The 114670-nt window shown below is 45.6% G+C and overlaps 1 protein-coding gene across 2 annotated transcripts; it reads left to right on the top strand.

Moving 5' to 3' along the window:
- The first annotated feature begins 2732 nt into the window (after positions 1–2732).
- On the top strand, positions 2733–61574 carry LOC143766472 (uncharacterized). Of its 2 annotated transcripts, none has more exons than XM_077254184.1 (11): positions 2733–2932; positions 13213–13362; positions 13492–13671; positions 13754–13877; positions 13961–14058; positions 20847–20996; positions 21126–21305; positions 21388–21511; positions 21595–21692; positions 32258–32348; positions 59398–61574. In XM_077254184.1, the coding sequence occupies exons 2-11, from the start codon at positions 13285–13287 to the stop codon at positions 61275–61277; spliced, it is 3003 nt and encodes a 1000-aa protein (XP_077110299.1). In that variant the 5' UTR covers positions 2733–2932; positions 13213–13284; the 3' UTR covers positions 61278–61574. The 2 variants fall into 2 exon arrangements, with proteins under 2 accessions (XP_077110299.1, XP_077110298.1); XM_077254183.1 differs by having other exon boundaries at positions 2745–2867.
- The last annotated feature ends 53096 nt before the right edge of the window (positions 61575–114670 follow it).

Here is a 114670-nt window from a genome sequence, read left to right as displayed (position 1 = left end):
TGCACTTAGCGCAAAAAGACGGCAGGAAATACCATACTTCATGCACGCAGCTTCCACCCACCACATACGATTCATTCAATTCCAGTGGGTGAGGTCATTAGAGCAAAAAGAAACTGTAGTGACAATGTGACTTTTGTCAGTGAAAAAAGGAATATCAGAGAACGCCTTAAAAATAGGAAATATCCTGATTGGACTGTGAACCGTGCCTATAATATAGTTGATAAAAAATCGAGAGCTGAACTTATTACACCGATTTCTGAGTCAGATTCAGGTCAATTTCTGATACAGTTCACCGAAATGTGAACATTTTAAGAGACGATGACATTATGGACACTTTATTAAAAGATGGTATTAGGATTGTGTCCAGACGTGCTCCACCTTTAGCTAATTCATTATCCCCCAGCCTTGGTTGTCCACCACAGGGTTTTTCAGATGCGGGCAATTTCCCTGCAAAACATGTTTACGCTCCAAGAAAACATCTGTTTTTTCCTGCTCAAAAAATCAAAAGAAGTTTAAAATAAAAAAATTTCTCAAATGTAACTCAGATCACGTAGAATACATAATAGAATGTTCAGCATGTGAACTATTATATGTGGGTTCTACAATCGGGAGATTAAAAGACAGGATCAGGGAGCATCTTTATGATATTACCCAGCCCACAACTCGTCATGTATCTAACGCATCCAACCATTTCATAAAATCGCACAACAGACAAATTGCACACTTTACTGTATTTGCAATAGAACAAGTGCATAGAAATATACGTGGTGGAGATAGAGAAAAGAAAGTGCGGGATAGGGAAGCTTTTTGGATTTACCCATTAAATACTCGAGTATCTCTAGGTTTGAACTTGAAGAAGGAAATTATGTTGCATTATTGATTGATTATAGTTAACATTATTTGTAATTGTGTGTGGTGTGTGTGTTTTTTTTTCTCTTTGTGCACATTGCATGTCATGTTATTCAAGTGTTAATTTCATTCTGTGGAGCAATCATTTTCACTGTTCCCCACCTGTTTGGGGCGTAGTTTAACTTTTGGCAAGACTGCTCATTGTAAAACTGAGGACTAAGAACACTATACGTGTTCGAAACGCATCCAGTTATTCAAGACATTTCTTCCCCCAGTATGCACTGGTTTGTCAAGCAGCTTACTTTTTATTTTTCTCCAAATAAAGACTTTTGATTTTATTTCCGGAGCTGGATACCTTAATTTTCACGCACAAGTACCTGGCGTCAAGCAGAGACGTTTCCGTGCTCGGATCAAATTTCTCATGGGCTGTGAGAATACCATCATAAAGGTGAGCTGAAAAATTTTCTTTTTTCTGTATACGGGTGTATACAGAGTACACAGGGGGGGTCTGTGACCGAAGCTGGGGTTATACGGGTGTATAGTGTACATGAGGGGTCTGTGACGGAAGCTGGGGGTATACGGGTGTATACAGTGTACACAGAGGGGTCTGTGACCGAAGCTGGGGGTATACGGGTGTATAGTGTACATGAGGGGTCTGTGACCGAAGCTGGGGGTATACGGGTGTATAGTGTACATGAGGGGTCTGTGACCGAAGCTGGGGTTATACGGGTGTATAGTGTACATGAGGGGTCTGTGACGGAAGCTGGGGGTATACGGGTGTATACAGTGTACACAGAGGGGTCTGTGACCGAAGCTGGGGGTATACGGGTGTATAGTGTACATGAGGGGTCTGTGACGGAAGCTGGGGGTATACGGGTGTATACAGAGTACACAGGGGGGTCTGTGACCGAAGCTGGGGGTATACGGGTGTATAGTGTACATGAGGGGTCTGTGACGGAAGCTGGGGGTATACGGGTGTATACAGTGTACACAGGGGGGGCCTGTGACCGAAGCTGGGGGTATACGGGTGTATACAGTGTACACAGAGGGGTCTGTGACCGAAGTTGGGGGTATACGGGTGTATACAGTGTACACAGAGAGGTCTGTGATGGAAGCTGGGGGTATACGGGTGTATACAGTGTACACAGAGGGGTCTGTGACCGAAGTTGGGGGTATACGGGTGTATACAGTGTACATAGAGGGGTCTGTGACCGAAGCTGGGGTATACGGGAGTATACAGTGTACACAGAGGGGTCTGCGACCGAAGCTGGGGGTATACGGGTGTATAGTGTACAGAAGGGTCTGTGACCGAAGCTGGGGGTATACGGGTGTAGAGTGTACATAGAGGGGTCTGTGACCTAAGCTGGGGGTATACGGGTGTATACAGAGTACACAGAGGGGTCTGCGACCGAAGCTGGGGGTATACGGTTGGTCAGTACACAGGACCCCATACAAAGAGGGCTCCGCTCTTTACATGACCGGCTCTACTCCGTACACACGTGGCTCTGCTCCATCCACCTTGCACACACACGGCTCTGCTCCGTACACCTCGTACACACACGGCTCTGCTCCGTCTACCTCGCACACACACGGCTCTGCTCCATCCACCTCGCACACACACGGCTCTGCTCCGTACACCTCGCACACACACGGCTCCGCTCCGTACACCTCACACACACGCGGCTCCGCTCCGTACACCTCGTACACACGCGGCTCTGCTACATCCACACTGTAAACCCCTCCTGACCCCACACATAAACTTCCCCTCATCCAGCACCATGACAACCAGCACAGCAGAGTCCTGCATACACTGAGGCCCCTGATCATGTGACCCTGACTCCTCCCCTCCTGTGACCTCATCACAGGTCCTGTGCGCACAGAGCAGCCGTAGAAATCTCAGGCCACGGTGGTCTCCCCCAACTTCTGCTCTTTCTCCTTCTTTTCTTGCAGGGGCCGCAGTGGATTTCATCCTGGATCCATAGAGCCGAGTAGAGGAGCGATGTTCCTTCAGTCTGATGGTAATTGATGGTGATATTTGTCCAGCGGCCACTGTACCGAGTAAATCCCACCAGGACTGTAGCAGGTAAAGACCCCAATATCCACCGGTGTCCCTTCTAATGGGGGAAAGTACCAAAGAAAACCATCATATCCCGAGAAAGAGAAACCCCGTACATGGAGACATTGGCCTCAGATATCTCCGGTCTTCTTCTTACCAACCCATACCTCCCAACCGTCCCGTATCCCGCAGGACTGTCCTGATTTTGACAGTCAGCCCCGGGATACTGGACGGGACATTAGTTGTCCCGCACTACGTGCCTAGGGCGGGGACAATGCAGAGGGCGGCACCTGAGTTTTTTTTTTAATAAAAGCTGGGTCACCTCCCGACCGACCCCGCCCCCTGTGCGGCGCTGCGCTTCCACGGTGAGGGAGAGAGAGATCCAGCAGCAATCAAGATGAAAGGTCAGAGACTCACTACCTCCTGTGTGTGCACGGAGCTCCGGCTTCTCCTGCTCTTATCTGGTATCCCGGCAGAGAAGGAGAGACGGGGGAGGTGCCGGACAGTGCAGAGCTGTGTTGTGAATTAGACTTTTTGGCTCCCTCTTGTGGTCACTAGTGATATCACTCTGGGATTGTCTTTCCCCTGCTTGGCACCCACCTGTTCGTTAGTCCAGGGGTGTTCCTATTTAAACTTCCTGGATTCTCAGTCTGGTGCCTGGCATCGTTGTAATCAGTTCCTTTCTGTTTGCTCCTGTCTGCTGGTCCTGGTTCTTTGCAAAATAAGCTAAGTCATGCTTCCTTACTTTTTGGTTATTTGCATTGCTCTTATTTTTGTCCAGCTTGTACTAAATGTGATTCCTGCTATTGCTGGAAGCTCTGGGGGGCTGATATTCTCCCCCCGCGCCGTTAGACGGTTCGGGGGTTCTTGAATAATCAGCGTGGAAACTTTGACAGGGTTTTTGCTGACCGTATAAGTCATCTTCCTATATTCTGCTATTAGTTAGTGGGCCTCTCTTTGCTAAAGCCTAGTTCATTCTTACGTTTGTCTTTTCTTCTTACCTCACCGTTATTATTTGTTGGGGGCTTGTATCCAACTTTTTGGGGTCTTTTCTCTGGAGGCACCTACGTTCCCCGGCTGCTGCTATTTGTGTGCTAGGATCAGGTATACGGTCAGCTCAGTTACCACTGCCCTATGAGCTGGTTTTTATGTTTGCAGACTTGGCTATAACCTCTGAGACCCTCTGCCATTGGGGTCATAACAGAGCTGTGAGCAGGATAAACTGAAGAGCTGCACATGGGCATCAGCGGCCCCTGCACCACAGAGGAGATTGTGTGTGTGTGTGTGGTGTGTGATGCTGCATGTGTGTCATGTGTGTATGAGGTATCTGGTGTGTGTGTGTGTTGGCTGCGTGTGTGTTGGCTGCGTGTGTGTGTGTGTGATGGCTGCGTGTGTGTGTGTGATGGCTGCGTGTGTGTGTGTGATGGCTGCGTGTGTGATGGCTGCGTGTGTGTGTGATGGCTGGGTGTGATGGCTGCGTGTGTGATGCATTTGTGTCAAAGCTGCATGTGTTTGTGATGCTGCATTTGTGATGCTGCGTGTGTGTGATGCTGCGTGTGTGTGATGCTGCGTGCGTGTGAGCTGTGTGCGTGTGTGAGCTGTGTGTGAGCCGTGTGTGTGAGCTGTGTGCATGTGTGAGCTGCGTGCCTGTGTGTGAGCTGCGTGCCTGTATGTCATTATACAGTATGGAGAACTGTGGCCATTATACAGTATGGAGCATCATGTGCAGTCATTATACAGTATGGAGCATCATGTGCAGCCAGTATACAGTATGGAGCATCATGTGTGGTCATTATACAGTATGGAGCATCATGTGCGGTCATTAGACAGTATGGAGCATCGTGTGCGGTCATTATACAGTATGGAGCATCATGTGCGGTCATACAGTATGGAGAGTCATGTGTGGTCATTATACAGTATGGAGAGTCATGTGGGGTCATTAGACAGTATGGAGCATCACGTGCGGTCATTAGACAGTATGGAGCATCACGTGCGGTCATTACACAGTATTGAGCATCATGTGTGGTCATTATACAGTATGGAGCATCATGTGTGGTCATTATACAGTATGGAGCATCATGTGTGGTCATTATACAGTATGGAGCATCATGTGCGGTCATTATACAGTAAGGAGCATCATGTGTGGTCATTAGACAGTATGGAGCATCATGTGTGGTCATTAGACAGTATGGAGCATCATGTGTGGCCATTAGACAGTATGGAGCATCATGTGTGGCCATTAGACAGTATGGAGCATCATGTGTTGTCATTATACAGTATGTAGCATCATGTGTGGTCATTATACAGTATGGAGCATCATGTGCGGTCATTAGACAGTATGGAGCATCATGTGCGGTCATTATACAGTAAGGAGAATCATGTGTGGTCATTAGACAGTATGGAGCATCATGTGTGGTCATTAGACAGTATGGAGCATCATGTGTGGCCATTAGACAGTATGGAGCATCATGTGTGGCCATTAGACAGTATGGAGCATCATGTGTTGTCATTATACAGTATGTAGCATCATGTGTGGTCATTATACAGTATGGAGCATCATGTGCGGTCATTAGACAGTATGGAGCATCATGTGTGGTCATTATACAGTAAGGAGAATCATGTGGGGCCATTATACAGTATGGAGCATCATGTGCAGTCATTATACAGTATGGGGCACTGTGTGGCCATATTTTTTTGTTTATAATTATTGTATATGAAACAGTGTGATCGGCAGTGCTAAATGGGTGTGGTTGGGACGTGGATATGGGTGTGACTAATTATGAATGGGTGTTGTCAGAGGCGTGGCGCAAACTTTATCCCTCTTTCCCGTCTTCAATAGTTGGGAGGTATGACAATCTACTATATAATTGTCTAAGGGGCACTTCCGTCTGTCTGTCCTTCTGTCTGTCTGTCACGGTTATTCATTCGCTGATTGGTCTCGCCAGCTGCCTGTCATGGCTGCCGCGACCAATCAGCGACGCGCACAGTCCGGAAGAAAATGGCCGCTCCTTACTCCCCGCACTCACTGCCCGGCTCCCGCATACACCCCTCCGCTCACCGCTCACACAGGGTTAATGCCAGTGGTAACGAACCGCGTTATGCCGCGGGTAACGCACTCCGTTACTGCCGCTATTAACCCTGTGTGACCAAGTTTTTTCTATTGACGCAGCCTATGCAGCGCCAATAGTAAATGCATCTAATGTTAAAAAAAATTAAAAAAATTAAAAATGATTATATACTCACCTACGCCGCCTTTCCCGCTCCTTGCGATGCAACCGGCACGTTCCGGTGGCACGGATGGTCTGGCAGAAGGACCTGCCATGACGTCACGGTTATGTGACCGCGACACGGTCACGTGACCGCGACGTCATCACACCCTGGGACCGGAAGCTGCCGCCTGCACCCCACGCAGGCGACAGAGCTACAACGCGCCTGCGGAAGGTGAGTATATGTTTATTTCTTATTTCTCTAGTCACCTTCCACGACGGCATATGGAGGTTGTCTCTTTGCCCTAATGGGGAACAGGAAACACAGAGGTTAAAAGGACCTCCCACCTCCCACTTGCCAGTGTCTTTCCTGTTCCCCATGGGACAGGTAGAGGTTTCCTCATGTGCTGTAGTGGCCGGTGGCTACGGTACCTTGCAGGCGCTGCCTGTTTAGCCGGGCAGCAGATGGTCGCCTCTGGCCTCCTTCTCATGCTGCTCCCGTCGTTCCTGCTTGCAGGGCCTCGGGACCCCCGCCCGGCCTTCCCGCGCCCCCACGAGGGCAAAGCAGGCCGGGGTTCCCTAACCGGGCTCCTCCTGGAGCTGCCCGGCGTCCTCCTCCTCCATGTTGTCGGCTCGGCGTTCCGGAAGTGACGTCAGCGGCTCTCGCGCGTCACTTCCGGTTTCTTCATGCATCCAGAAGCCGGTACTTCCGGGTTTCGCCGGCCGGCGTGTCGGACCGCACAGCTCCCTCACCTGGATTCTGGAGGGGGAGGGGGATTAATCGCTGGAGCAGCTGCTTGGACGGCGTCCATAAAAGCCTGCTGAACCACCACTGAGGTAAGGCTATCTCCTTCAGTATGGAAGGTTCTTCATGCCCCGTATCTGCGGAGCCCAGCGCCACCCCTGCCTCTGTAAGTGTTCGCAGGGATGGGATCCGGGAGGAGTGTAGCAGGGGTTAGAAGTCCTCACCCCTCTCTCCCTTTATATATTTCAGGGAGAAAAACCTGCCCCTAAAGGTGCCTATAGAAAGAAGTGCCCTATCTGTTCCACTAAATGTCCTCCTAACTGGGACAAGAAACTTTGTCAGTCATGTACGGACAAGATAATAAGAGCTGAGCAGCCATCACTATTGGATGAGATTCGCTCATTAGTAAAACAGGAGGTACAATCTTCTCTGGCAGCCTTTACACCTCCACCCCCACCTCCATCTCCGCAGCCACAACCTCATTCCCCGGCTAAGAAGAGGAAAATTCAGGTTGTGGAATCCGACTCTGATTCGGACCTCTCTCATGCCTCATCTGTTGGCTGGGAGGATCCAGTATCCCCTAAAGCTGAGGTCAGGAAGTACCTTTTCTCCTCAGACTATATTGAGGATCTAGTCTCTGCTGTCCGTAATACCATGGGACTAGAAGAGGAACCTGTACCGCAGTCCATACAGGATCAGATGTTCGGTGGTCTTTCATCGGAGAAGAGAGTGGGCTTCCCAGTTCATGCCAATATCACTAATATGATTAATCAGGAATGGGAACTACCTGAGAGGCGTCTTAGTACCCCTTCAGAAATGAAGCACAGATTTCTGCTTGAGGACGACCTTAAATTAGATATTCCCAAGGTCGATGTGCAAGTGGCTAGAGTCGCCAAGAGAACCGCACTCCCCTTTGAGGATTCTTCTCAATTGAAGGATCCCATGGATAGAAAGATCGAAAGTCTCCTCAGAAAATCATGGGAAACTTCTGCAGCTGTCCTTAAGGCTAACGTCGCCTCCACCTGTGTGGCAAGAGCCCTCTCCTGCTGGCTTGAGAAATTAGAGAATCACATATCTCAAGGTACCTCAAGAGGCGAGATATTGGATTCCCTACCCATTCTGCATAAAGCTACGGGGTATTTGGTGGACGCTTCTCTGGAGTCTGTAAGAGTCGCCGCCAGATCCCTCATACTTTCCAACTCTGCCAGAAGAGCCCTCTGGCTTAAGCTCTGGAGTGGGGATATCACCTCTAAGTCTAAGCTCTGCACCATACCTTTCAAAGGAGACTACGTCTTTGGTCCTGCCCTAGACGATATTCTCGATAAAGCCACCGACAAAAAGAAGGCGCTCCCTGAGCAAAAACAGCCTAGGAAACGTTTTTTTCGTGGCCCACAACCTCAGCCCTCTCAAGCAAGAGGCAAAGGAAAAACCGGCAGGTGGAGCTACGCAAAGGGCAGGGGAAAGAATATCTTTGTCCCGCAACAGCAGCAGCAGCAACAATCCCAGCAGGACAAACAATGACTCCGACCCGGTGGGGGGAAGACTCTCGAAATATGTGGTTCAGTGGGAGGATATTACCAGCTCCCACTGGGTTCTCAATGTCATCAGAGACGGCCTGTTAATAGAGTTAATTTCTCCCCCACCTCAGGGTCTAAAAGTCACTTCCCTTCCATCATCAAGGGATCGCAGTCTATTGTCCTTAGGTCTCAAAGACCTTATCAGATCAAATGTAATTTCCCCAGTCCCACAATCAGAGTGGGGGAAAGGACACTACTCCCGACTCTTCCTGGTTCCCAAACCTTCAGGAGACGTCCGGATTATTATAAACTTAAAGGGTCTGAACCAGCACGTGAAATATCGCAAGTTCAAGATGGAGTCCGTAAGATCTGCGATTCCTCTGATAGAACATCACTCTTTTATGGCTACCATCGATCTCAAGGATGCGTATTTCCACATCCCTATTCACCCGAGACACAGAAAATATCTCAGGTTTGCGATACAGGGGAATCATCGGGTGGAGCACTATCAGTTTGGAGTCCTTCCCTTCGGCATTTCATCAGCACCGAGGGTGTTCTCCAAGGTGATGGCCGAAGTAGTGTCATTTATCCGAAAGCAAGGTGTCTGTATAGTACCCTATCTGGACGATCTTCTGATAGTAGCTTCCACCGAGATAACCCTGATAGCACATGTCTCTACCACTCTAGACATTCTGAGATCTCTAGGTTGGATTCCGAACCTACAAAAATCTCATCTTCAACCTGCAAAAACCAGGAGATTTCTGGGAGTAATGCTGGACTCAGCAAAACAAATGTCCTTCCTCCCAGACGATCACAGACTTCCCCTACTAACAAAAGTCAGGAAGTTCAAAGAAACGAGATCTCCTACTCTGCGAGAGGGAATGTCGCTGTTGGGTTCCATGACAGCCTGCATACAGTTGGTGGCTTGGGCTCAAGCTCACTCAAGGACTCTACAAGCCCACATTCTTCACAATTGGGATGGTCAACCTGGCACTCTTGCCAAGAGGATCCACACTCCGGGCAGAGTGAAAGCTTCTTTAACATGGTGGATGAAGCCCAGGAACCTTCTGAAAGGGGTATGCTGGATTCAGTCTCCTCTAACCACCATCAAAACAGATGCCAGCAAGAGAGGCTGGGGAGCCATAGTGAACCATGTCCCCTATCAGGGCCAGTGGAGCCAATCGATTTCCGAGAAATCATCAAATTTCAGGGAGCTCAAGGCTGTGGAAGAGACTCTACTAGCGGCAAGTCATCAGATGTCGGGTCAACATGTACAGATATACTCGGACAACATGACCACGGTGGCCCATATCAGGCACCAGGGCAGTACAAGAACCCTCAGTCTAATAAAAATCTCCGCTCGAATCTTTTCTTGGGCCGAAAAGCACTTATTATCCCTGACGGCAATCCACCTCAAGGAAACTACAAATATTCAGGCAGACTACCTAAGCCGCCAGGAAATCCATCCTGGCGAGTGGAGCCTGGATCCTCAAATATTCAGCATGCTGGTTCACAGATGGGGTCATCCAGACGTCGACCTCTTTGCCTCTCACCAGAACGCAAAAGTCGAAACCTTTTTTTCCCTGAACCCGAGAGGCAATCCCAGGGGGTTGGATGCTTTAACCCAAGATTGGCCGTTTCATCTAGCTTATGCTTTTCCGCCAATCCCCATCCTTGCCAGGGTTCTACGGAAGATACGCCTAGAAAGGACTCCAACTATCCTGATAGCTCCATTGTGGCCCAAAAGGAGTTGGTTCAACCTAATTACCCAACTACAAGTGGATGGACCAGTAATGTTGCCGATAAAACACGATCTTCTTTCTCAGGGTCCCATTCTCCACCCAGACCCTCAGAAGTGGAGCTTGGCGGCGTGGTTGCTGAAACCCAGGTTTTAAGAGCTAAAGGACTATCAATTCCTGTCATAGCTACCCTACAAAAATCGAGAAAACCGGTGACCAACGCCATCTACAACAAGATCTGGAAAAAGTTTTCTTCATTCTGTCTGCCTAACCTTCCAGACCCCCTCAAGCCTAATATACCCGTTATATTGGACTTTTTGCAAAAAGGCTTGGAAATAGGTCTCAGGCCTAGTACCCTCAAGGTCCAGGTCTCGGCACTTAGCGCAGTCTTTGATCAAGATTTAGCGAGTCATCGCTGGATTAAAAGGTTCATGACATCGGCTACTAGAATGAATCCTAGAAAACAGGTCATAGTTCCCCCATGGGATCTCAATATAGTTCTCCAGGGTCTGACAGGCCCACCCTTTGAACCACTATCATCTTGTTCTCCACAAAACCTAGCCTATAAAGCCGTGTTCTTGGTTGCCATTACTTCAGCCAGAAGAATTGGTGAATTACAGGCCTTGTCTACACGAGAACCTTATCTCCTGGTAAGAGATGATTCAATTGTGCTTCGTCTTGATCCGTCCTTTCTTCCGAAGGTTATCTCTGACTTCCACCATTCTCAAGAGATTTTTCTACCAACCTTTTGCCACAATCCAGCAAACTCGGAAGAAAGAAGATTCAACACCTTGGATGTTCGACGTATTCTTTTACAATACTTGGATCACACCAGTACATTCCGAATTGATCATAACCTGTTTATCCATCTCTCAGGACAAAACAAGGGGAAAAAGGTAGCCAAAAGTACCATCGCTACATGGATCAAGAAGGCTATTACGGAAGCCTATCTCGCTCAAAACAAGTTACCTCCAGTAGGTATCAAAGCCCATTCAACAAGATCCACATCGGTTTCCTGGGCAGAAAGAGCAGGCGCATCTCCGGAGCAGATTTGCAGGGCAGCAACGTGGTCTTCACTCCATACTTTCTCTAAACATTACAGACTAGATGTATTGTCCAACAAGGACTTAGCCTTCGGCCGCAAAGTACTCCAGGCCGTTGTCCCTCCCTAGTGCCAAAATTAGTTGGTATTCCTCCATATGCCGTCGTGGAAGGTGACTAGAGAAAATAGAATTATTCTTACCGTTAATTCGGTTTCTAGGAACCTTCCACGACGGCACTAATTTCCCACCCGATATATATTCCTGGATTAGTTCTGGGATTTTAAAGGTAAACCAGTGCAATGGTCTCAGTTGTAAGTCACTGGCAAGTGGGAGGTGGGAGGTCCTTTTAACCTCTGTGTTTCCTGTTCCCCATTAGGGCAAAGAGACAACCTCCATATGCCGTCGTGGAAGGTTCCTAGAAACCGAATTAACGGTAAGAATAATTCTATTTTTTTAACCTGTGTCATATGTGGCTGGGCAATATACTACATGGGCTGTGCAATATACTATGTGGCTCTGTGCTGTATACTACGTGGCTGGGCAATATACTATGTGGCTCTGTGCTGTATACTACGTCACTGGGCAATATACTATGTGGCTCTGTGCTGTATACTACGTCACTGGGCAATATACTATGTGGCTCTGTGCTGTATACTACGTCACTGGGCAATATACAATGTAACTGGGCAATATACTACGTGGACATGCATATTCTAGAATACCCGATGCGTTAGAATCGGGCCACCATCTAGTCTCTTATAAAAGTCTTAAACTTCTGTGTGTGAGTCAGAGCTGAGATCTAACGTGATAGAAGATTACAGTGCGGGGAAGACGGGAAACCTTCATATAGAGGCCGGTGGTGATGGAGTCAGTGACGGACTCTGGCCAAATATGTTTCTAGAGCCGTAGTAGAAGATGAAGATGTCGTCCTCACCATGAAGTAGTTATTTCTCCTGTCACGTGTTAGGCTTTTTTCACACTTCCGTTTTTTCAATCTGCACAGGATCCGTCAAAATGTTGAAATGACGGATCCTGTGCAGATTGTAAAAAATGGGTGCACTGGGCCCATTTTTCTGACGGACCCGTTGAGGCTATGTGCACCTGTTGTGTATGCGTCTTTGCAGCGGTTTTCCGCTGCAAAAACGCACACACAACACAACCCAGGTTAAAAGTAATTAAAAAAATAAAAAATCACAATATTCGTACCTTCCGGCGTCCTGCACAGTGTTACCGATGCTCGCGATGCTCCCGGCAGCTGGTGTTCCCAGTAATGCCTTGTGTGCAATGACCTCTGATGACATCACGGTCTCGCATCGGTAACGCTGCAGGGGACGCCGGAAGGTGAGAATATCGCGATTTTTTTTTTTTTTTTTTATTATTTTTAACATTATATCTTGTTACTATTGATGCTGCATCAATAATAAAAAGACAGAGAGTGCAAGTGAGAGAGAATTTCCCTGACTGGAAATTCTTCCTCCCATGCTCAATTTCAAAAGACGCCATCCGTCGCTGGGTTCCTGCTTTTGACAATCGGCGCTGAGCGATTTTCCGATGTACAAAAAAAAACGTTCCTCTGTGCGTTGTCCCCGCCCGACGGACAGCAATTTTCCGACGGATGAAACGGATGGCTATCCATCACAATCAGTCACTAATACAAGTCTATGAGAAAAAACAGGATCCAGCAGAAAAATTAGCTGGATCCTGTTTTTTCAAAAATCTACGGATTTTTACGGGAGCTAAAAGACGGAAATGTGAAAGAAGCCTAATGAATATCTCCTGCAGTATTACTAATGCCGATTCCAGGGTCGGTAAATGAGACGAGAATTAGTGTTATGGAAGATGAGTCTATGAGGAACGTAGTCAGCTGCCGACTCCGAGGGAGAAACTGCTTGTTGTCTGTGGCCTAAATATATAGGTTTTATTACTAGATGTAAAGAAGAAAACTAAATAGTGTAAAATAATAAATCTCCTCATATGTTTCCCTTATTATCACCAGTAATTGTATTATTACACAGGATTCTTATGATGTTACATCGGCTCATCTTCTTCTCATTCAGGTCTCTACAATATCGGATCCTCTCAGTGAAGATCTTCTATATAAGAGAATTTTCCTGATTTACCCATCAAAGATGGATATGGACAGAGACAAGATGGCGGAGAGGATATTACACCTCACCCTAGAGATCCTCTTCCGGCTTACTGGAGAGGTGAGAGATTCTGATGACGTCACATTACATCATTCTTATCTATGGGAATAACAGATGGACAGAACTGGAGAGGTGAGGACTCTGGAAATGTCTGTAGTGAGATTTATTAATGTGTCTCTCCATAACCAGGATTACACAGTGGTGAAGAAGATCTCTAGTGAGCGCTGTCAGGACCCTGTGTCTGAGGGATGGGGAAGACCCCTGAGCCCAATCACGGGGCCTCCACCTCACCCCCTGATACATGAGGACATCAATGACCAGAGGATCCTAGAACTCACCTACAAGATGATTGAGCTGCTGACTGGAGAGGTGACACTGCTGGGAATGCTGGGATATTATACAGTAACTCTATGAAGGGATCGGGGGATGACGGTATCATTGTGTGTGTCAGGTTCCTATAAGGTGTCAGGATGTCGCCGTCTATTTCTCCATGGAGGAGTGGGAGTATTTAGAAGGACACAAAGATCTGTACAATGACGTCATGATGGAGGATCCCCAGCCCCTCACATCACCAGGTAATAGACAGGACTAAACACACACGGCCTATAATTATCTGTATGTAAAGAATGAATTCAGTCCCTGTATGTGTTTCCTCCAGATCTATCCAGTAAGAGGACAACACCCGAGAGATGTCCCCGTCCTCTTCTTCCACAGGACTGTAACCATGAAGATCCCAATGTTCCTCAGGATCATCAGGTAGATGGAGAGAAGGTGACATGAGATCTCCCTTAGGCCAATTTCACACGTCTGTTTATTTTCGGTCCCGGAAAAACCAATACCGGAGATATCCGTGTCCGTGTGTGTAATACTTGCGGCACATGTGTGGCAACCGTGTGCTGCCTCAGTACCACACAGACGGCCGCCGGGGAAGAAGCACTACTGTAAGCGCTATTTCCTCGGTGGCGGGTGCTGAAGACTGCTCTCATCGCTCTTCCCTGCTCTGCCGGCGATCGCCAAGAGCGGAAGAGAATGATGAGTTATATTAAAGACAGAACGATGACAGCAGGTGGGGGCTTTTGGGGCTCTTACTCCCATGATCTGACCCTTGCTGCCGCTAATAACAGTGACAGCAGGAGCAGATGATCAGGGTATTCCTCAGCCGCCACTTGCGATATAATGAAATAAATGAATGAAATACCCGGTGTGGGTTCCCCCCTATTTTCTTGAACCAACCAGGCAAAACTCACAGCCGGGGGCTGCAACCCTCAGCTGTCAGCTTCAGCAAGGTTGGTCATCAAGAATAGAGGGTGTGAAGATCTGAGGTTGTGGTTATGAAAATCACCTAGGCAGGTTATCGATGCAACTAATTTTTTTATTCCATACATCCATGGTTGTACAACAAATCCAGGTAGATGGCCAACATGCAATGCCCTCAGTCCACAAGTTCCCAATCTGAGATCAGTAGTTCCACTGGCCCCATACCAGGTGATACCCACTGTCTCCCAACTTTTGGTTGGCCCACAGATTTTGTATCTCCAGCTGCTATAGTGTGCAGTCACAGCCTATGTTCCTCCAGACGATGGCTATCCTGACCATAGCTCATGGATACCCCTCCAGCCAGCAATCTCCAAAGCTCCATAGATCATCCATCCATTCCAGCTTGGATCCTCTTCCATCGAAATCCCTTCAACAACTGCCTGATTCAACCCTATGTCTTTTTCTACCGCCCCCTTAAACATTTTCCTTTAGCTCACAGAACAAGGCATATTCCATCAGGTGGGACTGTATGTGAGACCTCCCGTGGTGATGGCTCCCCTGAGTCTACTATTCCCACCCACACAATGGGCCTAGGTTTGGGAGTACAATGGGAGTGAGACCTTGATACAAATGAGATTGATAGTCTGTCCTTAGGTTTACATAAGCTCTAGCCTGCTCGTCTTCCTCTGCTGACTGCCACTGAATAGAAACATTGATTCCTGAGCATAAACTGACGAGCAGAAATAAAACACACCAAGCAAATTAACTATTGAAGTACAATAATATTTATGTAACCGGTGCTCCATGCTGGAAAAAGTCTAAGGGTACCGTCACACAGTGAAATTTTCGTCGCTGCGACGGCACGATTCGTGACGTCGCAGCGTCGTATGAATATCGCTCCAGCGTCGTAGACTGTGGTCACACTTTGCAATCACGGCGCTGGAGCAATGCCGAAGTCCCCGGGTAACCAGGGTAAACATCGGGTAACTAAGCGCAGGGCCGCGCTTAGTAACCCGATGTTTACCCTGGTTACCAGCGTAAACGTTAAAAAAACAAACAGTACATACTTACATACATTCCGGTGTCTGTCCCCGGCGTCTCAGCTTTTCTGCACTGTGTAATCACAGCGGCCGGAAAGCACAGCGGTGACGTCACCGCTGCCACCGCTGTGCTTTCCGGCCGGCAGGCGCGCACAGTGCAGAGAAGCTGAGACGCCGGGGACAGACACCGGAATGTATGTAAGTATGTACTGTTTGTTTTTTTAAAGTTTACGCTGGTAACCAGGGTAAACATCGGGTTACTAAGCGCGGCCCTGCGCTTAGTTACCCGATGTTTACCCTGGTTACAAGCGAACACATCGCTGGATCGCTGTCACACACAACGATCCAGCGATGTCAGCGGGTGATCAAGCGACGAAAGAAAGTACCAAACGATGTGCTACGACGTACGATTTACAGCGTGATGTCTGATCGCAGTAGCGTGTCAGACACAACGATATCGTAATGATATCGCTGCAACGTAACGAATCGTACCGTCGTAGCGATGGAAATTTCAATGTGTGACGGTACCCTAAGGCTATGTGCACACGTCAGGATTTTGTCAGGCTTTTTCCTCAGGTTTTGTAGCCAAAACCAGGAGTGGAACAATTAGAGGAAAAGTATAATAGAAACATATGCACCACTTCTGCATTTATCACCCACTCCTGGTTTTGGCTCCAAAACCTGAGGCAAAAGCCTGACAAAATCCTGACAAAATCCTGACGTGTGCACATACCCTTAATGTCTTAGAGTGGTAGTCTCCGCTTTATGTCCATTTGTCCTATAGTCTTCAGTAAGCGGCCATATCCTCACACTGGGGTCCCCACGCTATGTTTGTTTTTAAATACTTTAATAAATAATTTAAAAAACGGAATGGGGTCCCCCGCATTTTTGGCAACCTACCTCGCTAAAGCTCACAGCTGGGGGCTGGTATTCTCATGCTGGTAAGGGGCCATTGCTTTAGGCCCCCTCCAGCCTTAAAACAGCAGCCCGCAGCTGCCCAGAAAAGGCGCATCTATTAGATGCGCCAATTCTGGTGCTTTGCCTGGGTCTTCCCACTTGCCCTGTGGCGGTGGCAATTGGGGTTAATATTTGTGGGGTTAATGTCACCTTTATATTGTGAAGTGACATCAAGCCCATGGCTTAGTAATGGAGAAGTGTCTATAAGACACCTATCCATTATTAATCCTATAGTTATACAGTATGTAATAAAGAAACAACCAGAATAAAATCCTTTAATTGAAAAAATGACAGATTTCTTTATTAATCTCAATTAAACCATACTCAGGCTGGTTTCACACTTGCGTTTTGATCTGCAGCTTTTTTTTAAAAACGCAGGTGGTGAAAAAACGCATGTAAACGCATGCAAATGCTGCCTTTTTTAGACGCATGCGTTTTTGCATGCTGTAAAAAAAACGCAGCGTTTTGCCGCGTTTACATGCGTTTTTTCATGCGTTTGCGTTTTTGAAAGGCATGCTAAGAAGTGTGTGACAGCTGCCAATCATCAAAATCAACAAGAAAACCCACTATAAATAGAAATAGCTAGGGTTAGGGTTAGGATCCCTAGGGTTTGGGGTAGGGTTAGGGTTAGCTCCTAACCCTAACCCTACCTCTAACCCTAGGGATCCTAACCCTAACCCGGATCCTAACCCTAACCCTACCCCTAGGGATCCTAACCCTAACCCTAGGGATCCTAACCCTACCCCTAACCCTAGGGATCCTAACCCTAACTTTACCCCTAACCCTAACCATAACCCGGATCCTAACCCTAACCCTAGGGATCCTAACCCTACCCCTAACCCTAGGGATCCTAACCCTACCCCTAACCCTAGCTATTTCTATTTATAGTGGGTTAGGGGTAGGGTTAGGGTTAGGATCCCTAGGGTTAGGGGTATGGTTAGGGTTAGGATCCCTAGGGTTAGGGGTGGGGTTAGGGGTAGGGTTAGGGTTAGGATCCTTAGGGTTAGGGGTGGGGTTAGGGGTAGGGTTAGGGGTAGGGTTAGGATCCCTAGGGTTAGGGTTAGGATCGCTATGGTTAGGGGTAGGGTAAGAGTTAGGGTTAGGATCCCTTTATCACCTTGATGGTGGGGGTGGCTTTTCAGTGTGTTTTTTGTTTTTTTTCTATAAAAACGCATGCGTTTTTAACGCAAACAAACGCATGTGCTTAAAAACGCATGCGTTTACATAGACAGCAATAGGTTTTTTTGCCGCAAAAAAACGCCTCTAGAAATTACTACATGTTGCATTTCTGCAATCAAACGCAAGCAGAGAAAAAACGCATGCGTCACGCGTCAAAACTCATGCACAAAAAAACACATGCGTTTTTAATGTTAAACATAGGAAAAAAAAACACATGCGTTTTTTTTGTAAAAACGCTGCAGATCAAAACGCATGTGTGAAACCAGCCTCACTGCATTGTCTAATTCCACCAAATCCCTCGATTTGTAATAAAAGTAAAATAAAAAACAACAATCTACCATAGCTGTCCCTCGTTCTGTGCCACGCTGTAATCCATGTCTGGGGGCTAAATAGTTTTCAAGCTGGACGGTGCCAAGATGCGACCATCCCTGCTGAAAACCACTGGTGAATGAGCTGCTGCGAGTGCAGCCTCAGTGACTAGTGGTGACATCATCACTGGCATTTTCCCACGGTCCTGAGGTCACCGCAGTTCAGCCCGGCCTCGATGATGTCACCGCTGGTAAATGATGCTGCGCTCTCATCAGCTCATTTACCAGTGGTTCTCAGCCTGTACTTCATGTTAGTGGTAACATTTCTTCGATATTACTTGCGATTATTTATGGAAAAAAACGGAAATATGGCGAAAAATTTTTACATTTTGCAATTTGCAAAATTTTGTATTTCTATGCCCTTAAATCACAGAGATATGTCACAAAAAATAGTTAATAAATAACATTTCCCACATGTCTTCTTTACATCAGCACAATTTTGGAAACAAATTTTTTTTTGTTAGGGAGTTATAAGGGTTAAAAGTTGACCAGCAATTTCTCATTTTTACAACACCATTTTTTTTTTAGGGACCACATCATATTTGAAGTCAGTTTGAGGGGTCTATATGATAGAAAATAACCAAGTAAGACACCATTCTAAAAACTGCACCCCTCAAGGTGCTCAAAACCACATTCAAGAAGTTTATTAACCCTTTACGTGCTTCACAGGAACTGAAACAATGTGGAAGGAAAAAATGAACATTTAACTTTTTTTTGGAAACATTTTGTTCAGAACCATTTTATTTTATTTTCACAAGTGTAAAAACAGAAATTTAACCATAAACGTTGTTGTGCAATTTCTCCTGAATACACCGATATCCCATATGTGGGGGTAAACCACTGTTTGGGCGCACCGCAGTGCTTGGAAGTGAAGGAGCGCCGTTTGACTTTTTCAATGTAGAATTGGCTGGAATTGAGATCGGACGCCATGTCGCGTTTGGAGAGCCCCTGATGTGCCTAAACAGTGGAAACCCCCCACAAGTGACACCATTTTGGAAACTAGACCCCTTAAGGAACTTATCTAGATGTGTGGTGAGCACTTTGAACCCCAAGTGCTTCACAGAAGTTTATAATGTAGAGCCGTGAAAATAAAAAATATTTTTTTTTTCCACAAAAAAGATTTTTTAGCCCCCAAGTTTTTATTTTCACAAGGGTAACAAGAGAAATTGGACCACAAAAGTTGTCCAATTTGTCCTGAGTATGCTGCTACCCCATATGTGGGGGTAAACCACTGTTCGGGCGCACGGCAGAGCTCGGAAGGGAAGGAGCGCCGTTTTGGAATGCAGACTTTGATAGATTGGTCTGCGGGCGTTATGTTGCGTTTGCAGAGCCCCTGATGTACCTAAACAGTGGAAACCCCTTACAAGTGACCCCATTTTGCAAACTAGACTCCCCAAGGAACTTATCTAGATATGTGGTGAGAACTGTGAATGCCCAAGTGCTTGACAGAAGTTTATAATGCAGAGTCGTGAAAATAAAAAATATTATTTTTTCCACAAAAAAAGATTTTTTTAGCGCCCAAGTTTTTCTTTTCACAAGGGTAACAGGAGAAATTGGGCCCCAAAAGTTGTTGTCCAATTTATCCCGAGTACGCTGATGCCCCATATGTGGGGGTAAACCACTGTTTGGGTGCACGGCAGAGCTCAGAAGGGAGGGAGCACCATTTGACTTTTTGAGTGCAAAATTGGCTGTCGTGTTTGGAGACCTGTTGTGAATTAGACTTTTTGGCTCCCTCTGGTGGTCACTAGTGATATGACTCTGGGATTGTCTTTCCCCAGCTTGGCACCCACCTGTTCGTTAGTCCAGGGGTGTTCCTATTTAAACTTCCTGGATTCTCAGTCTGGTGCCTGGCATCGTTGTAATCAGTTCCTTTCTGTTTGCTCCTGTCTGCTGGTCCTGGTTCTATGCAAAATAAGCTAAGTCCTGCTTCCTTATTTTTTGGTTATTTGTATTGCTCTTATTTTTGTCCAGCTTGTACTAAATGTGATTCCTGATATCGCTGGAAGCTCTGGGGGGCTGATATTCTCCCCCCGTGCCGTTAGACGGTACGGGGGTTCTTGAATAATCAGCGTGGAAACTTTGACAGGGTTTTTGCTGACCGTATAAGTCATCTTCCTATATTCTGCTATTAGTTAGTGGGCCTCTCTTTGCTAAAGCCTAGTTCATTCTTACGTTTGTCTTTTCTTCTTACCTCACCGTTATTATTTGTTGGGGGCTTGTATCCAACTTTTTGGGGTCTTTTCTCTGGAGGCAAGAAAGGTCTATCTTTTCCCTGATAGGGTTAGTTAGTTCTCCGGCTGGCGCGAGACGTCTAGAATCAACGTAGGTACGTTCCCCGGCTGCTGCTATTTGTGTGCTAGGATTAGGTATACGGTCAGCCCAGTTACCACTGCCCTATGAGCTGGTTTTTATGTTTGCAGACTTGGCTATAACCTCTGAGACCCTCTGCCACTGGGGTCATAACAGAGACCCCCTGATGTACCTAAACAGTAGAAACCCCCCAATTCTAACTCCAACCCTAACCCCAACACACCCCTATCTCTAATCCCAACCCGATCCATAATCCTAATCACAACCCTAACCCCAAAACAACCCTAATCTCAACCCTAACCATAACCCTAATCAAAACCCCCAAATCTAACACGCCCCTAATCCTAATCTCAACCCTAACCTCTAACCTAACCCTAATCCCAATACACCCCTAACCCTACATGTTACATCGGCTCATCTTCTTCTCATTCAGGTCTCTACAATATCGGATCCTCTCAGTGAAAATCTTCTATATAAGAGAATTTTCCTGATTTACCCATCAAAGATGGATATGGACAGAGACAAGATGGCGGAGAGGATATTACACCTCACCCTAGAGATCCTCTTCCGGCTTACTGGAGAGGTGAGAGATTCTGATGACGTCACATTACATCATTCTTATCTATGGGAATAACAGATGGACAGAACTGGAGAGGTGAGGACTCTGGAAATGTCTGTAGTGAGATTTATTAATGTGTCTCTCCATAACCAGGATTACACAGTGGTGAAGAAGACCTCTAGTGAGCGCTGTCACGACCCTGTGTCTGAGGGATGGGGAAGACCCCTGAGCCCAATCACGGGGCCTCCACCTCACCCCCTGATACATGAGGACATCAATGACCAGAGGATCCTAGAACTCACCTACAAGATGATTGAGCTGCTGACTGGAGAGGTGACACTGCTGGGAATGCTGGGATATTATACAGTAACTCTATGAAGGGATCGGGGGATGACGTTATCATTGTATGTGTCAGGTTCCTATAAGGTGTCAGGATGTCGCCGTCTATTTCTCCATGGAGGAGTGGGAGTATTTAGAAGGACACAAAGATCTGTACAATGACGTCATGATGGAGGTTCCCCAGCCCCTCACATCACCAGGTAATGGACAGGACTAAATACATACGGCCTATAATTATCTGTATGTAAAGAATGAATTCAGTCCCTGTATGTGTTTCCTCCAGATCTATCCAGTAAGAGGACAACACCCGAGAGATGTCCCCATCCTCTTCTTCCACAGGACTGTAACCAAGAAGATCCCAATGTTCCTCAGGATCATCAGGTAGATAGAGAGAAGGTGTCATGAGATCTCCCTTAGGCCAATTTCACACGTCTGTTTATTTTCGGTCCCGGAAAAACCAATACCGGAGATATCCGTGTCCGTGTGTGTAATACTTGCGGCACATGTGTGGCAACCGTGTGCTGCCTCAGTACCACACAGACGGCCGCCGGGGAAGAAGCACTACTGTAAGCGCTATTTCCTCGGTGGCGGGTGCTGAAGACGGCTCTCATCGCTCTTCCCTGCTCTGCCGGCGATCGCCAAGAGCGGAAGAGAATGATGAGTTATATTAAAGTCAGAACGATGACCAGCAGTTGGGGGCTTTTGGGGCTCTTACTCCCATCATCTGACCCTTGCTGCCTCTAATAACAGTGACAGCAGGAGCAGATGATCAGGGTATTCCTCAGCCGCCACTTGCGATATAATGAAATAAATGAATGAAATACCTGGTGTGGGTTCCCCCCTATTTTCTTGAACCAACCAGGCAAAACTCACAGCCGGGGGCTGCAACCCTCAGCTGTCAGCTTCAGCAAGGTTGGTCATCAAGAATAGAGGGTGTGAAGATCTGAGGTTGTGGTTATAAAAATCACCTAGGCAGGTTATCAATGCAACTAATTTTTTTATTGCATACATCCATGGTTGTACAACAAATCCAAGTAGATGGCCAACATACAATGCCCTCAGTCCACAAGTTCCCAATCTGAGATCAGTAGTTCCACTGGCCCCATACCAGGTGATACCCACTGTCTCCCAACTTTTGGTTGGCCCACAGATTTTGTATCTCCAGCTGCTATAGTGTGCAGTCACAGCATATGTTCCTCCAGACGATGGCTATCCTGACCATAGCTCATGGATACCCCTCCAGCCAACAATCTCCAAAGCTCCATAGATCATCTATCCATTCCAGCTTGGATCCTCTTCCATCGAAATCCCTTCAACAACTGCCTGATTCAACCCTATGTCTTTTTCTACCGCCCCCTTAAACATTTTCCTTTAGCTCACAGAACAAGGCATATTCCATCAGGTGGGACTGTATGTGAGACCTCCCGTGGTGATGGCTCCCCTGAGTCTACTATTCCCACCCACACAGTGGGCCTAGGTTTGGGAGTACAATGGGAATGAGACCTTGATACAAATGAGATTGATAGTCTATCCTTAGGTTTACATAAGCTCTAGCCTGCTCGTCTTCCTCTGCTGACTGCCACTGAATAGAAACATTGATTCCTGAGCATGAACTGACGAGCACAAATAAAACACACCAAGCAAATTAACTATTGAAGTACAATAATATTTATGTAACCGGTGCTCCATGCTGGAAAAAGTCTTAATGTCTTAGAGTGGTAGTCTCCGCTTTATGTCCATTTGTCCTATAGTCTTCAGTAAGCGGCCATATCCTCACACTGGGGTCCCCACGCTATGTTTGTTTTTAAATACTTTAATAAATAATTTAAAAAACGGCATAGGGTCCCCCGCATTTTTGGCAACCTACCTCGCTAAAGCTCACAGCTGGGGGCTGGTATTCTCATGCTGGTAAGGGGTCATTGCTTTAGGCCCCCTCCAGCCTTAAAACAGCAGCCCGCAGCTGCCCAGAAAAGGCGCATCTATTAGATGGTCCCATCTTGGCACCATCCAGGTTGAAAACTAATTATCCCCCAGACATGGATTACGGCGTGGAACAGAATGGCAGACAGTTATGGTATATTGTTGTTTTGTTATTTTATTTTTATTACAGGAGATCGAGGGCTTCGGTGGAATTAGGCTAGGTCGTAAGTATGGTTTAATTGAGAATATTAAAGGAGTAATTTTTTTAATTAAAGGACTTTATTCTGGCTTTTTCTTTATTTACCATATAACTATAGGAGTTATAGGTTAGTTGTCTTAAAGACACCTCTCCATTACTAAACTGTGGGCTTGATGTCACCCGACAATACAAAGATGAAATCAACCCCACAAATATTAACCCCTCTTGCCACCGCTACAGGGCAAGTGGGAAGAGTCTGGCAAAGCGCCAAAATTGGCGCTTCTAATAGATGCACCTTTTCTAGGCAGCTACAGGCTGCTGTTTTTAGGCTGGGGGGTCAATATCCATGACCCCTTACCAGCCTGAGAAAACCAGCCCCCAGCTGTGAGCTTTAGCAAGGCAGGTTGTCAAAAATGGGGGGGACCCCACACCATTTTTTTAAATTATTTATTTAAATAAGTTTAAAAAATAGCATGGGTACCCCTCTATTCTTGAGAGCCAACCTTGCTGAAGCTGACAGTTGGGGGTTGGAGCCCCCAGCTGTGAGGTTTTCTTGGTTGGTTCAAGAAAATAGGGAGGAACTCACACCGGGTTTTTCATTAATTTATTTCAATATATTGCAGGCGGCGGGTGAGGAATACCCCAATCATCCACTCCTGCTGTTATTAGCGAAAGCATGTGTCAGATGATGGGAGGAATAGTCCCCAAAGCCCCCACCTGCTGTCATCGTTTGGACTTTAACCCCTTCGTGACAGAGCCAATTTGGTACTTAATGACCGAGCCAATTTTTACAATTCTGAGAAAAGCCTCTGTGCGGACTGCATCCAAAAAACTATTCAGGATGAATCCCCTGACTTTGCCGCTAGCCTCAGGGCCATGATTAGAGCAGAGGTTAAAGGGTCTTTAAAATCAGTCCTAAAAAAGAAAAGTAGCAAGATCTTAGAGACTGTTTCAGATTCTGGTACCCCTCAATCTGAAGAATATCAAGAAGGACCTCTGTCTCCATGTTCGTCCTCTTCCGTGTTCTCTGGCTCCTCTTCGGATAGTGATGTCGGGGGCCGACCATGCTTCCTAACTGAGAATACAGATAAACTGGTTAAATCAGTTAGGGCTACAATGGGCCTTAAAGATGAGAAGGAGTCCAGATCAGTAGAGGACGTTATGTTTGGTGGTTTGGAGGAGAAGAGGAAGCGTACCTTCCCAGTAAATACAAGAGTTAAAACCCTTATAGAGAAAGAGTGGAAGAAGCCTGAAAAGTCTGGTAGTCTTCCCTCAGCTTCTAAGAGACGTTATCCTTTTGAGGAAAAGGATTCAGAAGTATGGGATAAGACCCCTAAAATTGATGGTGCGGTGGCTAGGTCATCTAAAAGGTCATCCCTACACTTGGAAGATTCAGGCGTCCTAAGAGACCCTTTAGATAAAAAAGCGGATGCTTTTTTAAAACATACCTGGGAGGCAGCCCCCGGAGGTCTAAAACCGGCAATAACTGGAACAGGTGTTGCCCGCTCCCTTATTGTCTGGCTGCAACAAATAGAGGATCAGTTGAAATCTAGAGTGCCGAGAGACGAGGTCCTAGCCAATATGGCAATGGCACAAGGGGCGGCAGCCTTTATAGCTGATTCCTCAGCAGACTCTGTAAGACTTGCAGCTAGGGCAGCAGGATTGTCTAACGTGGCAAGACGTGCCTTGTGGTTGAAGGGGTGCCCAGGGGACTTACCCTCAAAAAATAGACTCTGTTCCATTCCGTGCGACGGCAAATTCCTCTTTGGTCAGAAACTGGAGGACATTTTAGAAAAAGCTGGCGACAAGAAAAAAGGGTTTCCTCGTTTTCCAGTGGATATCAGATGGCCTTATTTTCGGAGAGGAAAATTCAATAGAGGTCGACCCCCGGGAGATAGAAGAAACTGGGACTATAGAGATAGAAAAGGATCAGGGTACATGTTTAAGGGCCCCTCCACATCCACAAAAAAGCCCTCCCAATGACGCCAAGCTGGAAGTAGGGGGAAGGCTTTCTTTCTATCTTCACGCCTGGTTAAATATTTCCCCCAGTCGTTGGGCGTTGGATGTTGTCAGCGACGGACTAAAAATAAAATTTATTCATCCACCTCGACAGACTTTTGTGTTGACACCATGCAGAAAACTTCCAGAGGAACAACTAGCTCTGGAAACAGAGGTATTGGGGCTAGTTCTAAAAAATGTCCTAGTAGAAGTTCCAAAGGAAGAGGAAGGAGAAGGGTTTTATTCCCCTCTCTTCTTAATACGAAAGCCAGATGGCTTACTAAGGACTATTGTCAACTTAAAAAAACTCAACCGGTCAATAAAAAATTACTCCTTCAAGATGGAGTCGGTAGGCTTAGCAATAAAGATACTGTTCCCGGACTGCTTCATGGCAGCTATAGACTTAAAAGACGCTTATTACCATGTCCCAATTCATCGGGACTATCAAAAGTTTATGAGAGTAGCAGTGATTGTCCAAGGACAACTCAAACACTACCAGTATGCGGCCCTTCCATTTGGTCTATCAATAGCACCGAGAATATTTACAAAATTAATGTCGGAAGTCATGTCCTTCCTCCGTTCCCGGGACAGGAGTCATTGTTCCGTACCTAGACGACTTCCTGGTAATAGGCAGGTCAATAGATCACTGTCTTGCACAAATAGAAGAAGTGACTACGACCCTAGCAGTATTAGGTTGGGAGATAAATGTCGCCAAGTCGAGATTAACACCAGAGAAAGTTCAGTCCTTCCTGGGGTTGGTTCTGGACTCCACGCGTCAACTCTGTCTCCTGCCGGAGAGCAAAATATCCAAAATACAAAGTCTTGTGGAACTGGCGATACATCAGCCTGTGATGACGCTAAGAAAGGCGATGTCTCTGCTAGGGTCACTAACATCCTGTATTCCCGCTGTAAAATGGGCACAGTTCCACCTGAGGCAATTGCAGTGGGAGGTCCTGTCAACACAAAGGTTGTTAAAAGGGCATTTGGAGGGAAAAGTTCATCTCTCGTTATGTGTCAGAGATTCCCTAGTCTGGTGGTCAGTGAGGGATCACTTAAGCTCAGGGGTTCAGTGGCTAACTCCGGTAGAAGACGTGATCACAACGGACGCGAGTGGTACAGGATGGGGTGCACATCTAGGGACCCTTTCCATACAGGGGTCCTGGTCCCATACAGAAAAATATCAAACATCCAATATAAGAGAATTATGGGCTGTAGAAAGAGCAGTAAAACATTTCCTTCCAATCCTTCAGGGTCGTCATACCAGAGTGATGTCCGACAATTATGCAGTGGTTGCCTATATCAATCACCGGGGGGGACGAGGTCCCTTTCCCTCATGAGGGCAACATCGGCGCTTCTTCAGTTGGCAGAATCTCACCTACTGTCCCTCACAGCTCTGCACATAAGGGGGGTCGAAAACACAAAGGCGGACTACTTAAGTCGCAAAAAGCTAAGACAGGGAGAATGGTCGCTGAATTCCAGGGTGTTCCAACAAATAGTGCAGGCCTGGGGCGAACCGGTAATAGACTTGTTTTCCACGCTTCACAACAGGAAGGTGGAGAGGTTCTGCTCGTTAGACCCGAGGGGGAACCCGGTTTCAGTGGATGCCCTCCGAATACCGTGGAGGTTCAGCCTCGCTTACGTGTTTCCACCGATATCATTAATTTCGGTTGTAGTGAGGAAGATCAGGATGGAGCAGGCAAGAGTGATACTGATTGCTCCATACTGGCCGAAAAGACCATGGTTTTCTCTCCTAAGACAAATGTCGGTAACCGATCCATGGATCCTACCAGAGGTCCCGGACCTGCTTACCCAGGGTCCAGTATGCCACTCTCAAGTGAAGGGCTTCCATCTAGCAGCCTGGAATTTGAGAGGGCATTACTGAGCCGACAGGGATTCTCGCCAGGGCTAGCCTCCACCCTGCTGAAAAGTGGAAAGCCGATTACATCGAGAATTTATGGTAGGACATGGTAGAGGTTTCTAGAGTTTTTAGGACAACCTTTGTCGGATGAGGCTCCTGTGGGTGCTATTTTAGAGTTTCTGCAAGCAGGCTTACAGCTAGGATTGGCTACCAATACACTTAAGGTTCAAGTGTCAGCATTAGGAGCTTTATATCATTGTAATTTAGCCTCCAATAAGTGGGTTGCCCGTTTCATTAAATCATGTAGTAGGTCTAGACCTGTAGTAATTCAGAAAATTCCTCCCTGGGATTTAAATCTGGTTTTAGATGCTCTGACTAAGAGTCCTTTTGAGCCTTTGCAAGAATTATCGATAAAATTTCTCACTCTAAAAACGGTACTATTAGTAGCTTTGACATCCGCACGTAGGGTGAGTGACTTGCAAGCCCTGTCCATTTGTCCTCCATACACTCAGATATATGACGACAGGGTGATTCTAAGACCAGATCTGGCTTATCTACCTAAGGTAGTTTCTTAAATTTCATAGGAGTCAGGAGATTGTATTACCCTCTTTTTGTGTTAATCCAAAAAATCCAGGTGAGGAGAGGTTTCACACTCTTGATGTAAGAAGGTCTATGTTACAGTACATATCCTTAACCAGTCAGTGGAGGAAAGATCAGTCTCTATTTGTAGCTTTCCAGGGTAGCAGGAATGGTCATGGGGTGTCCAAAAGTTCTATTGCTAGGTGGATTAGGGAGGCCATTAGCTTATCCTATGCTGCATGTGGCGTTCCGATCCCTGAAGGCATCAAGGCTCACTCCACCAGGGCCGTGGCTACTTCCTGGGCTGAAAAAGCAGAGGTATCGATAGATCAAGTTTGTAAGGCCGCTACCTGGTCCTCTCCGTCTACCTTCTTTAAACACTACCGACTGAATTTATCTTCCTCTACTGACCTTACCTTTGGTAGAAGGGTGCTGCAAGCGGTGGTCCCTCCCTAAGGTGTTCCTTTCTCCAAAAATCTCTCATGTGTGCTGTCATGGGAGACGGGAAAACACCAAGGTTACTTACCGGTAGCCGGTTTTTCCGGAGCCCATGACAGCACCTGTATATTCCCTCCCTTCTTTTTTCACCCTTTGGTGCGCACTTTTAGCTGGGTGTTTTTTGTTGTTATTATAATGTGGTGGTAGATTGCCATATGTACTAACCAAGGGGGTCTCTCATGCTCTGAAAACCTACTGAAGCGAGGGAGAGGTACCGCCCTTTTATTTCAGTAGGTTTCCTGTCCTGACTGGGCGGATCCCCTCTCTCATGTGTGCTGTCATGGGCTCCGGAAAAACCGGCTACCGGTAAGTAACCTTGGTGTTTTACAATTCTGACCACTGTCACTTTATGAGGTTATAACTCTGGAACGCTTTAACGGATCCCACTGATTCTGAGACTGTTTTTTCGTGACATATTGTACTTCATGTTAGTGGTAACATTTCTTCGATATTACTTGCGATTATTTATGGAAAAAAACGGAAATATGGCGAAAAAATTTTAAATTTTGCAATTTGCAAAATTTTTATTTTTATGCCCTTAAATCACAGAGATATGTCACAAAAAAATAGTTAATAAATAACATTTCCCACATGTCTACTTTACATCAGCACAATTTTGGAAACAATTTTTTTTTTTTTGTTAGGGAGTTATAAGGGTTAAAAGTTGACCAGCAATTTTATCATTTTTACAACACCATTTTTTTTTTTAGGACCACATCATATTTGAAGTCAGTTTGAGGGGTCTATATGATAGAAAATAACCAAGTGTGACACCATTCTAAAAACTGCACCCCTCAAGGTGCTCAAAACCACATTCAAGAAGTTTATTAACCCTTTATGTGCTTCACAGGAACTGAAACAATGTGGAAGGAAAAAATGAACATTTAACTTTTTTTTGCAAACATTGTATTCAGAACCATTTTTTTTTATTTTCACAAGTGTAAAAACAGAAATTTAACCATAAATGTTGTTGTGCAATTTCTCCTGAATACACCGATATCCCATATGTGGGGGTAAACCACTGTTTGGGCTCACCGCAGTGCGTGGAAGTGAAGGAGCGCCGTTTGACTTTTTCAATGTAGAATTGGCTGGAATTGAGATCGGACGCCATGTCGCGTTTGGAGAGCCCCTGATGTGCCTAAACAGTGGAAACCCCCCACAAGTGACACCATTTTGGAAACTAGACCCCTTAAGGAACTTATCTAGATGTGTGGTGAGCACTTTGAACCCCAAGTGCTTCACAGAAGTTTATAATGTAGAGCCGTGAAAATAAAAAATATTAAAAGATTTTTTAGCCCCCAAGTTTTTATTTTCACAAGGGTAACAAGAGAAATTGGACCACAAAAGTTGTCCAATTTGTCCTGAGTATGCTGCTACCCCATATGTGGGGGTAAACCACTGTTTGGGCGCACGGCAGAGCTCGGAAGGGAAGGAGCGCCGTTTTGGAATGCAGACTTTGATATATTGGTCTGCGGGCGTTATGTTGCGTTTTCAGAGCCCCTGATGTACCTAAACAGTGGAAACCCCCTACAAGTGACCCCATTTTGCAAACTAGACCCCCCAAGGAACTTATCTAGATATGTGGTGAGAACTGTGAATGCCCAAGTGCTTGACAGAAGTTTATAATGCAGAGTCGTGAAAATAAAAAATATTTTTTTTTCCACACAAAAAGATTTTTTTAGCCCCCAAGTTTTTCTTTTCACAAGGGTAACAGGAGAAATTGGGCCCCAAAAGTTGTTGTCCAATTTATCCCGAGTACGCTGATGCCCCATATGTGGGGGTAAACCACTGTTTGGGTGCACGGCAGAGCTCAGAAGGGAGGGAGCACCATTTGACTTTTTGAGTGCAAAATTGGCTGTCGTGTTTGGAGACCCCCTGATGTACCTAAACAGTGGAAACCCCCCAATTCTAACTCCAACCCTAACCCCAACACACCCCTATCTCTAATCCCAACCCGATCCATAATCCTAATCACAACCCTAACCCCAAAACAACCCTAATCTCAACCCTAACCATAACCCTAATCAAAACCCCCAAATCCAACACGCCCCTAATCCTAATCTCAACCCTAACCTCTAACCTAACCCTAATCCCAATACATCCCTAACCCTAATCCCAACCCTAACCCTAATCCCAAACTTAACCCTAATCCCAAACGTAACCCTAATGCCAACCCTAACCCTAATACCAACCCTAATCCCAACTCTAACCCTAACTTTAGCCCCAACCCTAGCCCTAACCCTAACTTTAGCCCCAACCCTAACCCTAAATTTAGCCCCAACCCTAACCCTAAATTTAACCCTAACCTTAGCCCTAACTTTAGCCCCAACCCTAACCCTAGCCCTAAGGCTACTTTCACACTTGCGTCATGTGGCATCCGTCGCAATCCGTCGTTTTGGACAAAAAACGGATCCTGCAAATGTGCCCGCAGGATGCCTTTTTTGCCCATAGACTTGTATTGCCGACGGATGGCCACACGTCGTGTCCGTCGTGCACTGGATCCATTGTGTTTTGGCGGACCGTTGTCTCAAAAAAAAAAAAAAAAGTTCAATGTAACCTTTTTTTATACGTCGCGTCCGCCATTTCTGCTCATGCGTGGCCATAACTCTGCCCCCTCCTCCCCAGGACATAGACTGGGCAGTGGATGCGTTGAAAAACTGCATCCGCTGCCCACGTTGTGCACAATTTTCACAACGTGCGTCGGTACGTCGGGCCGACGCATTGCAACGGCCCCATACTGACGCAAGTGTGAAAGAAGCCTAACCATACCCCTAATTCCGACTCTGGGGGGCGCTATTCACTTTTTCCACAGTGCCGTTAATTAACGGCACTGTGGTTTAAGTACCCTTAGCTGCCGCCGTTAAAAGGCGTATCGGCGGTCGTTAAGGGGTTAATATAACTCATCATTCTCCTCTGCTCACTGGCAGAGCAGGAGAGAATGATGAGAGCCGTCTTCAGCAACATGTGTTCTCCATGTGCACGTGTGCAGTACGTATTGCCGTCCATGCTGACAGTAAAAAAAACGGACATGTCTACGTGTGGGGCACACGGCCCATGGAAACACACTGACAAGGGCACAGACCCATTCATTTGAATGGTTCTACGTGTGTACGTGTCTCCGGTACGTGTGAAAACTGTCACCACACATACCGGAGACACGGACGTGTGAAAGAGGCTTTATGATGTTGTGGTAGTTCACTCACGTGGCAGCACACAGAGGTAGGAAAAATGGGAACACCGTCTACATCATCGTTGATGTATTGTAAGGCAGCATAAACCAACTTGTGGGGAAAACAAACTCAGCCTTCTTGGCTAAAACGGGAACAAAACAACAAAAAACAAAATGCTGCAGCACAGTCTGGAGTCTGGAGCAGGACAGGTTCAGTCTGTGCTCGACGAGCCACAAAGCGTCAGGAGTCCTCTCTCCAGGCTAGCTGAGCCCAGACTGCCTGTAGAGCTCGGTTATTTCACCCCAAGCCTGTAACTTCCCCATCATGTGACTGATCACATGATCATGTCCTCATGCAGGTCCTGGCAGGTCTGCCAGGGGAGATAAAGTGGTCCTTCTCCCACCCGCTCTGTGAAGGTCCACATAAAACCAGCCCTGTTTATGCAACTTAACCCTCACAACACGTAGTGTGCTGGAGAAAAAATGCTCTGGTTTCACATCACTGACGCCGATAAGCGCAGTGACACATATCTCCCCTCTGTCACCTTACCAGTGACTGTCACAATGTGTAGACGGCTGTGAAGGTCTTGTGTTCAGTGTTGTTTTATCCCCCAGTATTATATATTTTATACTTATGTAATGAGAACGGTGGAGATGGCAGGATTAGAGCTGATCATAGATGGGACTTCTCCATCTGTCTGTGACTTTTACAATATTTGTTTCAGGGTGAAGATCTGACCCATATTAATACTACAGAGACATATGTGAGGGGTGATGAGCGGTGTAAAGAGGAGATTCCTACATATGACTACCCAGGTGAGTAGTAACCACTAAATGCAGAGAAGTCACAGATTGTTCTCAGTCTCCGGCTGTGGCTGCTTTATCAGTAGTGTAGTCCGACTGTATCACAATCGTGTGATCACTATTTTACCTCTAGACCACAACATCCTCCTCCACCCAAAACTGTCCAAGTGACTTTGGGCATTGAAAGCCCTTTTCTATAGAACTTACAACCCGGAGGATCCACCTACCTCCTGAGATTAGAAGACTCTGACCGTTACCTGCCCAGATCTGTAAACTACAAAGCCAAATGACAGCGTACGTAGAATGTGCTGAGAAGGTAGAAAAATATTATGATGAGAAAACGGAGAGTAATGATGCTGTTGGCTTCCAAAATCCCTGATATGGGAAGAAGGAAAAAATCAGGGCTTTGAAAAGCGCTGCCAAGTGCCGAGCCATAAAGTTGGGCATCAAAACGAATGAACATAAAAAAAACCCAAACTTTTCATTTTAATATTCTACCCATTTCCGATGTGAGCCAGCTCCTTCCTCAGGCATATACTAATGATACATTGTGGATGTTTTATATCCTCCAGAACGGCGTCACTGATCCATAATAGCTTAATTCATTAATTAAACCGCGCCTATGGTGCAGTATTTTGTATAGAAACCTTTCTCCGTATACAAAACTATACAAATAGATGTAAAATACATATTGGATGCACAATAAAATACATATAAAGAAAAATATATGTACATGGAAAATCCTCCGGTTTAAGTGTGGAAAGTTTAAAAATCCAATAGGATTCTCTATTCACAAGTCTTTGGGACCTATTAGACACATGTTCTGATATTTGTTCTAATATAATGAGTCTTAAACTGGTGGGATCTCGTTTATATTCTACAACAAAATGCCGAAACAGACAGATTACACCTTTCCTAATATTATGTCTATGGCTGGTCATCCTATTATGGATCACTTGGGTCGTTTTTAGATCCCTGATATTGGATGGATCTACCTTCTCTCCCTTCTGTGCTGGTGAATGTGATCATATGGTCCCTACAAGACCAGGTCCAGTCTTTCTGACCAAACTTCACTTTTATGATCGACAACATTGAATGTGCAGTGAGGCCAAGTGCGAATTTCTGTACAATAACAGCAGAGTTTCCCTTTATCCTGACTTTTCAATTTCTTCTAAAACTGACTAAGTTCATACAGGATTGTGATAAACTGCATAGTAAACAGTACACCTGTGCCATGATATATCTCTAAGTTGTGCATGTCTGATGGCTGTAATATACACTGGGTACGGAAAGTATTCAGGTCCCTTTAAATTTTTCACTCTTTGTTTCATTGCAGCCATTGGGTAAATTCAAAAAAGTTCATTTTTTTTCTCATTAATGTACACTCTGCACCCCATCTTGACTGAAAAAAACAGAAATGTAGACGTTTTTGCAAATTTATTAAAAAGAAAAACTGAAATGTCACATGGTCATAAGTATTCAGACACTTTTCTCAGTATTGAGTAGAAGCACCTTTTGAGCATGTACAGCCATGAGTCTTCTTGGTAATGAGGCAATAAGTTTTTCACACCTGGATTTGGGGATCCGCTGCCATTCTTCCTTGCAGATCCTCTCCAGTTCCGTCAGGTTGGATAGTGAACATTGGTGGACAGCCATTTTCAGGTCTCTCCAGAGATGCTCAATTTAGTTTAGGTCAGGGCTCTGGCTGGGCCAGTCAAGAATGGTCACAGAGTTGTCACAGAGTTGTTCTGAAGCCACTCCTTTGTGTGCTTAGGGTCATTATCTTGTTGGAAGGTGAACCTTCGGCCAAGTCTGAGGTCCAGAGCACTCTGGAAGTGGTTTTCATCCAGGATATCTGTGTACTTGGCCACATTCATGTTTCCTTCAATGGCAACTATTTGTTCTGTCCCTGCAGCTGAAAAACACCCCCATAGCATGATACTGCCACCACCATGTTTCACTGTTGGGATTGTATTGGGCAGGTGATGAGCATTGCCTGGTTTTCTCCACACATACCGCTTAGAATTATCACCAAAAAGGTCTACCTTCGTCTCATCAGACCAGAGAATCTTATTTCTCATAGTCTGGGAGTCCTTCATGTGTTTTTTAGCAAACTCTATGTGGGCTTTCATATGTCTTGCACTGAGGAGAGGCTTCCGTCAGGCCACTCTGCCATAAATGCCCGACTGGTGGAAGGTTGCAGTGATAGTTGACTTTCTCCCATCTGCCTACTGCATCTGTGGAGCTCAGCCACAGTGATCTTAGGGCTCTTCTTTACCTCTCTCACCAAAGCTCTTCTCCCACGACTGCTTAGTTTGGCTGGACGTCCAGGTCTAGGAAGACTTCTGGTGGTCCCAAACTTCTTCCATTTAAGGATTATGGAGGCCAATGTGCTCTTAGGAACCTTGAGTACTGCAGAAATTATTTTGCAACCTTTGCCAGATCTGTGCCTTGCCACAATTCTGTCTCTGAGCTCCTTGGCCAGTTCCTTTGACCTCATGATTCTCATTTGGTCTGACATGCACTGTGAGCTGTGATGTCTTATATAAAAAGGTGTGTGCCTTTCCAAATCAAGTACTGTCCTTGAGTCCTGTCACATGATCGAGGGTCACCGGTGTGTTGGCATGTCAACCTGAGGTCTCTTGGAGACCTCTATGGTTGTTAGTGCTGGCTTCCTGTGAGCACCACATAGTGGTCGGCGCTCATAGCAAGTGAGTAAATCTGCTATATAGAGGCGATCTGATCATCGCCTCTATGTAGCAGAGCCGATCGGGTTGTGGCAGCTTCTAGTCTCCTATGGAGACTATTGATGCATGCCAAAAGTAAAACAAAAAAAGTTTTTAAAAATATAAAAATAAACAAATATAAAAATTCCCCTTTCGCCCCATTCAAAATAAAACAATAAAAATAAAATCAAACATACACTTATTTGGTATCGCCGCATTGAGAATCGCCCGATCTATCAATAAAAGAAGGATTAACCTGATCACTAAACGGCACAGCGAGAAAAAAGTAGTTTTTTTGATCGCCGTGACATTGCATTAAAATGCAATAACGGGCGATCAAAAGATCGTATCTGCACCAACATGGTATCATTAAAAACATCAGCTCGGCTCACAAAAATAAGCCCTCACCCAACCCGAGATCACGAATAATGAGACGCTATGGGTATCTGAAAATGGCGCAAATTTTCTTTTTTTTTTTTAACAAAGTTTTTCTCCTTTGCCACATTGGGGGACACAGGACCTTGGGTGTATGCTGCTGTCACTAGGAGACAAAAAAAGTTAGCTCCTCCCCTGTAGTATACACCCTCATGCTGGCTTCCAGAGACCCAGTTCAAGCTTAGTGTCCGTAGGAGGCACACTGGATTTAAACCTTCTTTTCTGGACGAAGGGGCGACGGATTCTTTCATGTTCCGATCTCCCCGAACCAACAACAGGCGAACACGGGAGGTTTACCTCTCCGTATCCTCTCCTGTGACGTGGGATGCCACTGCCTGAGCTGACCTTTTGGGCGACAGGCCCCTTCAAGGGCACCGATCTACCCCCTACTTTACAGACGAGCACTGGTGTGTTACCTCCAGTATCCTCTTCTGCAGCCAGGCATTTTTTGCCGGACATCTGCCCTGCCCACCAGGTCTCACCCTCGGCTGTTCAGAGACACTCTTCCACTGTGGCGTCCGTGCAGCCCCCACTGTATCACCACTGAAAAAGCGGATGATGGAAGGAGGCGGACGGTTCCTCTCCACCCCCCTTTCATGGGGATGGTGGATGGAGGCTCCCCCCACCCTGCACCGTCCTATTTTCCCCGGGCACCTTCATTTTGGGGTAAGTGCACTAGGGGTCGTTTTTTTCTGCCGGTCACATGTTTTTTGGGGGGCTCCATAGCGGCAGGATTTTCCCCTTAGCGCCGCGATTCTTTTCCCTGCTGTCCGCGGGTGCGCGCCGGCCGAGGCCAGAAATTTAGTCCCTGTCTTCGGCCTTGTGTAGGCCGCATTCCGGTAGGCTCCGCCCACCTCACGCATCATTTCTGCGGCTCCGCCCACGCTTCTAGCACTTCTCGCTCCCTGCGAGACTACCCACAGACTCTCGGCAGCCTTCTTCCTTCGGCAGCACGCAGCGCCGGCCGGCTTCCCTTTCTCCACGGAGGTTTCCTTCTCCCACTCAGCACCACCTATCCAATTGCGGGGCACAGGACCGGGTAAAGAGACGGCACTAACTGCTTCCCTGCAGCGTTACCCTTCAGCTTCCATCTAGCAGCTTTTCATTACATTGGGGTACAACATGTCCCAGTCAAGGGGTAAAAAGTCCACTAAGGTACATACAACCTATTTCTCTGCATGTACCACCTGCCAGGCTCCTCTCCCTCGGCCTCAAAGCTCCCCCCTCTGCCCTGCCTGTGATGCCCAATGTGCCCAGGAGCCCTCTGCCGCTACCGACCCCAGTGTTCCTAGCCCCCCTGGGTGGGCCACGTCACTGTCACAATCCATGGCTTCGCTAGCCAAAGCGATTGAATCCCTTCATGACCCCTCTGGGGAGCGGGGCATTCATTTCCCTGGGTTAAGAGACCCCTCTATAACAGGGAAATCATCATCCAGCAGGGGCCGCTCTCACCCGAAGGAGGTTCGGTCATCCAAAAAACGGATCCGCACTACCTCTCCTGAGCATTCACCACACCATTCAGTCTCGAGTAGCTCCACTTCTCGCTCACCCTCTCCAGGGGCTCGAAGCGATCATGACTCTGAGTATGAGTCTGAGGCGTCCATGGACCCGGATTCTCCGGAGTTCCGATTAACTGTTGACTCCCTCATTGAGGCTGTCAATCATGTGCTAAAGGTTAATGATGACCCTAATTCAGCTCCGAATCATGCAGTTTACTTCACGAGAACCAAGCGATCCCATAAGGTGTTCGCCTCCCATCCGGATTTCCTAGAGATAGTTCGGCAGCACAGGGAGCGACCAGATAAACGCTTTACGGGGAAAAAGGTCATGGAATCAAAGTATCCCTTTTCCGCAGATCTGGTCAAGGATTGGATGGAACCACCGCTAGTAGATCCTCCGGTATCGCGTTTGGCTACCAAAACGCTGTTATCAGTACCTGACTGGGCTTCAATCAAAAATCCCACAGAACGCCAGTTAGATTCTCTGGCGCGCTCAGTGTATGAAGCCTCAGGTTCCTCCCTATCTCCTTCCTTTGCTGCGGCATGGGTCGCCAAAGCAACCGTTTTCTGGGCAGATGCTCTTGCAAAATCCATTCAGGACCAGGCTCTTCCGTCTGAGGCGGCGGACCTCGCCAAACAAATTGCTATGGCTGCAGATTATGTGATGTACGCATCATTAGACGCAGCAGACTGTGCGGCAACTGCGGCTTCAAACGCCGTCACCATCAGAAGAGCTATTTGGCTTAGAGAGTGGCGTGCGGATTCCTCCTCAAAAAAGTCTCTGATTTCTCTTCCCTTTCAGGGCGGACGCCTGTTTGGAGAAAAATTGGACCAACTAATTTCCGATGCTACGGGGGGGAAAAAGCAAGTTCCTCCCTCAACACAGGCCAAAAGCTGCTTTTCAGCGCCAACAGCATTTTCGTTTTCGCCCCTTTCGCGGTGGCCCTTTCTGGTCCAACTCCACAGCATCGTCCAGATCAGAACGATCTACACGCACAGACAGAGACTCTCTGCCTTCTTACAGACCGAATCAGTCCTGCGAGGAAAACCTAGACAACCCAGAACCTGAGGTTCTAGGCCTTCCAGATTTCCTTCACAATGACTCGGGGAGAATTCCAGTCGACACCACCGAGGTAGGCGGACGCTTGCTTCTTTTTCGACACGCCTGGCTTTCCGTCATCCACGACGAGTGGGTCAGAGACCTGGTGTCTTCTGGTTACAAAATAGAATTAATCGCCTTCCCTCCAGCTCGGTTTTTTCCCTCTCCCAAGTTCGGGAGCTCAGTCTCGCGCTCTTCACTGCGCCATCGATTCCCTTCGCCAAAACGGGGTCATCGTTTCAGTTCTGGAACGCGAGAGATTCCGAGGTTTTTACTCAAACCTCTTCGTCGTGCCAAAAAAGGACGGGACGGTGCGCCCCATTTTGGACTTGAAGCTCCTAAACAAGTATGTAAAGGTACGGCACTTCCCGATGGAATCCCTCCGGTCGGTCATCTCCTCGATGGAGAGAGGATAGTTCCTAGCATCAATAGACCTCAAAGATGCTTATCTTCATATCCCAATCTTTCCGCCACATCAAAGGTTCCTCCGCTTCGCCATCCTAGAGGACCATTTTCAATTCATGGCCTTATCCTTTGGTCTTGCCACAGCGCCCAGGGTATTCACGAAAGTCATGGCCATTCTACACTCCCGGGGAGTGGCCGTGTTGCCATACTTAGACGACCTTATCATCAAAGGTCCATCTCTTCATGCCTGCGAAGCAAGCGTCCGCATTACTTTGGATTCCCTTTCGCGCCTGGGCTGGTTAATCAACTTGGACAAGTCCTCCCCTGTTCCAGCTCGAAGGATCTCTTTCCTAGGCATGATCCTGGACACGTCCAAGGGGCTGGTCTTACTTCCTCGGTCCAAGGCCCAAGTGCTTCAGCAGGGAGCCCGGACGCTCTGTCGCCCTTGTCCGCAGTCCATTCGGTTTGCCATGAAGATCCTGGGGAAGATGGTGGCCGCACTGGAAGCAATTCCCTTCGCCCAACTGCATCTCCGTCCCTTACAACAAGCTCTACTGGACAATTGGGACAGGAGTCCCTTAACCCTCGACCGGCCATGTCCTCTGCCCCCGCGGACCAGGCAAGCGCTCAAATGGTGGACTTTGGAATCATCTCTCAACCAGGGGAGGTCTTTTCTCCCGATCCATTGGCTGGTGGTGACCACCGATGCCAGTCTCCTCGGTTGGGGAGTGGTGTTTCACCACCACACTGCCCAGGGGCGTTGGACGATTCGGGAGTCGAAACTTCCCATAAACATTCTGGAGATCCGAGCTATCAGGTTTACCCTGAGACGCTTTCACTTCCTGCTCGCGGGTCACCCAATTCGAATTCAGTCAGACAACGTCACAGCGGTGCCGTACATAAACCATCAGGGGGGTACCCGCAGCAGGGCGGCGATGCAGGAGGTCTCACACATTCTCCATTGGGCCGAGGCCAACCACTCCACCAGTGCACATTCTGGGAGTCGAGAACTGGGCGGCGGACTTTCTCAGCCGTCATGGTCTCGCCTCGGGTGAGTGGGAACTCCATCCAGAGGTTTTTCATCAAATCTGCCTTCGCTTGGGAACTCCGGACGTGGACCTGATGGCGTCCAGACTGAACGCCAAGGTCCCCAACTTCATAGCACGTTCTCGGGACCCCCGGGCCGTCGGGGTGGATGCACTGATATCCCCATGGCACCAGTTCCAATTCCCGTACGTGTTCCCTCCACTTCCTCTGTTCCCGAAAGTGATCCGAAAAATCAAGATGGAGGGGGTTCCAGTGATTCTTATCGCCCTGGATTGGCCACGTCGCGCATGGTATGCAGAACTCGTTCATCTCGTATCCGACGTCCCCTGGCGGTTCCCAAACCGCCCAGATCTGCTGCGCCAAGGACCAATCTACCACCAGAGCTCAGGGACCCTACGTTTAACGGCTTGGCTGTTGAAACTTGGATCCTAACTCAAGCAGGTTTCTCCCAGCAGGTCATCACCACCATGATCAGCGCTCGCAAGACGTCTTCCGCTTGCATCTATCACCGCACCTGGAAAGCCTTCTTCTCATGGTGCAGGCTCCGCGGTCGCTCCCCTCTCGTTTTCTCCATTCCTTCCATTCTGGAATTTCTCCAGTCCGGCTTGGATTCCGGCCTGGCGCTCAGTTCCCTCAAGGGTCAGATCTCAGCGTTATCTGTGTTGTTCCAGGGTAAGATTGATGCTAACTTGCAAGTCAGGACCTTTTATTCAAGGGGTCTCCCACGTGGTACCCCCCTACAGAATGCCGTTAGAGACCTGGGATCTCAATTTGGTCCTGAGCATCCTTCAGGAATCTCCATTTGAACCTCTGCAAGACGTCCCGCTGACCATCCTCTCCTGGAAGGTTGCCTTCCTTGTGGCAGTAACATCTATCAGGCGCGTCTTGGAGTTGGCTGCACTATCCTGCCGGGCGCCTTTCCTTTTCTTTCACCAGGACAAAGTAGTCTTACGCCCATCTCTGGCTTTTCTCCCCAAGGTGGTTTCATCCTTCCACCTTAATGAAGATATCATTCTTCCCTCCTTCTGCCCACAGCCGAGACATAGGGTCGAAAAGGCCCTTCACACCTTGGACGTGGTACAGGCCCTCAGGAGGTACGTTTCTAGGACTGCTCCTTTCCGCAAATCAGACTCCCTCTTTGTCCTCCCGGAGGGTCACAGAAAGGGTTCAGCCGCGTCTAAGGCCACAATAGCCAGATGGTTCCGATTGGCTATCCAAGAATCTTATCGGGTCAGGGGCAGGCCTATCCCGGCAGGGGTTAGAGCACACTTTACTCGGTCAGTGGGTGCTTCCTGGGCCAATCGGCACCAGGCAACGGCGGAGCAGGTTTGCAAGGCCGCAACATGGTCTAGCCTGCATACTTTCACAAAGCACTACAATGTCCACCCTAAATCTTCCGCGGATGCGGCCCTTGGCAGACGTATTCTGCAGGCAGCTGTTGTGCACTTAGTCAGATGGTACACAGAGTTATTTGTTTGTATTGTTCCCCACCCAGGGACTGCTTTGGGACGTCCCATGGTCCTGTGCCCCCCAATGTGGCGAAGGAGAAATAGGGATTTTTGTGTACTCACCGTAAAATCCTTTTCTCTGGGCCACTGTTATGACCCCAATGGCGAGGGTCTCAGAGAAATAAGCAAGTCTGCGAAGTACAAAAATCCGGCTCATAGGGCAGTGGTAACTGGGTTGACCATATATCTACTCCTAACGCCAACACTAGAAGTAGCCGGGGAACATGCCTACGTTGGTCACTAGATGTCTCGCGCCAGCCGGAGAGCTAACTACCCCTAGAAGAGGAAAACAAAGACCTCTCTTGCCTCCAGGGAAAAGACCCCAAAAGTAGGATACAAGCCCCCCACAAATAATAACGGTGAGGTAAGAGGAAATGACAAACACAGAGATGAACTAGGTTTAGCAAAGAGAGGCCCACTTACTAATAGCAGAATGTAGTAAGATAACTTATATGGTCAACAAAAACCCTATCAAAAATCCACGCTGGAGATTCAAGAACCCCCGAACCGTCTAACGGCCCGGGGGGAGAACACCAGCCACCCTAGAGCTTCCAGCAAGGTCAGGATACAGATTATATACAAGCTGGACAAAAATGCAAACAAAAAACAAATAGCAAAAAGCAAGAAAGCAGACTTAGCTTAATCAAGCAGGAACCAGGATCAGTAGACAAGAGCACTACAGATTAGCTCTGATAACAACGTTGCCAGGCATTGAACTGAAGGTCCAGGGAGCTTATATAGCAACACCCCTGACCTAACGACCCAGGTGAGCATACAAGGGATGACAGACATACCCAGAGTCAAATCACTAGTAGCCACTAGAGGGAGCCAAAAGGTAAATTCACAACAGTACCCCCCCCTTAGTGAGGGGTCACCAAACCCTCACCAAGACCACCAGGGCGATCAGGATGAGCGGCGTGAAAGGCACGAACTAAATCGGCTGCATGCACATCAGAGGCGACCACCCAGGAATTATCCTCCTGACCATAGCCCTTCCACTTGACCAGGTACTGAAGCATCCGCCTGGAGAGACGAGAATCTAAGATCTTCTCCACCACGTACTCCAACTCGCCCTCAACCAACACCGGAGCAGGAGGCTCAGCAGAAGGAACCACAGGCACAACGTACCGCCGCAACAAGGACCTATGAAATACGTTGTGAATGGCAAACGACACCGGAAGATCCAGGCGAAAGGATACAGGATTAAGGATTTCCAATATCTTGTAAGGACCAATGAATCGAGGCTTAAATTTGGGAGAGGAGACCTTCATAGGAACAAATCGAGAAGACAGCCATACCAAATCCCCAACGCGAAGTCGGGGACCCACACCGCGGCGGCGGTTGGCAAAACGCTGAGCCTTCTCCTGTGACAACTTCAAGTTGTCCACCACATGATTCCAGATCCGCTGCAACCTATCCACCACAGAATCCACCCCAGGACAGTCAGAAGGCTCCACATGTCCCGAGGAAAAACGAGGATGGAAACCAGAGTTGCAGAAAAATGGCGAAACCAAGGTGGCAGAACTAGCCCGATTATTAAGGGCAAATTCAGCCAACGGCAAGAAGGTTACCCAATCATCCTGATCAGAAGAGACAAAACACCTCAAATACGCCTCCAGAGTCTGATTAGTTCGTTCCGTTTGTCCGTTAGTCTGTGGATGAAAAGCGGACGAAAACGACAAATCAATGCCCATCCTACCACAAAAGGATCGCCAGAACCTGGAAACAAACTGGGATCCTCTGTCCGACACAATATTCTCAGGAATGCCGTGCAAACGAACCACGTTCTGGAAGAACACAGGAACCAGATCAGAAGAGGAAGGCAGCTTAGGCAAAGGAACCAGATGGACCATCTTGGAGAAACGATCACATATCACCCAGATGACAGACATGCCCTGAGACACCGGAAGATCCAAAATGAAATCCATAGAGATGTGTGTCCAAGGTCTCTTCGGGACAGGCAAGGGCAAGAGCAACCCGCTGGCACGAGAACAGCAAGGCTTAGCTCGAGCACAAGTACCACAGGACTGCACAAATGACCGCACATCCCTTGACAAGGAAGGCCACCAAAAGGACCTGGCCACCAGATCTCTGGTGCCAAAAATTCCCGGGTGCCCTGCCAACACTGAGGAATGAACCTCGGAAATGACTCTGCTGGTCCATTTAGCAGGCACAAACAATCTGTCAGGTGGACAAGAGTCAGGCCTACCAGCCTGAAATCTCTGCAACACACGTCGCAGATCTGGAGAAATAGCTGACAAGATAACTCCTTCCTTAAGAATACCCACAGGTTCAGCGACTCCAGGAGCATCAGGCACAAAGCTCCTAGACAGAGCATCGGCCTTCACATTCTTAGAACCTGGTAAATACAAGACCACAAAGTCAAAACGGGAGAAAAACAATGACCAGCGGGCCTGTCTAGGATTCAGGCGTTTAGCAGACTCGAGATACATCAGATTTTTGTGATCAGTCAAGACCACCACACGATGCTTAGCACCCTCGAGCCAATGACGCCACTCCTCAAATGCCCACTTCATGGCCAACAACTCCCGATTGCCCACATCATAATTTCGCTCTGCCGGCAAAAACTTCCTAGAGAAAAAGGCACAAGGTCTCATAGTAGAGCAACCAGGGCCTCTCTGCGACAAAACGGCCCCTGCCCCAATCTCCGAAGCATCCACCTCAACCTGAAAGGGAAGTGAGATGTCAGGCTGGCACAAAACAGGCGCCGAAGTAAACCGGCGTTTCAACTCCTGGAAAGCCTCCACGGCAGCAGGAGCCCAGTTAGCCACATCAGAGCCTTTCTTGGTCATATCCGTCAACGGTTTAACAACGCTAGAAAAATTAGCGATAAAACGACGGTAGAAGTTAGCAAAACCCAAGAACTTCTGAAGACTCTTAACTGACGAGGGTTGAGTCCAATCATGAATAGCTCGGACCTTGACTGGGTCCATCTCCACAGCAGAAGGGGAAAAAATGAACCCTAAAAAGGGAACCTTCTGAACACCAAAGAGACACTTTGAGCCTTTAACAAACAAAGAATTTTCACGCAAAATCTTAAAAACCATCCTGACCTGCTCCACATGCGAGTCCCAATCATCAGAAAAAACCAGAATATCATCCAGATAAACGATCAAAAATTTATCCAGATACTTCCGGAAAATGTCATGCATAAAGGACTGAAAAACTGAAGGTGCATTAGAGAGCCCAAATGGCATCACCAAGTACTCAAAATGACCTTCGGGCGTATTGAATGCGGTTTTCCATTCATCTCCTTGCTTAATGCGCACAAGGTTGTACGCACCACGTAGGTCTATCTTGGTGAACCACTTGGCACCTTTAATCCGGGCAAACAAGTCTGACAACAGCGGCAAAGGATACTGAAATTTGACAGTGATCTTATTTAAAAGCCGATAGTCAATACAAGGCCTCAAAGATCCGTCCTTTTTGGCCACAAAAAAGAATCCCGCACCAAGAGGGGAAGAAGAAGGACGGATATGCCCCTTCTCCAGAGACTCCTTGATATATGAACGCATCGCGGTATGTTCAGGTACCGACAGATTAAACAGTCTTCCCTTAGGAAACTTACTGCCTGGAATCAAATCTATTGCACAGTCACATTCCCTATGAGGAGGCAATGCACTTGACCTAGACTCGCTGAAGACCTCCTGATAATCAGACAAATACGCCGGAACTTCCAAAGGCGTAGAAGTAGCAATAGACACGGGCAGGGAATCTCCATGAATTCCATGACAGCCCCAACTTGACACTGACATTGCCTTCCAGTCCAAGACTGGATTATGGGTCTGTAACCATGGCAAACCCAAAACAACCAAATCATGCATTTTATGCAGAACAAGAAAACGTATCACCTCCCGATGTTCAGGAGTCATGCACATGGTAACCTGTGTCCAAAACTGCGGTTTATTTTCTGCCAATGGCGTAGCATCAATACCCCTAAGAGGGATAGGATTTTCTAATGGCTCAAGAACAAAACCGCAGCGCTTGGCAAATGACAGATCCATAAGGCTCAGGGCAGCACCTGAATCTACAAACGCCATGACAGGATACGATGACAGTGAGCAAATCAAAGTCACAGATAGAATAAACTTAGGTTGCAAATTACCAATGGCAACAGGACTAACAACCTTAGTAAGACGCTTAGAGCATGCTGAGATAACATGTGTAGAATCACCACAGTAGTAACACAAGCCATTCTGGCGTCTATGAATTTTCCGCTCATTTCTAGTCAGGATTCTATCACATTGCATTAAATCAGGTGCCTGTTCAGATAACACCATGAGGGAATTTGCGGTTTTGCGCTCCCGCAACCGCCGGTCAATTTGAATTGCCAGGGACATGGAATCATTCAGACCTGTGGGAATGGGAAAACCCACCATCACATTCTTAATGGCTTCAGAAAGGCCATTTCTAAAATTTGCAGCCAATGCACACTCGTTCCACTGGGTCAGCACGGACCATTTCCGAAATTTTTGGCAATACACTTCAGCCTCGTCCTGGCCCTGAGACATAGCCAGCAAGGCTTTTTCTGCCTGAATCTCAAGATTGGGTTCCTCATAAAGCAAACCGAGCGCCAGAAAAAACGCATCAATATCAGCCAATGCCGGATCTCCTGGCGCCAGCGAGAAAGCCCAATCCTGAGGGTCGCCCCGTAAAAAAGAAATAACAATTTTCACTTGCTGAGCGGAGTCTCCAGAGGAACAGGGTCTCAGGGACAAAAACAATTTACAATTATTCCTGAAATTTCTAAACTTAAATCGGTCTCCGGAAAACAGTTCAGGAATCGGTATCTTAGGTTCTGACATAGGATTTCTGGTAACATAATCTTGTATGCCCTGCACACGAGCAGCAAGCTGGTCCACACTTGTAATCAAGGTCTGGACATTCATGTCTGCAGCAATCACAAGCCACTCAGAGGTAAAGGGGAAAAGAAAAAAAAATGAGAGAGAGAAAAAAAAACTCAGAACTTTCTTTCTTATAATCCCGCTTCTGCAATGCATTTAACATTTAATACTGGCCTGGCAAACTGTTATGACCCCAATGGCGAGGGTCTCAGAGAAATAAGCAAGTCTGCGAAGTACAAAAATCCGGCTCATAGGGCAGTGGTAACTGGGTTGACCATATATCTACTCCTAACGCCAACACTAGAAGTAGCCGGGGAACATGCCTACGTTGGTCGCTAGATGTCTCGCGCCAGCCGGAGAGCTAACTACCCCTAGAAGAGGAAAACAAAGACCTCTCTTGCCTCCAGGGAAAAGACCCCAAAAGTAGGATACAAGCCCCCCACAAATAATAACGGTGAGGTAAGAGGAAATGACAAACACAGAGATGAACTAGGTTTAGCAAAGAGAGGCCCACTTACTAATAGCAGAATGTAGTAAGATAACTTATATGGTCAACAAAAACCCTATCAAAAATCCACGCTGGAGATTCAAGAACCCCCGAACCGTCTAACGGCCCGGGGGGAGAACACCAGCCACCCTAGAGCTTCCAGCAAGGTCAGGATACAGATTATATACAAGCTGGACAAAAATGCAAACAAAAAACAAATAGCAAAAAGCAAGAAAGCAGACTTAGCTTAATCAAGCAGGAACCAGGATCAGTAGACAAGAGCACTACAGATTAGCTCTGATAACAACGTTGCCAGGCATTGAACTGAAGGTCCAGGGAGCTTATATAGCAACACCCCTGACCTAACGACCCAGGTGAGCATACAAGGGATGACAGACATACCCAGAGTCAAATCACTAGTAGCCACTAGAGGGAGCCAAAAGGTAAATTCACAACAGGCCACTCTTTGGGGGACACAGCACCCACCCTGTTAGCCTTTGGCTCGTTACCTTTTTGGTTCTTCCCTTTCTCTCTTTCAAAAAACATGCCCTCACATGGCCATATTGACAGAAAAGTAAAAATGTTATGGCTCTGAGAAAAAGGGGAGTTAAAAATGAAAACGCAAAACTGAAAAAGGCTCCGGGGGTTAATTAAACACAGCTGGCCTCAGGGGCGAACATACCGCCGGTTCAACCAGTGCAACTGCACTGGGGCACAGAGTGGGAGGGGGCCCCAACGGAGATACAAAGCAATGAGGTGAATGACAGCCGGCGGCAGTATTATTGCTAACAGGAGAAGCAGGGGGCCCGCTCTACTGCGCACATGTGATATGACGGTCAAAAAAGGACCTCTTACTGACCTCACCTGTTATTATTATTTATTATTATAGCGCCATTTTTTCCATGGCGCTTTACATGTGAGGAGGGGTGTACATAATAAAAACAAGTACAATAATCTTGAACAATACAAGTCACAACTGGTACAGGAGGAGAGAGGACCCTGCCCGCGAGGGCTCACAATATACAAGAGCATACATTACGCTGCTGTCCGGGCTAGTGTGTGTGTGTATACTGCTGTGTGTGTATATAGGGCTAGTGTGTATACTGCTGTGTGCGTGTATATAGGGCTAGTGTGTGTGTATATTGCTGTATGTGTGTATACTGCTGTGCTTCTATATAGGGCTAGTGTGTGTGTGTGTGTGTGTACTGCTGTGTGTGTGTGTGTACTGCTATGTGTATATAGGGCTAGTGTGTGTGTACTGCTATGTGTATATAGGGCTAGTGTGTGTGTGTGCTGCTATGTATATAGGGCTAGTGTGTGTGTGTGTATGCTGCTATGTATATAGGGCTAGTGTGTGTGTATATGTGTGGCTATGTATATAGGGCTAGTGTGTGTGTGTGTGTGTGTGTGTGCGTGTGTGCTGTTATGTATATTATTATTATTATTATTATTTATTTATATAGCACCATTAATTCCATGGTGCTGTACATGAGAAAGGGGTTACATACAGAGTTATAGATATCATTTACAGTAAACAGGTTTACAGTGACACACTGGTACAGAGGGGAGAGGACCCTGTCCTTGCGGACTTACATTCTATACATATATATATAGGGCTAGTGTGTGTGTGTGTGTGTGCTGCTATGTATATAGGGCTAGTGTGTGTGTGTGTGTGTGTGTGTGTGTGTGTGTGTGTGCTGCTATGTATATAGGGCTAGTGTGTGTGTGTGTGTGTGTGCTGCTATGTATATGTGGCTAGTGTGTGTGTGTGTGTGTGTGCTGCTATGTATATAGGGCTAGTGTGTGTGTGTGTGTGTGTGTGTGTGTGTATTTTCTGCTGTGTATACACATATGTTATCAGGGCCGGACTGGGACCAAAAAGCAGCCCTGGCACAAATAAAAACTCACCAGCCCACATACGAGTGTCGTAGAATCAAATCGTAAAGCACTGACAGGATGTGCCGACTTTTTTGCTTTATTTGTTAAACCAATCAAATGTGTTATGTAAAGTGGTATATGTAACCTGCAGTGGCCATAGGGGGAATAGACATGAATTCAACACAGATGGCCTGCAGACTATTATCACACTGCAGAATATGCTAAAAAATACAGCACTGATCACACACATAACACACACTACAATTACCTCACACACATGTAACACATATACACTACAGATACCTCACACACAAGTAACACACTACAGATACCTCCCACACGTGTAACACACACTACAGATACCTCACACACGTAACACATACACACTAGATACCGCACACACATGTAACACACACTACAGTTACCTCACACACATGTAACACACACTACAGATACCTCACACACATGTAACACGCTACAGATACCTCACACACATGTAACACACACTACAGATACCTCACACACATGTAACACACACTACAGATACCTCACACACATGTAACACACACTACAGATACCTCACACACATGTAACACACACTACAGATACCTCACACATGTAACACACACTACAGATACCTCACACACATGTAACACACTACAGATACCTCACACACATGTAACACACACTACAGATACCTCACACACATGTAACACACTACAGATACCTCACACACATGTAACACATACACTACAGATACCGCACACACACGTAACACACACTACAATTACCTCACATACACTAGATACCTCACACACATGTAACACATACACACTACAGATACCTCAGACACATGTAACACATACACACTACAGATACCTCAGACACATGTAACACATACACACTACAGATACCTCAGACACATGTAACACATACACACTACAGATACCTCAGACACATGTAACACACACACACTACAGTTACCCCACACATGTAACGCACACACACTACAGATAACACACACACTCTGTGCTGCAGCAGTGGCTGATATACATGTGCAGCTCCTTCTGCTCACAGCAAGCACTTTCCCAGCACCTCCCCCGCTCTCTCCTTCTCTGTCGGGGCTGTGGACCAGAGCAGGAGAAGATGTTATGGTGGGGAATTGAGCGGCTTCTCTATCGGTCCCTGGGAGCACACACAGGGAGATATTCCTGACCTTGCAGCTTGATTGCAGGCTCTCTCTCTCCCTCAGAGGCGCCCAGTGCAGGGGGACAGGAGCACTGGCCAATCAGCTCTTCTACCAATCTGATGCTCATTGGCCAGTGTTCTTCTCCAGCAGGCACGCCCCTTTTTTGAATGGCTGAACCCGGCGCAGCAAAAAAATAAAAAATAAATCAGTGCATAGAAAAATGATTGCACCCCCTCATGCCCTGTCACCTCACTAGACGGGAAGAAGTGGGCGTTCTGATGTCCTGATCACAGGCTGCAGCGGGAGGCATGGCCGGAGCAGCACAGCACAGCGTGGCCCCTCATCCTGTTTGTATGTTACCTCCCTGCAGCGCTAGTGATCAGGACGTCAGACCGCCCACTTCCTCCTAATACGGCGCGATCAGTGTGCAAGGGAAGCAAATGCCGCCCGGCGTGCTGGCTGCTGAAGGGAACTCTGGAACGCCCACTGACAACGCGGAGGGGGCGATAGGTCTAGCGGCCCATTACAAGGACCGGCCCTTCTGGCATTTGCCAGAAATGCCCTATGGCCAGTCCGGCCCTGTATGTTATTATAGGCATTTTATACGCAGTGTACATGCATGAGGGGGCCCCCGACGTATTTCCTGCACAGGGGCCCATTGCTGCTTGTGTCTGCCCCTGGCTGGCCTCCAATGAAGGCGTAGAACCATCTCAAGGAGGATCACAAGGAAATGGACAGCATGGGACTTAAATCTAAGTGTCTGAGCAAAGGGTCTGCATACTTATGACCATGTGATATTTCAGTTTTTCTTTTTTTATTAAATTTGCAAAAATTTCTACATTTCTGATTTTTTTTTCAGTCAAGATGGGGTGCAGAGTGTACATTAATGAGAAAAAAATAACTTTTTTGAATTTACCAAATGGCTGCAATGAAACAAAAAAGTGAAAAATGTAAAGGGGTCTGAATACTTTCTGTACCCTCTGTACATTTATTCACGCCTGCAGGAGATGTGTTGTCTCATAGCTCGTGCCCTGGTTTCATGGATTCACTCCACGTCATAAATTCCATTATGTTTTCGATCCTAAGGAATTCAGATTACTGCACAATCTCTCCTGAAATGGGGGCACTATTAGTTTCTCTACTCTTCTGGTCAGGACTCAGTATCTCCAATGGTCCACCATAAATGAGTGCAGCTCTGCTTTAGTGTTGGAGTTCTCCCCTCATACATATGTTGTTGTTGAGGATGTAACGTTTTTTTACCTGTTCATTCTGTATGATAGTTTGATTGTGGTGGGATCGGCCTGTCTCACTTATCTGAGGCTGTAACTCCCTGGGAGTGTTTAAAAAAGGTTTCAATTACCAAATGCCTGAGATCTAAATTGAAGACCCCTCAGCTCTGCACTGTTATAAAAAGTTCTATTTAAATGTCTAATATTTCTTCTTGACATTCATCTGACAGAAAATACTGGTCCTTACGATAGTTTACATTGCTAAGGCTGGTTTCACATTTGCGGTTGTGTCCGCAGCATTTGTGCCGCAATTTTCTGCATGCGTGGTGTAATCCTATCTTTAACATTAGGGATGCAAGTGTCTGCGATCGGTTGCGTTTTGCCGCGTTTGACGACACATGCGTTGTTTCATTGTCTGCGACTTGTCGCGGTTAACACTACATGTTGTAATTTCAGAGGTGTGAATTTGCCGCCTCGAAACGTATGCGGTTGTTAGCGGAAGTAATGTGACGAAAAACACATTTCAGTCTATGTGAACGCATGCCTTCGCAAGCACATGCATTTGTTTGCGTTTGTGAACGCATGCGTTTTACCACAGGAAAACCTGTCTAGACACTGATTAGCCTCCCCCACATACAAGGTGATAAAAAGAGGGAGTGGGCATTTACAGGTCACAACTATGCAGACTGGGAAGAAGATCAGACGCTGGAAAGAACCTGGGAGGAATCACCACTTTGGACAATGTGAGTGTCAAAGCCAATGTCTGTATTTTCTTTTTTCTCTCTCTATATGTCCTAATAATTTCTGTCTCTTTTTTTCTTGCTGCATGCATCAGAATGTCATCTTCTTCTTCTGAGGAGAAACGTCTTGGGCCTGAACAAGGTGGAAATGACAGTGAAGTGACTACTCACCTCCTCAGATTGGTACGTTTTCTGTCACATCTACACATGTGACAATTTTTTTTTTTTCTTTTTTAGAAGTTCTTCAACTGCGGCAGAGGCCGAGCAGGAGCAGCGTGTGGCAAGGAGGCGTGTAAGTATACCTGACTGATTGTACCCTGTTTACGGTATCCTGACTTTACTATTCTTGACTGTTCACTTATTTACTTTGCTCTTTCTTTACCTTTTTCTTCTTAACTCCTTTTTTTTTCTTTACTTTGAATATACTTGCCTGTTTTCTGTATCTGTTGTTTTCTATCTTTTGCTTATGTTAATGTCTCCAACATTAATGTATTTATTTATTTTCTAGGTTCCAGAACGGGATGAGGACCTCATTGATAACGATATCCTCATCTCACTGGTCCATGAGCGAGTCCCGTTGTGGGACACCCGGGTTCCGCAGCACTCGGACAACATGACGATCCAGCGGCTATGGAATGAGGTGGCCCAAGCGATGTGGCATGGCTGGGACAACGCCCCGGCTTGGGTCCACAAGGCATTTCGTAAGTATTGCAATGCGGTGTGATGCAGCAGTGACCTTGGCTGGGATCACACAACTGTGTGTGATGAGAGGAACTCCTGAGAGTTTCTCTCATCACACACAGTTGTGTGTTCCCGGCCAAAAGTGCATTGTCTAACCATTATTATTTTTTCAACAGTGCTCACTGTCAGAACACAATGGCGTTCGATGAAGGATCGTTTCAACAAGGACCTTCGTCAAGAGAGCCGGGTGCAAGGATCAGAAAAGATAAGCATCTGCTGGCATTTTTGAGACCAGTCCTTGCCCAGAGAACGTAAGTATTTTTGAGTTGCATTGGATTGTGTTGTATTGCCTAATCTGTATTTTTCAATTCCACAGGAGTTGGCGCTTTTACTATTATAAATGTTTTGTACTAATGTTTTTTTGGGTTTTTTTGTTCACAGCACCTGGAACAGCACTCTTGACCCTAGTTCTAGAGCAGTCCTTCATCAAACAGCCACGGACCCGTCACAGCCATCCAGCAGCGCAGCAGCAAGTGGGCATGAAACACAGACTGGAGACCAGGAAGCTGGTCCATCAGGTGTTTCCCAGTCCTCTGCCTCTTTTTTGGGGGCTCTTCCCAGCAGCGGCAGAGGGCCTCGGACAGTTTTTGCACCTGAGCTCGATCTTTCACGATGGACTCCAAGGTGATGGGTGATAGACTGGATCGTGGCTTAAACCATATGAATACACTTATTCAGGATGTCACCAGAGACCTTCACCAAGTGAAAGCCGACCTCCAGAGTCCAGCACATCATTTTTTTTTATCAAATAGAAAAGGGCATGTCGGAAAACCTTACTCCTGATCTCCTTCTTAGTGTCATGCATGAGTCCAATGCTGCTTACGTGCAGGCTATGCAGCAGACTCGATATTTTCAGCAGCCAGTGGTGGCATTTCCACCTATGCCAACACTGTCACGCTTGACCTCAATGCCGAGCTCTGCTGCATACCACTGCATGGCCACAACCATTCCAAGCACTGCCGGACACCACTACAGCGCCACCATCATGCTGAGTGCTGTTGGACATCCCACCGCCACCACCATGCCAACTGCTGCTCCTGCTTGGACATCCTCCCCTGCCACCACCATGCAGCAGCAACAGCATCCGGATCAGGACAGGTTGGCCACCATCACCAGGTCCCAGCTGCAGCAGCAGCACCCGGACCCTGGCATGCTTTTCACCATCACCAGCATGCAGCAGCAGCAGCACCCGTACCCTAGAATGGCTTTCACCACCACCAGGATGCAGCAGCAGCACCCGGACCCTGGCATGGCCTTCCCCACCAGCACCATGCAGGAGCTGGACTCTGGCATGGCCTTCCCCACCACCACCATGCAGCAGCTGGACCCTGGCATGCTTTTCAGCACCACCACCATGCAGCAGCAGCACACGGACCATCACAGGTCGGCTACCATGACCAGGCCGCAAGAAATGAGTCCACCGAGGCTCCCCAGACCGCATCGCCGATCCCAAAAATGGAAAGAGAAATAGAAAAAGCGGACTATTGAGGTCCCTCCCCCCTCACCTACCAATGTGTCTGTGATGTCAGGTTTGTCTCGCCCTTCTAGTGTCTCTGCCTTCCCATGCCTCCAGTACCATCCCTGAACTCCCTGACGCCACTAGTTTAATTGCCCCTTCTCCTGCAACCCCTGCATCGTCTTTAGTCAGCCAGGCCTGACAGCTACACACACCCCAGTTCTGTCACTCTACCCCAAGGCGGCGCAGTTAATTTTATTTATTTTTTAAATAAATGTTAATGTTTTTTGCCCCAATACTGTTTGGTTATTTGTGTTTTTCACCGCCGGCAACACACACCATGCGCTGAATACTTTGTTTTTTGGCCACCTCATAGCTCCAGGAGTTATTAAGTAGAACACTGCAGCTTTGTGTGTTTGGTATGGAGCTATGAGTTGTCAAAAAATAATATTACTTGTATTTTCTCCATAATCTCTTCACTCTGCTTAATCTATGTGACGCAGACTGAAGAGACAATGGCGGTAATACAAAGCAGATCTATACTCAACAGGTCATGTGTCATAAATAGCGAGTTCATGATGCACAAAACTCTGCATCTTGAACTAATTATTTATGACACCTGACTTGGTGAGTAGAGAACTGCCTTGTATAACCTCCCTTTTCTCTTCAGTCTACATAATCTATTTTACACAAACTGAAGAGATAATGGAGGTCATACAAGGCATATCTATACTCACCTGGACAGGTGTCAGAAATAGTGAATTCATGAGGCTGGGTTTTGTGCATCATGAAGTCATTATTTCTCACACATGAACTGGTGAGTATAGATCTGCTTTGTATTATACCTCCATTGTCTCTTCAGTCTGCGTCCAATAGATACCGCAGAACAGATTCAGGATGTAAATGAAGTAAACTACCTTACCACTAACAACATAAGTGGTTTTTAGAGGATAGACATAGGAGATTCGGTACAGGTATCAAAACACGTTGTTTATTAACAAAAAATATTAGTAACATTTAAAACATAACTGGTACAGACTCAAACCCAACAGCACATTTTACACAATATTATCTTGCCATGCCACACGTCCGATGTCAGAAACAAAATAGGCAGCAAATTGGTCCCACATGTGGGCAACTTCAACACTTGATGCTGGTAATCTGGCAATGGGTTTGCAACTGGTTCATCCAGTTCAATGTTGGGTCGCTCCTTAGCCATTATGTAATTGTGGAGAACCACACAGGCTTTGACAACCTCATCGACTGTCTCCATTTTTAGATTAATGGCTGTCCCAAGAATGCGCCATTTTGAGACAAGAATCCCAAAGGTACACTCAACTGTTCTTCGGGCCCTGGTCAGTCTGTAGTTATTAATCCTTTTAGTGTGGCTCAAGTCCCGACTGGAATATGGCTTCAGTAGGTTTTCACACATCTGAAAGGCCTCATCCCCCAACCATAACAAATGGCATTGGTGGGCCTTGATTGTTGGGGAGAGGTCGTGGCAGGGGAATATTAAAAGTTTTACCATACAAATGTTGGCCCATATCCGAGTTCTTGAAAGTCTGTGAATCATTGCCACGGCCAAAAGCTCCAATATCCATGGAGATAAAGTGACAGTCCGCATCTGCTATTGCCACGAGCACTACAGAAAATTATTTCTTGTAGTTAAAGTACTTGAATCCAGATCTGGCAGGTTTGATAATGCATATGTGCTTTCCATCCACTGCTCCCAAACAGTTATGGAAATTACACATTCTCCAGAATTTGTCGGCAATTTCTATCCACATGTCCGTGGTGGGTAGGGGGATAAATTCATCCCGGAGACTGTTCCATAAAGCCCGGCAGGTGTCCACAGCTATTCCAGACAAGGTGGAAATTCCAAGCCGGTACTGAAAGTGGAGCGATGATAAGCTCTCTCTGTAGCCAGGAATCTGCCAAAAAAAAGAAATAAATTACAAACAATTACATTTATGATGGGGGTTTGCTAAACACATAAAGGAAAAATCAAATAATACATGGTAGAACAATAATAATTATGACAGGCATATGTTTAGAATTATTACAGACCTTATTGTGACCAGGAGACGTTCCTCTGCAGGAATCGCTCTATGGAGCTGGGTGTCCTGTCTCTGGATATCTCCTTGGACACGACCAAGGAAATCCTGAAAAGTCTCTGGAGACATCCTGGTATATTCTGGGAATTTGTCCGGGTTGGCATTAAGCTCGCCATATAGCGTGTGGTAGGCTCCATGGCTCTCCCGGAGTTCAATAATGTGGTGTCTCCAAAAACGCCGACGCAGTGTCCTTCTCTGCCTTTCTCGATTTCTTTGTTGCTCCCAAGCAAATGCATAGGAAGGAAACAGCTTGATACTTAAATCCAGGTTGAAATAAAAGCTCTCTATGTGAAGATCCATCATGACACAGGATACAGTAGAAAAATCTGAAGATTTCAGCTGTCCAAAGGTCTATATATAGATAACCCATAATACATGCCCACTGTAGTCCCATTGGCGGTGTCTGGTTATCTAGATTTTTCTCCTGTTAAATTTTTCACCATGCGCACAGAAAATGCAAACGCATGAAAAAGCGTGTAATCTTTGCGGTTTTTTACTGCATGCGTTACCTTATGCGTCTAGAAAAACGCGTTTGCATGCGGTTTATCGTGCGTTTCAGGTTGCGGATTAAACGCTGTGGATTCTACCGCAAATGTGAAACTAGCCTTAGAGCCACAGAGTCCCATACCGATAGTTTATATTGCTTAGGGCCATCGAGTCCCATACTCCAATTACTCCAGAGAAGATTCACCACTACTCAGTTGTTTTTTTTCCTGAGGATGTGTTATTGTCTATAGTCACAGTTTTGCCCATTACCCTTCAACTTCTTTAACCCCTCTTCATGGATTTGAACTTGCACAGAGACCCCTAGCCTTGGAGCACAGTGTTACCTATTGTTCTGTGGAGTAAGATGGGAAGAAGAATAGACAGATAACCATGTCAGAACCAAGAGGCCAGAGAAAATACTTACTCGGGAGACATAAGAGTAGTCAGTAAACAGGCTGGGGTCACAACAGGAAACAAATACAGAAGTCGGGAACTGAGCACAGAGGACTGAACAACAGGAGATCAAGGCTGTATCTGGCAGCTTCTGGCAATATGCTTCAAGCTGTAGTAAGGTGTGGTGCTTTCGAAGTCCAACTCTGATTGCCCAAGGTGTTCTCAATCTCAGGCGGACATATTGCATGAGCTTTGGCATTGTCCCAGATTGTCATCCTATTGGATTGTAGTATTGAGCCACATTGGAGTGGTGTATGGGTACGTTATCCCTAGGGATCCATTGATATGTATATTAGGGTATGTGGAGGAAATATTAACTGACAATACGACTAAAATTGTAATTGCAAGATTATTGTTTGCTGCAAGGAAGCTGCAAAATATTGGGTTAGAGAGGAGCCTCCGTCCAGACGCGAATTCATTGCTGAAACGAACCACATAATTGAGCTTGAGAAAAGTATTTACACCAGGAGAGACGAGCTGGATTTCTTCCATAAACTATGGCAGCTGTGGTTGGATAGGATTAATTAATGTTATACCAGTATATAGTATTATAGAGTACAACTTATAGTAAACTGGAACTCTGTTTGATATTGTCAACTACGGACGAATTATTGTTTGCTCCTGATATGGTCTCCATCGGGGGTTAATTTACTGTAAAACATAAAATACGTATGAACATGTGATCTGTTGTAAATCTTGTTATGGTTAATACAAATTTATCTGATTAAAAAAGGTGTGGTGCTTTCCAATTGGCTAAAACAGGGAGCAGATTACTGCAGCTGATAGCACACACACCCATGCTGCCAGACTGGATGGTACTACAGATGCCAGGCACCCTAATCCTAGTGGCTGGGCAGAGCCTGCACCGCCAAGAGCTTCTGGTTCCAACCCCACCTCTGTTACCAGCATCTCCTGCAGAATGAGTAAGGCCGCGTCTCGTGTCTGAAGCAGACGTTGCAGGAGCAGATACCAGAGGAGGTGGACACACCATTTGCAGAATCCCTAATATGACAAAATTGCAGAAAACCAGAGCAGATGAAATCCCTTTAACCCCTTTCTGACCTCGGACGGGATAGTACGTCCGAGGTCAGAATCTCCGCTTTGATGTGGCCTCCGGCGGTGAGCCCACATTACAGCCACGACATGTCAGCTGTTTTGAACAGCTGACATGTGCTCGCAATAGCAATCGCAATCCACCCTCCACTATTAACTAGTTAAATGCCACTGTCAAACGCTGACAGCGGTATTTAACTATTGCGTCCGGCCATCGGGCCGGAAATGCGTGCATCGCTGACCCGTGTTATTTGATCGGTGGTCAGCAATGCGTCGGCATGACAGCCAGAGGTCTATTGAAGACCTCTATGGTTGTTGATGCTTGATTGCTGTGAGCGCCACCCTGTGGTCGGCGCTCATAGCAATGCAGTAAATCTACTACATAGGAGCAAACTGAGCATAGCTCCTATGTAGCAGAGCCGATCAGGCTTTGCCAGGTTCTAGCCTCCCATGGAGGCTATTGAAGCATGGCAAAAGTAAAAATAAAAAAAATGTTTTAAATATATGAAAAAAAATATAAAAGTTTAAATCACCCCCCTTTCGCCCCATTCAAAATAAAACAATAATAAAAAAAAATATACACATATTTGTTATCGCCGCATTCAGAATCGCCCGATCTATCAATAAAAATAACGATTAACCTGATCACTAAAAGGCGTAGCGAGAAAAAAAAATTGAAACCCCAGAATGAGTTTTTTTTGGTCACCGAGACATTGCATTACAATGCAATAACGGGCGATCAAAAGAATGTATCTGCATCAAAATGGTATCATTAAAAATGTCAGCACACAAAAAATAAACCAACCCAACCCCAGATCACGAAAAATGGAGATGCTACAGCGAACGAAAAATTGTACTTTTTTTTTTTTTTTGCAAAGTTTGGAAATTTGTTTTACCACTTAGATAAATAAAAACCTAGACATGTTTGGTGTCTATGAACTCGTAATGACCTGCAAAATCATAATAGCAGGTCAGTTTTAGCATTTAGTGAGCCTAGCAAAAAAAGCCAAACAAAAAACAAAGTGTGGGATTGCACTTTTTTGCAATTTCACCGCACTTGTAATTTTTTTCCTGTTTTCTAGTACACGTCATGCTAAAACCAATGATGTCGTTCAACAGTACAACTTGTACTGCAAAAAATAAGCACCACATGGCCATATTGACGGAAAAATAAAAAAGGTATGGCTCTGGGAAGGAGAGCTAAAAATGAAAACGCAAAACCAAATAAGCTAGAGTCATAAAGGGGTTAAAGTGACTCCATTTTGTACATTTATAACGCTCAATAAATTAATCTATTGGAATAGTGACTATTTTGACTCCACTGGCAATTTTCAGATATTAGCACGATCAGTGGATATTGCAAAGTGAAAACTGCAAATATCCCAAGTTATGACCCAACACATAGTGCCTAGATTGTGTACACGTGCAGTAAAATAAGTGGTTTCCTCTCACTATAGTAATGCCAAAAGCATGGATGCTTAATGTGGTTTGAGCATAGTCTAGTAAACTGTAAACTGTCATTGTCTTGGTGAATAATTCAATAACTTTGCATAACTTGCCATTTTTACAGACCGTTTAAGTAGAAATGGTCAAAAATATAGAACTGTAGGATATTTTATTCTAAAATAATACTTGGTTTTATTATTGGCAGATAACTGTACCAGGAGATCAGCAGGACAGCTGACATCTTCAATGTTTAAATCAGATGATTATGAGATTCCACAGGATACAATTGAAGGGAATGCCATTACTCCAAATATACCATCATCCCTTCACAGCAAAGATCTGTCATCTGATCCTGTGGAACAGGTCCTATCTTCTGATTCATTACGGACTACTAAGGAAAATCAAAGTCACAAAATAAGCATTAAAAAACGAACTGCTCCTAAAGCAATGAAGACATATTCATTTTCAGAATATGGAAATAGTTTTCCCCTAGAAAAGTCCTTTCTCAAACAACAAAACCTTCACAAAGCAGACAATAGAATTTCTTGTTCCGAGTGTGGGAGATGTTTTAACCAGAAATCAGATTTTGTCAGTCACCAGAGAATTCACACAGAGGAGAAGCCATTTTCATGTTCAGAATGTGGAAAATGTTTTATTCGGAAAGCGCAGCTTGTTACCCACCAAAGAACTCACACAAGGGAGAAGCCTTTTTCCTGTTCAGAATGTGGGAAATGTTTTAACCAGAAATCGAGTCTTGTTAGCCACCAGAAAACCCACACAGGGGAGAAGCCTTTTTCATGTTCAGAATGTGGGAAATGTTTTAACCAGAAATCGAGTCTTGTTAGCCACCAGAAAACCCACACAGGGGAGAAGCCTTTTTCATGTTCAGAATGTGGGAAATGTTTTACAGATAAAAAAGTTCTTATCAGACATCATAGATCTCACACAGGGGAGAAGCTTTTTTCCTGTTTAGAATGTGGGAAATGTTTTCCAGATAAATCAAATCTTGTCAGACATCATAGATCTCACACAGGGGAGAAGCCATTTTCATGTTCAGAATGTGGAAAATGTTTTATTCGGAAAGCGCAGCTTGTTACCCACCAAAGAACTCACACAGGAGAGAAGCCTTTTTCCTGTTCAGAATGTGGGAAATATTTTACAGATAAAAGTGGTCTTATCAGACATCATATATCTCACACAGGGGAGAAGCCTTTTTCCTGTTCAGAATGTGGGAAATGTTTTAACCAGAAAGCGCATCTTGTTAGCCACCAGAAAACCCACACAGGGGAGAAGCCTTTTTCATGTTCAGAATGTGGGAAATGTTTTAACCAGAAATCGAGTCTTGTTAGCCACCAGAAAACCCACACAGGGGAGAAGCCTTTTTCATGTTCAGAATGTGGGAAATGTTTTACAGATAAAAAAGTTCTTATCAGACATCATAGATCTCACACAGGGGAGAAGCATGTTTCATGTTCAGAATGTGGGAAATGTTTTACAGATAAAAATGTTCTTATCAGACATCATAGATCTCACACAGGGGAGAAGCCTTTTTCATGTTCAGAATGTGGGAAATGTTTTACAGATAAAAATGTTCTTATCAGACATCATAGATCCCACACAGGGGAGAAGCCTTTTTCATGTTCAGAATGTGGGAAATGTTTTACAGATAAAAAAGTTCTTATCAGACATCATAGATCTCACACAGGGGAGAAGCTTTTTTCCTGTTTAGAATGTGGGAAATGTTTTCCAGATAAATCAAATTTTGTCAGACATCATAGATCTCACACAGGGGAGAAGCCTTTTTCTTGTTCAGAATGTGGGAAATGTTTCAAACGCAAAGCAAATCTTGTTAGCCACCAGAAAACCCACACAGGGGAGAAGCCTTTTTCATGTTCAGAATGTGGGAAATGTTTTACACATAAAAATGTTCTTATCAGACATCATAGATCTCACACAGGGGAGAAGCCTTTTTCCTGTTCAGAATGTGGGAAATGTTTTAACCAGAAAGTGCATCTTGTTACCCACCTAAGAACACACACGGGGAGAAGCCATTTTCATGTTCAGAATGTGGAAAATGTTTTGTGAAGAAACCATCTCTTTTTAGCCACCAAAGAATTCATACGGGGAGAAGCTTTTTTATGTTCTTAATTGTTTTTACATACTCACATACAAGTGCTTCTCACTAAATTAAAATATTATCAAAAGTTAATTTATTTCAGTTTTTCAATGCAAAAAGTGAAACTCTTTTATATAAAGTCATTACAGAGTGATATATCTCAAGTGTTTCTTTCTGTTGATGACTACAGTACAGACCAAAAGTTTGGACACACCTTCTCATTTAAAGATTTTTCTGTATTTTCATGACTATGAAAGTTGTACATTCACACTTGAAGGCATCAAAACTATGAATTAACACATGTGGAATTGTATATTTAACAAAAAAAGTGTGAAACAACTGAAATTATGTCTTATATTCTAGGTTCTTCAAAGTAGCCACCTTTTGCTTTGATGACTGCTTTGCACACTCTTGGCATTCTCTTGATGAGCTTCAAGAGGTAGTCTCCGGGAATGGTTTTCACTTCACAGGTGTGCCCTGTCAGGTATAATAGGTGGGATTTCTTGCCTTATAAATGCGGTTGGGACCATCAGTTGTGTTGTGCAGAAGTCTGGTGGATACACAGCTGATAGTCCTACTGAATAGACTGTTAGAATTTGTATTATGGCAAGAAAAAAGCAGCTAAGTAAAGAAAAACGAGTGGCCATCATTACTTTAAGAAATGAAGGTCTGTCAGTCTGAAAAATTGGGAAAACTTTCAAAGTGTCCCCAAGTGCAGTGGCAAAAAGTATCAAGCACTACAAAGAAACTGGCTCACATCAGGACTGCCCCAGGAAAGGAAGACCAAGAGTCACCTCTGCTTCTGAGGATAAGTTTATCCGAGTCACCAGCCTCAGAAATCGCAGGTTGACAGAGTTCTAGCAACTGTTAAGAGGAGACTTTGTGCAGCAGGCCTTCATGGTAAAATAGCTGCTAGGAAACCACTGCTAAGGACAGGCAACAAGCAGAAGAAACTTGTTTGGGCTAAAGAACACAAAGAATGGACATTAGATCACTGGAAATCTGCCTTGGTCTGAGGAGTCCAAATTTGAGATCTATGGTTCCAACCACCGTGTCTTTGTGCGATGCAGAAAAGATGAACGGATGGACTCTACATGCCTGGTTCCCACCGTGAAGCATGGAGGAGGTGTGATGGTGTGGGGGTGCTTTGCTGGTGACACTGTTGGGGATTTATTCAAAATTGAAGGCACACTGAACCAGCATGGCTACCACTGCATCTTGCAGCGGCATGCTATTCCATTCGGTTTGCATTTAGTTGGACAATCATTTATTTTTCAACAGGACAATGACCCCAAACACACCTCCAGGCTGTATAAGGGCTATTTGACCAAGGATAGTGATGGTGTGCTCTGCCAGATGACCTGGCCTCCAGTCACCAGACCTGAACCCAATCGAGATGGTTTGGGGTGAGCTGGACCGCAGAGTTAAGGCAAAAGGGCCAACAAGTGCTAAGCATCTCTGGGAACTCCTTCAAGATTGTTGGAAGACCATTCCCGGTGACTACCTCTTGAAGCTCATCAAGAGAATGCCAAGATTGTGTAAAGCAGTCATCAAAGCAAAAGGTGGCTACTTTGAAGAACCTACAATATTGTTCTTTCACACTTTTTTGTTAAGTATATAATTCCACATGTGTTAATTCATAGTTTTGATGCCTTCAGTGTGAATGTACGATTTTCATAGTCATGAAAATACAGAAAAAATTTAAATGAGAAGGTGCGTCCAAAATTTTGGTCTGTACTGTATATCCTACAGCCAATGAAAAAACCCAAAAGTCATTATGTCAGTAAATTAGAATAAAAACACCTGCAATGGCTTCCTAAATGTTTAAAAATGGTCCCTTAGTCTGTTTCAGTAGGCTCCCTTAGTCTAGAAGGCAGTCATTGACACACTCCAGAAGGAGGGTAAGCCACTGTAAAATATTATTATTTCAATAATGAAAAAATATAGATTGCTTAACATATGCAGGTTCTAACTAGCAAATAGATACTCTGGATAGTGAGGGACTGAGTTATTCTGAGGATTTTGACCTATACATCTAGTCTCTGTTTGTCAGAACTATAGGGCTTTTGCCAGAATTGTCAATATGTGGGTATTTGGAGATAGTAAATGATCCTTAAAGGTCACAGGCTATATGCTTAAGCATTTCAAAATGAGGTAATGTACAAATAACTAACATGCATATTCCGCAAGTTACTAGTGTTCTTCTAATATGGTAGATGGTATGAACATAGCGGCAGATCACGATATGTGGTTATGAAACAGGAAAAATAGAAACCAATGTAAGTTTATGGGTCAAAATAGTATATAAGCCGACCTAACTCTTGTTCAGGAGATCTCTCATACTTTGAGAATCTCCAACCCGGACCACATCAACTTCAAGACCACATGTAAGAACCACTGAATACTTGTTTTCTCTTTTATAATCTAATACTTATTTTTGAGTGCTATGAACTTACTTTTCTTCATTTTTGTAATCACTTTTTGAATAAACATTAAACAAGATTTGTTTTATCCACACATTTCAATATTGCTTTCCTTTCTATCTTCACCGTGCTCTTACTTAAAAAAGTAAGAAAGTGTTATTTTTTCTAGTATTATGGCGAGTACAGCCAAATCTGATTTTTGTGCTATTTTGTGTGGATTCCTTTTCCTTGCACACGGAGGAGGAGAGCTCTACTAAACACCTGTTATTCAAGGCGCAGGAATTTCACTATTTCACGTCACAAGGATCAGACAGAGCCTACAGACAGTGAGGATTCGTGTCTCCAACCATAAAGAGCTGCATGTGTCCCATGACGGAGGTCTGAGGAATCAGTAAAAAGACACAGAGGACCATCCATTGACGGTTGGATCAATCCAGGAGAGGAAAAGATATTCTACAGGTGAGAAAATGGATTTTATTCATGATTATTCTAAGAAAAGTAATATAGAGTTTAAGTTTGTTCATAGCCATACAGATTCACAATTATGGTCTAGTTTGTATAGCCAATGTGAAGCAGAGAATCTTAAAATTGATAAGAGGTTTTTGTCAGTAAAAAAATTACAGAGAAAGCTTCAAAATGTCATGCACATGGTCCGAGAGTACAATAATTTAGTCTTTGAGAAAACTGAAACACAAATGTAGCGCCCCCACTGCCGCAGGGCCGAGGGGTACCCGGTACCGGGCCTCTGAGTCTCTGCTCTGGGATTGTCACGGTGGCTAGACCCGGTCCGTGACCCTGCTGAGGGGCGCCCAATAATAGGTGTGGATGGTGATGATGTTGTAGTGGTGCGGTGCAGGTCGCAGTAAATAACGAGGACACCAGGTTGCAGTCTCTTTACCTCTTTACTGAAGGCTTCGAGTTAGCCAATCCAAAGCACTGTTAACCGGGCTGTCTGAGACCGGCCGGTCCAAAGGCACATTAGGAGTTCCCTTGACAGGTGAGAATCAGCGTCTACCTGCTAGCGCCTATGTGTTGTAGTCCTTCCCTGCTGAGCACCCCAGGATAGTCCTCACAACTGATTCTGTCTGCCTCTGATGTTTGTTCTCTCTCCGTCCCCCAGATGATATGGCAGGACGCACCCGTATGACGGGGTAGGCCTGGAGTTCTTCCGGGACTCTAGAGTCGCCCCTCTCCCACAGCTGCCTCCGTTGTCTGCTTATGTGTTTTAGTGAGACAGCCAACCTATAATTGGCTGTCCTGCCGTGGTTTGAAGTAATGCTTAGAGTCTCTTACTTTCTCGGCGTTCCGGCCACCGACTGTTTGCGCCTCAGAAGGATGTTGCCTCGATCTTTCAGCATGACTCCTTCTGGTCCTATTGCCTCTTTGCTGTATTCCCGTTGCTCACTTGTTGCGTTGTTCTCTTAGGAGTCTGCCAGGATCCCATCCCTGACAGGTCCTCTCTTTAGCTCTTTCCAGTTCCTTCTCCCTGTCTTGTTGTCCAACCCCCAGTTTTACCAGAGTGTGAAGAGTGGCCTACTAGATAGAACCACCCCCCCTGGTGGCCGGAGTGTGAAGTGTAGTGTGTGATACCTGGTCAGGTGAACTCCCTTAGTGCAATCAGACGCAACATCACTCCCCTTAGCGGCAGAGTGACGTTACTGCAACGACCAGGACTCTGGGGCGCTGCACTCCCCCCCCCCCCCCCTGGTTAAATCCAGTACTCCCGGACTGGGGAAATAAGAGCAACAATACATGTTAACAGGAAACACACAAAATTTTGAAACATCATAAACAATTAAACATAACAGTGCTTCCCTTTATGGGAGGTGAGGACTCTTGAACATTGCAAAAGTTAGGTCATGCACAGTTTATGACTCTCAGTTCAGTGGTTGAAACCACGGGGACCCCGGGTAAACAAAGGGGTCCCCTTTTAGAAGTTTTTAGAGCAATTCACTGTCCATTACTCTGTTGTCCATTTTAAAACCTGTAACAAAAGATATGCACACAAACATTTTCAACTAAATAGCAGCCCTCATTAATACCTCCAAGTTTTATAACGGAGGGGAGTTTGATTCTGAGTGCTGCGCGTAGACCTTCGCAGCACAGGGATTGCTACTGGCCTAATAGGGCCCAATATGCTTGCTACCGCTGGTGTAGTGCACTGCCTTCTAGCTACACTTCTAGTGAGTCTGGATAGCACTGGCAGGTTGGAGCTCTCAGGGCTGCTGCCAGCAACAGTGGGTACGGCAGGCTCGCCGACAGCAGAGGGAGTATTTGCCAGTTCAACGGTCGGCACGGCATCTTCAGATAGGGCTTGTTGAGGCTGCGGGACCGGATGATCTGGTACCACCATTGTTTCTGGTGGGTCCGGTTGGTGGAATGTTAGAACAGGTACCACAATGGCCTGGTTTATCTGAGTCCAGGACTGGGGAAAGTCACCAAGGACAGTGTGGATCATCTTCTCCTTTTCTACAGGTGGGGCGGTTCCTGGATCCATTTCCCTCGCTCTGAGCTTATCAGGGCAGGCTTTAAGGTGGTCCCTGGATATCACCGTCGAGGTCTCCCCTCCATCCTTGCTGATGAGGCAAACCTTCGTGTTGTCAAAATCGGATGGCAGGACGGTATACGGTTCCGCTTCCCATTGGTCGTCGAGTTTGTGTAGCCTCCTCTTTCGTTTGAGTACGTGCTCACCAGGTGGCAAAGGAAATGCAGGGGCATGCTGGTTGTAGTCCCATTCCTGTTTTTGCCTGGCCTGAGCAAGGCTTCTTTCCACGCATTCCTGTACCTTGCGGTACCTTTGCTGCCTCTCGGTATCCCAATCGGCATCCGGCGATGTATCTTCGGGGGTTAGGACCCCCATGTCCAGATCAACGGGTAACTTGCTAGACCTTCCTCGCATCAGGTATGCTGGAGTGCAGTTGGTGGAATTTACTGGGATGTGATTATATATGTCCACCAAGTCAGGCAACTTCGTTGGCCACAGGCTCCGTTCCTCTACGGGCAAGGTCTTTAATAAGTCGATCACCACCTGGTTCATCTTTTCGCACATCCCATTGGTTTGGGGATGGTACGGTGTGGTTCTGATCTTCTTACACCCGTACAGTTGGCAGAACTCTTGGAACACTTCCGCTTCGAATGCTGGTCCCTGATCGGTCAGTACCTTCTCCGGGTAGCCATGGGGCCTACAAAAGTACTGCTGGAAAGCCTTGGCGGCCGTCCTGGCCGTTAGATCCTTGACAGGCACAACCACCAAAAATCTGGAGTAGTGATCCACAATGGTAAGAGCGTAGACATAGCCTGACCGGCTAGGTGTCAGCTTCACATGGTCCAGCGCGACCAGTTCGAGCGGCCGCCTGGTGATGATAGGCTGCAAGGGAGCCCGCTGGCTGCCACGGTCCCTCCTGCGTAGGCTACATGGACCGCACTCTCGACACCACTTCTCAATGGCTCTCCTCATGCCAATCCAATAGAACCTCCCTCGGAGTAGCCTCTCCAGCTTCTTCCATCCAAAGTGTCCGGCTCCATCGTGGTAGGCTCCCAGAACCATGGGCGCATCTCGCCTTGACACTACTATCTGCCATACCAATTCGTGAGTACGTGGGTCGATGCTTCTCCGGCACAGCTTGCCATCATGGATAAACAGCTTGCTTCTCCCCTTCCACAGCTGTTGAGTCTCCTGTGGATCATCTGGGCCGGGATGCAACCCTGCCTGCGTCAAGAGCTCTTTCACCCGACGGACCGCGGGGTCACCATCCTGGGTTTCCGCCCATCCGTGATGGGGCAGGGGATTCAGCGTGGCATCCAGTTGGTTCTTGTGCCTGTTCTTCACATGATGGGAGTTCTGAGTGGCTTTGGGGCGATGGAATGCAGGCAGCTCCACCTCTTCAAATGCCTCCGGGTCTTCCCCCGTTTCTGGCAAATTGGGCATTCGAGACAAGGCATTGTCATTTGCATTCTTGCGTCCTGCCCGGTACTTGATGGTGAAGTCGTAGTTGGACAGCCGGGCCATCCACCGCTGTTCCAAGGCCCCGAGTTTGGCGGTATCCAGATGCGTTAGCGGATTGTTATCCGTGAAGACGGTGAATTTCGCTGAGGCCAGGTAGTGTTTAAACCTCTCTGTCACTGCCCAGACGATGGCAAGGAATTCTAGCTTAAAGGAACTGTAATTGTCAGGGTTCCTTTCCGTGGGACGAAGTTTCCTGCTGGCGTAAGCGATTACCCTCTCCTTGCCTTTCTGGACCTGGGACAGCACGGCCCCCAATCCTACATTGCTGGCATCCGTGTACAGCACAAACGGTTGGTCGTATTCGGGGTAGGCCAGTACCTCTTCTCCCATCAGTGCCGACTTTAAGCAAGTGAAGGATCCCTCCAGCCCCTCATTCCAATCAAATGGGGTGTTCCTCCCCTTGGTCTTCTTTGATTGGCCCACCAACAGGTTTTGCAAGGGCGCGGCCTTCTTGGTGAAGTCCTTAATGAACCTCCGGTAATAGCCTACCAGCCCGAGGAACTGCCAGACTTCGTGGAGGTTGCTGGGCTTTGGCCAGTCCTGGATCACCGTGACCTTGTCGGGGTCTGGGGCCACTCCTTCGGCGCTCACCACATGGCCCAGGTACTGCACTTTTGGTTTCAGCAGATGACATTTGGACGGTTTCACCTTTAAGCCAAAGTTGGACAGGGCTTCAAACACCTCAGCCAGGTGCTTCAGATGGTCTTCGTAGGTCTTAGAGAAGACAATGACATCATCCAAATACAGCAGTACGGTTTCAAAGTTCTTGTGCCCCAAGCAGCACTCCATCATCCTCTGGAACGTCCCTGGGGCATTGCACAATCCGAAGGGCATGTAGTTAAATTCGCAGAGACCCATCGGTGTCGTGAAGGCTGTCTTCTCTTTGTCCGCCTCCACCACGGGAACCTGCCAGTACCCACTGGTGAGATCTAAGGTAGAGAAGTAGTTAGCAGATTTTAAGGCAGCCAGAGACTCCTCTATCCTGGGCAGTGGGTATGCGTCCTTATGTGTAATGCGATTTAACTGCCTGTAATCAACACACATCCTCATTGTACCATCTTTTTTTTTAACAAGGACTAATGGGGCTGCCCAGGGGCTACAACTGTCTCTCACCACCCCAGCCTCCTTCATTTCTCGCAACATGTCCTTGGCACACTGGTAATGCGCTGGGGGTACAGGGCGATATCTCTCTTTTATGGGTCGGTGATCTCCCGTGGGGATGTGATGTTGGATCCCTTTCACCTGTCCAAAATCTAAGGGGTGTTTGCTGAATACCTGCTCGTACTCGTGAACCACCCTGTAGGCCCCCTGTTTCTGATGGGATGGGGTAGAGTCAGTGCCCACATGCAATTCCTGACACCAATCTTTCGAGTGCCCTGCAGAACCGTTGTCCTCCGCCACGTTTGACAGGACCAAGGGTTCAGGTGTCTGTATAACACTATTATTGACAGCGAACAGTTTGGCGAGCGTGGCATACTTGGTGAGGTGAACCTCTTCCTCCCCACAATTGAGGACACGTACGGGCACCCTCCCCTGGCGTACGTCGACCACCCCCCGGGCTGTCAGGATAGGTCTATTGTCTGAATATACGGGTTCTACCAAGGCCTGGTAGTCCTTACCCCTGAGGCCTATGGCTGCCCGACACCATATTAACATCTCACTCCTGGGGGGTATCGCGATGGGGTTTGAATCACTCACAGTGACACGACCAATCTCACCACCAGTCAGCTCTACCTGCTGTCTCTGCATCAGAGCTCTGATTTCTTTTTGCAGGGCGCGTTGTTCACTGTGGCCAGCAGTTTCTGCTACCTGTTGCAACAAAACAATAACGTCTGCAAGACAATTTTCTATAACATTAGTACCAAGAGTCATCATGGGATTACATTCTCGGCGGTCAATATCAACAATTACAATCCCTTGGGCTTTCATTTCCACCCGCCCCACCTTGATGGTGACCTCTTTATACCCCACTTGTGGCAATGGCTGACCATTACTGGCTATTATGGTGAAATCGTCATCGGGGCCACGAGTAATATCGGTGTCCTCCCAATACCGTTTATAAAGCACGTAAGGCATAGTCATCACCTGAGAACCGGTGTCCAGCAAAGCGTTCATGGGGATACTGTCAACCACTACAGGAAGAACTGGTCGCCCTCCAATGTATTTGGCTCTCCAATGCTGCGGGCCTGATCGTCCTACTCCTGGGGGTTGGCCCTTTGCCCCAGGGGTTGCTCGTTTAAAGGGCAGTACCTTGCAAGGTGGCCCACCTGATGACAGCGGCGGCAGATGGGTCGTCCGTCCCGATGGAAGCGATCGTCGTCCCGGCCTCTGGTCGGCGGAGTCCTCTGTCGCATCCAAGGGACATCCTCTGGTCTGGAGGCCAGCTGGATCTTCTCCTTGGGGGCCTCCTGTAGGGACTGCACCGTCAGGGCCAGGGCAGCAACGCTCTTGGTCAGCTCCTGCATCTGGAGGCGGAGTCCTGCAGGGGAGTCGTCCTCTAGGCTCTGGGCATCGGCCTCGGCGGCGACTGGGGCATCTGACGCCACCTCCTGGTGGTATGTGAGAGCGGGACGCCTGGGAGGCGCTGCACGGCTGGGCTGTCGCTCCTGCAATGCCTGGATAGCTTTATCCTTGAATTGCGCAAAAGTCAAGTCTGAATTTTGCATGGCCAGGAAGTGCAATTGGCCCCGTTGGTGACTGCACAGGAGCCCCTCAATGAACCGCTCCTTCAGGAGTTTATCCTCATCCTGCATGCTGTCAGGGTCACTCTGCTTAATGGCCCGCAGCGCCTCCTGGAGATTAAGGGCATAGTCCCGTAAGCTATCCTGCGGTCTCTGTTTGCATCCATAGAAAGTCAGTTTAATTTCTGTAGCAGTGCGGGTATCAAAGGTGGCTTTAAGCTTTGCAAAAACCTGCTGCGCAGTTCCCTTATCCGCGGCGGGCCAGGACTTCACTTCCCTCAGAGCCGCCCCGAAGAGTTGGCCGATTATCATATGAACCTTCTGTGGCTCCGTCAGGGGATAGAACTCGAGCAGGCTGCAGATTCCCTCTTTAAAATCAGTTAATGTGTGCGACTCCCCGGAGTATCGCGGGAGCCAGGCCGCTCCGGGCAGGTACGGCATAGAGAAGGGCATTATGGCCTTTGTGGTAGCAGCAGTGTCCGACTGGCTGATGGGGGCAGCGGGCTCTGCGGCCACCGGTGGTGGTATTAGGGCCGCGGCTACATCCGCTAAGGGGACCGGAGCTGCCTCTTCGTTCACGGCTGCGACCGCCGCCTCCGCTTCCCCTGACTCAGACATGGCTGTCCCTTCCTCCCACTAACCTGCTGGAGGTCGGAGTTCCTCTTCCGGGGTTGGCACCTTACTGCGCTTTCTCGTTCCGCGCTTCTTTTTGGCCGGTTCCGCCCACGAAGCTAAGGCTCCTCTCTCCATGCGCGGCGATGGGGAATTGTGGCGGGAACTCTTGGCGCAATAACAATGCACAGTCTTTGCAATAAGTCACAGTCCAAGCACAATAAATCACAGTTCCAAGGCACACATGACCTGATTCTTCAGGCTTAAGTACAATCCTGTTCGTGACGCCAAGTTGTAGCGCCCCCACTGCCGCAGGGCCGAGGGGTACCCGGTACCGGGCCTCTGAGTCTCTGCTCTGGGATTGTCACGGTGGCTAGACCCGGTCCGTGACCCTGCTGAGGGGCGCCCAATAATAGGTGTGGATGGTGATGATGTTGTAGTGGTGCGGTGCAGGTCGCAGTAAATAACGAGGACACCAGGTTGCAGTCTCTTTACCTCTTTACTGAAGGCTTCGAGTTAGCCAATCCAAAGCACTGTTAACCGGGCTGTCTGAGACCGGCCGGTCCAAAGGCACATTAGGAGTTCCCTTGACAGGTGAGAATCAGCGTCTACCTGCTAGCGCCTATGTGTTGTAGTCCTTCCCTGCTGAGCACCCCGGGATAGTCCTCACAACTTATTCTGTCTGCCTCTGATGTTCGTTCTCTCTCCGTCCCCCAGATGATATGGCAGGACGCACCCGTATGACGGGGTAGGCCTGGAGTTCTTCCGGGACTCTAGAGTCGCCCCTCTCCCACAGCTGCCTCCGTTGTCTGCTTAGGTGTTTTAGTGAGACAGCCAACCTATAATTGGCTGTCCTGCAGTGGTTTGAAGTAATGCTTAGTCTCTTACTTTCTCGGCGTTCCGGCCACCGACTGTTTGCGCCTCAGAAGGATGTTGCCTCGATCTTTCAGCACGACTCCTTCTGGTCCTATTGCCTCTTTGCTGTATTCCCGTTGCTCACTTGTTGCGTTGTTCTCTTAGGAGTCTGCCAGGATCCCATCCCTGACAGGTCCTCTCTCTAGCTCTTCCCAGTTCCTTCTCCCTGTCTTGTTGTCCAACCCCCAGTTTTACCAGAGTGTGAAGAGTGGCCTACTAGATAGAACCACCCCCCCTGGTGGCCGGAGTGTGAAGTGTAGTGTGTGATACCTGGTCAGATGAACTCCCTTAGTGCAATCAGACGCAACATCACTCCCCTTAGCGGCAGAGCGACGTTACTGCAACGACCAGGACTCTGGGGCGCTGCACAAACACATAAAGCATGTACTATAACACAAGACATTGATCATACTGACACACAAGGTGACACACAAGAGTCTGACGGGGATTACTTGGATTGTCCAAATTGTTTGATATTGTCAGAACATATTGAACAAATTTAAGATCAAATTGATACTCGAACAGAGTTATCTAAATTGCACCAAGATATAAAAAAGGTTTCTGTTCTTACAAGATCAAACAAACATGAAGACAATGCGCCACATCATTTGTACCAGACGCACAAGATCCAGATGTTTCAGTAGAAGATTTATAGGCAGATGAACTACAACGGAAAAACATTACTTGACAGAGCAGCACGAATTAAAAACACATCTTCAGTTAATGAAAATTGTAGACGACATTCCAAACTTCAATGACAAGATGGATGCCTTTTATAATGTGGGAAAGATATATATCTTGGTACCGTGTTAGCCAGTAGATAGAAAAATATTTAAAGTTGACAGTCCTCAGTGGTTGATACCTTTTAATGGCTAACTGAAAAGATGGTAACAAATTGCAAGCTTTTGAGACTACTCAGATCTCTTCATCAGGCACAGACTAAAGCAAATTCTGAAGAATCACATATTTATACACAACACAGCACAGAACTGTCATTATGGGAGAGTGATAAGTGTTAAACAGTTGTGTCCATGTGGGGTCATCATAACAGATGTCAGATGTTGTCCTCTCATTGGGGTCCAATCAGAGGACAACAAAACATTCACTCCATATCTAGGAACTTTCCAATACTTATGGACACAACTGTTAAAAGTTAAAAGTGGAAATGTGTTTGTCAAATTATTTGGGAGTATGTTATACCACAAAAATAAATTTTCTTAAATGAAAAGGGGAAAGAATATAATTGAAACAACCTAATAATTAAGAAATGGGAAGTTAAAACGCTGGAGCATACACCAAATGAGGATCTGCTCCAGAAAATAAAAAACAATTAAAAAAGAGTTTATAGGATCCTGAATTAAACTGACGAGAGAAATAATTAAGAAAAAAAAAACCTTTTATAATGTGATTGCGCAAACAGCTTCACCGTGCTGCAGAGAAACGACTTCAAAGCCAAAAGACATCCTGGGCTGAGGAGACTTCTATATGAAGGTATGTCTTATTGATTCAGGAGCCCAATTAAGTGTTAAGGTACCGCCACACTCAGCGACGCTGCAGCGATATAGACAACGAGCTGATCGCTGCAGCGTCGCTGTTTAGGTCGCTGGGGAGCTGTCACACAGACAGCTCTCTCCAGCGACCAACGATCAGGGGAACAACTTCGGCATCGTTGAAACTGTCTTCAACGATGCCGAAGTCCCCCTGCAGCACCCGGGTAACCAGGGTAAACATCGGGTTACTAAGTGCAGGGCCGCGCTTAGTAACCCGATATTTACCCTGGTTACCATTGTAAAAGTAAAAACAAAAAACAGTACATACTCACCTTCTGATGTCTGTCACGTCCCCCGGCGTCCACAGGGTTACGCACTGCTGCTCAGAGCTTCCTGCACTGAATGTGTCAGTGCCGGCAGTAAAGCAGAGCACAGCGGTGACGTCACCGACATCAGAAGGTGAGTAAGTACTGTTTGTTTTTTTTTTACTTTTGCAATGGTAACCAGGGTAAATATCGGGTTACTAAGTGCAGGAAAGACTAGAGGCGATTGCTTCTCTACCAATTCCAACATCACAGAAGGCATTGCGACATTTCTTGGGCCTTACAAACTTTTGAAGGGACTTCATTGAAAATTTTGCAGACAAGGCCAGGCCTTTGTATGATCTTTTAAAAGATGAAAATAGTGATTACTTTGGTCCTAGGGGTGATGAACAACAAACTTCATTTGAACAATTGAAAATGAATTTATAAAGTGCACCTGCTTTGTCCACAGTAGATCCTTCGGCTCCATTTGCATTGCAAGTACACACATCAGAGGTATCTGTGTCCACAGCGCTTTGATCAGTATCGCTGCTGATCAGAGACTGCGCCATGGAAATTTTTCATTTTTAGCTAGTTAGTGTAGCGGACTTCGCAGTCTAAGCGATGTCCAAGTTTTTTTAGAAAAAAATATTACCGTATTTTTCGGACTATAAGACGCACCGGACTATAAGGCACACCCAGGTTTTAGAGGTGGAAAATAGGGAAAAAAATATTTGAAGCAAAAAAAGTGGTAAAATATTTAATAACATACTATTATATGTGGTGTTATTATATATAATAGTATGTTATTATGTTGGAAGCTGCGGGACCAGTGTGGTGTCTGTGAAGTACTATATGAAGATGCTGGAGGGTGAGTATAAGAATGGGGGCACGGGGCTTATATTGAAAGCACCACTCCAGCACTGCAAAATAACACTGGAGTGCTGCTTTAAAATCCCATGGGAGAACTATAACTCCCAGCATGTCCTGCAGATCCTGTGACATGCTGGGAGTTATAGTTCACTAAAGGAATGGCAGAGTGCTTTATTGTGTTTTGTAAAGACTAACCTCTTAACTGTGGCAGCCAGCCTGTGGTGAGGTAAAAGCATCCCATGACTGCACACACAGAGCCCTCCCTCTTGTTGCCTCTCCACAGCACAGGTTATGAGGAAGCTGCAGATTCTAGGGTTGGAGTCTGAAGGACCTGTGATTATGTCAAGAAGAGGGAGGGCTCTGTGCTGCCATGTGATGCTCCAGCCCGCCCACTTCTGACATCACAGGTCCTCCTTGTGCACACTGCACAGCACTCAGCTCCAGCCCAGGCAGGTATGCAGCGATCTCCTCTCCCCCGGACCCTGCTGCTGCCTCCTAGTCCCCTTGACAAACGGATCTCCCCAGCTGCTGCAGGAATCAGCGCTGAGGAAACTATGTGTGTCCCTGCTTAAGTGCAGTATTCATTTGCTGCTCCCAGCTCACCGCTCAGCTGATAGGTGGGCAGGGAGTAGCTAATGAATATTCACTGCACTTAATCATCGGGACCACATGGTTTCCCCAGCGCTGATTCCCGACAGTGGGGACATTTTTCCGCCTCCTGAAGTGGGATAACAGTGCGATCCCACTCGCTGCTGCCCCCCTCCCCACATGCTACATCCATACCATAAGACGCACCCACACTTTCCTTCCAAATTTGGAGGGAAAAAAGTGTGTCTTATGGTCAGAAAAATACGGTAGTTAGTATAGTGTAGTTTTAGATATAGCAAGGTAGCGTAGCCGGTGTCACAGCGTTAGTGACGACCGATCTTGTTTTAGAAATAAAAGTACAGAGTAGTTTCATAGGTAGGGAGGTAGCTTTTTTTTTCTTGCATAAAAAGTGCATTAGGAGAGCGTACATCGCATTGTTGGTGACGTCCGTTTTTATTTTGTAAAAAAGAATTTTCGTTAGATAAATTTATAGGGAGGGCATTACACCATGTTCCAAATTATTATGCAAATGACATTTTTCTCGGATTTTCCTAAATGGTCGGTACAAATGACAGTCAGTCTAATAAAAGTCATCACCCGTTAGAGTATACATCAAATTTTATTGAAGAAACCTCCCAATGATAACAGTATAATCTCCAAAATGAATAAAAACTCAAAATGCACTGTTCCAAATTATTAGGCACAGTAGAATTTCAAAAAATTAGATGTTTTAAAGAACTGAAAGTGCTCATTTGTGGAATTTGCAGCATTAGGGGGTCACATTCACTGAACAAAAAAGCTATTTAACTCCAAAACATCCTAACAGGCCAAGTTACATGTAACATAGGACCCTTCTTTGATATCACCTTCACAATTCTTGCATCCATTGAACTTGTGAGTTTTTGGAGAGTTTCTTGTATTTCTTTGCATGAAGTCAGAATAGCCTCCTAGAGCTGCTGTTTTGATGTGAACTGCCTCCCACCCTCATAGATCTTTTGCTTAATGATACTCCAAAGGTTCTCTATAGGGTTGAGCTCAGGGGAAGATGGTGGCCACACCATGAGTTTGTCTCGTTTTATGCCCATAGCAGCCAATGACTCAGAGGTATTCTTTGCAGCATGAGATGGTGCATTGTCATGCATGAAGTTTGTTTTTGCTCCTGAAGGCACGTTTCTGCTTTTTATACCATGGAAGAAAGTTATCAGTCAGAAACTCTATATACTTTGTAGAGGTCATTTTCACACCTTCAGGAACTTTAAAGGGCCCTACCAGCTGTTTCCCCATTATTCCGGCCCAAAACATGACTCCTCCACCACCTTGCTGACGTCGCAGCCTTATTGGGACATGGTGGCCATCCACCAACCATCCACTACTCCATCCATCTGGACCATCTAGGGTTGCTCAACACTCATCAGCAAACAAGACTGTTTGAAAATTAGTCCTCATGTATATCTGGGCCCACTGCAACCGTTTCTGCTTGTGAACACTGTTTAGGGGTGGCCGAATAGTAGGTTTATGCACCACAGCAAGCCTTTGAAGAATCCTACACCTTGAGGTTCGAGGGACTCCAGAGGCACCAGCAGCTTCAAATAACTGCTGCTTTGTAATGGTATTTTGGCAGCCGCTCTCTTAATCCAGTGAATTTGTCTGGCAGAAACCTTCTTCATTATGCCTTTATCTGCATGAACTCTGTCTGTGCTCTGTTTCAGTCACAAATCTCTGCACAGTATGATGATCACTTTTAAGATTTCTGAAATATCTAATGTTTTCATCCCTTGTCCAAGGCATTGCACTATTTAACGCTTTTCAACAGCAGAGCGATCCTTTTTATTTCCCATATTGCTTGAAACCTGTGGCCTGCTGTGGAATGTGGAAAATCATTTTCAAAGTAGTTTTCCTTTAATTAGAATCACTTGGAAAACTAATTATCACATGTGTTTAAGATTGATTTCAGTGATCCATTGAGCCCTGAGACACAATACCATCCAGGAGTTTATTTGAAAAACAAAACAATTAAATCTTTTTGTACACTTAAATCCAATTTACATAATAATTTGGAACACAGTGTAGTGTAGTGAACGTCTGCTTTTTTTAATCCAAACTTTTTTTATAATCTGATTTTTCTTCACATTTTTTATTCTACATTTTACCTCTCTACTTTTTTCTGTTTTGTTATAATAAAGATTACCCTATACACAAGCCCCACACATTACACGTGTAAAAGCACCACTTACATACACATTCCCAGGGTTTGGGAAAAAAATTAAAATGGCCCATTCGTCAACAAGGCACTATTCACCAGAGGAGGGTTACGCCATCCTTGCGTTTGATACAGATACAGCCAGTGAGGAAGATCCCACATTCCTCTATTCCTCCTCCTCCTCCTCCTGAAAATTTTCAGCCCGTCATTCCGGATTTCAGCAGCAGCTCAGTAATCCAGTTTGACACCACTGGCCTCACTGAAATTGACTTCTTCAAATTCTTTTTCAGTGAGGAAATAATAAATCTTATGGTGGCCCAGACGAACCTGTATGCCCAGCAATTTTTCACCCAAAATCCCACGTCATCATACGCCAGATGGACCCCCTTAAATGCAGCAGAGATTATGACATTTTGGGGAATTGTGCTGCATATGGGCATAATAAAAAAAACAGAGATTCGTCAGTACTGGAGTATTATTCCGCATGGCCATGAAAAGGACACGATTTGAAGGGATCCAAAGATTTTTGCATTATAGTGATAATGTGCAGTGTCCTCCCCGAGACGATCCTAACTTTGATCGTCTATATAAAATTCGACCAGTGGTTGAACACTTCAGCAGAAAATTTGCTTAAGCGTACATACCCCAGAGGGACATCGCCATTGATGAATCTCTCGTTCATTTCAAAAGGAGGCTAAAATGCTGACAATACCTGACCAGTAAGAGGTCCAGGTACGGAATAAAGCTGTACAATCTGTGCGAGTACCTCAGGGTACACCCACAGATTTAGGGTCTACGAGGGGAAGGACACCCAAATTAACCCCTCCTGAATGCCCCCCATCCTGGGGGTGAGTGGGAAAATTGTGTGGGAATTGCTGCACCCACTGCTGGATAAGGGTTATGACCTCTACATTGACAACTTTTACACCAGCATCCCACTCTTCAAGGCTCTCTCTGCCAGAGGTACAGCTGCATGTGGCACCATGCGAAAAAATCAGCGAGGCCTCCCTAAGCCGCTAATTGGGCAAATGCTGAGAAAAGATGAAAGCAGATCCCAATGCAGCAACAACATGCTGGTGGTCAAGTATAAGGACAAAAGGGAAGTCCTTATCCTGACCACCATACACTGCGACAACAGCACCCTTGTCACTGTTCGTGGGACCACAGCACAAGTCCGAAAGCCAGATTGTATCTTGGATTACAATCGGTACATGGGGGGTGTGGATCTTTCAGATCAGGTCCTCCAACCATATAGTGCCATGCGAAAAGCCAAAGTATGGTACAAAAAATTGGCCGTGCACATTGTACAGATGGCACTGTACAATGCTTTTGTGCTGTCCCGATCTGCAGGCAATACAGGGATCTTCCTTCAGTTTCAGGAGGAAGTCATCAAGGCCCTAATGTTTGGTACTCGGGGAGGTGAGGGCCCCAGTACTTCTGAATCTGATAGTGCCCGTATTGTCCCAGGTCAACATTTCCCAGGACAGGTTCCCCAAACAGCGAGGACAGGTCGATCACAAAAACGGTGCAGAGTATGTTCCAAGAGGGGAATCTGAAAGGACACAATTTACCATTGTGAAACCTGCCCTGAGAAACTTGGCCTTTGCATTAAGGATTGCTTCAAAGCATACCACACGTCCACAAATTAATAAAATTTGTTTATACCCTGTTGACACAACACACTTTTATAAATCTGATGTACCCCGCACATCTTACATATAACACCACATTATAAATTCATACACCAGTAAAACAAAAAGCATTATAATCTATACAATAAAACTATGCCTCTAGATAAATAAATTCCGGGGTGTAGATTCCAAAATGGGGGTCACTAGTGAGTGGTTTCCACTGTTTAGGCACATCAAGGGCTTTGCAAACGCAACATGATGCCAGCAGACCATTCCATCAAAGTCTGCAATCCAAAACGGCACTCATTCCATTCTGTGCCCTGCCATGCGCACAAACAGTGGTTTTCCCCCACATATGGGGTATCGGCGTATTCAGAAGAAAATGTGCAACAACTTTTGAGGTTTATTTTTTCCCTTTACCTTTGTGAAAATAAAAAAATTGGGGCTAAAATATCATTTTTGAGGAAAAAATGTGATTATTATTTTCACGGCTCTACGTTATAAACTTCTGTGAAGCACCCGGGGGTTCAAAGTGCTCACCACACAGCTACATAAGTTCGTTAAATGGTCTAGTTTTCAAAATGGGGTCACTTTTGGGGTTTTTCCAATGTTTAGGCACATCAGGGGCTCCGCAAATGCAACATGATGCCCGCAGACCATTCCATCAAAGTCTGCAATCCAAAACGGCACTCCTTCCATTCTGAGCCCTGCCGTGCGCACAAACAGTGGTTTTCCCCCACATATGGGGTATCGGCGTATTCAGGAGAAAATGTGCAACAACTTTAGTGGTGGATTTTTTCCCGTTACCTTTCTGAAAAAAAAATTGGGGCTAAAAGATAATTTTTGTGGAAAAAATGTGATTTTTTTTTCACGGCTCTATGTTATAAACTTCTGTGAAGCACCTGGGGGTTCAAAGTGCTCACCACACAGCTACATAAGTTCGATAAAGGGTCTAGTTTCCAAAATGGTGTCACTTGTGGGGGGTTTCCAATATTTAGGCACATCAGGAGCTCCTCAAACGCAACATGGCATCCACTCTCAATTTCAGCCAATTTTGCAGTCAAAAGGCGCTCCTTCCCTTCCGAGCCCTGCTGTGCACCCAAACAGTGGTTTTGCCCCCTCATATGGGGTATCGGTGTATTCAGGAGAAGTTGCTCAACAATGTTTGTGGACCATTTTCTCCTTTTACACTTGTGAAAATAAAAAAATCGTTGCTAAATGATGATTTTCGTGACAAAAATGTGATTTTTTTTTCACAGCTCTACGTTATAAACTGTGAAGCACTTGGGGGTTCAAAGTGCTCACCACACAGCTACATAAGTTTGTTAAAGGGTCTAGTTTCCAAAATGGTGTCACTTGTGGGGGTTTTCCAATGTTTAGGCACATCAGGGGCTCTTCAAACGCAACATGGCATCCACTCTCAATTCCAGCCAATTTTGCGTTCAAAAAGTCAATAGGCGCTCCTTCCCTTCCGAGCCCTGCTGAGAGCCCAAACAGTGGTTTTCCCCCACATATGGGGTGTCGGCGTATTCAGGAGAAATTGCTCAACAATGTTAGTGGACCATTTTCTCCTTTTACCCTTGCGAAAATAAACAATTTGATGCCGAATAATCATTTTTGTGACTAAAAAGTTAAATGTTCATTTTTTCCTTCCACATTGCTTTAGCTCCTGTGAAGCACCCGAAACTTCTTGAATGTGGTTCTGAGTACCTTGAGGGGTGCAGTTTTTGGAATGGTGTCACTTTTGGGTATTTTCTGTTATATAGACCCCTCAAAGTGACTTCAAGTTTAAGGTGGTCCCTAAAAAAAATGGTTTCCTAAATTTTATTGAAAAAATTAAAAATCGCAGGTCATATTTTAACCCTTATAACTTCCTGACCAAAAAATATTTTGGTTCCAAAATTGTGCTGATGTATAGTACACATGTGGGCAATGTTATTTATGAACTAATTTTTGTGACATATCTCTCTGATTTAAGGGCATAAAAATTCAAATTTCAAAAATTGCTAAATTTTTGCCAAAATTTCCATTTTTTTCACAAATAAACGCAAGTCAAATCGAAGAAATTTTACCACTATCATAAAGTACAATATGTCACGAGAAAACAATCTCAGAATCACCAGGTTCCGTTGAAGCGTTTCAGAATTAAGACCTCATAAAGTGACAGTGGTCAGAATTGAAAAAAATGGCCTCGTCAGGAAGTTGAAAACAGGCTTCGAGCTGAAGGGGTTAATATTTTATTATTTATTTGTAAATAATGAACTTCAAAAACTTCAGACCAAGCAGCTTGGTTTGAACACTTCTAAGGACTGATTTGGGTGAGATCGTCTTTCCAGTGCTAGATATATATTATATATAATTTGGGTGTTTATGGTGTCACAGCTGTAATAGCAATACATTTTTTATCCTAATTAAACCTATAGTATTCTATTCATTTAATTTTCCTAGTACTGTGAGAGTGCTGCTACATGAATACATCTATATTGCATCATGGAGTTTATTATGGTCTCTGTATTTATTATGGTCTCTGTATTCCCGGTCCGTATACAATTATTAGGGCCCCTTTCCACTTGCGAGGAAAACAGACGAGTGCAATCCGATAAAAAAAATCGGATTGCACTCGGACCAAAGTTATTCAATAGGTGTCTTTTCATTTGCGATTTTTTTTCTCATCCGAAATCGGACTGAGAAAAAAATCGCAGCATGCTGCGTATTGCTGCGATTCTCGGACAAGACTCGCCAATGCAAGTCAATGGGTGCGAGAAAAAAATTGCACAGCACTCTCACCATGCGAGTCCTGTCCGATTTTTACACACCGGTGTCCTATGAAAAGCCGGCAATTCAGCGCGGTGTACAGTAAAATCACACTGACAGGTTAGAATAGAGTAGATATATACACATAGAATGTGTATATATACAGTTAAGTCCATATATATTTGGACGGAGACAACATTTTTCTAATTTTGGTTATAGACATTACCACAATGAATTTTAAACAAAACAATTCAGATGCAGTTGAAGTTCAGACTTTCAGCTTTCATTTGAGGGTATCCACATTAAAATTGGGTGAAGGGTTTAGGAGTTTCAGCTCCTTAACATGTGCCACCCTGTTTTTAAAGGGACCAAAAGTAATTGGACAATTGACTCCAAGGCTATTTCATGGACAGGTGTGGGCAATCCCTTTGTTATGTCATTCTCAATTAAGCAGATAAAAGGCCTGGAGTTGATTTGAGGTGTGGTGCTTGCGTTTAGAAGGTTTTGCTGTGAAGTAAACATGCGGTCAAAGGAGCTCTCCATGCAGGTGAAACAAGCCATCCTTAAGCTGCGAAAACAGAAAAAACCCATCCGAGAAATTGCTACAATATTAGGAGTGGCAAAATCTACAGTTTTGTACATCCTGAGAAAGAAAGAAAGCACTGGTGAACTCATCAATGCAAAAAGACCTGGGCACCCACGGAAGACAGCAGTGGTAGAAGATCACAGAATAATCTCCATGGTGAAGAGAAACCCCTTCACAACAGCCAACCAAGTGAACAACACTCTCCAGGAGATCGGCGTATCAATATCCAAATCTACCATAAAGAGAAGACTGCATGAAAGTAAATACAGAGGGTTCACTGCACGGTGCAAGCCACTCATAAGCATCAAGAATAAAAAGGCTAGACTGGACTTTGCTAAAAAACATCCAGCACAGTTCTGGAAGAACATTCTTTGGACAGATGAAACCAAGATCAACCTCTACCAGAATGTATGGCGAAGGCGTGGTACAGCTCATGATCCAAAGCATAGCACATCATCTGTAAATCACGGGGGAGGCAATGTGATGGCTTGGGCATGCATGGCTGCCAGTGGCACTGGGTCACTAGTGTTTGTTGATGATGTGACACAGTACAGAAGCAGCCGAATGAATTCTGAGGTATTCTGAGACATACTGTGTGCTCAGATCCAGCCAAATGCAGCCAAACTGATTGGTCATCGTTTCATACTACAGATAGACAATGACCCAAAACATAAAGCCAAAGCAACCCAGGAGTTTATTAAAGCAAAGAAGTGGAAGATTCCTGAATGGCCTAGTCAGTCACCTGATCTCAACCCAATTGAGCATGCATTTCATTTGTTAAAGACAAAACTTCAGACAGAAAGGCCCACAAACAAATAGCAACTGAAAACCACCGCAGTGAAGGCCTGGCAGAGCATCAAAAAGGAGGCAACACAGCGTCTGGTGATGTCCATGAGTTCAAGACTTCAGGCAGTCATTGCCAACAAAGTGTTTTCAACCAAGTACTAGAAATGAACATTTTATTTAAAATTATTTAATCTGTCCAATTACTTTTGGTCCCTTTAAAAACAGGGTGGCACTTTTTAAGGAGCTGAATCTCCTAAACCCTTCATCCAAATGTAATATGGATACCCTCAAATGAAAGCTGAAAGTCTGAACTTCAACTGCATCTGAATTGTTTTGTTTAAAATTCATTGTGTTAATGTTTATAACCAAAATTAGAAAAATGTTGTCTCTGTCCAAATATATATGGACTTAACTGTACATATATATATATATATATGTCAATGAGACACCTATATATATTTATATTTAATGCAGCGCTAGATAGCATAAAAGCCGCCAATTCAATTGCCGGCTTTTGCTCTCTCCTTCATAAACCCGACAGGATATGAGACATGGTTTACATACAGTAAACCATCTCATATCCCTTCTTTTATTACATATTCCTCTTCATTAGTGTAAGAAGTGTCTGTGTGTCAAATTTGTGGGCTCTAGCTATTAAATTAAAGGGTTAAATCACGGAAAAAATTGGTGTGGGGTCCCGTGCAATTTTCTCCGCCAGAGTGGTAAAGCCAGTGACTGAGGGCAGATATTAATAGCCTAGAGAGGGTCCATGGTTATTGGCCCCCCTGGCTACAAACATCTGCCCCCAGCCACCCCAGAAAAGGCAGATCTGGAAGATGCGCCTATTCTGGCACTTGGCCACTCCCTTCCCACTCCCGTGTAGCGGTGGGATATGGGGTAATGAAGGGTTAATCTCACCTTGCTATTGTAAGGTGACATTAAGCCAGATTAATAATGGAGAGGCGTCAAATATGACACCTATCCATTATTAATCCAATAGTACGAAATGGTTAATAAAACACACACACACATTATTACAAAGTCCTTTAATGAAATAAAGACACAGGGTGTTGTAATATTTTATTATTCTCTTAATCCAGCTGAAGACCCTCATTCTGTAAAAAAGTAAAAATAAAAAATCAACAATATCCCATACCTTCCGATGATCAGTCACGTCCCACAATGTAAATCCATCTGAAGGGGTTAAATCATTTTACAGCCAGGAGCTGTGCTAATGCAGTGCTCCTGGCTGTAAAACCCCGGGGAATGAATGGAGTGCAGGGGAATGTCCTGTAGTTACCTTGAGTCGCGGTGATGCGCCCCCTGCTGGATCCCAGAGACAATGAAATATGTCAGCTGGAGAGTGTAAACGTTTGGGACAAGAGGGATTAGCCAATAGAGACATCCTAGATTTGACTTCTGGGGAAATGTAAGCCCTATGGAAAATCATGAGGGCCATAGTTGAGTAACTGTCATATGGCAATAAAGAGTTGAAACGTAGAGTGGCTTTCAAAAGATCAGTCAGTCTATAATTAGATAGTTGTGATACCCATCTGACCGAGCCTGGTGAAGAATCTGACCATGAAATAGAAGGTTTGATTGATTTATAGATTAGACTTAGCAAATAAACTCCTGCCCGAGCGCCATGGGAGATCAGATGGAGAGGACAGGTTCTGACACTGTCTGGTATGCCTCGGAAGACCGAGTCAACGTAATGCTTAATCTGAGTGGCAATGAAAATATTACCCACTAAGATTGGATATTTGGAGAAAATACCCTCCAGAGAAAGAGGACATTGAGTAGTTGTCAGAAGATTGCAGACCAGTCTGCACCCTCTCTCCCCCAGCACTCGGTAAATTGGGGGTGGTCTGCCTTGTAAAAAGAAAGGGTTACCTTGAAAGGTAAGGCTAGGTTCACATTGCATCAAGTACATGGCGTTAAACAGATCCGTTAAACGCATGTACAGAAAAGGATCCAATTTGTCGAAAAATCGGCATCACGTTAACGCTTGCGTTAACGCAGGTGACCGCGTTTTTCTCATTTGGATGTCCGTTCGCGAAGTATCCGTTTGTCTGCGTTTGTCACTGTCAATAAAGTTTATTTACACTTTTTTTTCTCCTTTTGTCATCGTCGGGATGTAGGTGCAGACTCATTCTCCATTTTGAAAGCATTGACTGAACTTCTGCTAGCAAGATGTTTGTGTCTGAGCTCGTTCGATTTCGCTTGATGCGGTTGCGACTTTGGCAGAGAAAGCGTAGTTCGCAAACGAGATATTGGATCCACGAAGTGAATTTCTTGCGGAATACATATGGTGCCTTTCACACCCTGTATCTTCAGCTTCGGGATCACCCCTCCAAATTCCAACGCTATCTACGGATGTCCATTGAGACCTTTGATGTTATTATTATTATTATTATTATTATTATTTATTGTTATAGCGCCATTTATTCCATGGCGCTTTACAAGTGAGGAGAGGTATATATAATAAAAACAAGTACAATAATCTTAAACAATACAAGTCATAACTGGTACAGGAGGAGTGAGGACCCTGCCCGCGAAGGCTCACAATCTACAAGGGATGGGTGAGAATACAGTAGGTGCTCTCACATGTGAAGGATGAGATACATCATCATCGCAGCACTTTCCGTGAAAGCATCTGTGCGGAGGAACGTTTAGTAGTGACTGAGGTAATTCTACATTTTTTTATCATTTTATTGACAAACACTAGATGTAGGTATCGTGGGGCATAATGTTCATTTAAGCAATAGTATATTCTATTGTATGTAGCCTTTTAGTTGTCCTTTAAAATCCTAAACAATGTTTTTTTTCTTTTTCAATGCCGACAGATATCTGGCTACCGGAGAATCTTTTGCGTCACTGCATTACCAATTTAGACTTGGAAAGTCAACAATTTGCCAACTGGTTCGGGAAACTTGTGATGCCATTTGGAACAACTTGCAACCACTTGTGCTACCAACCCCGACATCAGAAATGTGGCTAGCGATTTCCCAACAGTTCGAGGATGTGGCTAATTTCCCCAATTGTATTGGTGCCGTGGACGGCAAGCACATTCGGATTCAGAAACCAGCGCATAGTGGATCCCTCTACTATAACTATAAGAAATACTTTTCGATTATATTGATGGCTATTGCGGATGCATGATACCGTTTTGTAGCTGTGGATATTGGTGCGTATGGCCGGACTAACGATTCCAGAGTCTTCAGAGACTCCAACATGGGGAGATGTTTGTACAGCAACAATTTTAACATACCCTCATCACGACCTCTCCGGGGACAGAAGACCCAAGTTTGCCCTTTGTTTTAGTTGGTGATGAGGCTTCCAACTTGGACAAAATCTCCTCAAGCCGTACTCAAGCCGTAGTCTGAACTCCACCAGGCGCATTTTTAATTATCGCTTGAGTCGGGCAAGACGTTATGTGGAGTGTGCCTTTGGTATTTTGACATTAAAATGGCGAATTTTACTAACTTGCATGCAACTGCAACCAGAAAATGTGGACCGTGTAGTGAAGGCATGCATCTGTCTGCATAATTTTGTTGCCAGACATGAACCCCAGGTGGTTGACCTCGATGAATGTGAAGGCCCCGTCTCACTTAGCGACTCTAAAGCGATCCCGACAACGATACGACCTGTCAGGGATCGTTGCTGCGTCGCTATGTGGTCGCTGGTGAGATGTCAAACAGTGAGATCTTACTAACGATCGCTGCTGCGATCTCACTGTTTGACATCTCACCAGCGACCTGTAGCGATCTGTACAACGATGTCACATGGGAGCTATTATGACAATTCAGTGTCTGAGTCGTCAACGAGGTCGTTGGTAAGGTGTCAAACACAGCGATGTGTGCTACCCAGCGGGACCTCAACGATCAAATAAAGGTCCAGGCCATTCCGACACGACCAGCGATCTCACAGCAGGGGCCTGGTCGCTGCTACGTGTCACAAATAGCGAGATCGCTACTGAGGTCGCTGTTGCGTCACGAAACTTGTGACTCAGCAGCGATCTCGCTAGCGATCTCGCTTAGTGAGACGGGGGCTTGAGTCGAACCTCATTAGCATTGAATCTACTGCTGTTCGGTCTACAGCTCAAATAATGAGGATTCGTGACCAATTTGCACAGTACTTCACACATGAAGGGCATGTTCCATGGCAAGACAGACACGTGTGAAAATTATTTAAAGTCTGAAGTTGTGTCCTGATGTTTTGTTTAAAGTGTTTTGGGTTTTTTTTGTTTGTTTTATTTCCCACAACCTTATGTCTTGTAAAAAATTACATTCATGTTGTTATGTTGTGCTAAAAGTTAAATTCATACAAGAATCGTAAATTTTAAACAGTTTACTAAAGTTTCCAAATTTGCATGAAAGAACTGTTGCTAGACATGTTTAACATATGATATCCCATAGGGATGTAAAAAAACACACACGAAATTGGGTGCAAAAATAATAATTAACCAACAAAACGTGAAACGCAGTAATTGCACCTAGCTGGGGACCGTGAGCTGTACTATAGACTCTGGTATTGCGCGGGCGGATTGTCTGCCCAACTGTATGATGGACTGCTACTTTGTCTCTGATGTTCCATGCTCATTTCACACCGGGCTCTATATTGAGGGTTGTAGGCCGGCATGTCTATGCTTCTTGTTCTCGATGGAGCGGGTTCCCGGGGGCCCACAAATTCCTCAAGAAGGTCATTCAGTCTTTGCCTAAACAAAAGGTTTCTGTGTGCCGTGATATTTTGTGCTACAGGCACATAGGACAAAAAAAGTAGCTTCCACTCATTTGCAGAATATACAGACTCGCGGGATTGCAAGTCGGTAATTTCCCGCCTCAGGTCTTTGAGTTCACTACGACACATGTCCTCTACCCGTTGGAGTCCATCGACAATAACATCTTTTTGTGATTCTCGCTTGCGTCCACGCTGTGATTGCAACCGGGCACTCACACCAGAAGCAACAGTGCTTCTCTCCACAGATCGTGGCTCGCTGATGCCAGGCACATCTTCAGCGCCTGTCTGCTGGCTTGGTTCCAGTGGAGATGGCTCCAGTTCCTCTGCCTGTCTAGGCACGGCGGTACTGCATATCGTGCTGTAACCCAAAAAAAAAAAAATTGTTTTGCTTGAATTAAAAATGTTTGTCTCGCACACAGACCTATTAGGACTTACGAGCGCTGAGACACTGTTTTTTGCAGAAAGAGCAATTGCTCGTAATGCACATACGGGGTCACCCGTTTGGCACCTGATCCGCTTGGTGCATTTTGACTGTTCCGGTAGTCACAGACAAAGCGGTCCCTTATTGATTTCCAACGGGTATGGACCGCATCCGCTTTAAATTTTAAAAAAAGTTTAAAAAAATATATATAAATAGTAGATAGATAGTTCTTATATTGATAGTTTAAAAATTGTGTATAGTTAGTTAAGATAGTAGATAGTTGATAGATAGTAGTTATTAGATAGCTGATAGAGAAATAGTTTAAGAAATAGTGTATAGATAGTTGAGAGTTGAGAGATAGATCGTAGACAATTTAACATCACCAATATTTACCAATTTTTTTCTTTGAGGTTGACGACTTCTCCATGTATCGGGGATCGAAGTGAGAGATAATTTGATCCCACAACTTGCGGTTCTTCACGATGTCATGGTGGGAGCTGTCGCTTTGGTCCCATATTGAGAGGTTGGCTTCCATAAGGTTGATCAGTGTCTCGTTGTGAATGGTCAATGGCTCTTCGTCAACCACAATCCTTTTCTTTTTTTGGCTCACTGACTTGGACTATGTAAACACAAAACGTTATGTTGAAAGGTTCAATTTCACTTTATTGGTAGACTGATAGATAGATAGATACATAGATAGATACATAGATAGATACATAGAGTGAAAGATAGAGAGCGAGATAGATAGTGGATAGATATAGTAGATTGTTGATAAATATTGGATAGAAAATTTCTAGTTTTATATTTACCACTGGCAGTTGTGGCGACGACAGACGGCGAGGAACCTTCTTTCTCTTGTGTCCTCCGTGTGCCACAAGCTATTGTGTATGTAAATGGAAATAAAATTACATTTCTTGGATCAATAAATGTATGCTTGCTAAACTAAAAATGTCTGCCATGTACCTTTGTGGGTTTTGCCTGTTTTTTTGGGGGGGCCTAGCAGCCTCGAGCTCCGAAGACTCCTATTTGCAATAAAAACATGATTATACACGTGCTTAGCTCAATACACTGGAGTTTCACACAACTTTTAGTGGTTTTTTAAAGTGCAAGCCTTGCAAGCCTACCGATTGAGAAGAAAAAACCGCAGACACGCTGCTGCTGCTGCTTCCCTCACTATCCAACATCTGCAACAAAGCAATACATTTTTAGTACACACACATCCGACGGACAATACAGACTCCCATGATGTATACAGAGATATATTTATATACAAATGTACTTACATTTCCTGTGATCTCTTGCAAGACACTTTCTCTCTCACGTGCAGCAGACCTCAGGAAAAATGTGTGCTAGGGACATTAATGGCCGAAATCATGTTTCCTGTCACATGACCACATGGACCACCCTCAAACGCTATTAAAACGTATGGTTCTATTTGGAAATTTTTCAAGATTTGCGTCTGGCTGCGTTTGCCATAGCCATCAATGGCAGAATTAACTCTTCCGTTAGTATTGCGTTAGCTTGGCCGGACCTGAAAACGCTGCAAGCCGCGTTCCAAGGTCCGTCAGGAAAAAACGTTATGTGACAAACGCATGCCAATTTTGGCATGCGTCACGATGCGTCAGACAATGCAAGTCTATGGCCGCGTTAGTATGTGCGCTATATTGTGTTTTGAGTACTTAAAAATGTGTCCGTTAGACGGACTCGCCTAGCGCAATGTGAACCTAGCCTAAGGAAAACTGAGGTATAAGGATCTAGTCCATTGATCCTTCTAGCATGACACCATGCCAATACCACAGACCATAGCAGAGGATTATCCTTGATTGCAGCGGGAACTTTATTTTGTTGTAAATGGAACAAGGCAGGAAGACTGATCGGTCCAGACATTGCTTCATCTAATGGGGTGTTGGTAAATTTAGTATGGGCCCAAATCTAATGAAGAGAATGTATACAATCTTAACTTTGGAAAATTGAGGCCCCCTCAAAGATTTAGCATGTTGCAATTTAAAAATACTGATCCTAGATCTCACCCTCGAACCCCATATCAATTGTCAAAAAATCTTAGGAGTTGATCGTCAGCTTTAGATAATAGAATAGGTAGCGTTTGTAAAGGGAAGAGTATTTTAGGGAAGGAAACCATTTTAATAAGGTGACCTTTACCTACGAAAGATAATTTAAAAGACGTCCAAGATTGTATTTCCTGAGTAATGGCAGATATTAAGAGTCGGATATTAAGTTGGTAAATAGTATGTGGGTTGGAGGGTAGAAGAATACCAAGATATCGTAAAGAACCATGCCCCCACTGAAATGGAAAAGGGAAGAGCCACCTTTGTTGAGCATTACTGAAGATCACTAAAGCCTTGGACTTGTTAAAATTTATGCGGAATCACAAGATTTCTCCAAACTCATGGAAAGCCTCCATTATGAAAGGAATGGACTCCTTAGGATTGGCTATCATGAGTTATATGTCGTAGGCGAATGCCAAGGACTTGAGTGTAACGTGGCCTATCCCAATTCCCTCAAAGGAAGAAATCATCTCCAGATATCTAAGTAGAGGGTCTAGGGCAATATTGAACAATAAGGGGGATAAAGGACATCCCTGCCTTGTACCTCTGAAAATTGAGAAAGGGGATGACTTGGTACCATGGAGACAAATTGAGGACTGAGGAATGGTGTAAATCGTCCGGATAATTGAAAAAGGAAAATCCAAACATTCTGTATTTAAGAGTTAGGATGAGGTGGGACCAAGATACCCGGTCAAAAGCCTTATCGGTTTGAAGGCTAACTAAGATGTTTCTTTTAGCTTTGGTTTGATGACTATGAATAACAGTGGCTAATGCTGTTCTAATATTGAAGGTGATGGATCGGCCATGGACAAAGCCCGTTTGGGATGTGGTGAGGATATTAGGAAGTATAGATTGTAATCTGTTGGCCATAATTTTGGTGAGCAATTTGAAATCTACGTTTAAAAGTGAGATTGGGCGGTACGAGGCAGAGGTCTTTACCTGGCTTTGCTAGTAATGAAAGGCTCACTTCATTGAAGCAGTCAGGAAGGGAACTTGAATCTATAATATGATTAAAAAGAGAGGTAAAGTGGGGTATGAGTAATGGTTGCAATATTTTATAGAATTCTGATGAGTAACCGTCTGGGCCAGGGGCTTTAAGCAATTTAAGAGACTGGATGACCAATCCAACTTCCCCAAGAGAGAGAGGTTTACTTAAAATTTCTCTTTGAGAGATGGAAAGTTTTGGGGGATCAACCTTGTGAAGGAAATTATAGCCTTCCTGAGAATCGTTGGGTGGGCCATAGAGATCTGCATAAAAATCTCTGAAAACAGCGCATATTTGAACTGGGTCATGGATAACGGGACCATTAGGATGCTTGATGTTGGTGATTTTAGTAGCTGTTTTGAAGGGTTTCGTTAGTGATGCAAGTTGATTATGTGCTTGTGTCATGATAATGTGTAAAATAGTGTATGATTTTTCTCTTAATTTTCCCCTTGTTAGCACTCACACTGTGGGTTCCGACCCCCCTTTCTCTTTTCTCAAACCTTCACTTTGCAGGCACAATCCCTGGCTCTTGTATCTTAAAGCGCCAGCATGGGGCCTTCAAATTCCTCTCTGCTCTTCCACTCCTCCAAGCCATGAGTACTAATTAGCCAGGAGCGTGTGCAAACTTCTTTGTCTAAACTACATGAGGTTTGCTGAAAAGGGGAGAGATATTACATGAGCCATAGCTAGCCATCAGTGTATGATAGAGATATGCCAGGAACATATTTAGAACATGCATTGATCGAGCGTCGTTATGGCGCCTCTTGGTAAACTCTAGCTCTAACAGAACCAGAGAAATGGATTTCTCCTAAAACAAAGCGGAATAGCCAGACCACGTTTGGATGCAATAGAAAGCTAATTTTAATATAAGAGGAATGATGTGTGTGCCGTTACTCTGCTAGGTTGTCCAGGGAAGATATGAGAATTATAAGTATTGCTGGTACAATCTGTAAGTCTGAGGAGAGGGGAGGGTACAGGGAAACCAGCCTCTTTAGCGATGTCACTAGCCGGCAACTATAAGGCACAGCACTCAACCCCACCTTCATTCTTGCCTGGGATTCCACACTATCCAGACCTTCTGATGAATTGGGACATTTGGAGCTCTGCCCACCAGCATGGTTAGCCTGAAATTATCTCAGCACATGTAAGTGTTACTTTCTGTTTTAATCCGTTTTTTATAATTGCTGCACATACTTTAAAGTGTCTCATATTGCAACATCTTTATGTACCTGTTTAGCTGGTGGCAGCATACTTTTTCTGTGCATTTGTGAGTTGTTGTAGCGACGACGGCATTGATAATTATTGTTGCTGCCTGAGTGGGAGTAGTTATATCGCCCTCGCTGCAGTGTGCCCAATAGCCAGTACATAGCAGGCAGCCTTTCCAACGACTAATTACCCTAGGTGCAGTACCTAATCTGACCTGAGGGTAAGGAGGCGCAAGAGGGCTGCAAGTTTTCAAGCGGAACTGTAAAGCGGGATATACATAAACCCCTGCAGATCGTGTTATATTGTAGCAGCAGTGGGATAACTAAAATAAGCCCCTGCGGTAAATTGATAGGTCAATAGCCTTCTTTGTGTTTTCATCACATGTTCGCAGTGGTGGGATAACTAAGATAAGCCCCCTGCACATGTAATAGCCGTGTGTCAGCCAAAGGTCAACCCGATCTGTGACATATTGGTGGCAGCACGGTGGGATTCGTGACATATTGGTGGCAGAGCAGTGGGATCATTGAGCATTAGTGATCTGGTTTGAGCAATCATTCCTCTCACTAAAAACTTGCAAAGTTCTTGCGAGGACTCTGCGCAAATAAGTTTGGAGAATGAACTCAGTGTTTATTAGTCCTGAGACAATTGTGTGTACTGGTAATTATCTCCTCCCTTTCTCTGTTTTTCTGTCCTATCTTTTAGTTGGCAACCATGGCTGCAATGGGAGAAGAGTGGTATAAGCAGCTTAAGAAGGACGCTCTTCTTGCCCTTTTCGGGGTGTGGCAGATCGACGCCACGAACAAAAACAAAGGCCAACTATTCGCTGCTCTGATGCAATGGGAAAACGGACAGAGCCCAGCGGGCACAGAACCCGGCCGAAATAGAGGTGGTGCTGCAGCAGAGGTCTAACCACTGAATGCCCGCCCTCCTAGCAACCAGGGCGAATTGGACCCCCACCTGCTGGCGGCCTTGGAACAACTCGCTGCTGACGACCGTGATGGACGTCTGCAGCTGATTCTGTAGTACCGGCAGGAGACCCAGGCCCAGCGAGCCAAGCGGGAGGCTGAGAGAGCTGAGCATCAAGCCCAGCGAGAATGTGAACTGGAGATGGTCTGGCAGGGGGATACCCTCCACCGCCCAGAGCCGTGAGCCCAACAGCACTCAGATACCAAAGCCCCGGCCAGAGCACTTTCCTGTGATGGAAAAGGACAGGGACCTGAACACTTTTCTGTGGGCCTTTGAGAAAGTCTGCAGACAGTACGGGCTGCCTGGGGACCAATGGACACGATACTTGACCCCAGGGCTGAGAGGTAAAGCCCTGGAGGCGTTTGCTGCCCTCCCTCAAGAACAAAACGGTGACTATGAGGCCATCAAGCAGGCCCTGATAGCCAATTACCTGCTTAAACCCGACCAAGGTTTAACGTAGAAAGTTCCGGAACCTCCAATGTGGCCCACACGACAGCTACGGCAATGTGGTGCATGGACTCAGGACCCACTTTAACCAGTGGATCCAAGGACTGTCAGTGACCACCTTTGAGCAGCTAGGAGACCTGATGATCAAAGACCAGTTCTTACATCTTTGCCCAGCTGAGGTGCGACAGTTCATGATGGACAGAGAACCCAAAAATGTGACGAAAGCAGCGCAGATTGCCAATGCCTATGAGGCCAACCGTAGATCGGAAGTGCGGAAGCCAGTCACCACCAGCTGGAGATGGGGCAAGCCTGCAACCAACGCCAGTACCCCTGCCAGCCAACACACCAGAGTTCCTGTCCCCATGGCCAACAGCACCAGGCCTACCACCGACCGCCAGTGTTATGTTTGCAAACGGACTGGCCATATCAGTCCCCACTGTCCAGACAAGCAGAAGAACCCCCCAGCCAAGGCCCCAGGGCCAGGATGTGTGACAATGTGCAGCAAGTCACAGTAGAGGGCCATGTCGCTACAGGCCTCAAGGACACTGGGGCTAAATGGACCCTCATCCGACATGAACTGGCGGCCTCTGAAGAGATCATTCTGGGGAAAACCCTAACTGTCACCGGGATTGGGGCATCAGCTGTTCCTTGCCAATGGCCCAGGTTAATATTGATTGGGGTGCCGGGAGTTGGTTAAAGGAAGTGGGGCTGTCTGATAACTTGCCCACTGATGTTTTATTGGGTACTGATTTGGGGAGGTTGGTTGCATACTACGTCCCTGACAACCCTCCCCAATCTGCTAGGGTAACGTTAACCCTGGTGATGATGGGAAATCACATGTGTTACCTGACCATGCTTTATCTAGTAGTGATGCATCTGTTAACCATTTTTACCCTAGGAATGATGCTGAAAATGTGAATGTGCCAACTGAACCTGATAACCATGTTTCTGCAAAAGTTGATGTGTCCATAGGTACAGGAGTGCTCAGCCACGTCGCTCTGTGGAGTGAGATGGCTAAGGAACCCCTAGCAGGGGCAAGCGTCGGAAATGGGAAGATGCATGGGAACCGTGAGGAAGGTGATGCCATGAAATTGACCAGTGCCACCGAGGAAGGTAACTGGCCCATAAGTAGCACTGCTCCTGGAATGTTGGGGGTGGATGGGGAGGTAGTACCCATAGCAGCACCAGCTGATGGGTCTGTGGAAATCCCCGGGGAGATAGCCTATGTAGCTGCTGTCACCCGCAGTCAGAGTGACCGGAATGCAGATAACATTCTGCCTTCAGGACCCTCCTCAGTCATTGTTGTGATTAAACCAGAGATGGATACAGAGCAGGTCCCTGAGGGTTCCCTTGGTGAAGGGACCCTGACGTCGCTTCTGGCTTCCCCTAGCCAGGAGTTTTAGGTCGCTCTGCACGCAGATGCGAGCCTAGAGAATTTGAGACAACTTGAAATGACACCCACCTCCGTGACTGTTAAGGAGAGGGTGTTCTGGGAACGAGGGAGGTTGTACCGGGAGACAGTACCCGGAAAATCGCAAAAGGAGTGGTTGAGGGAAAGACAGCTGGTCGTCCAGAAGCAATTCCGGAGTGAGTTGATGCGGATTGCCCATGAGATCCCGCTCGCTGGACACTTGGGGATCAGCAAAGCTAAGGCCCGGCTGTCTCAACACTTCTATTAGCCTAAGATGGGGACAGATGTGTCAAACTACTGCTGCTCCTGTGTCACCTGTCAAAGAGTGGGGAAGGCGGGACCTGCTCTTAAGGCTCCCCTGATCCCTTTGCCAGTGATAGAGGAGCTTTCCAGAGGATCGTGGTGGACATTGTGGGCCCGCTGGCCGTCCCCAGCAGCTCTGGAAAGCAATACATCTTTTTTTTTTTTTGCGCAAATTTTTATTAAGAATAACAAGATATGTGACATGTTACATTCTCATTTTCAATACAAAAATTTCCCCCTCCAAACACCCCCCACCCCCACCCAACAAGGCAGCTCACCTTGCTTAGCACCTCCATCAGTAAAACAATAGAATAAGTAATCCCCCAGCCAATAATGTAAGCCACATTTTACATTGCCATTAATTAGGGATCGTAATTCACTCAATTTCTATAATACCCCTATCCCATGGCAATCCACGGAGACCACAGTTTATTGAACATTTCAATTTTCCCTCTCTTATAAAACCCCTTTTCCAGTGTCAGGCCCTGCTTCACATATTGGAGGAATTCTCCTCTTGACGGCGGTTCTTCCCTGATCCAATTTCGAACTATTACCTTCCTAACCATGTATAACAATCTGGCAATAGCTATCTTTAGGTTGCTATCCACTCCAATCTCATCCACGCATCTCAACAAGCAAACAATTGGATCCCTTGGCACCGTGCATCCATACGCACCTTCCATACGACTCAGAACTACCAACCAAAAGGCAGCCAGTCTCGGACACGTCCACATCATATGAAATATATTAGCATCTGTAGATTTACACCTTGGGCATTCAGAGTCATCACGCAAACCTGCCTTATATAGTACTATCGGAGACTTATAAACCCTGTGTATTACATAGAGCTGTGACAGTCTATATGGTTCGCTCACTGACAGTCTTGGGACCCATTCTAACACCGATTCCCAAGTCTCTTTATCCATTGGCCCCAGATCCCTCTCCCACTTAGCTCTCGCCATTATCGGAAACCCCAACAGGAAAGTGTATAGCAGGTCTTTATACAAAGTAGATATAACCCCCCCAGTAGACCCTTCATTACACACATACTCCAGCACTATATCTCTTTGAATTCTAATACCTCCGTTCCTATTCTGAGCTCCAAAAGCATGCCTCATCCGCAAATACTGGTACTCCCCTGCAGTCCCAAGACCAAATTCCTCCTGCAATTGGGAAAATGATTTCAACTCACCTCGCTCAATTATTTGATACACGTACTGAATCCCTTTGACCTGCCATTCTGTCAGCATCCCCAGTGCCTCAAACTCCTGTAAATTATTGTTATGCCATAGCAGTGAGAACAACACAGTCGGATATAATTTCCCCAGAGCCCCCAGGGATCCATCTTCCAAACATTGTACTACTGGCTTTCTTTTTGTCATCACTTCCATCAACCGCTGTACTGCTCCAAGTGACCCTTCAAATGCCCATCCCTTTAGATGCTGACTCTGTGCTGCAAGAAAGTATATTTCAGGGTTAGGCATTGCTAGGCCCCCATCTTCCTTGGGTCGCTGAAGTGTCTCCAGTCTAATACACGGATATTGTCTCCCCCATATTAAATTCCTAAACAGAGAGTTAATCTGTCTAAATTTCCCACGCGGTATCCAAACTGGCGCATTATGAAGAATATACAGTATTTTCGGCATCAGAATCATTTTGATAAGATTCACCCTACCTACCACAGATAATTGCAGCTTAAGCCAAGCGTCCACTTTTGCCTTCAGAACACCTAAGATTGGAGTCAGATTCCTATGTATATAATCAGTAACAGGCATAGATACCCATATGCCAAGGTACTTAAATTGGCTCGTCACCTTCAGTTGCCCATCTTCCAGTGGCTCCCCCCCAGCATCGTCCACCTTAAACAAGATAGACTTACTCCAGTTTATCTTAAGTCCCGACACCGATCCGAATCGTTCAATAATCCCAATGGCTCCCTCCAAGGACACAACCAGATCAGCCAGGAATAACAGAATGTCATCCGCATACAATGCCACCCTTTCTTCAATCGTCCCATATTTAAACCCAGTCACCTCATCAGACCATCGAAGCTTAGCGTCCAGTGGTTCCACAGCCAGAGCAAACAAAAGAGGAGAGAGCGGACACCCCTGCCTCGTCCCTCTAGTCAGTTATATGGTCCGTGATAACTCCCCGTTCACCCTCACCCTGGCCATCGGCATCGAGTACATCAGCCGAATCCAGGATATGAACTGCGGTCCAAACCCCATACTCCGCAACACCTGCCAAAGATACCCCCACTCCACACTATCAAACGCCTTATGGGCGTCCAAAGATGCAATAACTCTCTGGCCACAGTTATCGGATCTGAGCTGCAAATTCATATACAGCCTTCGTAAATTAATCGCAGTGGACCTATCGGGCATAAAGCCAGACTGGTCGGAGTGCACCAGGCTGGAAATGACACCTGTCAACCTTATCGCCAATACCTTAGCCAAGAGTTTAACATCTATGGTGAGCAAAGAGATTGGCCGATACGAATCCGGCTGTTTCGAGTCCTTCCCCTCCTTAGGAATCACCACTATTATGGCCTCTCGCATAGATGCCGGCAGACTTCCTCGATTCCTAGCTTCCTCCAGGACCGCCTTTAATCTAGGGATCAGCACTTCCCCCAAGTTTTTATAAATTTCGGCAGGAAATCCATCTACGCCAGGCGCCTTTCCATTAGCCATAGATTGCAATGCCCAACCCAACTCCTCCTCCGTGATGGGAGCCTCCAAGTCCTCTCTATCTATGTCACTCAGCCTTGGGAGCTCCAATTCCCCAAGGAACGCCACCGTGTCCTCCATTGACCCATCCACCTGAGAGGAATATAAGTCCGCATAAAAATCCGCAAAAACCTCCAAAATCTCTGAAGTCTCAGAGACAGCAATACCGCTTCCGACACCAGAGAATGGACACAGGAAGTATTTCTCTGGGCAGAAGCCACCAGCGACAGCAAATGACCCACAGATTCGCCCTCCTGGTAATAAGCCAGATTCATGAATTCCCTCTTCCTTTCAGCCTTACCCAGCAAAACTTCCTCCAGCTGACTCTGAGCTGCCTTTAACCTCCTCCCAGCTTCCAGAGAACCTGTTATTATCATCTCGTCTTCAGCTATCCTCAACCCATCAATCGCCAACTTCTCTGCCTCTCTCAATTTCCGCTTACACCTGCTAATATCCCTAAACAGCAGCCCTCTTAAGTATGCCTTCATGGCTTCCCACACAGTAAGAGCGTCTACACTTCCCTCATTTATCTCAAAAAATTCCACCAACTCCTGCTTTATCTTTTCCAAGTCTATATTATGTAGCCAACAAGGGTGATTTTTCCACTCCCTCCTGCTCCCGGTTCGTGTCCCCACCGGTCGAAACTCCACTTCAACTGGACTATGATCTGAGAGAGCCCTAGGCAAATAGCTCACATCTCCTACCATCGTATCCATCAGACAGTTACCCAGCGCCAAATCGATCCTAGACAAAGTACCATGAGCTGGCGAGTAACAGGAATACCCCCTTTCCCCAGTATGTCTAACTCTCCATAAATCAATCATACCTACTTCCCGGACATAGGTCCCAAACGTAGTGACATGTCCCACTGTCCTATTCTGTTTTTTTTTATTTTTATCCCAAAAGTCATCACATATATTATTGAGATCGCCAATAATTAGAAATGGTAACGGACCCCAATGCTCTACCCTCTCCAGCACCTCTCTTATCTTCTTGCTTGAATATGGGGGCGGAATATACATTGCCGCTATACACATCAACACTCCATTAATTTTACATTTCACCACCACATACTGACCATCCACATCCTCCTTTACCGCTACCTCCTCATACTGCACCCCCGCAGGTATTAACACAGACACACCCCTAGAGTACGTAGAGAAAGTAGAATGATACGCCCTCTGTATCCAGCGCCTATTCAATACATTCACCCTCTCCAGCACTAAATGTGTCTCCAGCAAACATATCATTGAAACCTTCTGTTCTCGAACATACTGTAACACTGCTGCCTGCCGCGTTTTATCCGCCAGACCTCACATTCCAACTCAATATTGTAGTACAATCCCCCATCATGTGGCTCATCATTCCTCATAGTATCCAATTTCCCAAGTATGAGCTGTCCCAACCCTCCCGCCCCCCCCTGCCCCAACCCTCCCGCCCCCCCTGCCCCAACCCTCCCGCCCCCCTGCCCCCTCCCAAATTACCCCCCTAACCCCCTCCCAAATTACCCCCCTAACCCCCCAATATAGCTCATTCTTCCTCTAAAAAGCAATACATCTTTACTGTGGTAGACTACGCTACCCGGTACCCAGAGGAAGTAGACTAGGTCAGATAAGGTGGCGGATGCCCTGTTGGCTTTCTTTTCATGTGTAGGATTTCCCAGGGAGATGCTTACCAATCAAGGGACCCAATTCATGTCTCGCCTAATGAAGGGTCTCTGTAAGAGAATGCAGGTGAAGCGTCTGGTATCGAGTGCGCATCACCCACAGACCGATGGCTTGTGTGAGCGCTTCAATGGTACTCTCAAACAGATGCTACGCATGCTGGTTGAGACCCAAGGGCGCAACTTGGAGCGGTACCTCCCACACCTGCTATTCGCCTACCGAGAGGTTCCGCAGGCCTCGACAGGGTTCTCCCCATTTGAGCTCCTGTACGGCAGGCGAGTCTGGGGCCCCCTTGGGTTGGTAAGGGAATCCTGGGAAGAGGAGCTGAACCCTTCTGAAGTGTCCATAGTGAAATATGTCATGTGCTTCCGTGACAGTATGCAGACCTTGACGTAGTTAGTGTATGACAACATGATGCAGGCTCAGGCTGATCAGAAGCACTGGTACGAACAGAACGCCCAGGAGCAGACCTACCACGTAGGTCAAAAGGTGTGAGTGCTGGTCCCCTAACCAAAGGATAAGCTTCAGGCAGCCTGGGAAGGCCCATACGTCGTCCACCAACAGCTCAACCCAGTCACCTACGTGGTCACGCTTGACCACACTCGGAGTAGGCGAAAGACCTTTTACGCCAACATGATGAAGGCTCATCATGAATGTGAACCTTTCGTACAACCGGTCTGCAGCCTGCCCAAAGACGGGGAGGAAGACCTCCTCCTGGACATGCTGGCCCAAGCCAAGGTCGGTGGGTCCATTGAGGATGTGGAGGTAAGCGCCTCACTAACCGAACCCAGCAGTTGCAGTTGCAAACCATGCTGGAACCCTTCCGGGCTGTATTCTCCAACCGACCTGGAAGGACTGAGTTAGCCGTCCACGAGATGGCCACCGGGAATCATGCCTCACTACGGCGAACACTGTTGTGAATTCCATTCTTGAGCTCCCTCCTGTGGTTGTGAATGGTACTTTTGTGAGTTCTGCCCTTGGGCTCCCTCTGGTGGTTTCGAGTGGAACTGCTGCTCCTTGAGGTTCTGTAGCAGCTGCCTTCACTAATCGTCTTGCCTGGATTTTCTATTTAACCTGGCTTTGGGCTTTAGTTCACGCCAGCTGTCAATGTTCTGGGTTGGATTTTGATCTCTCCTTGGATTTCTCATATGGCCTGTCCACTTCAGCAAAAGATAAGTTTTTGCTTGTTTTTTGGTTGTCCATTTGCTGTGGACTGTATTGCTTAGCTCATGTTATGTTCCTTTTTGTTCAGCTTGTCATTATGATATATTCAGGCTAGCTGGAAGCTCTGGGGAAGCAGATTTGCCCCTCCACACCGTGAGTCGGTGTGGAGATCTTTTTTGCAAACTCTGCGTGGACTTTTAGTTTTTAATACTGACTGCACAGTATCCTATTCTATTCTGTCTATCTAGATTAGTATTGGCCTCCTTTGCTACAATCTGATTTCATTTCTGTGTACGTCATTTCCCTCTCCACTCACAGTCAATATTTGTGGGGGGCTATCTTTCCTTTTGGGGGTTTTCTCTGAGGCAAGATAGCTTTCTATTTTCCATCTTTAGGGGTAGTTAGTTCTTAGGCTGTGACGAGGTGTCTAGGGAGAGTCAGGAACATCCCACGGCTATTACTAGTGTTGGCGTTAGGATTAGGAACTGCAGTCAGTAAAGATACCACCTCCTCAGAGCTTGTCCCATGTTGCCTTTTAACCACCAGGTCATATCAGTGTTGTTCTGTAACCACCAGGTCATAACAGAACACGCTATCGAATCTCCGACGAGGTGCAGCAGGTTATGCGCCAGGAGGTCGATGAAATGTTACAGCTGGGGTAATTCGACGGTCAAAGAGCGCGTGGGCCTCACCCTGTAGTCCTCGTGTCAAAGAAGGATGGACCACCCAGTTCTGCATGGACTACAGGGGGCTCAACGCCATCACAGCCCCTGACACGCACTCAATGCTGTGCATCGAGGAGCTGCTTGAGAGGTTAGCTGGCGCAAAATACCTGACCATAATGGATCTAAGTCGAGGATACTGGCAGGGTCCCCTGAGCCCCGAGGTGCAGGAAATGTCCGCCTTTATTTCACCCTTTTGACTGTATGAGTCCACGGTCATGCCCTTCGGCATGAAGAATGCCCTTGCCACTTTTCAGTGGATGGTCAACCTCATGCTTCAGGGACTAGAGAAGTACGCAGTGGCGTACATGGATGACATTGCCATCTTCAGTTCCTCCTGGGATGAACACCTACAGCATCTCGAGGAGGTGCTCAGGCAAATTCACCGAGCCGGAGTGACTATCAAGCCGGGAAAGTGCCAGATGGGCATGAGTGAGGTCCACTACCTGGGCACCGGGTAGTCGGGGGCACCATGAAGCCAGATCATGGCAATGTTGATGGCTTGGCCCGCCAGGGTGAACCTGCTGAGGTGCGCATGGAGGAGCACTGAGAGGTCCTGCCTCCGTAGCGCAGTCCAAAAGGGGAGGTGTCACAATAATGTATAAAATAGTGTATGATTTTTCTCTTAATTTCCCCTTGTTTGAAGACAAACTGTGGGCTCTGACCCCCCTTTGTCTTAAACCTTCACTTTGCAGGCACAATCCCTGGCTCTGGTAACTTGAAGCGCCAGCATGGGGCCTTCAAATTCCTCTCTGCTCTTCCCCTCCTCCAAGCCATGAATGCTAATTAGCCAGAAGCGTGTGCAAATTTCTTTGTCTAAACTCCATGAGGTTTGCTGAAAAGGGGGGAGATATTACATGAGCCATAGCTAGCAGTCAGTGTATGATAGAGATATGCCAGTAACATATTTAGCAAATGTAGAAATAATGGTGTGCACTCAGGTCAGGGACAAGGAGGTGCTGGTAAAACAGACCGTGTGGTCTAGTCAATCATATGTAGAAAATTACCGCACACTCGATACTGGTATGATGCAAAAAAGGTATATGCCAAAATGTATTCAAAACAACAAACAAGAAGTTGCCACATTAATATTTGTAGAGAGAACCCAACGTTTCGACCCTCCCGGGTCTTATTCATGGGGTTACTAGGAAAGCAAAAACAACAGTATAAATAGCTGTTTGTCATATAGCAACATTCTAGACATTTGTAACAAAAATAACAAGAAATAAAACAACAATAACCAAGGGATTAACTAACACCAAAAATTAGGAATAAAATTAAAATTAAAAAGAGGCAGCCAGAGGTGGTGAAGGACTTGCAATAAGGAGCAACGAAAAGAAATATCTGGCAATAAGCTAGGTCAGGTAAGTAATAACAGGTAGAGTGCATTTTGATTACCTCTGATCCTTGGTACATATATACAACAGTGGCAGTGGTAGAGGGTGTGCAAACAATCCCTTCCAGGCATAACCTGTCATTATGATAAGATATCGAATTTATTATACTGTATAGATAGACAGTTCATGTGCAAAAGTCTTGTTTGCATAGCAGGATAAGGGAAGGGACCCCTGGTGGTCCTAGGTGCTTGTAGTCATAGAGGATGTATTATGTAATTAGTATGGTATTAGAGTCCCCATATTAATGATCAAATTAGTGATTTATTAGGACATACAGGAAAGGTCCCATAAGGTGCGTCCTAAGTGGTCTTGTTTATTAGCGGCCCTAGATGGAAGATTGTTATGATCCTAGTGGCTTAGGATCACAAATCTAACCAGCTAAGTAGAAAATAATAGGACGAGCTCTGGGGATGTGGTAACTGGACTAACCGCAAACCTGATCCTAACCGCACACACTATAGGCAGCCGTGGAACGTTTCCTGAAATCCTAGACGTCTCTTCACGGCCTGAGAAACTGACTACCCCTAAAGAGAAAGTAAAGACCTCACTTGCCTCAGAGAAATCCCCCAGAGATATAGAAGCCCCCCACAAATAATAATGGTGAGTTAAGAGGAAAAGACAAACGCAGAGATGAAACAGGTTAAGCAAATGAGGCCCGCTAACACTAGATAGCAGAAAATAGCAAGGGATCTGTGCGGTCAGTAAAAAACCCTATGCAAAAATATCCACGCAGAGAATGCGAGAACCCCCACACCAACTAACGATGTGGGGGGAGCAACTCAGCACCCCAGAGCACCAGCAAGCAGGGAAATCACATATTAGCAAGCTGGACAAAAACTCATCATATACTAAGAAACATCTTGAACACAGATGAGCAAAAATAAGCAAACAGAACTTAGCTTCTCTTGGAGAGACTGATAACGGATGTAGACAGGAGCAATCAGAATAGCACTGAATACAACGGCAACAGGCAAGGAATGAAGGACCAGGTGGATTAAATAGGAAACCTAACTAGCAGATGACGAGACAGCTGATCCTGCCAGAAATCTGCAAAATAACAAAAAGAGCCACCAGGAGGAGCCCAAAGAGAGAACTCACACAGTACCACTCATGACCACAGGAGGGAGCCCGGAAACAGAGTTCACAACAGAGGATGTAGTAAGAGTCTGGATATGTGTGGTTTTATCTGGTACCGGTCCCATGAGGTGTGTCAATAATAGTGTAAGTTATATTCCCATAAGTAAAAGATATAATGGAGTGTACTGCAATAAAGATACTCCCTTAGGATGCCAAAAAAGGGGGTTAAGGAGGCATGGAATACCTTGTTGCAGGGCCAGAAACAGTCTCTGTGTCCCGGGTGGATGGAGCCTAGTTGAAAGGGCCGTCACATTAAGGAATGGCCTGTTGGTTAGATGGGTATACATAGGTGAGTAAGGAGTAATGCAGGGTGACTAGCAAAAAGGGGGGGAGCGAGCGGCTCAAGTACCTGTGATATCTCGTATCCTGCTACGATGTCAGCAGCCCTTAGGGTATGTTTCCAAGGGGCGTATTGCTTGGGTTTTTGCTGGGGATTGGACGCTGTGTACATCCGCAGCTTCCAGATGTTACAGCATAGTGGAGGGGATTTCATGAAATCCCATCTCCACTATGCGTACATAGACGCAGGTGGCAGACCTGCGTAACCGGACATGTGGTGCGTCTTTCTAGACAGCAGCATGTCTATTTATCTTGTGGAGATGCTCAATCTCCACAAAATAAATAAAACAGTCTATGAATAGGATGCGGTGATTCCACCTGTGTTCAATGAATATATGCGGAATCACCGCGCGTACAACAGGGGGCAGTGCTTTGGGTGGAGCGGGGTATCTGCTGCGCTCAAAATGCGGCCAATACACCTCGAGGACACATACCCTCACATATGATGGAGTGAATATCTCATAACATTAAACAGTATAATAATAATAATCAGCCCCCCAGTGCCCCCTCACCCACGTCAGCCCTCACAATAACCTCAAACTCTCCCATTCCCCCTCCCACAATACCACCATCCTCTCTTTCACCCCCACAGTGCCCTGTCCCCCTGCACACAATAACCCCCATCATTTCACATTTACCCCACAGTGCCCTGTCCTCCTCTCCCACTTCAGCCCTCACAATACCACAATCCTCTCACATTCACCCCCACAGTGACCATGATATGCCTGAATTACTCTAATAAATTCCATCCCCACTTAGGCCGGCGTCACACTCAGCGTAAGACAATACGGTCTGTGTTTTATGGCCGTAATACGTCCGTAATATGGAGAAATGTTCCCAAAATAGTGATCCGTAGTCAGGGTGTGTCAGCGTATTTTGCGCATGTGCTCCTCCGTATGTAATCCGTATGGCATCCGTACTGCGAGATTTTCTCGCAGGCTTGCAAAACCGACATCTAATGGATTTATGTGCTCAAATGTTCGGTAAAACATATATACAGTATATATATATATATATATATATATATATATATATATATATATATATATATATATATATATATATATATATATATATATACACTCACTGGCCACTTTATTAGGTACACCTGTCCAACTTCTTGTTAACACTTAATTTCTAATCAGCCAATCACATGGCGGCAACTCAGTGCATTTAGGCATGTAGACATGGTCAAGACAATCTCCTGCAGTTCAAACCGAGCATCAGTATGGGGAAGAAAGGTGATTTGAGTGCCTTTGAACGTGGCATGGTTGTTGGTGCCAGAAGGGCTGGTCTGAGTATTTCAGAAACTGCTGATCTACTGGGATTTTCACGCACAACCATCTCTAGGGTTTACAGAGAATGATCCGAAAAAGAAAAAAAATCCAGTGAGCGGCAGTTCTGTGGGCGGAAATGCCTTGTTGATGCCAGAGGTCAGAGGAGAATGGGCAGACTGGTTCGAGCTGATAGAAAGGCAACAGTGACTCAAATCGCCACCCCTTACAACCAAGGTAGGCCTAAGAGCATCTCTGAACGCACAGTGCGTTGAACTTTGAGGCAGATGGGCTACAGCAGCAGAAGACCACACCGGGTACCACTCCTTTCAGCTAAGAACCAGCTAAGAACAGGAAACTGAGGCTACAATTTGCACAAGCTCATCAAAATTGGACAGTAGAAGATTGGAAAAACGTTGCTTGGTCTGATGAGTCTCGATTTCTGCTGCGACATTCGGATGGTAGGGTCAGAATTTGGCGTAAACAACATGAAAGCATGGATCCATCCTGCCTTGTATCAACGGTTCAGGCTGGTGGTGGTGATGTGCAGCCGACAAATCTGCGGCAACTGTGTGATGCCATCATGTCAATATGGACCAAAATCTCTGAGGAATGCTTCCAGCACCTTGTTGAATCCATGCCACGAAGAATTGAGGCAGTTCTGAAGGCAAAAGGGGGTCCAACCCGTTACTAGCATGGTGTACCTAATAAAGTGGCCAGTGAGTGTATATATATATATATATATATATATATAATTGAGACACATATATATATATATTCTGTATGTATATTTCATTCAGCGCGATATATGTGAAAAGCCGGTAATTCAATTGCCGGCTTTTCATTTCTCCTGCCTAAACCCGACATGATATGAGACATGGTTTACATACAGTAAACCATCTCATATTCCCCTTTTTTTTGCATATTCCACACTACTAATGTTAGTAATGTGTATGTGCAAAATTTGGGCGCTGTAGCTGCTAAAATAAAGGGTTAAATGGCGGAAAAAATTGGCATGGGCTCCCGCGCAATTTTCTCCACCAGAGTGGTAAAGCCAGTGACTGAGGGCAGATATTAATAGCCAGGAGAGGGTCCATGGTTATTGGCCCCCCCCTGGCTAAAAACATCTGCCCCCAGCCACCCCAGAAAAGGCACATCTGGAAGATGCGCCTATTCTGGCACTTGGCCTCTCTCTTCCCACTCCCGTGTAGCAGTGGGATATGGGGTAATGAAGGGTTAATGTCACCTTGCTATTGTAAGGTGACATTAAGCCAGATTAATAATGGAGAGGCGTCAATTATGACACCTATCCATTATTAATCCAATTGTCTGAAAGGGTTAAAAAACACACACACATTATTAAAAATTATTTTAATGAAATAAACACACAGGTTGTTTTAATATTTTATTGTTCTCTCAATCCATCAGAAGACCCTCGCTTGGCAAAATAAGAAACCCAAAAGATTTTATGTGATATACTTAAATAAATGTCCCTGCGGTCTCGGATATGTGGGGGAGACTACCCAACATATCCGAGACCGCATCTCTCAACACAAATCTACCATCAGGTGCAAACGCACCATGTTACCTATCCCGTTTCATTTTATCTCGGCGGGACATTCTGTTTCACAGCTAAAATTTCAAGTACTTGAATGTATTCCCTCTTCTAGGCGTGGTGGTAATAGAATTCAGAAATTGAGAGAAAGGGAGGCGTTCTGGATTTTCACTCTCCAGACGCTGCATCCACGGGGTATGAATAGGGAATATGAGGCTATACAATATTAATTTGAATATGAGTACATGTCTATGTTTTGTATTCTGATTATACTTTATTTATGTTGATTTTGTCTCTATTACCCTCTTTTTTAGGTGCCATCATGATTACCATCTTCTTCTTGGGACTTTTTTTCTTGCTGGGTGATATCCCTTTCCACTTCAGTATGACATTCCTGTATATTTGTATATGTGTTTTTTCTCCTATTGGTTCTTTTGGTCTTGGGTATTTAATTTATATTACTTTTAGTACACAATTCTTTTTGTTTCTTCTATTCCCCCATAGAGTTTAGTCAGTTGTCCTTTATATTTATTGAGCCACTGTGCTTGATCCTTGGTCTGGGGATCATGCGGGTTTTTCTATGGTTCCTCATGGTTATGATGTATTTTTTACTCTTTATTTTCTGTTGCTTTCTGGCATTTTTTTCCCCTGTTTAGGGGTCACTTTCACATTTTCTAGATATAGTACCTACTGCCTCCTTAAGTTTTATACGTGCCGCACTAGCGTTGCCTTTTTCAGCCCCTTTTTTTTCCTGCTTATAGTGTCTATTTTGACACTCTGCGCAGGCGCCTCTTTTACTTTCGGCTTTCTCCGTTCTCCGTATGAACACCTTCGGGTCCCGGATATGATCTCACATACTTTTCGGCATTTATACCTGGTTTACGGCGCTTAGTGCGTCATCCTGCCTTGGAGCTACGGGACACACGCCGGCGCTTAGCTGCGCTTCGGTATGTATGTATGGCTTGATTTTATTTCATTTTATTTACAGGCGGCGCCTTTGTGAGCTTTTACTGGCATATAATATTATTACATCTATGTGGGCCGGTCACTATTTTCTTTTTGGATCTTTTTGCAGCCAGAACTGCTTATATTAGCCTTCATAGGCATATATCATTTGAGGATTCTCTCTCACTGTGTACAGGTATTTTCCCTTGGGGTGTTGTTCCCACTGTTTGCGGCCTGTTGGTTATTGTATATTATATGTATATGTTTTTATATACATGAGGTTGGATGTCAATATGGCGTTACATCTCTTGGGTGAGAGGGTCTCTCTCTCTTTTTTGGACCTAAACTCTTGGGGTTGTCTGTTTCTTTCATTTAAACGTTTTCTTCTTTTGTGCACACATTCTTCTCTGTCTGTCCTATGGATGATGGACTTATTACTAATAAAAAAAAATTTTTCTTTTCTATCACTGTGTTTCTGAGTTACATGGTGTTTCCGGTGTCTTTTTTCTATTAAAGCATCTTTTTCCTGGTTATGATTTATTCAGCCACTGAGTTTGTTAAAAAATGTGTATATGTTACATTATATTGATATTTTCTTTCTGTCTTACCCTGTTATTATAGACTTCCTTGAAAAAGGCATTGTATGCCGAAACGTTAGGAATTTGTTTTTTGCTGGCTGTCTCCGTCAATAAATAAATAAATAACAATAAGTTGTGGACTAGTTGAGTGCCGAAGGTTTTCCTTTTCTATAATTGACGCCTCTCCATTATTAATCTGGCTTAATGTCACCTTACAATAGCAAGGTGGCATTAACCCTTCATTACCCCATATCCCACCGCTACACGGGAGTGGGAAGAGAGTGGCCAAGTGCCAGAATAGGCGCATCTTCCAGATGTGCCTTTTCTGGGGTGGCTGGGGGCAGATGTTTTTAGCCAGGGGGGGGCCAATAACCATGGACCCTCTCCTGGCTATTAATATCTGCCCTCAGTCACTGGCTTTACCACTCTGGCAGAGAAAATTGCGCGGGAGCCCACGCCAATTTTTTCCGCCATTTAACCCTTTATTTTAGCAGCTACAACGCCCAAATTTTGCACATACACACTACTAACATTAGTAGTGTGGAATATGCAAAAAAAAAGGGGAATATGAGATGGTTTACTGTATGTAAACCATGTCTCATATCCTGTCGGGTTTGGGAAGGAGAAATGAAAAGCCGGCAATTGAATTACCGGCTTTTCACTAACACCGCTGCGTATTTCTCGCAAGTCACACTGCTGGTCCGTGTGGAATCCGTATTTTACTCGCCCCCATAGACTTTCATTGGCGTTTTTTTTGCGCTATACGGTTACAAACGCAGCATGCTGCGATTTTCTACGGCCGTACAAGACCGTATATTACAGATGCGTAATATATACGGCTGATAGGAGCAGCCCCATAGAGAATAATTGGGCCATGTGTAATGCGATTTTTACGGACGTATTTTCGGCGCTCGCTAGTGTGACGCCGGCCTTACTGATGAAGTTTTCAGGCAGACAGTGAGGAGAACCAGGAAGAGTCCAGATAGATGAAGGAGGGCACTAGGGCCCAGCGTGCCTCAGCCAAACCAAGCGTGCACAGCCAGAAAGTTTCTGCAGCTGCTGCTGCCAGCCAGGAAGAGAGTCTTTGGGTGAGACCACATTGCACTCAGCACGGAGGGAGGCTCTGCAGCTGCCATTGTGCTGATCTCCCCCTGACACCAGACTCGGCTGTGGATCTCCCGGTGGGCCCCTTCAGGTGACTGGGCCTGGGGCAATGGCCCCCTCTGCCCCCCAGTAGCTACGCTACTGCTCACAGGACATCATACCAAGAGGATTAAGAATAAAAAAAATCCCAACCACGGTATATAATGATGATTTTGTGTCTGACTGGAACACCATATTATCTGAGTGCTCCAAAAAACTGATGCAACTTATAGTAAAGTATGAAAATAAAGAATTGTCTACTATTAAAACTAACCTGAATAAGGATCTAGTGTCTCTAAAATCTACTGTCACTGTGGAGGAATATGAAAATGTTCAAAAAGATCTAAAATCTAAGATACATTCCCTAGAAGAATCCATTATCGTAATAAAGAAAAAGAAATTTAGTAGGGATGTATTTGACTACACGAACAATCAAGTTTATGAATGGGGAAGATGGGAAAGGCTGCACCCAGATCGCTATTAAAGAAACGCACTCGTACTATTTTATCTTCTGCACATCGAAATCAAATAACTTTCTTCTTCGGACCTAGAATCAGATGTTTTTGCAGAGTCTTCTAATAATCCTGATGATAACATGCACCAAGCAACTCATGGAAATAAATCTCAAATGAGTTATTATCACAAGCAAAAAAAGATTTAATAATGTGTCGAAAAACCTACCAGGAGAAGCGTCAGGAAACACCGCAAACATTCCCACCGCAAACATTCCCTCTATATTCAAGAACCGACTGAGAAGTCATTCCAAGACGTCTCGTTAGACGTAATACATTTATCTTCTGTTGTTTTATCGGAAACTGAAACTAGAGTGTTATCATTAGGTTGAACTTTGCTCCCACAAACACAGATCCAAATATTTTTTTTTTAATTTGTTTATTAGTTTCAGAATAAATCAAGCAATGCACACATTTGCATTTGTGTCCATCATTAACAGCTAGAGCATGAAGTACAATAATTACAGTGCATCATCACATCTGAAATATTGAAAGGATAACAAATGGTGTATGTTAATCACTAATGCCTTATAAAGATCTAAATATTTTTTTCTACTTTAAAAGACATTAATACATTTGTCAGGGATCGGACAGTGAAAAAACATTTCTTCACAGAAGAGAAGACGCAGGTCCCAACACCAGCTTGTGTTACTAATGAGTTTATTGGAAAGTGTTTTCGGAACAAAATGGACTGTTATCTCTCATGGACTTGGATACTACCGATATGATTGCAAAGGACATTAATTTAATTTCCACCTTTAAAACCAGAAATCCATCTTTTTATCCGGAACATACTAGAACTGAATCCATGGAACGTTTTCAGGATAATATAGAACGGGATTTGCGTAATCTTGCATCAGAGGCTGCATCTCGTTCTCACAAATACAATCCGTCAAAAGAAGAACAAAATGCTTTAACTAAACTAAACACAAATACTGACATCATTATTAAGATGTCGGACAAAGGTGGATCTGTAGTGGTTCTTAATAAATCTGATTACGCAAATGCCATTCATGATATGTTATCAGACAACGACATTTATCATTTGCTGTAATCGGATCCCTCAGTAGAATTTTCCAAAATTTGCAAATGTATGATCGATGAGGGACTCAGCCAGGGTTTTCTCACTGAAAAACAAGCTGAATATTTGCACATACAAAATCCAGTCATTCCGATTTTACATGCATTACCAAAAACGCATAAAAATATCTTCCCACCTCCTATGCGCCCCATAGTGTCGGGGATAGGATCTTTCAGTGAACACATAGGGGAATGGTTAGACACAATTTTACAGCCATTAGTTCAGAGAACACCTGGCTACCTGAAGGATTCCAAGGACGTACTAAGCATGTTCAATAGGGTGATTTGGGATCCTGAATGTCCATGGTTAACGTGTGATGTAGTTGCCCTATACACATCCATTCCACATAGGATTGCATAGCATGCTGTCCAGTTCCATCTACATAAATATAGTGCATATTATTATCATTTATAAATGTATATTATTTCAATTCTTGCTTTTCTTTTATCTCACAATTTTTTTTTGTTTGATAGAAAAAATTTTCTCCAAAACAACGGAGTTTCAATGGGAGCTAAATTTGGTCATGGCATGGTGGGAGGAGCAGTACATTTTTTTTCACAGATAACCCATTTTTATCAGTATTAAATGGTATTCTAGGTACATAGATGACCTGCTACTAGTGTGGCAGGGAGGTTTAGTCTCTTTAGAATTATTTCAAATTTATATTAATAACAATCCTTTCAACCGTTAAATTTACCCATACATTTGATAAAAAAAGCATACATTTTTGAGATCTATGATTGTCCAGTACTCCTTTTACTACTATCAGTAGTTGCACTTAGCGCAAAAAGACGGCAGGAAATACCATACTTCATGCACGCAGCTTCCACCCACCACATACGATTCATTCAATTCCAGTGGGTGAGGTCATTAGAGCAAAAAGAAACTGTAGTGACAATGTGACTTTTGTCAGTGAAAAAAGGAATATCAGAGAACGCCTTAAAAATAGGAAATATCCTGATTGGACTGTGAACCGTGCCTATAATATAGTTGATAAAAAATCGAGAGCTGAACTTATTACACCGATTTCTGAGTCAGATTCAGGTCAATTTCTGATACAGTTCACCGAAATGTGAACATTTTAAGAGACGATGACATTATGGACACTTTATTAAAAGATGGTATTAGGATTGTGTCCAGACGTGCTCCACCTTTAGCTAATTCATTATCCCCCAGCCTTGGTTGTCCACCACAGGGTTTTTCAGATGCGGGCAATTTCCCTGCAAAACATGTTTACGCTCCAAGAAAACATCTGTTTTTTCCTGCTCAAAAAATCAAAAGAAGTTTAAAATAAAAAAATTTCTCAAATGTAACTCAGATCACGTAGAATACATAATAGAATGTTCAGCATGTGAACTATTATATGTGGGTTCTACAATCGGGAGATTAAAAGACAGGATCAGGGAGCATCGTTATGATATTACCCAGCCCACAACTCGTCATGTATCTAACGCATCCAACCATTTCATAAAATCGCACAACAGACAAATCGCACACTTTACTGTATTTGCAATAGAACAAGTGCATAGAAATATACGTGGTGGAGATAGAGAAAAGAAACTGCGGGATAGGGAAGCTTTTTGGATTTACCCATTAAATACTCGAGTATCTCTAGGTTTGAACTTGAAGAAGGAAATTATGTTGCATTATTGATTGATTATAGTTAACATTATTTGTAATTGTGTGTGGTGTGTGTGTTTTTTTTTTCTCTTTGTGCACATTGCATGTCATGTTATTCAAGTGTTAATTTCATTCTGTGGAGCAATCATTTTCACTGTTCCCCACCTGTTTGGGGCGTAGTTTAACTTTTGGCAAGACTGCTCATTGTAAAACTGAGGACTAAGAACACTATACGTGTTCGAAACGCATCCAGTTATTCAAGACATTCTTCCCCCGGTATGCACTGGTTTGTCAAGCAGCTTACTTTTTATTTTTCTCCAAATAAAGACTTTTGATTTTATTTCCGGAGCTGGATACCTTAATTTTCACGCACAAGTACCTGACGTCAAGCAGAGACGTTTCTGTGCTCGGATCAAATTTCTCATGGGCTGTGAGAATACCATCACAAGGGTGAGCGGAAAAATTTTCTTTTTTCTGTATACGGGTGTATACAGAGTACACAGGGGGGTCTGTGACCGAAGCTGGGGGTATACGGGTGTATAGTGTACATGAGGGGTCTGTGACGGAAGCTGGGGGTATACGGATGTATACAGTGTACACAGAGAGGTCTGTGATGGAAGCTGGGGGTATACGGGTGTATACAGTGTACACAGAGGGGTCTGTGACCGAAGTTGGGGGTATACGGGTGTATACAGTGTACATAGAGGGGTCTGTGACCGAAGCTGGGGTATACGGGAGTATACAGTGTACACAGAGGGGTCTGTGACCGAAGCTGGGGGTATACGGGTGTATAGTGTACAGAAGGGTCTGTGACCGAAGCTGAGGGTATACGGGTGTATACAGAGTACACAGGGGGGGTCTGTGACCGAAGCTGGGGGTATACGGGTGTATACAGTGTACATAGAGGGGTCTGTGACCTAAGCTGGGGGTATACGGGTGTATACAGAGTACACAGAGGGGTCTGCGACCGAAGCTGGGGGTATACGGTTGGTCAGTACACAGGACCCCATACAAAGAGGGCTCCGCTCTTTACACGACCGGCTCTACTCCGTACACACGTGGCTCTGCTCCATCCACCTTGCACACACACGGCTCTGCTCCGTACACCTCGCA

This window comes from Ranitomeya variabilis, chromosome 4 (assembly GCF_051348905.1).
Source record: "Ranitomeya variabilis isolate aRanVar5 chromosome 4, aRanVar5.hap1, whole genome shotgun sequence".
NCBI classification, from domain to species: domain Eukaryota; kingdom Metazoa; phylum Chordata; class Amphibia; order Anura; family Dendrobatidae; genus Ranitomeya; species Ranitomeya variabilis.
This window is presented reverse-complemented; position numbering and strand designations above follow the sequence as displayed.

What these genes read in the sequence shown, in the direction of transcription:
- LOC143766472 (XM_077254183.1), top strand. An exon ending in TCTTCCGGCTTACTGGAGAG is followed by an intron (nt 13,363 to 13,491) that starts GTGAGAGATTCT and finishes CTCCATAACCAG; the next exon opens with GATTACACAGTGGTGAAGAA. An exon ending in TCTTCCGGCTTACTGGAGAG is followed by an intron (nt 20,997 to 21,125) that starts GTGAGAGATTCT and finishes CTCCATAACCAG; the next exon opens with GATTACACAGTGGTGAAGAA.